At 44.1% G+C, this 144,179-nt stretch overlaps 1 protein-coding gene across 1 annotated transcript; it reads left to right on the top strand.

The window, feature by feature from the left end:
• Positions 1 to 19,990: 19,990 nt before the first annotated feature.
• On the top strand, positions 19,991 to 99,832 carry LOC146867365 (uncharacterized). The gene is made up of 4 exons (XM_085614954.1): positions 19,991 to 20,051; positions 35,060 to 35,161; positions 74,212 to 74,369; positions 97,613 to 99,832. Exons 2-4 carry the CDS (start codon positions 35,069 to 35,071, stop codon positions 97,692 to 97,694), a joined length of 333 nt encoding a protein of 110 aa, XP_085471080.1. The 5' UTR covers positions 19,991 to 20,051; positions 35,060 to 35,068; the 3' UTR covers positions 97,695 to 99,832.
• Positions 99,833 to 144,179: the final 44,347 nt, after the last annotated feature.

Raw genomic sequence — 144,179 nt, forward strand, 5'->3', positions numbered from 1 at the left:
ATTTTTCTGGAATATCTTAAAGCTGCACTTGGGACACCGGGAAATAATATCCCTCTCAGCACATATTTAGCCACTATAACCTTAAGGATGTATATACCCTAGGACGTCGTCAGAGACCCAATCCAGTCTGTAGGCATTGTTGATACTTTTATATTTCAATTTTTGGTATTGTTTTCCAGATTCAACTCCTCACCTCTTGCACCTTTGGAGAAGTGTCTAGTAATGTCAGTAAAGATAGATCTGGAAGTAATGATTCCAGGTTGGAACTAAAAACTTCAGTAAAGAGTTATGTACATAATGTAGTAGGAAATATAGAACATCATTGTTTTTTTTGCTTTGTATAACATATTAGACAACAATGAACTAACTAAAGTTCTGGAACGGAAGGAGGCTGTCTTGTTCTTTGAATTACCAATTTCCCTTTTCAGAGGGTGCTGGGGACTGTGCAGTAAGCTGGGATTTTGTGATGCTTTGCAGGAAAATGAGATTGGACTACATTTTAAGAATCACGATTTGTATAGGTATTACAGACTTCACAGGACTATGTCCCCCTTCAGCTTTAACTTACCTCCACACTCTACACCACATGGAATTGTTAAGTTTCTAAAATTGGTCCTTACGAAACTGTACAATATATGTTAAGATTGTTAAAATGAGGCTATGCACACAGTAGTAGGTCATAAATAAGTTTATTAACATCAGCCCCATATAAAGTAACAAGTGACAAGTAAGGCAACCTGGTAGGACCAGGCCTAGATCCAGGTTACACCCTACAAGGAGCATGGTGACTCTTCCCCAGACTATACTGGAGTCTGCTTTCCCTCAACAAACTAATGGGGAAAACACACCAAACATTTCACACACTTCACACATTCTCAACACAGACATTACTCATACAGACAAGAACTGAAAAGCAATCACTACAACACATATCTCAAAAGAGGAATGTAAGGCACTTAATTATCTGAAGTGCAATCCATTGCTACTATAAAACCAGAAGCCCAAGGGGAGGGATAGTCATTCAACATAAATCAGACTAGTATACATTGTACCATCTAATACCTGTATAAATGTATAAAATCCCATCTAGTTGCCTGTAATAAAGATATTAGATAGCTGCTCAACTGTAATAAGTTATTACAGTTGAGTTCTGATGCCACAGTGCCTGTTGCCAGAGCCTGCAGCAAGGCTGCATGACAGGTCACAGAGTATAATCGTAACATCAGTTTAACAAGGAGAAGAGAACTGGCTTTCCTATCTTCTGATATGTTTTTTCTGAAATGAAAAGCAGAAAGGAGATATTTATGTCAATATTTTTCCACACTTTAGGCAATTGCACAAACAATAGAATCTCTCCATGGTCCAAAACAGCATTTTAAAAATCTGACTTACATAAAACTGATTCAAAAATCTTTTGGCAAAAACTGCAAACCATGTTTTGGTGAGGACAGGTTCTGCTTTTATTTTTCATGCTTCAAAGAGCAAGACTCCAAGCACTGAAGCAGTTTGAAGGATCAGAGATGTTGTGACTAAGTATTATAAGGTATAAAATACCCTCTGCTGTACAATAAAAAGATATAGCAGGTCACCTCAGAGTCTTGTAACCTTACTAAGGAACTCGGCGTTCAGCCTCATTCATCTATATGATTATGGAACTCCTTGTTGCATGCAATATCCATACAATGTATGGCAGGGGGATTTTATCCCATATATAATGATGAGACATCTGACAACTGAGTAATGAGTAATGCTACAGACTGTAAGAAATAGCCCTGTGACTCATTTATGTGTGGGAGCTGAACCTCAATAATCATCTGAACCCTGATATTTGGACATCCAGTATTTTACCTATTCAGTTTCAGCTCCAAATATCCCATTGATCTTGTGGTAAGAGACTACACTACTCAACACAAAATCTCACAATTTAGCACAGTTAAATCTGAATAAATATGGAAGCATTAATAAATGAGTTCTAGATCAGAAATAAGGCACTAAAGGGGTTTCTTACAGAATTGTTAATAAATGTGGCACAGAGAAAAATATGTGATTCTCCATGAAGGCCCAAATACAGAAATACAAAATCATGAGGGTAGTAAAAACCTCTACTTAAGCAAATCAATTTAAAACTACACATTTCTCCTAAACTATTCATACATTTGGCAAATTCAGCATGGCATTATCATGGTTAAGGTTGCTTGGCAAATCAAAAACAACAATGTAATGCTTTACATCTTTAGCAGTAACCCATTTCTTAAGGTAAAAGAAATCTTTCACCTTCTCCCTTAGCAACTGCACTCAGGAGATGTACAACACAAAATGAAACATTTCTCCAAAAATGGGACCTAGAATTAGTATGCTTACAGCAGAACTTCCAACAGAAGTCATTGAAAATGATACTTTGGGTATGTGATGGAAACTTCATTACACACTTCCTAATACAGTGGCCCATTCTCACACCTTTGATGTCATTCACTTGGTGTTCCACAGAAACAATGGGAGAAGTGACTTTCTGCGGGATACTGATTGGGAGGAGTAATAAACAGGAGCATGATGAGCAAGAAAACACCAGTACTGCATTAACATTCAAAGAAATTATGTTTCGTACAAAGATGGGGCTAAATTCTTAACAGTATAAAATGCACTATCGAGTGATTTAGCAAATCTATTTCAAGTTGAAATATATAAGTTCATAGGTTTCGACTCTATGCATCATTAAAATCATTAATATTCAAAAATAATTTCCACACCTTAATTACACATTTGCACATGTTCTAAAAAGCTGTCACACATCTGACCCTTACCTTAGAACATTCTAGCACTCACTCAATGGATTAAAAAATATGGACACATCTGGCAGATTGAATTTGACATCTTAAATATAAAGAAACTGCATACTCCAACTATATATACTCTGCCTAAGGTTCACAAAGGTTTGTGTCCCTGTCACTCCCCTGAAGGCCTGCAGCCTTGGGTTGCACCTCAAATCTGGAACCTCTTTGCCAAGACTGTTACAGTTTCAATAAAGACTTTGTTACCAGGTAAATGACGTGTAAGTGATAGTGAGCACTTTATAGGCTATAGCAGCATTTCTCTATGGGTTTCCAGCTGATTTTTGGTGGGTTGCGAAAGAGCACCAAATAGAGATGCCTTTACATTTTCTATTTATCTTGTCACATTGTTCTGCTTAAAAGATAGAGGTCAAATATCAGGCTATGTCTTCTGACACATTGCTGCCTATTCTTCTATCTTGGAGATTTGTGTACACTTTTCTTTCTCTGATTGCAAAGTGAGAGGAGTTTTTAAAATTAACTATGTGACAGTCTTGCTGGGGTAAAGAGTGTGAAAGGAAAGGGTGTAAGATGTCATTTTATTGTCACACACACAAAATTAAATACCTGTAAATGAACTGTACACACATTTCAGAATATATGAGCATTCAGGAAAGCACAATTAAAACCCATTTTTTAAAAATTCTGAGGAGTGATGGAAATATAGATTTTAATAGGATCAAAAGAGATCAAGACACATTTACCTGGTGATTTGTAAATGATAAAATGTCACTGAAACTCGATTTCCCCACATTATTATTTGTGTGTTACATAGTTTTATCAGTAAGAATGCATGTCTGTGAAACGTTTGTGGCCATTTCAATAGAAAATGTGTTGTCTGTAAATGATAGTGTGCTACCTCACAATGCCTTAGTAATTTATTATTTACCATTGTGAGGTAGCACACTACCAAAGTACTCTACCAGCTACATACTACACCCTTCCCCGCCCCTACTGAATACACCTGTTACTCTTTAATTGAAGATCGGGTTTTTCACAATCCCTATGACTTCAGTGATGCAGTATTGATGTCAGCATCCCCTTGCTGATATTGTTCCAGCATCAGTGATGAAAAGGTGCTGAACTGTGTCCCTAAGTCCAGTTTGAAAACAAACCCTTGCAAGTATTCCCAAGCAAGACACCAGGTGAACCTTTCAGTATTTTGTTGCAGCAGTTTTTTTTACTTCACAAAGCCATTTCATATAGCGCATGTGCTCCCTATATTTTCTCATACATTATCATCCCACTTGTGTATAACTTTCACACATAAATTGAGAACTATGGATGTGGCCGAGCAACCAGAGCTGCCAACTTTGTATCTGTGAAACCAAGTTTGAGTCCCAGCATTGGTTCTGTGCAAATCACTCAGGGCCAGATGTACGACTTGCCAAATAGCGACTCGCAAATTGCGTCGCTTTTGCAACTCACAATTTGTGACTTGCTATTTGACATGTACAATCGTTTCTTGGATAATATTTGCGATTACCAATGGGGCCACAAAATGTGAGGCTCATGAATATTAATGAGCCACTCGCATTTTGTGACCCCATTGGAATGGCTGGCCCTCCCAGGGATGGTGGCCTGCTGGGCTCAGCAGACCACCATGCCTCGGACTGCTTGAAGTAGGTGGTAATTTGGGAGTGTTTTGTGACTGCAATTGCGGTCACAAAACATTAGTACATGGCTATGGAGTAGCTATTTGGAAGTGAATGCCTCTTCCAAATGCCGAGTCGCAAAACCGTGTTTTTTGAGTCACAATTTATTTGCGACTCGCAAAATACTGTTTGTACATGGGCCCATGGTTTTTAGCGTGCGCAAACAGGTCTAAGACCCTTTTGTGCATGCTAAAAAACGTCATACATCTGTCCCTTAATCTCCTTTGCTTAGAATAAAATGAATCTGAACTTCTGTAATGTGAACTGGTTCTCATGTAGAGCACTCCTTTGCTTTTAGGGCAGTGTTCATGCTATATAAAATTGCCACACACACACCACACACCACACACACACTCTCTTTAAACAAATACATATACCGATTGCTCTTTGCAGGTGGGACACCTGTTTAATCTCTGACTCTTTGTGTGCCTCTACTAAAATACACATATTTATGACCTGATTTGCATCGCTCTTGCAACACGCACGGTGGTGCAAGAGCGAAACAAACTTAAATCAGGATTTTGAAGCCATGCAAAGCCACTGAGTGACTCTAAAAATCTGGAGTCACACAACGCAAATTGCTGCATTGTGTTACTCTGCCCTGGGTAGGTGTTTAGTGGGTGTTGCGTGTGTGTTCCCAAGCAACTCCCGTTGTTTCTGTTGCATGCCCAGATTTACAAGACCTTGTAAACCTGTAAAGGCGCCAAAAAGAAGTACCCCGCCAGGTGAGGCGTAACAAGGAGAAATATCTTTATTTCTCCTCATTACCTCCTCTTTCTATACATTCTGCAACACACATAGAAAGAGGAAAATGCATCCCAGGATTGTTTTTGTGAAGGAAGGTGCCCCTTCCTTGACAAAAACAATCCTGAATGCAATGCAGGAAATCTTACTCGATGGTGCAAGCCTGTCTGTGTTGCAGGAACACACTGAAATGCTCAACGGGGTAGTTTTCTCGTGAGCACTACTTACCAAGTGGGACCTCAAAATACTTACTTGATTGGAAAGACCACGTTAGGGATTTAGTTAGGTGAATATGCAATATAATGTTACAGAGGAAAAACAGATAAGGACCTCACGATCAAAGACTTTGCTGGCACATTCCTAGGCTATAAAGCCAGCATGCTTGAGCATTTACTTGAAGAAGAATCCTCTGAAATGAACAAATGTGGAGTGGCCATGATATTGAGGACTGGTTCTTTGCTGCGGTACTTCAGAGTTGGAGAATATGAGTTGTGGGATGGATTAAGCTTATTAGTAAGGCAATGAGATGTGATGGCCCACTGGTGTGAAAAATCCCAAGGTCCTCCCTGCCTGACGTCCACTAATTCAGGATATTTGGATGTACTTTAAATCTGAAACACAAGCATTCGATTTCTTAAACTGCACAATGGTACTTGCCATAACGTCATCAACTTGTCTTGCCCTAACAGAACTCATGTAACATTGATCTGTAGAGAGACGCAAGGGGTCTTACCAGGAGGCACACATTTCAAAACTTTCAAAACAGGAGACACAATGGAGTATGGAGATGTAGATTTGTGCAGTACATGTACCACCAATTCTGGCATAAATCACTATGAGTAAGATAATCATTATGAATAAGGTAATCAAGAAAGGTCTTAGGGCACCAGTCGACAAAAATTATGCCCTCAATGCCAGAGTATTGTGTACCATGTAGACACTGCATTAAAACCAGAATAACAGATATCCTAGACACAATCACGGCTAGCAGTGGGATACTAACCAAGGTCCAGAAAAGAGTTACACTTAAAGTGCTGCAGCATATGCTTGCTGGAGCTTTCCCAGAAATCAGAACCTGTCCCATTAATCATATATTGAATATAGGACATGTTGTTACTGGTTGAGGGGGGTAAAATCCTACTCAGACAGTAACCACAATTATTGTTAGGGGGAAACTGTAGCAAACCCCAAAGTACTTTAAACAGTAATAAAGTGAAATCATACACAAGTTAGAAAATTGAGTAAAGTAAAATACTTTATTTGATACCAAAGCGACAAAAATCCAATTTAGAGAAATCTAGACATGCAATTTAAAAAATTTAGGTGAAAGTAGTGCTTATAAGAACAAAGTGGCAACTGTGGTTGTCTGGTCATGCCGGACCGGGACAAAGTCATAAATTCAGGCTGATCACAATAGAATGTGGGCTGGATACAGGGACCAAGTTAGGCATGCTGAACAAAATACCTCTAATGCCTTATTGCGGAGTGTTGTGAGATCCCACATCAAGGATACATCATGCTGTGGTGGCTCTGAAGAAGCTGCAGCTGAGATGCGTGGTCCTGCATTGGAGATGCATTGCGCAGCTGCAGTTCCGATGAAGCTTACATCGGGGCTTGTGATACAAGGTCCTGCGTGGTTGTTGAGAATTTTGCCATCTTGCGATGCAAAGTACCGCAGTCAGGGATACGTTGCACAGTGTCAAATTCAAAAAAGATATTAGACTCTTCTCCCAGGAACAAGCTTACCCATATCTGACCCCTAATTTTTATGCAAATTCTGAGGAACCTTATTCCAGCTATTCCAACAACTATAACACCACTAGATGGGGCAATAAACGGGTTGTTACATTCTCGGACACTACTGACTCAGATAGTGAAGATCTTACCAACTACAACTCTAACTACAACCCAACATACCAACCTAGACCAGAGAGTTTTGACAGAACTATTCCATCGAATCGTTTTTTAGGGAATCGCAGAGGGAACTTTCGCCCCAGGAATCGGAACCCCAGACAGAGGGGCTTCCGTCAGGATCCAACACAACCCCAAATGTACATACAAACGAGACAGCAACAATACTGGAAAACATAAAAAACATCCCTGTGTTCAATCTGTCCACCAGTATTATGGATATTGAAACCTCCAAACTGCTATCCAGGGGACTGTCGTTTGTCCCCTCTACGAATTTCAACAAATTTGAATTTGTTAAGGACCTTTACTCCTTCTTCCGTAAAATCAGATTGAAGAAGTTTTTTCTAACTAAAGACCCTATTGAAAATCTCAACAACCGATCGGGACTAAAATCTCCCTCTGAATTTACTCCATCCCTGGAAACCATTGGTCCTGAAGTCTCGATTTTCGAGAAAGCTGTGTTGTCCAGAATTCAAAAAACCTTAAACTATGTACCCAAACCGGCCCCTAATCTTTTGAAAGAAGAGAATGAGGCCCTCCTCAGTCTTAAGGACAATAAATTACTCACCATCAAACCTTGTGATAAGGGAGGCGGGATCGTCATCTTTGACACCCCCATCTATATTGACAAAATGAACAAACTATTGTCTGTGGCTATGCATTATAAACGCATCACTACCAACCCTTAGCCAACATTGAAACAATGAATTCTGGCCATGGTACACGCCGCTGTGGATGAAGGATATCTGTGCCCCAAGGAAGCTGAGTTCCTCACACCCTGTCACACCAGAATACCGATCATCTATGGGGTGCCTAAGACCCACAAAAATGTACTAGATCCCCCCCTTACCCCAATTGTATCTACGATTGGCTCAGCAACGGAACCTCTATCTAAGTACGGTGACCAGTTTTTAAAACCTTTGGTAGCCAAGCTTGAATCGTATGTTAAGGACACCGGCCATTTCATCTCCAAGATTGAGAACTTAGAGTATCGCAGCGACAGAGAACTTCTTGTCACCATGGACGTAGAGTCTTTATATACTAACATTCCCCAGGAGGGAGCTTTGTTGACTATTGAAAAAATCTTACGCCGAGAACCCGACATCACCAATGCCCCTTTTATTCTCCAATGTCTTAAGATCATACTAGCTGAGAATTACTTTGAATTTAACAATGAATATTACCAACAAACCCAAGGGGTTAGCATGGGAGCTGCCTGTGCCCCAAGTGTAGCCTGCCTTTATATGGGCATGTTTGAAAAAATCAACATTCACAATGATATTGCCCCCTTCTTCGAGAATGTTTTTTCCTGGTCGCGATTCATAGATGACATTTCCTTCATCTGGAGAGGGGATCAGACCTCCCTTGAAGAATTCATTCAATGGATCAACCTTGCGGACGCTAATTTGAGATTTACCGTCCACTCCAGCAATACCAGGATCGAATTCCTTGATGGGTGGGTGGAGCACAAAGACAACCAACTATTTGTCTCACTATACACCAAACCCACCGCGAGGAATACCTTGCTCCAATTTGACAGTTACCATCCTCGCTGCCAACGGGAAGGCATTCCCTTCAGCCAGTTTCTTCGCCTTCGGAGAAACTGTACGGAGATGAAAGATTTTCTATCTCAGGCTGATGTCCTTAAAACCAAACTTCTCAATGGGGGCTATCCTTCCAAACTAGTGAAGAATTCCTTTAAAAGGGCCAGGTATCTAAACCGTGACGCAATGTTCCAACAGAAGGAAGAAAAACCCACAGATCGTTTAGTATGCGTAACTAAACATTCCAACATCAATCACAAAATACGACAGATTATCAATTCCCACTGGTATCTTCTGAACATAGACGACAACATCCCATTAGAAAAACCTCTCTTTGCTTTCAGGAGAAACAAAAACCTTAGGAATCTCCTAGTTCAAGGCAAAATACCGGATCCCCCTTCAGTGTCGCGCCAAACCTCCGTCACTGGCCTGCATCCTATCTCAGGAAACCATCGATGCGGCTCCTGTCAAGCCTGTCCAAATGCGTTGGTTAGGCAAACAATCAATATCAATAATCGCACTATTAGTCTGACTGACCTCACCAATTGCCGCACCTCTAACATCATTTATGCGATCTTTTGTCCATGCGACTTAACATATATCGGTGAAACTGGTAGAGAATGCAGACTAAGGATGTGCGAACATAAGTCCAACATTCGCATCAAAAAATCTGGCGCACCTTTGGTTTCCCATTGGATCGAGCATGGCCACTCAGAACAAGATCTGAAATGGATCATTGTAGAAAAGATACGCACCCCTACTGGCAAGGACCCTACTACCATTAGAAGGAAAAGAGAGGTCTTCTGGATATACTTCCTTAATGTAGTAGCCCAGGGTTTAAATGAGTCATGCCCCTGGGAAAATGCGATTATATGAGCTTTTCTGCTTTATTCTTTAAGGCATGTAGCATCCACCCTCCCGTTTGGCATTTGATCCTTGTCTACAATGTGTGAATTATTTATATCCGATTGGCCAATCTTTTGATTTTATCTCCACATCCTTTTCTCTACCTGTTTAGGTATGCACTCCTGTTTATTCTTTTCCGGTTCCAAGATGGCCGCTTCATTCGATATGTTCCCCTGTATACTTAGTCTCTACTCCTTTTTTCATTTCTATTATTTTGAAACTAACGCGAGAGCCCCAATCTCCCATTTCAATTCATGTACGTCTCTATTTAATCTCTGATTGTAGCAGTAACCAGTGCCGTGCCATCTAGTTGTATCCCGAATGTTTCATGTTTTGAATTATTGCCGCTTGAACAACGCCTCTATCCGCGGTAAGAATCCGACCCGATGCCCTGAAACTTGCCTGCATTTCTGTTTGCCGAGTTGGCGTTTGCGACTGTTTGGTGCTTAAGACTTTACCGGCCTGAATATCTTTGGCCCTTGTACTTAATATCTATAGCCTTGCCAATCCTGTCTAATGTTCTTACCTAGTAACTCTAACCCCTAGTGGTCCATTCCTTTGCCTTTCTAAGTAACCCGGGCGTTACCCAATCTTGTTCATATAGCTGCTACACTACGGCCGTCTTATTAAAAAACTCTTTTATGCCTTCTGGGCAGTCTCTTGTTTATCTTTAGATATCGCTTTACACTCCTGGTGTAGAATCGCTAGCTCTACTGAAGTACAGCGCGACTGACTACCGCTATGTACTGGTGAGGAGGTCTCCATCTGTATCCTTTACCTTTTGATGCCGCCAGATTTACGGTAAGCATGTCCCCTGATCCTTTTAGGGAAATCCTTGGTCTGGACTGCTTTTGCTTCTATCATTACCCCGGCTCGTTAGAATCCTAATTTTGGGCTAACATAGTTGCCTCCACCCCCGCTATCTATATAGACCACGTTATTACGAACTAGGTCTGTTCTAGCCTTCCTCTCTTTGTTCCGTTATACGGAATACTTATGTGGTTGAATCTCCTGTTATAGTCCGGACACGAAGCACTCGCCAGATGACTGTCCTGTGTCTTGTTAATCCTATGGCTAATTAACTCCTTTCGCTCCCTTTTTAGGAATGCGTTTATCCTTCTGCCTTATGTATTTGGATTGATATTTCTAACTTTATTATAAGAACAGCCCCTGACGCTATCTGTCTCTCACTTGAACTCCATCGTTCCTGATCTTTTACCTGAAGGTGTCCCTTCCCCGGGTAAGCCACTGTGCTTAGCTGAGCCACTGTTAACGCTTTCGGGGGTGTCTGCTATCGTATGTTCCTATGGTATTTTTATGCCACATTTTGTTTTTATGTATATCTATACAGTTCCTTGTTTAGCTTCCTGATACCTCTTTGAGTTGCTGAACCCCGCTAAAAGGAGCTCTTTCTTAAACGTATATCGGACTAAAAGGTATTGCCTGTTGCTCATTATTTTTCTTTAAAAGAATCCTTTCCCCCTTCTATCTTTTTTAGCTTGGGTGCACTAACCCTCATGGGTCTAAATTCCCCCCTTCTGTTTTGAGTCTTTTTATGTACTATTGATTTTTCTATATATCACTGCACCATTGGAACTTTTTATTGGTTTTTTTCTTCTTCCCTGACACTGGTGTTGGTTGTTTAAGTTTGAGCATCGGTCTCTTTTCTCTCTGGGAACTTTCATTTCTTTTGCACTCATTCTGTAGGAGATGATTTGCTGAGGGATACACGTTGTTGTCACGCAAATTTCATTATTGTATTGTTTATCTAAATTATTGTTTGTACTGACCCCATAGTAGAATTTCTGTCATTCAGATGTAATGATTGAGTCCCGTCTTAATTTTCAAAGATGTTAGTTATGGTGAAAATAAATTATTGTTCGCCCTGTATTATTTGTTTAAATATTCCCCATGTTGGAATTGCGTTCATTTATTTGATGATCATCTCATAGGTTGTGCTGTGTCCCACACGTTTAACATCACCGTCGCCCTGATGAAGGTATAGCCCTGTGTTGGGCTTAACACCGAAACGTGCGTTGGCGTTTACCTACTAGTGCCTACCTGAAGATTTCGCCCATCTACAATAATCTGGGAGCGCACTAACTCTCTCTAATTCCTTTTGTGTCCAATTGTATATTTTTTTGATGAAAATGGTTTTTAAGTTTAATATATACATATAAAAAAATATATATATGTTTGTATAAATATGCCTTGCACTGAACCCACAAGTGTGCTGTATGAATGATTGTATGTACGTCTGTTGTTGTGTGGGACCTTCCTATATTTGCATTGTGTAATTCATCTATTTTGGTCAAATTTTGTGTACGATTATCATTATCCTGATCTTCGTTTATTTAAATAAATTCAGTATTGATTACTCTTCTTTCTTTGTTCTTTTGCCTAACTGAGTCAGCTTTTATCCTGTTTTGTTCGTCTAACTTAGACACTTCTTGGGCTTATACATATCTACTTTGAGTAGGCAGTCGGTGTCCTTTTTTCTTGTTAGCTCTGAGGAGCTGTCAGCTGCGATGTGAAGTCCTGCATAGGCGATGAGTTGTGCTGCAGCCGTTCCGATGCAGTGCTGCAAGGAGATGCCCCGCTCTGCCTCGGTTCTGCCCAGGAGACCACACCTGGGCTGGCAGAGCACCTTCAGGCCCACCTCTAAGGGTCCAGTACTGGGGTAGCACCACATGGAGGGCAAGACTTACAGCAGACAGAGTCAAAGTGCTGGGTTCAAAGTGGTTGGAGCCTTTTCTGCCCCTAAGGCTCTGATAAGGAGGCCAGCCAACTAGCCTTCGGAGTCACCCTGGTGGCCCTGGGTGCAAGATGCTGGTACAGTCTTTTTCATTCAGTAAGATGGGCAGCAGAGTAGCAGTCCTTCTTGCAGCAGAACAGCACAGCAGTTCTTCTGAGTCTTCCACAGGTTCAGCTGTGTACTGCAGAGTTGGGTCTGGGGATACATTATTTATACATTGTGTAAGCTTTGAATTAGGAGAAGGTTCTGGAGGGTTCTACCACTTGAGGTGTTTGGAATTTCCTGCCTCGCTGCCCTGGCCCCAGATTGTCTGGGGCACCAAAGACTAGTTTTAACCCCTTTTTGATTGTGCTGAGGCAGATTCTTTGTGATGTGCAAATGTTGTAGATGACAGCTCCCCCGCTGTATTAAGTAATCTATTCCCCATTTGTCTCACTGTCTGGGAGCAATACACAAAGACCAACTGCAAGTTACACCTAGTCATGTGACCCAGGATACAGGCTGCTGGCACCAAATGGTTGGGACAAGAAAACTCAAGCATTCTAAAAATGCCATTTTCCGAATTGTGATTTAAAATCCGACATTACCATTAAAGAGGGTATCAAATTACAATTCTTTAGATATCAAACTCAACATTACTATCTGCTTCCAAGTGAAAGGTATCACTTATTAAAGGTAATACGTTAGCCAAATGTTATCCAAGAGAGAGGTTGGCATTAAAGTAGTGAAAAACTAATTTAAGAGTTTTTCACCACCAGCAGCAGCACAACCTGCAAGCCAGAAAAAAACATAATATTTTTCAGATTGCTAAGGAAGAACTTCAAAAGACTCAAAAAGCTGACCCTCAAGGAGCATGAACAAGCAATTAAGCCAATTAATAATGATCATGTGGGGTTGCCTGGAAGATTTGTACACTAATACATAACAAATAATACTTTATTTGGACAATCATCATTTTATTGTCTGTATTTGGGTGATGAGAGTGGGGTGTGTTTTAAATTTGTTACAATTATACGTTAGTTTTAGATATTGTAGTTTTAGATTGCTTAGTGTTAGAATCTGTTGAAAGTACATTTTGTAGATGTTGAGATTAAAGGAAGTGGGGAATATATTTCACTATGGTTGTAGATGTATGTTTTAGTAAATGTGTAGAATAGATATCTATGTGTAGGTAGATTTTAATGTACTTTATATTTTAGAATATTTAATAAGGGGGCAGTTGGTGTTTTAAATATATTTGTAAAGGTTTAGATTGGGATAGATTTTATGGTGTTAAATTATTTATGAGAATTTCAGATAAGAATTAGATATTAGAGTAAATTAGGTATTGTCTGTTGCTCTTTTTTTTATTGTTAATACATTCTTATAGTTTAATTTACAGTCATCTTTATGACCAATGCATAGTAGATAGTGGAATGTTTGATTATTGTCATCTACTGATTTCAAGTTTTTTTAAATTACTTTTTAACATATATTATCTAACTTTAAAAGCATTATTATGTACAAAACAATGGTATTGAAGATTACAAAACATAGATATAAATCTATTGTTTTGTGCAGTATGTCTTTCACATTGCACAATGCATAGACATAAAAATAGATTTACTAGTATAAACCTATTACACAACGTTTAGTGAAAATTACTTTAATTTTATGTGCATAATGTCAAGTACTAAATGTAACAGTGAGTAGCTATATATGTATATATGATGTAAGTCACAAAAATGTAAAATACTTAAGTACGAGGAAAAAAATAAAAACAAAGTAATTTCTCCCTATGCTTCTCCCCAGAGAATCAATTAGATTTTGTGATTCTAAAAGATCGATGTATATTCAGTTCAATGTGATAAATATTCTTCCCATCTTATATAGAGTGACACATATAACTATCATTTAACATACCATCTATGGAGTGTAAAGCATTCTCCATCCAGACAGATCTAAGCATTTAATTCTTGACTTGAAGATGTCAAAAGTTCTTTCGGCTTTATTCCTTATTTTCTTCAATGTACATTCAATTTCTTTACACTTTCATTTTGTGGGCTTTGAAAGGTGATCATTATCCAAGGCTGAAGAGCATAACCTTAATCACCCAAAATAAAAAAAATATGTTGGACCTGGCCTTTTTACAGGGTTATCCCCAAACCTTTTGTCTTCCTTCTGTATTTTTCTGACTCTTATTTTGTTGGCCTTAGGACTCTGGACAATTTACCACTGCTATTCAGTGCTAATGTGCATGTGTTCTCTCCTTTAAACATGGACTGATTGATTTACATCTTTTTGGCAGATTTAAACATGCTCCCGCTGGGTGCGAGCAGACTTCTGTTTCCCTGACCGCACTCCTGCAGACAGTGAAACAGAGATTGCTCCTACCCAGAATGAGCAAGCAAAAACAGCTGCTCCCTCTGGGCAGGAACAATGCCGGCTACCTTACCATGAGGTGAGCCGGCTGGGGCCATACCTTGCAACCGACACCCCCGCCAAGCATGTCCAAAGGCAGTGCGTGGCAGGGGCTGGATTACGTACGGTAATAAAATATTCGTTTATGTGAAAAGAAACCTAGAAATTCACTGAAAAAAACAAAGGTGAAAGTGGCGTTATAGTTAGGTGTGATAAAAAGATCTGATTTTGTTTGGAAAAAACCTTAGAAATTCACTAAAAAAAGGTGAAAGTTAATTTATGGTTAGGTGAATATATCAGTGCCAACTTAACATTTTGATCTAAAAAAACACAGATATTCTCCAGTAATAGCTATCAAAGCTAACTATAGCCTGTGCCCCTGCCATGCACTACTTTTGGCCTCACGTATTACATCACTCGTGATGTTCTGTCAGTGATGCCATTTATGACATCACTGATGACATCTCAATTGACATCATTAAAGACATCACTGACGACTTCATCCGATGAGTGTGTTAGTTTGTTTTATACTTTGCATAGTGGCAGGTAATTATAATCCTAGTTCATTACCTAACAATGTACAAAATCCTTGCTGCTTGGGTGTAAGTGTTCACAAAATGTGTATACTCCTAATTGGTCAAAGGTGTGTAGAGGTGTTAAGCATGTTATGAATGCTATGTACAGTACTAACACTGTCTCCTGGTGACAGTTGATTACTGGCAGAAAGGTTTTTTTGAAGAAGTGTGTGACACTTCTATACATCTTACTGATGAAAGTAAAACATTTTTTGTGCCTGCTAGGGACATGAATAGGTTTCTGGCAGAATTTTACCTATGTGTTACTTTTTATGACATATGAAAATACCATTGCATTGGAATTTCAATCGTTTTTGTGGCAACACACACATTACATACTTTAACAAACAATTCACACAAGGCGATGCTACGTAGATCTTTCACCACAAAGACCTGAAAAATAATACACAACGAACACTGCACCACTTTAAAAATATGACTTAAAGATTTGCGCTGACTTGCGTGGCGTACGAATGAAGCATGAACTTTTAAAATCTTGGCCTAAGTAAACAATATGAAAACAATAATTGTAATAATAATGTGTACATTATTTTTGCATTGTCCCTCAAGTCGCATTTATTATATTGTGTGTTTTAAAAAAATTCTAGATGACTGCAAATAGTTGGTGGTTACAAATACTGCAGTAGAATTAATAATTTCGGTTTTAGTATTGTGCCCCTTATTATTTATTATTCATGACAACATTACAAGCCACACAGTGATTACATTCACCTAGGGTGTTTGAACTGTTCAGAATGTTCATAGCAAATTTGGGTACTGGATGCTGATATTTTGTATATATCGTTGACATTTTGTTTTTTGTATTGTATTTTTTATTTAAAATATTTAGTTCTATTTTTGAATGTGTTTGTGTTTTTAGGTGTTATTAAAGTGTTGTTCTTTTTAACTAAATAAAAACCCCGGCTGGCCATTCAAACTTTCCTACGATTCTGATAATTTTGTCACATTGTATCTAGTATCAATTTTCACACCACTTGGTTTGATCTAGGCTTTTATTGCCCATCTAAACTACCTTGGAGGGTCAATTACGCCTCCGTAGACATCTTTCCAGCAAAAGGGAATTGATGCACATGTTGAATACGGTGCTTCCAGACCTTCTGTTCCAATAAAAAAGAAGACTTAGTTAAACAACCAACTGTAGCCTTCTTGGTCTCATCTACTACTAATTCTTCTGCTGGCCAGTAACATGGAGATTGTTCCTCTCTTGCTGATTTTCCAAACACTTCTGCTTAGTAGCAATATCCTGGAACTGAGATAGCAGTTTTTAGACTAAAATCTTACACTTAATAGTAAATTCCTCAGAAATCCTACTTAAATTGTGCATCACAATTTTTTATTTAATGTGCCACAAACTTGACTTGGTCCTTTTCTTGATCTTCCAAAACTAAGGAGTACATTTCCTCAGGAGTGGATGAACATAGTTAGAAGGAGGATTAAGTTCACCCGTGTAACGATTGGCTCACCATGCCAAAGACCCCTCCAAAACCATCTGAAAAAGCATAAATTCATCAGCAGAGAGATTTGGCCCCACCTAATCTTCTTATCAGAAACTCTTTCTTAATCCAGCGTCCTGTGATACCAGGTTTTCACAAAAGAAATTGGCTAGCACAAGGGAGCTGCTATGTTCACGTGCTTTAGTTAGTTTAGTACTTGTCGTCTTCAAAATGTAGTCTTGATAGACAGTACAGTATTTTACTGAACCGTCTAAAATATTTAATTAAGTTGTGTAAAGGCTAAAAGTTGCAGATTTTCTGCCAGGAGTATTTATATATAATCCATGAAATAATTTAGTACCTGTTTAATAAATTGTTAACCAAAGCTGCCAGAATTATGCTGCAATAGAGGACTGTCGGAAATTGGGGTCTCTGGTTGGCAATTGTTTGCACCTTTGACGAAGTAGGGACCCTTGCTTCTAGTCAGGGTAAGGGAGTTACGCTCTTAGGCAATCCCTGCTCACCCCCTTTGTAACTCGGAATGAGCAGATGGGCTTATCTCAGAGACAGTGTGTAGAGCATTTGTTCAAACATACAGTAACACAGTGACAACACTACAAATGGACACCACACCAGTTTAGAAAAAAGGTAATTGTTATCTAAACCAAACAAGACCAAAACGAGAAAAATACACCATACGTATATGAAGATATCACCAAAAATAGGATATTCATAAAAATAAAGCTTGTAGCAACAAATAGCTCCACCTGGGGCTATTACGGCGTTGTGACAGCTGAAAATCCCAAAGTATGGCGGCGACTGCGAGGTGCGCAGCATCGGGCCCGGGTTCACATGGATCCCAAAAAACAGTACCTTGGTAAACGATGAAAACAAAGACGGTCTCAGTGAGGTGATGCTTCGTTGGTGCTGGGTGGCGTCGGTTCCCTTTGACCACATATGGAGGTGAGGCATCGGTTCCTTACTGTGATGCAGGGGAGGTGAGGCATCAGCTCCTTACTGTTGCTGGGAAGGTGACGTCGCAGCAGTGTCGAGGCGTCGCTTCTTTAAGATGATGCGGGGTGGATGGATTTGGGTGGTCACCCACGTCATGTATCGGCTTCGCGATGAGGAAGCCCCAGCTTCGGTGAGGTCGGGGCTGTGGTGCGACTTGGGGCAGTGCATCGTGAGTGTCACAAGCGGTGCCCTCAGCTCCGGTGCAGGTAGCAGCCTCAGTGACGGCGTCAGAGTCGATACGGGGCGACATTGTAATGCGTCAGGGCTGTGGTGTAAGTCAGGTGGTGTTGCTTTTTCCCTCTGTGGCAGCTGAAACAGCAGTGCCAGGTGCAGGAAGACAGAGGGGATGAAGTCTTTGTGTCCCTGAGACTTCAGAACAGGAGGCAAGCTCTACACCAAGCCCTTGGAGATCTTCTTCAAGCAGGATGCACAGCACCCAGCAAAATCTTGGTCCTCTCCTTGCCAGAAACAGCCACTGAAGGCCAACCCCACACAGCAAAGGGGCAGTACTTCTACTTCAGTTTTCCCAGCTCTTCCCCTTGGCAGAGGTTCCTCTTGAGCCCAGAATAAGTTTTGTGGTCTGGGCCCCAATATTTAAACTGAATTTCTCTTTGTTCTCTTGTTGCAGAGAGCCAGTCTAAACCAGTTCTGTCCTCTCTGGCCCAGCTTCGTGGCAGGAGGTGGAGACAGCATTGTCTAAGTCAGACCAGGCCTATTTAAGTGCAGGGGAATCTCCTCCCACTACTCTAAATGCAGCCCAGGTCTATTAAGCCCAGTCCTGACTCATCCAGGAAAAGGCAAGACACACCTCAACGAATGTATGACGTTACAATGCATACATTTACAACGCATGCCTTTACAACGCAGTTTTTACATCGCAACATCCATTTAAACGCATGATTTTACATCGCATACCATCACAATGCATTTTTAGAAGCTACATTTACAACGCATTCCATTACATTGCATTATACCATTACAAAGCATACCATTACAATGCATACCATTACATTGCATATAAGGTAAGTGTTGGATAGTGTAGGGGTAAAAATTGCTATTCACACTCCAGTGAGTGCAACAGTAGGGTAAGTTTTGGATAGTGTAGAGGTAAAAATTATCATTCCCACTCCAGTGAGTGCAACAGTAGGGTAAGTGTTAGATAGTGTAGGGGTAAAAACTATGCCCTTTAATGGTATGCTTTGTAATGGTATGCGTTGTAGTGACATGCGATGTAATGACATGCGTTGTAGTGATATGTAATGTAATGGCTGTGTTGTTATGGCATGCGATGTAAAGGATGTTGAATTGTAATGACTGCGTTGTAAAGGTAGTGCGATGTAATGACTGCTTTGTAAAGGATGTTTCCCGTCTGAAGAGAATGCACACACCCAGCCCCTGTCACTCCAAAGCCAGACAATCAATCCACAAACCAACAGAGGCACACAGAATGGCTAAGCAAGAAAATACCAACTTTCTAAAAGTGGCATTTTCAAACACACATCATCTTAACTAAAAGATTCACTTGTATAGCCTTTCCATAGTAGGTAAAAGGTTCACCTCACTAGGTTCATTTTGGAATAAGTAGTAGTTGCTTAAAGTAACGTTTAATCTTTTTTGTGGCAAGTGGGGTCAATCCATAACTACGCAGAAAACGTTGTAACCTAAGAATACTATTATTCCAGTGGCTCTCTGCATAGCACTCTTCGCCCACTGCACTAGCTATCATGATCCACTCGACAGTTTTATGTCAGTCATTGCACTTCCATTACAAACATTCCCTTGGGCTATGTCCTTTACTGTCGAGTAGGCATATGTTTTACAAGCCAGGTTATAGGTGGGTGCTTAATGTCTTTTTGTAGCCTGCAGTTTATCACACACCTCCAAGCCCTTGAGAGCGCCTGATGTACCTGATGCCTCGACAGTTGTCCATAAGTCAATATACCTGCTAAAGTGACTTCTCTCTGGCATGCAGTTTATGATTGGAATTCTCATAAACAGGTCAATATCAGTGCATGCCCCTGCAAGCTGACTCATAACAGTGTTGCTGTGTAAGTGAGGAAAGGTGATTAAAAGGAATTGACTATTAAAAGATTTAATTAGCGACAGCAACTGATGCAAGACGTGGGTCATTAACCACGAATCTGTCGAGACCCAGGCTGTATTGTATAAGTACCAGGCGCATAAAGCGAAGCACCCGGGACAAACTTCAGACAAGTTGTTGTTGGAGCAAGCGGGACATTCTCTAGCGTGTCACTGCCCTAGAAGGTAAGCAATCATCATGTTGTTATCTGCTTTATCAAAGCCAGGGACGCATCCCCTGAGCAGGGGACAAGAGAAATGAAAAGTGAGGTTCTGTCACTGTGTTCCAGGTCTTGTCTTTTGGGGATCAATAGGTCCTCTCAGTGGTTTTAGCTTTACTCGTTTGTACTCACTCAGGTTGACGCAACGCACATCCGTCTTCCATCTTTGACGGCTCATACGCAGTCTGGTGGGAAGATTGTGTCTGGCACAGGAGGAGAGCCACGTGCTTGGCCTCAGAACTGATGATGGAAGATCCCCAGAGGCATTTCTTGCTCATCTTACACTTTTGATGGATCTGACCTTTTTTTCTAGGACACATGTTACAAAACTTGTTATAAGGAAAAAAAAAGACTGTTCTTAGCTTCAATCAGTGATAAGATCAACTTTGACACTGTGGGGTAAGGACTGCAGAAAAATAACAGAAAGAGAACCCAGAACACCTGCAACAGATAGAATAAACAGTAAGAAGCCATCTCAGGGCAATATTTCTTAACTTATTGCATTTTTGGAGTATTATATCTGTACTTCTGGGAGGTCATTTTGCCTGAATCGGTTTCCCCTGCATTTATTGAATGCATATTCACAAAGATTATTACATAGATTAACTGTCAATATATTCTATTGCCTCTGGGGGGCAAGTTACATTAAATGGGAAATTTGCAGCTCGACCCATGAAGGTTTATCATCTCTTCATACTTTGGGTGGGCAACACTGGAAAGAGTTGACAGAATCCGGCTAGGACAAATTCGAACTCTATAGTACTTGGCGAAAGGTAAACGCTTTCAACGATAAAAAACTGTCAAAATGCCCTGCTTTGGAGTTCCTCCTAAGGAGATATTTTGGTAACCTGTAGGCTACCGTCTCAATCCTGCATGGGGCTAACCCAGCTTGTCATCCTTCTGGGGTCGGTAAGGCTGGTGTCATTTGGTTTAACATATACTACATAAGAACGAGCAGACAACTCTTTTTGTGGTGTTCCCTATGGATGGGGTCAGTGTTACACCTTTTTCATATTCTAGTAGTAAAATACACAAATCATAAATAGCCTTTTTTTGATACTTCTTAGAAGAAGGAAGGGGTCTAACAGCGGCACCAGAGTAAGATTATCAAGTGGGAATTAGAGTAAAATTGGGGCATATAGTTAGGGTGCTCAATAAAGGCAGCCCAACGTGTTCCAATGTATTGCACATCCGTGTCTGAAGACAGAGGGGCGCTATAAAATGTCGAAAAATATTCCATTTTGTGTGTCTGAAAGTAGACGTCACAGGACAGCATCACCTCTTGGGCAGAGATGTCTGATCCTGGGATCCAGGGCTGGCTTTAGCACTGGTGGCGCCAGGTGAGACTATCTTTTTTGGTGCACCCCCTCCCCCAGAAATCTACCTCGGCAGGGCCGGCTTTAGGGCGGTGCGACCGGTGCTACCGCACCGCACCGGGTGCTGACTTCCCATGGGGGCGCCTGTGTGCTTAAAAGCACCTGCTGCTGCATTCCTGGCCTCAAGCTATTTTCAGTCAACAATTAAAATGTCAAGAAATCTCCAGTGATTAATGTTCTTCCAGGCAAGATCGGAGTTTTGACTGGTGGACGTTTTGAAGGTAGTGCAGAGGGTTAATATGCCTGCTGCAAATAACATGTACCATGTAGATAACAAAGTGAATGTAATGTAAACAGGTCAGTGGGTTACTGCTTTTGTCAGAGACTTCCTTTTGTTAGTTGCAGTTTACAGTGAGTTATTAACTGTCATCAAAGAACTGCGTACAGACTTCAAGGTATAAATTAGAGCTATGGATTGTTTCCCCAGATTTTCATTATTGTAATGTTGCAAAAAGGGTTCATTTTGGGTACAAATCCGTTCTTGCTCTTAAAGAGAGCCCCAATCCATTGTGTTACATTTTAAATTCAGAGTTTGTGCTTCTCCAGATCAAGTACTCTTCACAACATTTACTATACACTGATTTACAGACCTACGATTGATTGTGTAATGCGTGTGTTATCCAAAATGCTTTGACACCCTTCACTTTCATGGGTGACGCTATAAAATTAATTAAATGCATCTGAGAGAGAGGTTATGGAGACTGTTAAAGGGTGGTAGTGAGGGTATCCGTGACTGAGGTGGTCGTTGGGGGCGCCAAAAAACATTGTCGAACTGGGCGTCACCAGTGCTAAAGCCGGCCCTGTACCTCGGATTCCCTCATGACCACCAGGCAAAAGTGCCCCTCTTCTCTCCATAGCCCCTCTCTCACATGCATTTCATTTGTTTTAAAGCGCTGGTAAAGCTGACTTTACTAATAAGAATTGATATCTACCCAAACACTTTTCAGCAGCATTAGGAATAGATAATGAAAGACTGGGGATAAACATAACTTCCTAACTCGTTTATGCAATTTGCATGCAGCTTTTTGATGACAGTTTGTAATAATCACTGTTTTATATTAGAGTTGTATCTTATGAATTGCGGTAATACATCTGTTACAAAAGCAGCAATACACTCAGCTGTCCACATAAAATACAGATCTGTGATCTCCTCAGTGCGCGTTCTTTGCAGCAGGCATATTAACCCTCTGTGCTACTTTATGGTAAGTGCAAACTGCGACTAGACAGCTCTGAACTCTCTCTCTATCAAGAACATTAACCACAAGCGTTATATTGACATTTTTATTGCTGGGAGAAAACTGGATGCACAAGGAACCCTACAGCAGGTGTTTTTAAATCATAAGTTATTGCTAAACACAGTGCCCCTCCCCTGAGGTCAGTGCCCCCTCCCCAGGTTAGCACCCAGTGAGGCCGCACCGCCCTAGAGCAGACCCTGCTAGGATCAAACCGCGGTATGAACGCAAATGCATCACGTGCCATTTAAACATGGCAGCAGTTTACAAACTCGTTTGAAGCAGGCTGGCATATGTTCATCCAAGGCAGGCAGTTCTTATTTCCTGCTGCTTTATTGCCTTTCCTGTATCCCTGGTGTGATAGTCTTTAAAATATTTACTCGTAGTCCGACTGCTCTTGATTCAGTGGCTTTCCTCCCTAGTCTTGTTTTGTCCCTCTCAGGAACCTTTCGGTCTCACAATACTCTGACTGGATGAGTTGTGTCGTACCAATGGTGCCTTGAGTAGACATTTTGGGCTTTATTTATGAGGCCTTGCGACACTTTTGCACCGCTGGAGCATCACTTTTTGTGACGCACCGGCGGCATAAAAAAAAGCACCATGTTGTACCATATTTAATAAGTGATGCATCGAGGCAGATGCATCACTTTGTAAACCCCTGCACCACATTATACCTGCGCCAACTATAATGCACCGGCAGCATAAGAAAAAGCACCGCGTTGCACCATATTTAAAAAGTGATGCATCTAGGCAGATGCATCACTTTTTGTAAACCTCTGCACCACATTATACGTGCACCAACTATAATGTTTTCAGGGTGAGCGTTACCCCGCAAAAAGCCTCGTAGAAGTGGCACATTGAAATCTATAAGATTTCAGTGCACCACTTCTAGGACGCTACTGCGTCAATATCTTACGCCTGCCTCACGGCAGGGGAAAGACTGACGCAGGCCCTTTCACATGGGGCTTCGCCCATGTGAAAGGACACATTGCTGGAGTTGCATCTGTTTTCAGACACACCCCAGCAATGCGGTACATTAAATACGGCACAAAGCATCCATCAAATCGCAAGGAGGGAGAAGTGAAAACTATTGCATCGCTATTTTCACGCAGAGATGCAACAGTTTCCAGAAATGAGGCCCTTTGTTTTCTTTTGCAGTCAGTGCTCCATTTGACTACAAATGTTCATTCTCTTCCTAACTTGATCTTCCGCCCTCGACAGCCTTCTCAGGTGTACTCTCTTTCCACATGCCCCCGATGCTCCCATCCCACTACATTCCATTTTAATTATATATATATATATATATATATATATATATATATATATATATATATATATATATATATATATATCCAAAAAACGCTTCTCCCCTTCCGGACAGCTTGGGACCCGCGTAGAGTGGTGCGCGCACCGGCAGGGAAATCCGGTTCGTAATATCAACCAAGCAACGTTCCAAATATGTGCACTCTCGGAAACACAGACTCCGTCCACCAAGGTGAAATTGCCGTTTAAACGGCAATTTCACCTTGGTGGACGGAGTCTGTGTTTCCGAGAGTGCACATATTTGGAACGTTGCTTGGTTGATATATATATATATATATATATATATATATATATATATATATATATATATATATATATATGATCAAGGCAGGGGAACCTGCTGAAATGTGTCATAGAGCTAAGTATGCAATAATAAAAAATTTAAAAGAACCTTACCTTGGGTTGCTGTGTCATGTTCTGGTGCGAGGAGGTGACGCGCTGGTTCTGCTTTTAGCAAGGGCCTGGCAGCAGCACAGTACCACCGGGCTGCTTGCTTCCTTTTGTTGTGCTGGTGCACACTTATTTTTTACTTAAAAAAAAAAAAATACCTCTTGAAAATGACCACCAATCATCACGACACATGTATTTGCATCATGATGCATGCATGTTCACGTGTCATGACACACACATGCGTCTCACGACACTTGCGAGTGTATCTGCAGACTAGGTTTTTGTTAATGGAACACCCAGTGCAAGATTGCCAGAGATGAGCCTGACTGTGTTGCATACGTCATGATTCATGCAATTGTTAGAGAAAGCCCACTTAAAAGCATTGTCAAAGCCAATAGTTTTGTCTTTATATCTGAGACCTAGTGGCTTTACCCATGCTTTTTATATGACACAGATTACAATGCACTCATTTACAATTTAAGGTACTGGGAGATAAAGTCAACTGTCCGTAACCTCTATAGTTTAACCAAAGCATGGACCAGAAACCAGTTTTCTGATTTTTGAAGTCAACAGTTTGTCTGCAACCTGTTCAGTCAAGGAGCAACAGAGGTAATACATAGCTATCCCATAATGATTGAAGGGAAGAGGTTCAATCATTGTCTCAAGAAAATATTATCTTGACATGAAGATTGACCTCAAAGGAAGTATCAAGTGCATTGTGTGGTTTGAGTATCGACATCATGTGGGTGGGGTATTGTACATCACGAGGAAGGGTATTGTATCTACAAATAGAGTCTCATGTACATTATGCATGATGGGTTATCGACCATCTGTAATTAACTCTCAGGTACATCCTATGAGTTGAGCTTTATTGCCCTGTATGGAGACTAAAGTACCTGGTAGAGGCTGGGTGTAACATCCTTAGGTATTCTATGACAAACATCATGCAACTGTTGTGTTATACCTAAAGACAGAGATTCATGTTTCCAAATAGGTTGCGTGTTCTACATCATATGGGTTGCCTGCCCTGCGTGAATGGGAGAGAGCTGAGCAGCACAATATCTACATAGATGTGACACTCTTCAGCTCTGTATCTGCGCTGGCGCACTTGAGGCTGCCAAGTGCTAATGCAGGCACCCTTGCAACATGGTGCAAGGACACTTGTGTCACGGGCAGGATTGTATTTGTACTTTCTGCACAAAAACTATTTTAAGAAGCAACTTCCTCTCTCTATGCGTGATGCAGAATGCATCAGGCATAGAAAAGGGAAGTTATGAGAAGAAATAAACATACTTCTCCACAGTACTCCATGGTCAGAGTCTCGTACTATTTTGGTTCATTGGCTTTAGTAAATCCGGGATAGCATCAAAATCCATGGGTGGATGCATGGGAATGCTCATGCCCCACCCAATGAACGCCTCCCCCTACAAAATGTAATGCAATGCAGAGCATGCTTCTGCCTTGCGTCACATTTCTTTTCAAAGTCACATAAGGCGTCGCAAATCATTGCGTGGCTTTGTAAATCTTACTTAATCCTTTGAGTTGCCTTGCGTCACCTTGCGCAACACAAGGACAATACAAAGGCTTTGGAAATCTGGGCCATAGTCTTATGTACATTCTGTGTGAGATATTATGAACCTCAGACAGTGGGATGTTTTGTTGTATGTTTTACATCAGAAAAGCCTCATGTTGTAGCCTTGTATGCACTCTCATGGCTTGATGTTCTAGACTCAGGTAGAGTCTTATGCAAACAGTGAGGGCGGGCTGATAAAGCTAAAGATGGAGCTGCTTGTTCGCTATAATTTTGAGGTGTAATACCTATATATGTCTTATGAGTAGGGTGCAATACATATCACATGGTGTGAGTAGGTCAGCCCCCTGTACATCAACATTGCTTGAAGTTTCAGCCTTATCTGTGCTGGAGTCCATTGTGTGCTAAAGCATAAGGTTGATTTAGACCCAAAAATACTGTCATCTAGTGGCCTACAAGTGAAAATCAGTGTTTGACATGCGGCTCTCGCCTATGGTAAGAGTGTTTCATGAGGCGCACAGGATCCGTGGAGCGTGTGAAGAACGTTGACGTTTGATAATAGAAGTAATTTTCAGAGCCTTTTAACCACATTTTATAGTTTCGATCTATTCCTGTAAAAAGTTTGGGTTTACTGTATCTCATTCCATGATTTTTCGAGTTTATTGCCTGAATCCTTTTACAATTACAGATGCTGGCAAGCAGTCATATCTTGGACACACAATTACTTGCTTTCTTCTGTGCGTGTTGCATTTCGCACAAAAGATTGGCCATCAATCAGCATATTGATTTTACAGTATAAAACTCTCGTAACCAAAAATGTATCTTTTATAGCGTGATAAAAACAATTCTATAATTCCTGCTAAAGAATGCTGTTCAAGCATATATTCCATGAATCACTTTGAAATGTCACTGAATGTTGAAACAATGGCAGATGTTTATTTTGAGTGACAGGAGATTACATATTGTTTGTTTTATTGTCAAAAGAAATATTATATACCCTACACATCCTGAACAATTTGAAAAGAAATGGGATCAATTAGTTACATGCAAGTGTGTATGCTCTTGACTCTAAATAAATATGTATTACATGTTCACACACACACACACATACATATGCACATGTTAGCATCCTTGTGGGGATTATGTGTAAATGCCTGCCTTGCGGAGACTAACCTTTCCCAATATTTTAAAAATATCTTAATAACCGAAAAAAGTTAAGAAAAATTCATGAGACAGGATACTGCTTCAAATTTGCAAATATATTGTTGCTTAATCACACGCACAGAACTATCTCTGTGAGGACCTACCACATAATGACCATTTGTGATGAATACAGTCAAAAGCACATGGTTAAATGTTTATATTATAAACAATCTACACAGAAAAACATCATACTCAAGTCATATATAAACTGCTGCACATATCGAAGTGGCACACGAAAGATGGATTATGCTGTGAATGTGTCAGAAAATCGTACGATAATTACAGAAATGCACTCAAAACTATATTTAACCCATTCCTTAGTGCTCACGATCTTAAGAGATAAGGGAACAAAAACACAAACAAGTTAACAGTTGGAATAAAGCAATACGTTCAAGAGGAACTCTGAGTTTTATTAGCTGCTTACTTTTTTGTCAAATGAGCTGTTAGACCACATCTCCCTAGGAATGCATGTAATATTAATGTCTGCATAGGGATGGTGTGCACTGATACCCACAGAGGTGGTATATGACCTCAGTGGCACCATAGATTCTACAGAGATGGTCTATAGCCATGATGAAAGTACCCACAAGGGTAAAGTGTGATGGTAATTATATTCAAGTCCCCACAGAGATAGTGTGTGGGGGGTTTGTTGAGGTCCGCCTGAAGTAATGTGAAAAGTCAATGTAGGAGTCCCCACACAGAGTTTGAAGATAATGATGTTCAAGTAAAAACAGATATTGTGTGTAGTTTTAGGAATGTACAAGTCCCCACAGGGATGGTGTTAAGGTAATCATTCTCAAGTCCCCACACAGATAGTGAGTAAATATAGCAATGTTCATTTCCCCACAGAGATAGTGTGTGTTTTTTTGGATGTTCAAGTCCCCAGAGAGATGCTGTGTGAAGATAATGTTTTTCAAGTCCCCAATTAAATAGTTTGAAAAGATAATGTTCAAGTCTCCTCACAGTGTGTAAAGATAAGGATGATCAAATCCCCACAAAGATAGTATGTTATTAGAGTTAAGTACAAATCCCCAAAGAGATAGTGTGTGGAGATAATCATGGTCAAAACCCACTGATATAGTGTGTAAACATAACATTCAATTCCTCACATATAGTGTGTGAAGATAACAATGTTAAAATCCAAACAAATATAATATATGGTTATAGATATATTCAAGCCTCCACATAGATGGCCTTTGATTAGAGGAATCCTATAGTCTCCTAGAGATTGTGTGTGAAGGTAATCAATTTCAAGTACCTCAAAGGGTTGTTATAGTGCAAAAAGCAGAAAGAGGCAAAATAAAGGTCAGAAGGGAGCAGAAAGAGGCAGACAAAGGTCAGAATCGAGCAAAAAGAGGCACAATAAAGTCAGAAACGAGCAGAAAGAGGCAGAATAAATGTTAGAAAGGAGCAGAAAGAGGAAGAATAAAGGTCGGAAACAAGCATACAAAGACAAAGTAGAGGTCAGAAACCAGCAGCAAGAGGCAGCATAAAGGTCGGAAAGAGGCAAAATAATGTGCAGAATGAGCAGAAAGAGGCAAAATAGAGGTGGAAAACAAGCAGCAAAAGTGAAAATAGAGGACAGAATCGAACAGCAGGTGGCAGAATACAGGTCAGGAGCGAGGAGAAAGAGAGAAAATAGAGGGCAGCAGTGAGTAGAGAAGAAGCAGAAAATAAGCAGAAGAGGCACAAAACCGAAGGCAGCAGAGGGGAGCAGACTGCAGTCAAGTTGGACAGGAGGACCGTCACAGGGGGAGCTGGCACGAGGATACGTACCCACTGACAGACCCACTTATATATTCATGCACACACTCACTCACACACTCACTCACCCACAGGCCCACTCAGAGACTCAGGCACCCACTGACAGGCACACTCAGACACTCATGCACCCACTCACAGATCCACTCAAACACTCATTCACCCACTCACAGACCCACTAACACACACCCACTGACCCACTCAGAGACTTACACACCCACTCACGCACTCATACACCCAATCAAAGACTCACCCATCAACTCACAGATTCACTCAGACACTGACACACCCACTCACAGACCTACTCTGACACTCATCTGTGCACTCACAGACCCACTTAGACACTCATGTTCCAATTCACAGACCTACTCAGAGACTCATGCACCCATTCACAGATTCACACACCCACTAACTAACCTACTTAGTCACTCACAGACCCCCTCAGAGAACTCCCACAACCACTCACAGACCCACTGAGGCACTTATGCACCTACTGGACACTCACACACCCACTCAGATACTCACGCACCCACTCACTCAGCGACCAGTCATTGACAGACCTTCAAAGACACTCATGCACCCACTCACAGACCCAGTCAGAGACTTACACACTGACCCACTCAAACACACATGCACCCACTCACAAGTCACTCAGACACTCATGCACCCACTGACAGATCTACACAGGCACACACCCATACAGTCTTTAACACACCCACTCACAGACCCATACTGTTACTCGCACACCCACAGACCCACTCACACACCCACTGAGTGACCCATACAGCCATTCACACACCCACTAACCTACCTATAGAGCCACTCACACACCAACTCTCAAAGGTTAAAGGCTCATAGTCTAGAGCTTATGTTTTTTGTTTTACCTGTACTCTGTGTGGAGACTGGCTAATGGACTTCCTCAGTCAAGGCCAGTCCAGTGCCTTGCCAATAAAATTTCAACAAGGTGATAGATGGAATGCTTGAATTAATCTCAACCACTGATAATTATTCGGGGTGGCAATCTGGTCCATCTTTGCTTTGAGATATGGCATCGCGTTGATTTAAACAAAACAGCAATTGCATGCTAAGTGTGAGAGATATGCACAGATATGTGTCCCATGCCCACTGTGCCACTGGAACTAAGCAGCATCTGACTGAAAGCCCCAATTACGGCGAAAGAGTGTTGGGTTGCTTGTGTTCTGGTTCCAAGAGGGCTTGGCAGCTTAGACTGGACCGTTCCTACTGGAGAAGGATTAAGGCTTATTTGCATATAGATGAATCTAATCTGAGGTGGGATATCACCAGTGGATGACATTAATTCCAGCATTTCACTCATTGCTGAGCTGTTTAATTCAATGTGATGCCCTGGGGGGAAACAAACCCTAAATTCCATGGGGGTACTGAGTAGTGGGTCCCCCTGGAGATACTGAACCCTAGGTCCCCCAGGCATACCGAACCCTAGGTCCCCCAGGGGGACCGACAAGAGGGTTTCTGGGGTACTGAACCCTAGGTCCCCCAGGGTTTCTGACTAGAGGGTCCCCAAGGGGTACCGATCCCTAGGTGCCCAAGGGGCACCGAGTACAGGGTCCCTGGTGCTACTGAACCCTAGGTTCCCTAGAGGTAACAAACCCTCAGTCCCCTAAGGGAACTGAGTGGAGGGTCACCCAGGGGTACCAAATCCTAGGTCCCCGAGGGGCACCAACTAGAGGGTCTCCTGAGAGTACCGAACCCTATGTCCCCCAGGGGTACTGAAACCTGGGTCCTTCAGGAGTTCTGAACCCTAGGTTTCGCCAGGGGTTCAGAACCCTAGGTCCCCAGGGGTTCCGAACCCTAGGTCTCCCCAGGGGAACTGAACCTTAGGTCCCCCACTTTAAAAGGTTCGAGGTTCATAGTCTAGGCCTTCTTTTTTTAACCTGTACTCTGTGGGGAGACTGGCTAACAAACTTTTCAGTCGAGGCCAGTCCAGTGCCTTGCCTCCAAAATTTCAACAGGATAGATGGAATATGTGAATTCATCTCAACCACTGGTAATCGCTTGAGGCCGTGTTCCGGTCCATAGTTTTTTGAGTGAGCATGCAATCGCTGTTTTGTTTACATCAGTGTGATACTCTATGTGCGACAGGTATGCGTAGATGAGGGTCCCATGCGCACTGTGCCACTGGAACAAAGCATCACCTGACTGATGAGTCCCAATTAGGATGAAAGAGTGTTGGGTTGCTTGTGTTCAGGTTCCCGAAAGGGCTTGGAGGTTTGGACTGGAGTAGGATCAAGGCTGATTTGCATATAGTTTACGCTAATCTGAGGTGGGAGTAAGTACCAGTGGATGAGATTAATTCCAGCACTTCACTCATCACTGGGCCGGTTACTTCAAGGCGATGCCCTGAGGATAACAAACCCTGGATCCCACAAGGGTATTCTGTAGTGGGTCTCCCGGGGGTACCAAACCCTAGGTACCCAGCCGTACCGAACATTAGGTCCCCCAGAGGTACTGAACCCAAGGTCCCCCAGGGGTACCAACTAGAGGGTCCCCAGGGATACCGAACCCTCAGTCCCCCAGGGGTACTATACCCTAGGTCCCCCAGGGGTACTATACCCTAGGTCCCCCAAGGGTACCTAGTAGAGGGTCCCCCCAGGGGTACTAACCAGAGGGTCCCCCAGGGTTACCGAACCCTAGGTCCTTCAGGAGTACCTGGTAGAGAGTCCCCATGGGATACTGACTATAGGGTGCCCAGGGGTACCGTACCCTTGGTCCCCCAGTGGTAATGTACCCTCGGTCTGCCAGGGGTACTGAACCCTAGGTCCCCCATGGGTACCAACTAGATGGTCCCCCAGGGATACCAAACTGTAGTTCTCCCAGAGGTACCAGACCCTAGGTCCCCCAGGGGTACTGAGTAGCGAGTCCCCCAAGGGCACCAAACTCTAGGTCCCCCAAGGACACTGACCAGATTGTCCCCCAGGAGTACTGAGTAGAAGGTACCCCAGGGGTACTGGACCCTAGGTCCCCCAGCCATTCATAGTCCAGAGTCCAGGCCTTTTTACTTGTACCTGTGGGGAGACTGGCTGTTGGGCTTCCTCAGCAAAGGCCAGTCCAGTGCCTTGCCTATAAAATTTCAACAACAAGGTGATAGAATGCTTGAATTAAACTCAACCAATGGTAATCGGTTGGGGCCGCATTCCGGTCCATCATTTTTTGAGTTAGCATGCAACTGCTGTGCGACGGGTAGGTGCAGATGTGGGTCCGAGTTGCAGGCCCACTGTGTCACTGAAACAAAGCAGCACCTGACTCAAGAGCCCCAAATAGGATGAAAGAGTGTTGGGTTGATTGTGTTCTATTTCCGTGAAGGCGTGGCAGTTTAATGTAAATAAAGCCTCAGGGAGGTGGCGGTCCCCATGGCTGGGGGGGGGGGGTCTGTGCCCCCCCACTAATGAAAGTAAAAGCCTGGGGAGGTGGCGGCCCCTAGGGTTTCCGGTGTCCCGCCAACCCTGCTTTTTTTATTGCAATGCCCTGGTGAGGTGGTAGTCCCCAGGGCACGGGGGTATCGTGCAGGCACTCCCACATAATACATAACGAAAACCGCGTGGAGGTGGTGGTCCCTAGGGTTCAATTAAACCCACGTGCCCCCTCCTTTATTTTAACAAGGACTCAAAATTTGGCCCACCTGTGGGCTTCTTTTAAAAGGGGCATGGAAGCTGCACCTTTTTTGCAGCGAATTCACCTGCAAATTTGCTGCAAAGTGAAAAAAACGTGCTACCATATCTGGCCATTTCCTGCCCCCTTTTCTTTATTTTGTACTTTTCTTATGTGGGACTTGGCTTCAAGCCAAGTCCCAAAATGGCTACCAACACTTCCTGGTTGAATTGTTGCTAGCCAATTAAATGTTAGTACCCCCGCCGGGGGTAAAACAATTAAAAAAACGTCTTGCCGCGATTCGTGGATGGATCCGCGTATCCATGGCAAACATTTTTTAAAAATCAAGCACGGGCTACCGTGCTTGCTTTTAAATAACCCGGGGTCATATGATAAATATAGGAGGGGGCTCGCGAGGCCCCCAGCCCAGGGCTTATCAAAGCCCTGGAAACCGCCACCTCCCCAGGGCTAATTCCAATAATGTGGGGGCCTAGCAGACTGTACTTAGCGCCGGGGAGGTGGTGGTCCCCGGGGCTAATTACAAGAATATCAGGGGGCTCTTAGCCCCTCCTACTCCGGGGACTACCACCTAACCCGGGGTTTCTTACATTTGGGTTGGGGAGTCTCACAGAGCCCCGGGGACCACTATCCCCCTGGAGCCAAACCTCTAAAATAGGAGAGTGGCCGTGGGCAGTTCTTGCCCCCCGGAGACCACCACCTCCCGGGGTAGGCCCTAAAAGAAGAAAGTAGGGGGGCCGCGCAACATCCTCCTGGAGCCATACATGGCCATGGGGACCACCACCTCCCAGGGCCGGCTCCAGCAGTGTGCCTACCCCCCGGGACATTGCAGTTTGCTATGGCTTGGCGGGAGCCCCGCTCCCTCCAAGCCATAGCAAACACCCTGCTTTCAGCAAAGGAGAGCACAAACTGCTCTTTTAAAAAAAACGAAAAGCGCGGACTACTGCGCTTCATTAAATATAGTCCCAGGGTGGGCCAGGTCCCGGGGCATTGTGCAAATATAGGAGAGGGGATGCATGGGCCCCCTCTCCTGGAGCTTACTACTCCCCCGTGGACTACTAACTCCCGAGGCTTTATTACAATTAAATACGGGTCCTGCCTGGCCCTCCACTGCCCAAGGGACCGCTACCTCCCTGGGGCACATCAGTTTGTTTTCAATACGGCGCGGCCCCGGGGACCGTCACCTCCCCAGGGCGCAAACAGAGAGCACAGCCCCTTTCGCCATCACTCTGCAAACGTGCCTCCCGGCCACCCTTCATAAAATTTAGGAAGAAAAATAAACAAAAACCCAAGTAACTCACCGGGGGTCCTGTCCCCTTTCTCCACCACTCTGCAAATTTGCCTCCTGGTGCGCTGCTGGTTGGGGGATGAATTCCCCTTGACTCCTAAGGGTCCGTAGGGGCCAACATTCCCCAACTAGTCTGCCAGGAGGTGCTTTTTCTGAGTGATGGAGAAAAGGGGCATGGCCACCGAAAACCTCTCAGTAATTCCCCTGTGCGGGACTTACTGGAGGTAACAGCAGGGAATGGAATCAAATCCATACTGCATGACCCTGTGTGGCTTGGTAAATCTGGTGTAACGCAAAGCAAGGCAGCGTAAGTCGCTGCCTTGGGTTACACTGCATGGTGGAGCCATTACATGGGTGGAGCCAGGGTGTTCCACGCATCCACCCATGCATTCTGACGCATTCCTAGATTTTCCAACACTGGTAGACCTAGAAATGTGTCATAATTGTACCCCTTCCCACAAGAGGCGCAATGAGGAGAAGATATATCTTTATTTGTCCTTGTTGTTTCCTGTTTGTAAGTGTGCTGCATTAGGTAGTACACTTAGAAAGAGGAAACTGCCTAAAAGGATTGTTGTTATGCAGTAAGGTCTCCCTTCCTGCACAAAAATAATCCTGCCTACAACACATGCACCCTTGCACCATGACGCAAGGGTGCCTGCGTTGACGCGAGGCTGCACTGAGTGCTCCAGCATAAGGAGAGGACAGGAATCCGCCATATCATGGTAAATATCCCTGCCCTCTCCCATTTACACAGCGCAGTGCAGCAAATTGCATTACTGCGCTGCTTTGTGTGAAAAATGAGAAATATGAGCCCTGGTTTCTCTCTCCTCTAATTACTGCAGTCCACAAAGTGATACCGTGAAAAGTCGCACACTGACAGGTGTTACAAGCAACAATGTGTTGATCTCGTTTTCAGGAAAGTGGTAGGTATTGCTTGGCATGTACACTGTAAACTCTGCAGGTAGAATAACTCAGTGCGTTCAGTCCACGCTGCCAAGATTTGTGTGTTACTCATAGATCGCATTTTTGGATCTTGGCAAGGGCGTCTTACACTTTAATACTTCGGTCCATGATGAAATATGCGGCAGTAAAAAAAAAAAAAGCTCTTCTAGGCAATTCATTTTGTGGTTGATGCTATGTTGGACAATAGTATCCCATAAAAGATTCACATTGCTAAAGTGTTTTCTATTGTCTGTTTTTTAATGCCTGTTTGTCTCTTAATAGGTTTCAGAAATGGCGTGGTCGTTTTTTCTCCTGGCTCTTCTGGCAGCACTATCTGTGGCAAGGTGCACTGGGAAATCCATCCCCGTGGAGCAGTTACAAGAGGTAGTAAATAAGAGAAAGAAATGGGGCTATAAGGAATAAAATATACATTTGGGAAATGTATGCCCAGTGGTTGAAGTGGGAAAAAAACCTAGGAGAACTCTGTGTGGAGAATCAGATGGCGGGAATAACCTGAGGGTCAGTGGGCAGAGTTAGAGATGCGGCCAGAAAGAGCAAAACATCCCAATTTTTAGTGTTTGTTTGGCATTTCACTGACCAGTTACAGCTTAATACGTTATTTAATTCAGCCAATGGATACGCATGTTTATTTGAGGTTTAATGAGTTATTGACATTAAAATACATTCACAAACTGGGATATGTTTCCAATCACAGAATTTCCCAAATACGCTTAAAAGGGCTGCCAAGGGAAATGCCTCTTGTGATTGTGTTTATCAGGAAGGTGCCCCTTCCTACACAAAGCAATCATGCTAACAATACAGACACGTATGCATCATGATGCAAGGGTGCCTGCGTTGGCGCTCGGCTGCAAATCGTGTGCCGGCGCTGGCTGAAAGGACAGGAATGCACCGTATCTTGTAAAGACGGTGTATTCCTGTCCTTTCGTATTGGCGTAGGCCAGTGCAGCAAAATAAATTGCGGCGCTGCCCTACACCAATTCTTTGTAACTGAGATACCTATTCTTTCCATTGCATTATTTAAAAACATATATCTATATGCAATACATGCTTAGGGGCAGATATACCAATATATTGCGCAACTCAGCACAGCAAGGCTACTTGCTGCGCTGTGTTGCATGAAAGGGAGGCGTGTAACAAGAGGGAGAGAGAGGACTAGTTAGCTAGTCCGAGTCCCCGAGGGTTTATATGTGATTAAACAAAGAGGACTAGCTTAAGTTGACCAAAATGTTACAGTACTCAAATTAGTTCTGTCACGGGCACCTTGTTGGTGTATTCATGAAGCCCTCACCCACCAACCTAGTTGGTGGCATGCTTCATCATCGGGCCCACCCAGTGACACCTAGTATGTCCTGGGTGTGCTACGACGCCTGATTACAGCGGAGCTGGTATATTGCTGAGAGTGCAGTGAGGTTGGGTGAGTTGTGATTTAAAACGGCTTGGTGGTGGTCCCAGTACCCGAGGGTAAATTAAATTTTAATAACTGGGCCGTCACCAGCGGTTAAAAGTAAGGCTACAGGACGCGTGAGGGTGGCGAGTTACTGCCCCCTGCGTCCTTCAGATGGTCGACATGTTTCAGCCAGTGCCTTAGAGTATTCTGGCTTTCCTCAGGACCGTTTTTTAAAAAAAAGGTATGGTGAAATAAAACAGACTTAGTGTTGTGGTACAGACTATGTGATACACTCACTAAGGCGTTTTTCTATATGTGAGAGGGGGATTCCCTTCTCATGCATACCTGTACAAACAAACATTAGGAACAAGGACAAAACATTTACAGAGAGAGTCAGTAGTCAATTTAGAAATATGGTCAACAATGGTTAGGTGGCCGGATCTATAGTGCAAGGTGAGAGGACTATAGTCGGCTAGGTGTGATGGTACTGGTGGTGCCATCAGAGTGAAAATACGCGACTAATTAGGAGCGTGGTGTGACTAAAACACGGAAATCACACTGAAAGGAGTTGACTTAATGTGGCAGGGCGCAAGAAAATTGTTCTTACGCTTTGGGTTATTAGCCAAGGCTTCCTGGAGGGAAGCGGTAAGGGGATGACCCTATGGGAGAAAAAGAGATAGGCTGTAGGGGTTAGGGACCTGTGAGGAAAGAAGCGCTTACCCAGTTTGTTGTTTGGAGGCTTGTCAGGTTTGTCATACTCACAGTCTTTCTGGTCAGTGCCTGCCTTGTACCTGTTGTCCCGCCGTCGTCCTCCGGTAGAATGAGCCTGTCGGCATGTGGGCTTTTTATACTATGGTTAACAAGGTAATGATGAGCACCTGTGAGAATAGTAAGGGTGGAAAGACTACCCCTTTGTGTTGTTGCTGCTCATGCTTGTGGTTTGCACACTAGTCTCTCGTGCATGCTCAGTATATCAGCGCGATTGCTATGTTGTTGCTCATGCTCATGATATGCACACTAGTTTCTCGCACATGCTCAGTTTGAAAGCGTGATTATAATGCAGGTGATTTGTACTCTAGTCTTTTGCATATGCTCAGTATGATAGCGCGATTGCATTAAGGTGCATGTAGCAACTAAAATGCCGCCGTTGGTACGGGGAAAGGGGCAACACCCGTGTTAGGTGTGGCGTGGTCTTATCTGTGCAGGCGCGAAGGGATCAGCGTTGGCTATGTATGCGCTAATATTTGGGAAACATGCCTGAGGGACGCGCCGCCTCCCAGAGTGGTTCGACCCCTTAATCAATACTTAATGCACATGCGCTGCTAGGCGCTGCGCGCTAAAGTTGACATGGCAGTATTAGGGGGGTTGAAGCATGTGCCCATGATAATGGCAGCCTAGTGGTACACAGAAGGGGGAGCATGATCTATGTCTATGTACAGAGGGACTATGGCACGGGGGACTGCACAGATAAGACCACGCCACACCTAACACGGGTGTTGCCCCTTTCCCCGTACCAACGGCGGCATTTTAGTTGCTACATGCACCTTAATGCAATCGCGCTATCATACTGAGCATATGCAAAAGACTAGAGTACAAATCACCTGCATTATAATCACGCTTTCAAACTGAGCATGTGCGAGAAACTAGTGTGCATATCATGAGCATGAGCAACAACATAGCAATCGCGCTGATATACTGAGCATGCACGAGAGACTAGTGTGCAAACCACAAGCATGAGCAGCAACAACACAAAGGGGTAGTCTTTCCACCCTTACTATTCTCACAGGTGCTCATCATTACCTTGTTAACCATAGTATAAAAAGCCCACACGCCGACAGGCTCATTCTACCGGAGGACGACGGCGGGACAACAGGTACAAGGCAGGCACTGACCAGAAAGACTGTGAGTATGACAAACCTGACAAGCCTCCAAACAACAAACTGGGTAAGCGCTTCTTTCCTCACAGGTCCCTAACCCCTACAGCCTATCTCTTTTTCTCCCATAGGGTCATCCCCTTACCGCTTCCCTCCAGGAAGCCTTGGCTAATAACCCAAAGCGTAAGAACAATTTTCTTGCGCCCTGCCACACTAAGTCAACTCCTTTCAGTGTGATTTCCGTGTTTTAGTCACACCACGCTCCTAATTAGTCACGTATTTTCACTCTGATGGCACCACCAGTACCATCACACCTAGCCGACTATAGTCCTCTCACCTTGCACTATAGATCCGGCCACCTAACCATTGTTGACCATATTTCTAAATTGACTACTGACTCTCTCTGTAAATGTTTTGTCCTTGTTCTTAATGTTTGTTTGTACAGGTATGCATGAGAAGGGAATCCCCCTCTCACATATAGAAAAACGCCTTAGTGAGTGTATCACATAGTCTGTACCACAACACTAAGTCTGTTTTATTTCACCACACCTTTTTTTTAAAAAACGGTCCTGAGGAAAGCCAGAATACTCTAAGGCACTGGCTGAAATATGTCGACCATCTGAAGGACGCAGGGGGCAGTAACTCGCCACCCTCACGTGTCCTGTAGCCTTACTTTTAACCGCTGGTGACGGCCCAGTTATTAAAATTTAATTTACCCTCGGGTACTGGGACCACCACCAAACCGTTTTAAATCACAACTCACCCAACCTCACTGCACTCTCAGCAATATACCAGCTCCGCTGTAATCAGGCGTCGTAGCACACCCGGGACATACTAGGTGTCACTGGGTGGGCCCGATGATGAAGCATGCCACCAACTAGGTGGGTGGGTGAGGGCTTCATGAATACACCAACAAGGTGCCCGTGACAGAACTAATTTGAGTACTGTAACACTTTGGTCAACTTAAGCTAGTTCTCTTTGTTTAATCACTTGCATGAAAGGGAGACATCAAAAGTGCTCTACATTTACAAAGATAACGTGCATTTGTGCTGCCTCCTCACGCTGGTGTACTGTGTGCTGTTTATCATCAATGCAGGCCCACTTTCCACCAATGGAATGCCTCCCTGCCACAAAGTAATGCAAGGCAGTTAAATGCTCTGCCTATCGTTAACTTAGATTTACTAAACCAGGCAGAGCCACACAAGGTGGATTTGAGTGGCTTAATAAATCTCAGTGAAGCACTTCTGTTGCCTTGTGTGACGCAAAGGGAACAAAAGCCCTTTGTTAATCTGGGCCTATGTTCCTCATTCCATTTGACGTTTTCTTCATCAAGATATTCCACCTGTGTTATTCCCCATGCAGTGCTGCATCGAGTAAATACCAATAATACAGTGTAAGATATTTACTGTTTTTGGTATTACTCCATCATTCTGGTTTTCTCAACTTGGAATGGGACCAAATAATACTGCAGGGCAGATTTACTAATATGTTGCATTGGTATTGTGTCACAAAAGTGACGTAAACCAGCACAAAATGTTTTTTTTTGTTTGCTTTTCGGCACACAACTTTATTGTGCTGGAAAGTGGCTCTAAACTAGCTATACTTTGCTTTTCTGGAAGGTGCCTACCATGAGTGGTGAATGAAGGTTCCATTGCAACCGCACAAAGTTTTTGAAGCAAAGCACTATCTACTAAAATTGTAGACATAGCTTTGCGCCCAAAAATAACACCTTGTTGATACTCATGTTAAAACAGTAAAATGCTTTATTTCTCCTTACATTTCTGCCTTTGCATGTGTGTTATGGTGATTTGTTTAGCACATTAATAACTTGAGAGGGTATCTATGCTCTCAGGCAGGTGTGTTGTCCCCAATGTGCGTATACGAAGAGCCAGATCTTTCGCTTTTTGCGGAACTCAAGAAGTGAGGTGGAAGCTCTAATAGCTTTCTATGTCTTGGGTGCGATGTAGGAGAATTTGTGACCTCCATTTTTGCTTTGGCGGATGCTCCCCTCATTTTGCATGCGTGTGAGTGAGGCAGAGCATAGGTGTCTGCTTGGTTAATACAAGTGTATGCAGCTGTTAAGGTAATCTGGTCCTGTCTTGTGTTGGGTTTTGCATGTGTGCATGAGAAGTTTGAATTGGCTGTGCGTATGAATGGGAAGCCAATGCAGCTTCCTGAGGTGGAGTAGGATGTGAGCATGGCATGGGAGGTCGAATATGAGTCTGGTGGCAGTGTTCTGGATGGTTTGGAGTTTGTGTAGGAGTTGTTTGCGGATTCCAGCATACAGAGTATTGCCAAAGTGGAGCTGGCATGGTGATGAGTGTTTGCGTGACGGTCCATCTGGTACTCTGAGGCAACCATTTGAAGATCTTTTGCAGCGTGCGGAGGATGTGGAAGCAGGAGGTGCACAATGCATTGACTTGAGTAGTCATGTTGAGCTTGTCTTCTATGATAAGCCCTAGATTTCCTGTGTGGTCTGTGGGTGTGAATGGTGGTCCTAGGTCCAATGGGGAGTCCCTAGGGAGGTCTTGTTGTCAAAGACCAGTACTCAAGTCTTGTCCAAGTTAAGCTTCAGGCAGTTGGTTCACATTCAGTCTGCTACAATAGTCATGCAGCTGGTGAAGGTGGTTCTGGTGGTAGTTGTCTTGTCCGTCAGGGAGAGGATGACTCCAGTTATGATCCATCTCCTTGCAGTTAGCCTCGAGGCCTCAATGCCAAGTATTACTTGGCCTTCATCTTTTTCATTTGCCTTGATGGTGCCAGGTAAGTGTTTGTCTGGTAGTGTTTGATGCAGGCTTGCAGTGGATGTGACTTATCCAGCCTCAGAGTCTTTTCATGATTTGTTCATGCCTTGTCATTGTTGCTGATGGTGTTTGGCTAGCAGATTTAGAGGCTTTTCCTCAGACAGGTGTTAATGAAGGTCTGGACTTTGTAAGTGGTGGTGATATCTGTTGTTCTCTAAGTACCAATTTTACTTTGGTGTTAAACAGCCTGATCTTTGTGTGCAGTGTTAGGTCCTTGGAGCTCCAGATCTTTAGTTGACTGAAGGTAGCCCTTGCTTTGACGATTCTTGCCTTGACATCGTCCTCTGTGTCACACTTTTTGTCTATGACACTGCCCAGGTATGTGAAGGCTTCAACCTCTTTCAGTGAGTCGCCTGCAAGAGTGACTGTAGTTGTGCTGGCTGTGTTAGCCTTCAGGATCTTGGTTTTCTCCTGTGTATGTTGAGACTAAGTTGTGCGGATGTGGCTGCCACTTTGTCAGTCTTCTCTTGCCTCTACAGATGGGTATGGGAGAGTAGGCCACGGTCGTCTGCAAAGTCAAGGTCATCGAGGTGCATCCATGGTGTCGACTGGATTCCATTTCTTCTTCTTGCTGTGGATGTCTTCATGATCCAGTCTATGGCCTGCTGGAAGAAAAACGGTTAGAGCAAACAACCCTGGCGGACTCCGGTCCTCACTTCGAAGGCTTCCGAGAGTTTTCCTCCATGGACTATCTTGCAGGTCATTTCCTCGTAAGAGCTTCTGAAGATTCTTATGAGTTTATCTGACACACCATAGTAATGTAGGAGTTTCCAAAGAGTCTCTCTTTCCTCGCTCTCGAATGTCTTCTCATAGTAGATGAAGTTGATATAGAGGGGTATTGCTATTCCATAAACTGCTCAATGGCTTATCATAGGGTAATGCTAAGCATTTGTTGTACTCACAGAGGAAATAAATGAGACACACCCGCAAAAAATAAATCTGAGACTAATTTAGAAAAATAACGAGTATTTTTATATACATTTTGATACCAAGAACTTCGTAAGAAAGTATGTACGTTTTAAAATATTGAATGTCACAAGTAAGTAAATATTCACTAGTCTTCATTGCTTCTTTGCTCTCAATGCTTTCCTATGGGAGAAAAAGACATCTTCGATATACAGGTACTTGGATTAGGTTGCTGGGGGCCCCCTTCAGGACTTAATGTGGTAGGGGGCCAAGGTCAAAAGTACCACAGCAGTTAGAGTATACTTACCCTGGGTCTTTCGGGTGCAGAGGTGCTGGTCAGGTTGGTAGCCTTACGCACTACACCAAAGGAGAGAGGGGGGCACCTACAAAACAGAATGCAGAATGGGACTTGGGGACAAGTTTGGGAGCTTCCACTGGGGGACTCGGTTCACAAGGATCCTGGGAGCAAGGCAGCACAGTCTGTTCTCGAGAACCCGGGCCGGGGCACTCAGGTGCAGAGGGGTTAGGTTGGCGGGTCCTTGAGGGCATTGGTCACGCTGGTTGAGGGTGCAAAAATCAGGACAGCTGGACCACTCTGGAGGTGGGACTCTGTGGTGCTAACGTCCCTCAATGGCTGCTTGGTCATGCTGTTGTTGGAGTCTGGATTGGACTCAAACAGGCTCTGATTGCTTCAAGAGGTCCGGTACGCTGGGAATTGGTGCTGTGTGGCTCCGGTTGGACCAGGAGTCTTCTTACTTGGTGGGGAGATGGATCTGACCTTCTGGAGCGCAGTGATCTTTTTCTGATTGACTGCTGAGTTGGTATGACTGGGGAGTGGCAGCACGGTAAACCAGACTCTGCTTTTTTGGTGCTAGAGGACTACAGGGGAGTAGCTCCTCTACTCCAAGGGAGATTGCTGGCTATTTGTGAAGGGCTGGCAGTCTATTGGGTTCTCGGTAGAGGCTGAGCTGCAGGATGAGTCAGTTTCTTCAGATTGTTGAGAGTGGTGCAGGCAGGCACCAAAAGGTCTACAGCAAGTCTTCCATTCTCGTTTTCTTGGCTCTTCTCTGTCCTCTTCTTCTGGGTCCATTGAATCTGAGTTCCTGGCACCTACTAAACACTTAAATTAGGGGGCGTGAAGGGGAGTGACAGGTAGTAGCAATTGGATCCTTACCTTTAGGGTGACTACACTCCCTATATGACCACTTTCTGTGTTAAGTGGGCATAACCCTTACCCAGTGAGCCTAGTTCCACCAAAAACCCAGATGGTGGAATTTTTGGTTTCATGTTCACATCAGGTAGGCCAACTTAGGGGTGGAACTGGCCTGAGAGTGAACACGCCTCTTGGCTAGCTAATTATCCCACCTGTCCTGGTGCTCAATGGGCCTCAGGGCAGTGGGTGGCATCTCCCAGGCCTGGGGGTAGGCCAGGTCACATATCAAAGACGGCAGTTGCTTTTGAAGCCTTCTGCCTTGATATGATGATTACTAGCCATCATGGTTGGGGGAGATGACAACACCTCTGGTTAGAGCATGCATTGTTTCTTCCCTCAGAAAGCATATGCTCTTACCTGCTGGAGGTCAGAAACCTGTCTGTGGTGACAGACTGGTCTACACCAGTCATCCATCACACTGGAGGTTGATAGGATTTCAGGGGGTATCCGTATGGTACCCTCTGAGTGCATGTATTAATACATCCATCACGGGAATCAGTGGGGGTTTGTTAATATGAGATGTTTGATACCAAACATGTTTAGTTTAAGTGAAGCCATCATGTTGCTGAGGAACTTGTAATCACCAGTGCCCAGTACATATACTCAAGATGGCTTCCCTGTTCACTGGCAATTTCCAAGAATCGCCCTGATCATCACAGGGGCATACCTCCTCATGCAGATATGTACTCGCATGTAATATAATGTACCCTGAATGTTGTAGACTTGTAAATGTTGTAGACTTGTAAAGCGCACAGCTACCCCAGCAACGGGGCGTCCCGGTGCTATAGACCGCTGGGGAACCCGTCCTGGCTATCCCTGTGAGATGTTCCCCTTCTGGGTATCTCCAAGGTGAAACCAGGCATCCCCGGCGTCTGTGGGGGGCCGTTGTAGAGATGAGGCAAGCTAAATGCCCAGAGTTGCCGAGTGTGTCCCTGGTTAGAGTAGGAACCGAGGCGAGAATTATCAAGTCCGTTTTTGACCCTGGTCCACGACCCTGCCGCGTCGGGAATTGAACCCTGGTCCCTGGCCGATTCTCTGCTTACGGGTCTGCCGCCTCTAACCAGTGAGCCACACTTCTCCACACCCTGCCTTAGGGCTGTAAGGTCTGCTGTAGTGGTGACTTACATATATTACATGCAGTGTCTGCAGGGATGACACATGGGAGGTGTGTCATGTTTTGTCTTCACTTTTATCTGTACCATGTCACACAGCCTACAATGGCAGTTTGCATGAATCTGGTGAGGGCAGCACAATACATGCTGCAGTCCTTAGGGACCCTCTTTAGCATCCATGCTATAGATACCAGAGGTACAATATACTAGGGATTTACAGGGGTGGTAAAGGTATTGCCAATTGGGGGAACAATTGTACTGTTTAAGGGAAAGAGAATCAGGCACTGGAGACATAGATAGCAGGAACCCAGTGCACCTCTGGCAAAACTGCATTATTTTCCAGGCAAAACGTGGGGGTGACCATGTTAAAAAGGGGTATTTACCCACAACTTGGATTTTGCAGAGTCTCAGTGGAAATGTATTCTTTATACTAGTGTTTTTGGGACCCAAACCTCTTGGCAGGTTGATGTTACTGTTTCTTTGATCTTCCCCAACTGGTTTTCTACTGGGTCTCTGTCGTCCTCTACTTCGTGTAGGACTTGAAACTTGTTACTGACAGTGACTCAGTATTCACTTTGTTTCTGTGCATCTGTTGAGGAGGATGGTGTTATATTTCTGGCATAGGTTTGTCAGTTCCATCTATGCTTTCTTCAGCATTAACTTTAGCCTGGCTATGACAAGGTGATTGTCAGGCACCACGCCACTTCTCTCATCACTCTCACATCCTGCTGGAACCACCAGAACGTCTTGGCAATTCAGACACAGTTATCTGATTCTCTGTTGAATGGTCTGGTGACACCCACATTGCTTGTGTTTTCTTTTTTGTGTGAATATACTACTGCCTATCACAAGAATGTTCACGGCACGGAGATCTGCAATTCATATCATCATGGCCATAGTTGCCCGCGACTTCTTCGTACCGAGTGTTGTCGCTTCCTATTTTGGCATTAAAGTTCCCCCATCAGTATGGTGATGCCTCTCTCAAGGCATTTCTCCATGATGGACTGGAGTTTGTTCTAAAACTGTTCTTTTTCCTCTTTGCTGTCATTTGTTAGTGCATAGCACTGAATAACATTCACGTTGATCCTCTTTTTCTCTGTGTGGGAGGCTGCTGTGATGATTCTGGAACCGTGGGTTTCCCATCCAAATCAGAGCTCTGTTGGCTGCTGGAGTTAGCATCAGTGCTAATGCCTTAGTATGTGGAGAGTTCTCTTCTTCATGTCCAGAATACAGCAGCATTTCTACTGGCGCTAGTCTTCTGTGCGGACTGTGTCCATCAGGTCTCGCTGATGCCAAGCACAAAAAGGTAGAATTTTTCCATCTCCGCTGCCATTTGGGCTGTCTTGCCTGTATTATACATGTTCTTCATGTTCCATGTTCCGATGATGATGATCTTGATTGAAAGCAGGTGGTTCAGCTTTGTGGCTTCCAGGGAACTCTGGCTTTCACCAAAAGGCGTCATAGCTTTCCATGAAGTACATTCCTCACTCACAGAAGGACTGCTGTGTTGCTGAAAGGACTGCCACTCTGCTGGACTGATGATCTGAAGTAACGGCTTCCCTGCTGTGCTGACCTGATGCCTTCTTGCCTGGGGAAGAAGAATTGGACCTGAAACTTCATCTTGAACCCAGGACCCAAGAGTGACTCCAAGGGCTAGTCTACTGGTCTCCTGATCTGAGACTCAGGGACATAAAAGCCTCTCCAAACAGCTCCTGGACCGAGCTGAAGTGAGTTTCTGACCCTGAAGAGGTGCCTTTCAGGTCCTGGACTGTTGTTTTGGGATCTTCACGACCACAAATGGGCCCTTTTGCTCTTAGACGGTGCGAATCGCACTGAAAATTATCATGAGCCACCGCCAGCCCGTCTCTTCACAATGCAGCGTCGACCAGTCATGAGGGATTGCCAACACGAAGCACTAGCCCGTCCGTCCATGACACCCGGCCTCCTCTTTGCTATGCCAACAGCCTCGTGTGATGCTTTTGTTGCTCCTCAGGGCCCTCTCCAATAGGAACGGGACTCTTGACACAATACTTGAGTAGGGAAAACTTTAGCTGGACTAATCTGGAACTCTATCCGATACGTGCTCCATTGCGGTCGGCCTGAACTCTTGGCTTTTACCTGGTCCAGCGCGACCAGATAGTTGTGGTTGGCACCTAATGTATTCAATCAGCTTTATTCGATTATAAAAATAATCATAAAAGCATAATACAATTTTGGAGACAATATATACAAACATTAGATAAAAAATCTATAAAATGGCACTGCAAGTCATATCCAATAGGGTTAAAAACACAATTTACATCATGATTGAATTTCTGCATTTTATCACCAGCTTTAAAAATATTAAAATTGAAACGGTCAACTGTTCTTCTCCTAGTGCTTGTAAAAACAGAAAAGCAGGCCGACATTGTCTTAGGCCCAGATTTTTTAGAATTGGGAAAATCCACCTAACCTATTGTGAGAGTAAAATTTACAGAAAAACAAGACGTGAATAGTCGATTGAAAGGACACATCATCACAGGGGCATTTACACAACTCTTTTGACCAGTTGTTTTGGGCAGGAAAAGTAACGAGCCTATGAATAATGCCCAATCTCAAACGGGTCAACAGAAATCTATCATGTTGTCTTGTAAACATGTTTAGATAAGGCTGTAGTCTATCATCTGCCACTATTAATGGATGGGCTTGAACCAACACTTTTTTGAATTCTGTTTGTCTTCTCTTATTATCCAGATAATGTAGGCAGCTAGTTTTAAGTTCTTTCCTATTTACATTTAGTAAACTAAGGGGCTCCAAAAAATATTCGGGATGGCCGAGATTACCAACAAAGTTTTTAATGTACTCAAGCCAACTAATCTTTCGCACCCCATCCAATTTACCACAGTCTATAAGTATCTGTCTATTAAGCTCCAGCGAGTCGGAAGTCCAGATTCTGTGCCACTGGAGTGCGGGTTGGATTTTACATATATCCGTTATATAAGACAAGCCCAATTCAGTGTGGCAAATGTAGGTAGAGGTGCTATCCGACACAGCCAATAAAAATCTTAAATACCTGTTTTCAATACCTTGAAGTGAATTGACATTCTCGTGGCCCCAAGTTCCTGCCCCATAGGTGGCTATTGGAATGCATTTCGCCTTATAGATCTGTATTAGGACGTCTGGTACCTGTTTCCCCAATTTCTTACTAAAATTAAAAAGTGTGGCTACCGCTTTAGAAAACAGTAGCTTCCTGGTTCTAATAGCCTGGGTCCATGTTCCCCTCCTATCAAAAAGTATTCCCAGGTAGGAAAAGGTTTTGTAACAGTCGATGTATTTCTTTTCGAGTGAAATGGGTCTAAAATTTGTATTCCCTGTCCCACAAATCATCACAAAGGTTTTAGAAATATTAACTTTTAGTCCTAGTTTGGCCATATAAACAGCAAAACAATCAACTAGCCTCTGCATCCCTATCGGGGTATGGGACATCAGGACCGCATCGTCGGCATACATTAATGTGGGTATGGGTCTCTTACCCACTTGTGGAAGGTCCTGACACTCTCTCCCCAGCGTACTTCCCAGGTCGTTGATATATAATATGAACAGAAAGGGTGCTAGCACGCATCATTGTCTCACGCCCCTTCTCACCCTAAAGTGCTTAGTACTTTCCCCTCCCACTCCATAACAAACCCTAGCGTTTGCTCCCATATATAATTGTCTCAGGAATAAAACTATCGAACTTTCCACCCCCGTATTAGATCAAGATCTCCATAGTTCCTCGTGAATTACAGAATCGAACGCTGCAGTTAAATCTACAAACGTTAAGTACAACTTCCCTCTTTTAGCTTTGGTATATTTACTAAGCCTGGGCAAAGCACAACGCTACGCTCGCGTAGTTTGCGAAGTTCGCGCTACTTCACACTATGCGAATTGCACGTAGCACAGTGCGAACACGCGTAGCGTAGTGTTGCGGTCATTTTTTGCTTGCTCGCGGTCCTCAACGTCAAGTTGGTGACCGCGAGCAAGCAAAATGACATCCCGGCAAGACATTTTCCTTGTTCGCGATCAGCAACATCAAGTTGGCGATCGCGAGCATGGAAAATAAACCTCCCGGCAAGATTCCCAACGTGAGGAGGCCAGGTTTCTCATTGCGAGTGGTCGCGTATGCTTGCGACCGCTCGCGATGAGAAACTACCAGTTCGCGTTGAGAAAGCTGCCGCTCGAGTAAAAATCTACTCGAGCAGCAGAAAACTACAGCTCGCACTGTGCAAGATGCCATTTTCAATGATTGCACAGTGCCGGTTGCTTGTCCGCACTGTGCAATCATTGAAAACAACATCTGGCACAGTGCGAACAAGGTACTACACAGTTCGCGAAGTGCTACGCGTAGCTCGCGTAGTGCGAAGTGCACTTTGCGTAGCTTCGCGAAGTGCTACTTCGCGAACTACGCCCAGGGTTAATATTTATCGATCATCATATTCAGATTTAACCTCTGGTCAATTGTGCCCATGCCTTTGCGGAATCCATACTGCAGGTCGCTAAGAATTGAATGGTCTTCCGCCCAGGCTTGTAGCCTTAGTAACAAAACTCTGCCGATGATCTTGATTGTTGAGTCAAGTAAAGATATCGGCCTATAACAGGCTGGGTCATACCTATTCCCTTTTTTAAGAATGGGGACCAGGGTTGATTCATAGCAAGAAGCTAAAGGGCCAGTTCAACTACAAGCATTTAAAACTTGGGTTAAAGGAGGACCCCAGAAAGGGATGTTATGTTTAAAAAGGTCAGCTCGGATGCCATCTGGTCCAGGTGCCTTACCTCCCAGGCTCGACTCAATGGCTAGATTAACTTCGCTCAACTCATATTTCAGGTTCATAGCCTCTATACCTTGTGTAATAATCGTAATGGCTAGAGGCTCCATCTCTGACAATGGTGTGTGACTAGAGATGCTGTATAATTTTTTTAAATGCTCAAGCCACTCAACCTCGCTAATGGCGTTCTCAATCGTAGCCCTGTCCTTCTCCATCAAAAAGGGTGCGTTGACCGCCTTCCAAAATGCCGAGGGGTCCTTTAACTTTGATGCTATCTGTAGATCCCGCCATGCTTCATTTTTAATAGTTGTTTTTCTTAGCTGTAAGGCAGCGTTATATTCTCTACGCACAAGCCTAACATCCTCCACATCTTTAGGCTTTGAATGTAGTGTTTTCTTTAGCTTGGCGTGGGCCTTGGAGCATGCTGCATCAAACCAGCCGTGCTTAGTTTTATTCGATTTACTAAGTTTCACAAACAGTTCCTGCTTAATGTATCTCGAAATTGTCTGAAACCCACTAATAATCTCATTATTCATGGTGCTTGCATCTAAACACGCCTTGACCTCCTCTTTGCAGTTTATAATAACCTTCCTTGTGAAAGTGTCAGGGTTCAACTTATCCCATTTTAGGGCATATCCATTTTGCCTAGAGAGATACCGACGTTTGATCAATTATATTTCTCTTAGACCTAATAGATATGCTCAAAGGGAAATGGTCACTCACCGATATATCATGTATGACAAAATCCTTTGCTCTGGTAGCATACCTACACAACATCAAAATAAAATCTATTGTTGAAGATTTTCCCTGCCCATTATAAGTGGGATTAAAAGGCACTGGGTTAGAGCATAACATGTTGGCGAAACCCAAGTCTGAGTCAAACATAACTTCATTAAAGATATCCCCAATGTTATTGTGTGCAAAGTGCTGAAAGGGATGGTCCTTATCCCAAGATAGACCACAACACCTACTATCTACATGATCACAAATATTACAATTAAAATCAACTCCCCATATGATACACACGTCTCTATGTGATACGGCTTGAATGTTCTGTCAAATCTACTGGATGAAAATGTGTTATAGAAGTTAACCACCAATAAACAGAGTGTCCTGTCTATATATAATGACAGGACCTGAAAATTAGCTTCATTGCCAATTAGAACAGATTTTTCCAAGTTCAGGAGGTTTGACACGTAAAGACACAAACCTCCCTTGGCTCTCCCATATGCTGATGGAATAGCAGGGCTCTGAAAGGTTCTAAAACCATTTAAGTGTATGGGATCCAAGATCCAGGTCTCTTGGACAGCTAATACGTCAAACTCCTTGACAAAATCAATCCAGGTATGGTCTATCACCTCTGTTTTTAACCCGGCCACGTTCCAAACACATAGCTGGTGGCAATTCCTCCTATCCTCTCTCTTTGGGATTTTAGGTTATCCAATTTTAATTAAAGAAGGAGGTGGCTGAAGGTACTGTTCTTCCAGTGGTTTAGTGGTTAGTTCCATGTTGGTAGGGCAAAGAACTCCCACTCCCTCCTCCACGTCCTCCTTATAATGATGTATCTGTCCAGTACAAGCCCCATTTGAGTCTTCTACATTATTATCGGGCTGAGATTCAGAAGGCTTTTCAAGGCTAAGGCTACAAAAAATGGGCAAAAACATATGATTCCTGGAGTTGCATGTAATTAGTCAATCTACCTGATCTAAACTGTGGAAAGCCTCGAATCTATTATGGACCTGGACATTATACTGCTGTTTATAGTTTACTGGATGAGGAGCTATATATATCGTTGGATGGTAATCACTTATTGGTTGGTAAAAATAACCCAAGGGGAGAATGTTTATATTGGCTTGTGAAATGCCTTGTTTGCTACCCCTAGAAAAAATCATTTGCACAAACCGAGGGTTGGAAAATGTTAAAACAACGCAATCACCACTTACCCTTTTTTGTCCTCGCCCTACCCAACTAATCCTTCTCACCATCTTAAATTCTTTAAATAATTTCTCGGAGTAGCCTAACTTTATGCCTAACCAATCTAGACTTTTTATTTCTCAGTGAGACCCATGATTCTTCAGTCCCCTGTGGCCGTGTCGGGACGTTAGCTAGAATCACAGTATATGGTGTGGCTGCCGGTGGAAGATCTAAGGTGCCAATTGCCTGATTATCCCGCTTAAAATGAGCTCCCACTTTACTCTTATCGGCAACTACCTGGGGTTATTGGCCAAGATCTAATCTTTTAATCAATGGGTACCTTTGACAGTGATTTAACTCTCCAGAACTCTGGCCGTTTGTCACGGGTAATGGTACATACGTGTGGGGTTTATACAACAGGTCAAATTTTGCTGAACTATCACTTTCCATGCCATTATCTATAGGAGCCCTTTTAGACAAAGTCCCTCCTGATACGTCAGAGCTCTTTAACGGGCCCGCTTCTACGGGAGACTCTGTTCGCTTAGTTATTGAGGACACCAAAACGTCTAACTTAGTGGTGACGGTGGACATAAATTCTCTAATGAGCTTATCTAAAGACTCCAACATGAGTTTCACAGATTCTAATTTAATAGTCAAGGAGTTTCCACTTTCCGCTACCGGAACACCCCTAGTGCTTTGTTTAGGTTTCGATTGAGTCATTTCTTTCTTTGCTAGTTTTTTAGAAGCTATCTCCCCCTCTGTACTTGATTTCTCCGTATTAATAACTTCCTCCACTGAACTAATTTGTTTTTCTATGGCCCCCATTGCCCCAGTAAGGTAGTTTAACAAAGTCTGCCTTGGGCTTCCATCCTACTCGTTTTAGAAATACCCTGGGCATTCCTTTTCCCCATTTTCAGGCCGATTAGATGAGGCAATGTTCGAGGAAATTTCAAATTTCAATAAACGGAAATCAATAAACTTGTTTAAACACGTCACTCCCCCCAAACAGACAGTTCTGAGCTTACAGTAATTACAGAACTTTACTAACCCAGGTATTTACCGGGTCTATGTCCACTGAAACATTCTCAGTCCCCCCGTATGCATAGACAACGTGCAAACAAAACTTTTTTAACAGTCTCTTACTGAATCCGGGGGCCAAGAGATGTGGCCCAGCCCGGCCTCTTCCGGTCTATGACGGGCGTAGACGGGCCCGTCTTGGCCCGTGCTGAGCCTGCGTGCGTCCCGCGTTGCGTGACCGGCTCTCTGTACTTGTAGCATCCTCCAGGGAGCGTGTGCAAGGTGCTGCAGTGCCTCTCAGGGTTCAGGGTCCAGGAGAAAGTGCAATGTGCCAGAGCGTTACAGAGCAGTCACCCATGTTCCTCGACCGGCTCTCTGTACTTGTAGCGTCCTCCAGGGAGTGTGTGCAAGGTGCTGCAGTGCCTCTCAGAGTTCAGGGTCCAGGAGAAAGTGCAATGTGCCAGAGCGTTACAGAGCGGTCACCCACGGTCCTCGACCGGCTCTCTGTACTTGTAGCGTCCTACAGGGAGCGTGTGCAAGGTGCTGCAGCGCCTCTCAGGGTTCAGGGTCCAGGAGAAATTGCAATATGCCAGAGCGTTACAAAGCGGTCACCTAATGCTTTCAGGCGCTATTTTTCACTTTATTCTTTAAAAATTCATAACTCCACATCTACTGATTGGATTCTTGTTATATTTATTAAATAGTGCTCTATATTTCTAACCTGTGGTGGGCTCTTTTTGTGTAGTGTTGTCACTGTTTTACTGTTTGAAATGTTGCACAAATACTTTACTCATTGCCTCTAAGTTAAGCCTGACTGCGATGTGAGAAGCTAACAGGGGGTTGAACACAGGTTATTTTGGGTTTTGCTTGTGCCTTACCCTGATAAGGATTGTGGTTGATGCTTGACTAGGGCACAAGCCCCAGTTAACCAATAGCCCAATGTCTTACACCCACTCAAATAATAAACACACTCCTTGTCAGGGGTAACCAGGAAAGTTCCGAAATACACCTGTTCTTAACCCTCTGGTAGCTTGGCACAAAAGCATTCAGGTTTAACTTAGAGGCAATGTGTAAAGTATTCATGCTGCACTAAATCAGTAATAAAGTGAAAAAATAAAATACAAAAATCCCAAACCAATTCAGAAAATAGAGTAAAATCTAAAAAATCCAACCAGTAGAACCGAAGTTATGAATTTTCAAAGTTTCAGATGAAAATAGTGCCAAAAAGTACAAAGCAACTCTTGCAGTTTTCTGGTCGTGCTGGACCGGGTCAAAGTCACTAGTACAGGCTGACCGCGATAGGGTCCAGGGTCCAGGTTCCAGGTTTGTCCTGGTGAAGAGTTTACCTTCTCACGATGCAAGTCCATGCAATGAGACTCAACTGGAACTTCATGATGGCAGGAGCAGTGAGGTGATCATTGTCGACATGAAGAGCAGATCATCTCTGAAACTTCGGGTTACCAGGGACGTGGGCGGTTGCTGTTGGCACAAACAGCAGGTTGCGTCGGGCCTTCACATTGGCGGGAGATGCGGGTGGTCGTTGATGCTATGAGTTCGCTTACACTTGCGAAGAACCCAAAACTTCTGGAATTTCACCTGTAGTTCAGTTTTGAAATAAAAGTAGTACACTCTGATGCCAGTCAAGGGTCCTAGAACTCGTGAGGCACCTCTTGGGGATCAGAACTCACTCCAGCAGCAGGGCTCAGGTAGGTCCAGTTAACGCTGGCCAGATGGGCAGATGCAGGGCAGGCTACTGTGAGCTTGTTTTGTCCCCATAGCAGGTCAGCCAACTGACCCTTGGAGTCACATCTGGGGATCCTCGGTACATGTCAAGCATGTCCAGTCTTCCTTTATGAGACAGCATGGAAGGTTCTTCATCTGAATAATCCACAGTCCAGGATTGTTCTGATGATAGGTTCTAAGGGTGCCATTTTTATACCAGTGCTTTGGTAGGGGTCTCTGTGTAGGAGTCTTTATCTTTGTCTACCTCTAAACTGGTTCTGGCCAGTTCTGCCCCTTACCCTGTGTTTGGCTCCAACCTGTCTAGTGTAACAAAGGGCAGGCAGGCCCATGTATCAGCGTCATTTGCCAGTGTCATGACAGGGGCAGGCAGCTTTAGAAGTCAGGGACGGTGTGGGCACAACCCTTTTGAAGCTCAGGCTCAGGTAGAGCTGAGTACAACGCACCAGGCCATCATCCTTAGTAGAGAAGCACCTGCCTGCACACCCAAGGCTCTTTTGTTCCCTGTTTGGAAGGAATAAAGATCACACCACCCAAGAGCTATTTTCAGTCATGTGACCCAGGACACTGGCAGAAAGGCACATTTGGTTTAGGCAGAAAAATGATGTAGCATTCCTCTGATAATTCCACCAGCAGTTGTGCTGCAAGTGGCTGGTTTACTGCATCCATCCAATATCTGTAAATTTTACATTACCAAATAACTCTAAATGTGGCTTTTACTAGTAATTTTCTTTGTTTACTGAATTAAGAATAACACAAAAATGGTTTGTGAGCACTCCTGAAATCTCACTTTGTTAGCTTTTGTTTTATTTTGAGCTTCTCATGTTACCCTTCCTCTACGCTGAAATACTTCAGTCATCCCCTTTCCTCCCCAAAAACAAACCGAGGGGAATATGTACAAGGAAGTGGCTTAACGCCTCTCTCCTCCACTTCTGAAACACAAGACTGCACAATATTTACAAGAATGTGGTGCATCCTTGCTTTTCCCCCTGCAATGGCATTACATTTATCAACTTAGCGCCAACGCAATCACCCTTCCACTCAAGGGTGTCTGCGTGCAGAGAAGAATTGTTTATGTGTAGGAAGGTGTCCCTTTCTGCACATAAACAATCCTAGAAATGCCATTCTGTCACTGTCATGTGTGCTGCTTCAGGCCACCACACATGAAAGTGACAAAATGGCATTTTTTAAAAATGTTGTTTATGTACAGGAAGGGACACCTTCCGGTACATAAACAAACCATGGCATTTTGCTTTTTCCATGTGTGCTGCACAAGGCAGCACATATGGAAAAAGCAAAAACGAGGAGAAATAATGCATTTCTCCTAGTTTTGCCATCTTAAGGCCAGTTTTTACCTGGTCTTAACTTGGGCGCTGCCTCCTATGTACGCCACCCTTGTACATGGGGAGCAGTGTCAAAAGGAATGGGTGTTGCGGTGGAAAGCCCACCGTAAAACCCACTGCCCACCCCTTTTACGCTAACCATAGCGTTAATAGGAGCCTTATGTACAAGGCAGCGTTAAGCCACGTTAAGTGGCTTAAGGCGGTGAAATAAGACAGACACCGTTACGAGGTAACACAGGTATATTCTGTCTCAGTCGAAATCCATCGCCCAGAGTTACCGTTGGCAGAGGCGCTTGCCATAGAACGTTCACAACATTCCACGGGCAGCAATAAGAGGGAGAGGGAACAGGGGGAACGGGATAAACCAATGAGAATGAAATGTAATTACAACACATCTCCCTTCTATACAAAGGAATAACAGATACCACCAATACATCTAGGTCATGTTATAGTCTCTGTTCCATATCGGTTTTTTACATTGGTTCCTTAAATATCTTCCATCATGTTTGGAATTAAGTGGTCCAATGACCTTCGGTGTTTGTGTTACAACAGGATTAAAAATGTCAATACTGTTATCTCTGGCTATTCTGTCCTGACTCCACATTTGACCATCATCAAGACATACCACATTTTGAAAACTTTACAAATTATTTTCCTTTCTGAAAACTTGGAAGAACTTGAGTGTGTGTATCTAGGTAACTTTACTCTTACCCAATCTCCTTCTTTCCAGATCGTTTTCCTCTCTGATACCTTGGCGTTGTACCTATCAACATAACACCCTTGGTGACTTTCTATTCTTTCCATCATCTCACCTCTATTGACTTCTTCCACATCATTGCCAACCAACCATAAAGGACTCAATTTGGTGCCAGGTTCTCTTCCTTTGAGGGCCTTGAATGGTGTCACCTTGGTAACTGAGTGAGGTGTTATTAAGTAAGACCAAATCATATTGTCTAATTCTTTCTTTATGTCTGTACCTTTCATAGTATTTAATTGGATGCAATCTTTAATCATTCTGTTCACCCGTTCTACCAGACCATTTGCCCTGGGACAATATAATGCGGAATATGGATGTTTCACAGAAAATGCATGGAAAAAACTCTTTCATTAGAGAAGAGGTAAATTGAACCCCATTATCTGTTATCAAAATTTGGGGTACTCCCTCACTTCTGAATACCTCCTGAAGAAACGTGATAACTGTGCTGGTAACTACACTGTCTACAATCCTAATTACAACCCATTTAGAGTGATAATCAACTAATGTGAGAATGAACTTGCCATTTAACCCCTTAACATCAATCGGGCCAATGATATCCAGTGCCAATTTGTTCCAAGGGGCATTAGGTACTTCCACAGCTGAAATCTTCCCTTTTTGTAAGTGTTTACTCTTGTCACTGTGTGCACAGCTTATACATTGTCTAATGTTTCTTTCTACCATGGAATTCATATCTGGCCACCAATAGTGTAATCTGATCTTGTTTTTTGTTAAACTGCAACCTAAATGTTTTTCATGTGCTAACATCACTATTTTCTCCCGTAAGTTTTCTGGAGGAACAAGTTTTTTCCCTCTATATACATTTTCATCTTGTAAGAAAAGTTCATTTCTCACTTCTCAATACCCTCTAATGTTACAATCTAATTCAGAGCACTCATTAGGCCACCCCTTAGTTATTAGTTCCTTCACGTTCTTAAGTGCAGAATCACTACCTACACTCACTTTCCACTCATCTTCTTGTATACCTTCAATAATAGTGGCCACCACAAATTCATCTGTCCCACCAATGTCTTCCCCATTTGCTTGTAAAGGTAATCTTGATAAGAAATCCGCTGCGTGGTTACTAGGTCCTGGAATGTAAACAATCCTAAAGTTATACCCTTCCAACCCTAGAAACCATTTAGAAATTCTTGGTGTAGTCCTTTCAATATTCTTAACTGAAAAAACATTCACAAGGGGTTTGTGATCTGTTTTTATAACAAAAGGAATACCCCATAGGAACACCCTAAAATGCTTTACAGCCCAAAAACACGCCAACGCTTCTCTTTCTACTACAGAGTATCGTGCTTCCGCATCTGACAAAGACCGGGACGCAAAAGCTACAATCCTCTCTACTCCATTTACCACTTGGCTTAAAGTGGCCCCTAAGCCTTTAGTACTTGCGTCTGTCGTGAGTATTGTGGATTTACATGTGTCAAAGTGTCCTAAGAAAGGTGCATTATTAATACACTCTTTCAAGTCATTGTTACATTCCTCATCCCATACAAATCTTACATTCTGTTTTAACAATGTTCGTAAAGGGTGTGTAATGTCTGCAAAATTTTTAACAAATTTGGAATAATATTCTGACAACCCAAGGAAGGAATTTATTTCATCTTTAGTGGTAGGTACCGGTGCTGATTTGATCGCATTGATCAAATTGATTTTAGGTTTGATACCCTCCCTGGAAATTACATGTCCTAAGTATGTTACTGATTTTCACACCAATCTGGCATTTTAATGTCAGTCCTGCCACTTTCAATCTGTTTAGCACTTCCTTAAAATTTTCATTGTGTTCCCTTTCATCTTTTCCGAAAATCAGTAGCTCATCCTGGAAACACAATACACATTCTATTCCATTAAGTATTCTTTGCATCGCCCTCTGGAATACTGCAGCTGCAGAAGCATCCTGCAGAATCTGAACGCCCCAAACGGTGTAATAAACGATGTTGAAGGTTTACTAGTGGGGTGCAACTCTATCTGGTGGTATGCTGATGACAAATCAATAACCGAAAAAAATTCAGCATCTCCTATTTGACTCAACATTTCATTAATATTAGGTAAGGGATGCCTGTCAATCCATATATTGTTATTTAACTCCCTCAAATCAATGCATAATCTGATAGTTTTATTATCAGGTTTAGAAGTGATAACAATGGGAGCCACCCACTTTCAATTGGTTCGATGACATTTTGACTAACAAGTTTCTCTAGTTCCTGTTTTAGGGGTTCCTTTAACAATATTGGCACATTTCTACACTTATGTGCAACAGGTTTAGCATTTTCTTTTAAAATTATCTTGTGTTGGAAATCCTTCAAGCATCCTAATTTATCCGTGAACACTTCTGGAAATTCGTTAATTAATTCAGTTCCACACACCGATCTGTCAACCAAAAGAACAGGAATTTCTGCACTAGGATCAAGCTTAATTTCTAAATCTTTTTGATGGGCCCAACCCAAAAGGTTTGAACCACATTTGGCTACATACACCGTACCCACTGTGCTTCTTCCCTTGAACATAATCTTCATAACAGCCATCCCTACCAATGGAATAGGGTCTTTGTTGTATCCCACAGGCACTACATCTGGTTCAACGAGCGATACAACATTTCCCTCAAACTTAGATTGAAATGTTTCTCTATTAATAAAGGTAAAAGGGGAACATGAATCTGCGTAAACCTCTACTTTTTGTCCCTCTAGTTCTATTTCACACTTAGGTAGGTCAATCACATGTACAACTTCTTTTCCTTCCACATCAACTTGTAGAACAAACTTACTATTACTCTCTTCTTATAGGCCAAAGGCATTTACAAATTTCTCAGCAATATCCTTACACATAAGCGCAAAATGCCCCTTACGGTTACATTTTCTGCACATGGCCGTTCTGGCCCAACAAACGATGTTATTCGCTAAGTGTCCTGAACTACCGCATCTGAAACATCTCATTTTATTCTCCGGAGTAAATGTTTTTTTCTGTTCCTCACTGAAATTTTCATACTATTGATGGCACAAACATATTTTAATTCTTCACCTATTTCTTTTACATCCTTGTCACTAGAAACAGACATTTCTTTTATGCATACCGCCGTGTGCTCTATGCTCTTAGCAATTTCTATGGCTTTTTTCAAGTCAGGATTTCCGACTAACAACTTTTCCTGTATTTTCTTATTATTCGTGCACCGTACTAACTGATCCCTGATAAGTGAATCAGTCAACTTGTTGAATTCGCAAGTATTTGCCAAACCTCTCAATATTGCAATGTAGTTACTCACACTTTCGTTTTTTCCTTGGATTCTACCATAAAATTTATGTCTTTCCAAAACTACATTTATTTAATCTGCAAACTGTAATTCTAGCTTTCTAAGGGTAACAGTATAAACATCTCTTTCCTCAATTTCTTCATCGTCCTCCGCAATATCAGGGAGACTATCAAATACTTTCCTCCCTTCCGCTCCCAAGTTATGTAATAATATGTGCTGTCTGCGTAGCGCTGATAATCCATTTGCGCCAATGGCTATCAAATATGTTTCAAACCCCTTTATCCAGTTCTTTTATGTCATGCTGGGTTCCCCTGCTTCAGAGAGAAACGGAGGCGGTTGACTCATACTCGCTGCTGCCATGTTGAAATCTTTCAGTCTAGACTTTTAAGTATTTTGCTTAACTGCTTACAATCCACTTAATACCAATAACCATGCACCGAAAATATAAACCTATTATGTGTATTGGCTCAAGTCTTTTCCTAATTATCCTTTCCCAAAATCCTTTAAAACCTCTGGTTTATTCTTTTCCTAAATATGATGGAATTGTTTAGAGAAACCCCCCCCAAAAAAAAAAAAATTAAAAAAAAATTGAAGTCCTTCCTTCAATGCGCTACTACCTTCTACTCTTTCTGCGCAAAATCCTCCAGTTTTTTTTTTCCACTCACCAAAAGCACTGTTCCTTTCCCAAACCTTCACTTAATTTCCTTTACCGCCCCGAAAGCGAGGCGTTCTAGAGTTTTTCCCCCTGGGCCGTCCAAACGTCGAGCGTGATGTCCTCAACTGACTGAAGGCACTCCTCCCACTTCAACTTTGACAGCAGACCCGGATGGGTAATTAATCCAAGGCTCCACCCCTGGGCTGTACTAGCGTCGTGCGCGATCTCCTTCACAGGCTGCGAAGACACTCCTCACGCTGAGACACTGCCGTCCAACCCGGATGAAATACCCACTTCCTCTTTCTTCCTCGCGTTACTTCAATTCAATGGATCTTTTCCAAATTCCTTCCTGGTTCATCCATACAATGACTGCGGGCCACACACGAAGGGGATATCGACACGTTGCCCTTCCCGCAACAACTCGTCGCCAGTGAAATAAGACAGACACCGTTACGAGGTAACACAGGTTTATTCTGTCTCAGTCGAAATCCATCGCCCAGAGTGGCCGTTGGCAGAGGCGCTTGCCAAAGAACGTTCACAACATTCCACGGGCAGCAATAAGAGGGAGAGGGAACAGGGGGAACGGGATAAACCAAGGAGAATGGCGCAGCCCCTATTGCCACCACTACGTCACTATAGGTGACGTTGTGGTGAAGATAGGGTCTTGTACATATGCCCCGGAGTCTTGAGGAAACATCCATTAAGTAGGCAGACATGATGCAGATTTCCGCATGGGAAACTTCTTAAGTCCAGATTCTGTTAAAATGAGCATACTGTTTTTTTGGGTGTACCAATACACATATGCGAGCAAGCCATTGTGAAATAGGCCCTAAATCTCTTACAGATATAGATTCGTAGGACATGCTTTTCACTGGCATTGATTAGCATCGTATGGGTAAGTCTCGTACCTACTTACAAGGTTCTATCATTCCACTATCCACCATAAAACAGTAAAAATATCACAATACATTATACTATGTTTACCCGAGGTAACATGAAGCTTATTGCCTACTCTTAGTGCCAACATTGCTAAATATGACCTGAGAATCTTACCATTTCCATTAAATGTACCTAATTCATGAAATGACTTCAAGATCACTGTAGTATCTTCATGTTGTCTTATAATGTTCCCTGTTACCTGGTTCCTAGCTGCTCAGCCAGTGTGAGTGTTCTGTGTTGAATGTAGGTGTGAGGGCCATGAGTGGAATGCTTGGGTGACTTGTGTGAGTGATGACAATTGGTGGATGGGCTGAGCAGCCAGCAGGCTGCTCCTGGTGGGGCTGCTGTATTGGATCTACGCTACATTATGATCTACTTCATTTAACCTACTTAATCAACATCTTAACAGCGTGGACTACGTTTCTACAATTACACATCACACAACTTGTGCTTGTGAAGTGCTGTTCACATCAAGCGGTCTGAACATTCATCCTCACCACTATAGTCGGCTTGCCTAACCCCAGCAATCCCATCTGCCAACTCACCTGCTTCCTACCCACCAACACACCCTCCTGCCTCTGGATGTCTTGAGGTTTAAGACCTCCTGTTGAAGTAAAACTGAAGTTGCAGTGCAATGGTAGAGTGCATGGCAGCCCTGCCAGTGACGCCTACTTACCATTGAGAGTGCAGAAAGCAACATTTTATGTCCTAAATCAAGAGCCAAAATGTCTTAAAATGTACTATTCTTAATTCCACATCCATGTGCCATGAAGATGTATATATTGTCAAGGTACAGATATGTGGAGTTAACCTTTCTTTCCTTTTTCAAAAACCTTTATTGAAGGAGAAATAACATATCACATTACAATCTTTCATTGAATCATATATGTGATCACGATTACAAAACCCTTTACATTATATAACAGAAATAAAAAGGAGTGTATCCTCAAAGGCACAATGCTAGGCCAAGATACCCATGCAAAATTTTGAGTGGGCTGTTAGGGGAATGTGAAAGCGGGTGTGGCGATGAGGGTTTCTCTGCAGCGCTATCTGTGGCGACCAAAGCGGCCCTATTGGGGGAGTTTGATAATGGACTGGTTGGGGTAGCTTGGTGTTGTAGGTAGGAGAGGAGCCCAAATGTCAGGAGGTCTGCTGGCAGCCGGCATCAAGTCCCAAAATTCTCCCAACACTGTCTGGCAGTGGGCCGAGTCCTCCATCCAGTTCTTGACTTTGGGTGCCGGTTTCTGCCCCCAGTGGATGGACACCCTGCGCCTAGCAAGAACCAGAAGCATGGCGGTAAGTTTGCGGCTCTCATCAGATATATGTTTCACATAACCCAATATTCACACCAGGGGATCGGGAGCTACGCGTTTGGATGTGATGTCACTGATGGCTGCCCACACATCCAGCCAGAAGGCTGAGACCCTCGGACACAGCCAGGCAAGGTGGGAAAAGTCAGCTGAGGGAGTGGAGCACTGCGCACATCTATCATTTGCGATTAACCCCATTCTGTGTAGAGTCACAGGCCAGCGGTAGAGTCTGTGTAAATATTTAAAATGTATGAGCCGCAAGCGGTAGTTGGGAGATAAGTGTTAAATCTTGTTACAACAATATAGCCAGGCATCCTGGGGGAGGTCTCTGCCCAAATCGTCACTCCACGCAGAGTGGGCGCCATCAGTGTTAACAGGGAAAGCAGCAAGTACGAGAGCATATATCCTGGTGACCAGTTTGTGCGGGGAGCTAGAGGCATGGACCAGTTTGAGGGCAGCATGCACCGAAGGTGCCTGAGGGAATGTGGGGTTGGCCTCCCAACAGGTCACTCTAAATTGGTAATATAGCAGCTTATCCATTGGGCCAGGATCTCCAGAAAGGGTGAAAAAGGTATTATTGTGGTAAATAGCTGCCAGGGTGACGAGACCTAAAAGCGGAGCATGTCTGGCCATGCCAGCGGTCTGTAATGGAGGGAACGCTGGGTTGCTGGCCCGGGCCATGGAGGGGGGCGGAGAGCGAGCAGGCACCAGTATATGTCTGGAGCCTGTCCCGGGCCCAACACAGGCACTCGATTGTGTCTATCTCGCCACATGGGTGTTTCGTTGGAATGAAGAGTGTAGTCTGGAGTGGCCAAGGGCGGCCTCAACCGCGATTTGAGGTTGGAAGGGTGTTGGATGCAACCAAAAGTGGAGGAAGCTGGCCTGGGCGCACAGCGTGTATAACTTGAAATCTGGGGCACCCATGCCACCGCGGGATAGGGGGAGGGTAAGAATGTTGTATGCTATTCTAGGTTGCTGCCCTGCCCAAACCAGAGTAATGACAAGAGAGCGTAGTTGATGGAAAAAGTGTGATGTAAGTGGGACAGGGATGTTTGAGAAGAGATATAAGAATTTCTGGAGCACCACCATTTTTGCAATGGCGATACGCCCCGCCAGTGACAGAGGGAGTTTTTGCCACACTTGGATTTTAGTCTCAAGCCAGTCCATCGCACGTCCGAAGTTGGCCCTCCAGAGTTCTTCCACATCCCTGCTCAGCCAGATGCCAAGGTACTTGGTGGGGTCAGTTTCCCAGACAAGTGTGGAAGCTTCCCTGCTCGAGAGAGCCATTATTCATAGCTGCCAAGTGCGGGACCAGGAGGCATGCAAATTGTTTGTAGAAGGCTTGGGAGAGGCCGTCAGAACCAGCTTTCTCCCTGGGGAGCCCCACAATGACGGCGGAGATCTTTTCCTGAGTAAAGGGTTTATCTAGGTATTCCTGGTAACCGTTACTCAGCCAGAGGAGTTCGATAGTCTCAAAATGGTGATCGAGGACCTCTCGAGGGGGTACCTCATCAGCAGAATAGAGCTGCGAGTAAAAGGTGGAAAATCAGGTGATGATCTCATTAGGGGAGGTTGTCCTATCGGAAGCCCCGTCTTGCAAGGCAGTGACATCTGAGGAGGTTGGGTAGAGTTTTACCGGGGCGGTCGCCCTCGTCATAGCGACGGGCTCTCGCCTCCCTACCCAAGAATGAGAGCTCTCTGTCTGCCTCATTGTGGAAATCAGTGAGTTTGCCTCTAAACAGCACTAGACTATCAGGGTTTGGGTCTTGGGACTGTGGAGGTCTAAGGCCCTGATCTCTTTCTCCAGATGCTCCAAGGTGCCCCGGATAGATCGCAGCACCCCAGAGTGCTCAGGGATGCACTCCCCCCAGATCACAACCTTGAAGCCCTCCCATAGTGTTGAGGGTGAATCAATTGAACCAACATTGTGTTAGAAATAGTTTACGATGGCACTGCGGATCACCTCACGGAAATCCATATCACGGAGCGCAATAGGGGGCAGTCACCAAGCAAACATGCGCCGCGGTGTATGCAGGATTTGCAAATGCAATTGCATGGGAGCATGGTCGGAGAGTGTGCGAGCCATGTGGTTAACAGATGCGTCCCAAGCAGAGGCATCGCGAGTGGTGATCCAAAGGTCCAGCCGAGACCAGCATCCCCGCGAGCCTGTTACACATGTACCCTCGTGCCCATCCGGGCAAACATGACGCCATGCGTCTAACAAGAAATTGTCGGACATAATGGAATGTAAGAGTGACGTGGCACGTGGGTGCGGGGCATGCTGTCCCGAGCGGTCGAGCGATTGTGAGGGTGCGATGTGTAAATCACCTCCCCAGAGGAGAGAGCTAGGTCCCAAAGAGGAGATGAGCTGCCAGAGTTGTGCTAAAAAATCAGGGTTATCTGAGTTTGGGCCATAAATTGCCGCTAGGATCAGGGGCTGAGTAAGAAGGGTGCCAGAGAGGATTACATATCGACCCTCGAGGTCAGTGATGGTCTGGGTGGTGCCCAGGGAAGCCCCCTTCGTAGGAGAATGGGTACGCCACGTGAATAGTTAGAATAGAAGGATAAGTGAGTCTCACCCCAGTGCCTCGAGTGTAACCTGGAAGAGGTGGCAGGGAGAAGGTGAGTTTCCTGAAGGAAACAAATGTCTGCTTTTTGCCTTGTGAGATGAATGTATAAGGCGTGCCTTGCGGTGGTCTATTAGACCCTTAATGCTCCATGTCCAGAGCATAATATCTGTCATTTGGGGGTGCAGTGATGTTGCAAGACGAATGGTGACAGGTGTTCTGAGTGTGTGACCACTGTAGGTGTTGTGGTGTGCAACAAATAGTAAGGTGCTGTGCACAACATGTAACAGGAAACAAAATTAAACAATAAAACAAATAGGCCTCTATTAGGAGGCGAAAATCCCATAAGTAGAATCGCCCCAACCCCCCAATTAGGTTGAGCAACCAACCCCATCTCACCCAGGGAGCCCAACTTGGAAAGGGAGAAAAGTAAATTGAGGAGGGAATTATCCCAAGGAGGCATGGCTCCACCTGGCATACGTCCCCGCCATAAGGACAGGGTGGCCAAGCCAAAATAGTGTAAGGACATCATTTGAACATTCCAATGAGATATACAAAGGTGACCCCACGACCAGGAAGATGCCGCCGTAGACCTGTAGGCGGGCCAGGGGTCAAGTTCAGATGGCCCCAGCTTCGGTCATAAATACAACCAGCACGTGGAGGAGACCAAATTTTATGAGGGCAGTTCAATATGTTGCTGTGGTCTGGCCAAGAAGCGGGGTTTTTGCCGTCACTCAGAAAAGTAGAGAATGGTGAATCAGGAAGACATTGGTTAAAGTAGCATAAGGACATTACCATACAATAATAACCTGGGAGAGAGTCCAGAGTGAACAGGATGAAGAGGAAGTCCAGAGCAGTAGTAAACCAAGCTAATCATTGTCACTAACGCCATCTCCATCAGCCTGCTGTGAGTCGGAGGGATTTTGGCGCAGTTGCCTGTCTGGCTTTTTCACAAAGGTCATGGCAGCTTTAGGGTCAGTGAAGATTTGGGTTTGGGACCCATTCTTGACACACAGTTTGGCCGGGTATACCAGGGAATATGAGACGTTGTGCTTCTGGAGCAACCGCTTGGCAGGGAGAAACTCTCGCCGGGCGGCCTGTACCGCCAGCGTGAAGTCGGGGTAGAAGGCAAGCCTGTTTCCTTGGTGGCACACCTCACCTCACCCTTCTCGCGAGCAGCTCACAGGAGCGCTTCGCGGTCGCGATAGTTCAATAGTTTGGCAATGATCGGACAGGAACGATGAAGAATGGAGATAGGACCTCGCCAAAGAGAGCACGCAGAAGCTGTTCGACGAAATCCACAATTTTCGTGATGATGGAGTGATGCGGATGTTGCCCCTGCGGGAGCGAGCTTTCAAATCCTCGTTCTTGCTTTTAATTATTTCCGGAACTCTGCCTATTTGGAGCTACTTTTGGTGGTCCCCAGTTATGGTGTCTTCAGCATCCGAGACTCTCGTCTCCAGCTGCGCAATCTGTGCATCATGCGAGTGCACCCTAGCCCTCACTGTTTCCAGACTGGCGGACAGCTTGTCCAATTGGGTAGCAATGCCGCTGACTCTGGCTCTGACGTCTAACATGATTGCCGCACCAGATTCTGTCTGGGTGGCGAGCTCCAACGTCTCCGGCGTTTCCCCCTCCTGCCTGGTCTGTCTGCGCAGCTCCAACGCAAATTGGGCTGTTTTGGGTCTGTCTTTCCCATGGTTGGATCACAGCAAGCCTACCTCCTGCCGCCTGTATGTCCAGTAACAAAGAGGTAGCCGGTGTCTAAAACGCGGGCCCACAGGAAGCACCGGGGCAGCAGAGGTGATGGTGCCTGGGAGTCACCGGAGAGGCCTTGCGGGTGAGGAGAGGTAAGCCACTGGGACGGCAGTTGCAGTCAGCAGGTTAGGGGCTAGGGCCTCCCTGGTGGGAGACAATGTATATGTATTGCAAGGAACCAACAGAGCAGAGCAGACATCAAAAGCGCAGATGTACTGGCAGCACACTCCCAGAGAGCAGCGGAGACAACCCTTGGGTGCAGGCAATTCCCCAGCTAATCAGCAGGCCCGTGGGAGGCAGGTGGGAGCAGTGGCAGCAATAGAGGAGTGGTGGCCTGAGGGTGGCAGTGGGCCAAAGCAGCGAGGATGTCAAGTCCCGGCGGGCCCGGATGTAGAGGAGGTACAGGAGGCTCATGGGGATCTGGTTACCATGCGGCAAGCACTCCCACACCAGAAAGCGGGAAAAGAAGAGTCACGATGGGTGTAGGCCGGCTGGGGGCAGACGGCAGCGAGGAAACACGGGGGTGCAGAGCCCACTAAAGTGCAGCCATCTTGCAGCCGGCTAAGCCACGCCCCCCCACATGTGGAGTTAATTTTAGTAAACTTGTAGTAAATCTATAGTTATTTGTATGTAATTATCTTTACACTATTTTGCAACCCAAAATTTTTAACATGATATTTTTGATGGGCAATATTGTATCCACCATATACCCGTAGTATACCCCTGAACCACAGGAAGCTGTGCCCCAATGGACAAAAAACAGTGGGCAGTTACATCTCAACATTTCTCCTACTTGCTCCTGTTAAACATATCCCTCGTGTATGTAGGGTGCAGAGCGCCCTATGAACAAAGTCAGCTGGTGTTGCTGCAGCGGAATCCTATTCTTTTCACTTTACTATTGTTTTAAAAGAAATGTGTTTGTTTTAGCAATTACTCCTGATCTCTACATCACACTTTGTTCAATTTGTTTGTGTCATTTTACTCCTTATATCCTTCTCTTGTTATATAAATTGTTTGGAGGATTTTAGTTCTTTATTTCTTACCAATATTTTTTTCGGTGTTGGTGCACATGCACCTTATCCATTTCTCTAAAGAAAGCCTTGTGCTTGAAGAAGGCTGACTAAGGTCAGGCTAGGATTCTTCACAGAAACTAGCTTGATTGTTACTAGTCAGAAAGTTTGGGCTTCATGAGAGCTCTGCCGCAGATCACATCAAGTTTGTGACTTAGTTCTCTTGTAGATTACCAATCATATTTCCAGACAAGAATTGTCCTGTGGACGACGATTTTGGAAAGGGCAGTGCGGCCTGACCAGAGCTAAGCCAAGTTCCTCATGTGCAGGACTTAAGGCAGTGGCAGCCAGCATGACTCGTGGGTGGCGGGGCAGGGGTGGGCACGGAGGGCGCAAGGTAGCGCAATGAAAAACCAACAAAAAATGTAAAAACAATTACAACACTTCCCTAGCCGCCGGTCCCACCGCCGCGTCTCTGTTCCTTGCTCCTGATCTCGTTGTGGGACAGGAAGCCAGGCTCCCCTCACCAATCGCAACTCTGCCATGCAGAGTTGTGATTGGTTTTGAGCATCCTGGTGGAAACTTCAACCATGGAATGGAAGCCTGGGCTTGTTCTCCATGCAGGCTGTAATGTAGCCTGCATGGAGAACAGGGAAAGTGCGCATGACTGGTTTGGGCAGCCTGAGAGGGCCGACCAAACAGTCATTGCGCACTTAGGAGTGGGAACACCACTCGTTTGCTGCCCTGTTCAGAGTGAGCAGAGCAGCCCTGCCAGCCCGCAAAGGAACTAAACATAAAATTATAATAACTAAAAGTTATTATCATTTTATATTTTCTTTCCTTTACACTGCTCAAAGCAGTGGGGCGACGCTCCTCTGCCATAGAGTTACAGGAACACTGCCACGCCCAAGTTTCCCTGTCTCTGCAGGGACCTCTCTCTACTTCAGAGGGTTGTAATCCTTTACTTTAAACAGGAAAGGAGAGTTCACTGCCCAGTGCCTGAACATTGTTTATGTTGAGCTACCGTAAAAAGCACGAATGTGCGTCTCTTCCCCCTCCTGGCAAAACCCCGACTTTAGTACATATGCCTGGTGTCTGGTTGTGGCAACCTGTGATTACTCTGTTTACATATTAGATAATGCTATAGAGTCCTTGGACATGCAGCTGATGCACTTACATTTGTGTTGGGGCCTTGCATTTCCGATAGCAATTAATATATTTCATCCTCACATTTTTGTTTCCATTTATTTACCGAAACTTAACGAAAACTGTCTACTGCAAACTTATTTCAAAAAGCCTCAATGCCACATTCGTACCTGCCCTACGAAACAGGATGCCCAAGATGCGTGCAAATTTGTGGTTGAAAACCTCTAACGCTAAAATTTGGAACTTTTCATTTTTTGCAGGAAATTGATACGCAATCCTGCTGTTTTAGCCCTAAATTCTGTATTTCAGTGTTTTTCTCATTGACATTTGCATGGAGCATGAGAAACAAACGCTTCACTGCTCAGATGCTCGGTTTAGTAGAATGTATTTAACTGGGATGTTGAGGGCCAGGTACCTCAAGGTCACCTTTAGCACAGTTTAGCCCAACTAAGACAAATCAAAGAAGCAAGGCTGTATTAGCGCAACCTAATGACGATGGCTACCATCCATCAAGTGATGGATGCTACAACCAGCTTCCCCTGCATCTCTCACCTCCAATGGTTAGGATGCTGATTCACGCATGCCAGCCGTCCAGAAGATTTAAGACACATGTGTGACAGTTGTTAAAATTGGACATCGCTTGTAAGAACATTTGTCCTGGACACTGACAGACTTTGCAACCTAAATATACACGAACTGCAAACAAGATTGATATGGTCGGTGAGCTGCATTTAGGGACTGATGTCAGGTATAGGTAATGTGCGTCAGTGAAATCAATACTTCCCATCAAGCAGGGGGCGGAACACTCTGACAGAGGAATCGGCCATTGCAGTCTCTTGGGAGAAAGACAAAATCTGACCTGTTGGATGTAATTGTGAAGATGAGGACGTTTGTCAAATGTCCCTGTTTGTCTGAAGCCAGATTGAAAATGGTTGATTGAGTGTTGTCTGTTTCGATACTATTTTTAACCTTTTGCAATTTACGCAAAGTCTGAAGAAGATGGTGTATTTTGTTAGCAGTTTGAGTTTTTTGAGTGCGCGTATGGGATGCCCTGCATAGAAACTATGTATGGCACTGTGCTTCTTCTATACGCAGAACCACAAAATAAACATGATTTCCCATTCATGGCCACACTTGTCACATAGTTCATCTTCTTCATAATTTACAGATTTTACCCAAAAATAGTTCCTTGTTCAAAAGGTCATCACCTATTGAAGAGGATGCACATAAGGGGTCTTAACTTTACTATAGTTAGGTGGTCAGCTTTGAGTTGCTGAAAAGTGAAGTCACACATTTCAAAATTCGACACTTTTGCTTAGGTAGTATAGTCCTCACTTCGTGAATTGGGAGAATGGATTTTGCCTGCATCAGAAATAAAAACACAAACTCTTTAAATGTAATATAATCCGGATGCATCGTCATAGAATGATTTTTTTTATATCGCAACATTTTTGTTTTTTTTCCCCACCAAGACGCATTTCAATCAGTGTTTCTTGAGGGTAGTACTGCCGAATATCGAATCAAACGATATCGAGATACAAAAATATGGAGGACAGACTATCGAGGGCCAAGATATTGAAAGGTAAAAGGGAAGGATAGGTTTACTATTTCTAACTCCAAATCTATATACCTTGAAGATATATGTACTGTGTAAGTACAAATATGTGTAGTTGGGTTTTGAAAATATAGACTTACTCACCTGTCGATATTTTATTTTTAATATGTTGTGCTCGATATTCTGTTCCATAGATATTGTGGGTTCGATATTCAGGTTGCACGCCTTTATTTAACACCAAGTGTGAGAGATGAATATTCACTCTGCAAATACACGTTTTATGCCATGTATGGTAATAAGGGGTCACAGAGACTTTGAAAGAATCCCAAGAAATGTTACATCTATTTTTGAGATTCTAGTTTTTGTACCATGTAGTGCCTCCTAGTGTGAAACATACATAATGAATTTGAATGCACAATATTGTTCTGCATGACTATTTATTAATTGAAAGAGGGTTACAAAAAACTCTTGTAGTGAGAATACATTGTAAATCCAAAAACTGAAGGGTGAATGGGAAGCACTGAATAAAAGGTATTTTTATTACATGTAGCATGCACATATAGCCTTGATTTCCTCTGTGTGTACCATTATGTATGTTTTACTCAATCTATTTTACTGGCGGCAGAGGAAGGTAGTAGAAGGGCATTGTTAGACTGACAGTGTTCTGTGTTTCCATTGGAAACAAAATCGTTAGTTAGTGGCGAATAACATTTTTGTTTTGAAGAAATCCCTTCCTTTGAACACATGGGGAACTTTTACATAATGTTAGACATGGCTCTTTTTGCAGGTTTATTCCCATCTTTTTGCCTTTTGTCTCCTATTTTCTTACACTGTTTTTGTTGGCTATAGGACTCTGGGCACTTTACCACTGCTGATCAGTGCTAAAGTGCATATGCTCTCTGTGTAAATTGTGATTATGATTGGTTTTCCATTATTGGCATATATGATTTACTGGTAAGTCCCTACTAAAGTGCACTGTGTGTGCCAGGGGGCTGCAAATCAAATGCTACCAGTGGGCTTGCAGCACTGGTTGTGCCACCCACATGAGTAGCCCTGTAAATGTGTATCAGACCTGCCACTGCAGTGCCTGCACGTACAGTTTTTAACTGTCATATCGACCTGTCAAGTGCACCCACTAGCCAAGCCCTAACTTTACCTTTTCTAAAATGTAAGTCACTCATGAAGTAGACTCAAGCTACCCCATGAGCAGGGTGCAGTGTATGTGAAAGATAGGACATGTGCTGGTATGTGTTACATGTCTTAATTGTGAAATACCGTGCATTTCGTTTTTCACTGTTTAAAGGCTGTCTGTCCCATAGGTTAACATGGGAACTGCCTTGTAAAATCTTGCAAGTGTAACTTTCCATTGGGACAACATGGAGAAATGGAGTTTAGGCTCTGTGAACTCAGAATTTAATAACACAACTTATAGTGAAGGTGCTTTTTAAATTGTGTGTTTGAAAATGCCACTTTTAGAAAGTGGGGATTTTCTTGCTTTACCATTCTGTGTGCTTCTGCCCTTTTGTGTATTCATGTCTGGAGCTGGGTATGTGCATTCACTCTAGACAGTCACAAGGGGGTTGAAGTGTGTCTTGTATGGGTTATTCATAGCCAGGCTGAATCGACCTTTCTGCATTTAGAGTGGTGGAAGGAGTTTTCACAAGCACCTGAATAGGCTGTGTTTCCTCTGCACAATGCTGTCTCCATCGCCCTGTGGTCGAGCTGGACCAGGGAGGACAGAACTGGTTTGTACTGAGCTCAGGGACTCAGAAACAAACACTACAATGAGAAAGTGGGGTATAAGTATTGGACCTAAAATCCCAAAACTTAAGATCGCTACTGGAAACAAGAGGGCCCTGCCAAGAAGAAGAGCGGAAGAGCTGTGTGAGGAGTGCTGCCCTTTTATGCGTGAGGGGAGCAGTTGCTGCTTCTGTCTGTGGGCAGAGGAAAATAACTGACTCTTTTTGCCCTGCTGTGGTATCCTGCTTGAGAAGATCTTCAAGGGCTTGACGCAGAGCTTGTCTGCTGTTGGAAGTCTCAGGGAAATCAAAGACTTCAACAGATCCTTTCTGAATCAGAAAGGAACCTGCCTGGAAGAAGGGCCAGGAGAGCTGTGAGGAGTGCTGCCCCTTTACGTGTGAGGGGTAGGTTGACCTACAGTTGCTGCTTCTGTCTGGAGCAGGTGAAGGACTGGACTGTTCTTCATCTTAAAAAAGAAGGATTGCTGTGTCATAGCAAGAGCACAACGATCGGCTCTGCTCATCACCAGTTGCACTGTGGGACCCCACCCCTCACAGGGCCCCATCAGCCGGACAGCCTTGCTGGATGCCGCACTGTACGTCAGGAGTCCCTCAGCGCAGCCCTGGCCCTTGAGCGTGCCAGCTAAGTGACGCCGGGGGAGCCTACACTGGATGACCAGCCCCAACTTCACCTCTGAGCCAGCCAGGTACTTTCTGCAACGGGCAGTGCGGGGGCCCACGGGGAAGCTGCAGGGGAGAGCGGGCGTGTCTGAAGAGTTTCCCATGCCAGAAGCACAGCCGACCCACGCTGCAGTGAGGATGCAGGTGGCTCCATTTTTGGGGTATTATTACCAGCAGTCAAAGAGATCCCGGCGGGTCACAGACACACTGCAACATCAGGTCAGCTGCTTTTTGATCATTCTACATGCAAGGGACCTAGCGAGGTTTCCCTGCCGATGTGTGAGGCGTGCATGCCGCCCCATGCCTGCACTTACCTGGGGGCACTGTGTATGGCTCCAAGGATGGGGTGAGACCTCGATGGAGGCACCCAATCAGAGTATTGCTGCATTCTACGGAAAGCTACCTGAAGCCATAGTCAATCTAATAGGAGCACAGGTGCACTGTGCCCTATAGTGTCCTGACGATGCATGTGTTTTGTCCCTAAGTCACAAAACAAAAGTTCAGGAGTGCTGCACTCTCGGCATGTGATGTTATTTAGGGATCCATGTACTTATTATGATCTATGGTGATCTATGTGTTTTCTCCCTGACCTAACTGCTACATTTTATGCCCTGATATTCTGATTTATGTCATTTTATACCTGGTACAGATAGGATAACGAATATCATTTCAGGACCTGCATAGTATGTACAGTGATGGTGTTTTCATGAAGTGTGCAATATATAAGTATTCACTTTATTGCACTACCTGTGGTATTATCAAAATTGCCAAGTTGGTAAAGTGGTTTATGTGATTGTGGTCTATGTTTATATACAATATATGTGATATTTTCATATACTACTGTGTGGAGTCTCTTTTGTGGTGTATGTGTTGTGTCACTGGTGTGTGTGTGTGTTGTGCAAATGCTTTGCACATTGCCTCTGGGATAAGCCTGACTGCTCTGCCAAGCTACCAAGGAGGTGAGCATGGGTTATCTTGGGTGTTTAACTCCCTTACCCTGACTAGAGTGGTGATGTTCTGTCTGGCTTAGGTGCATACCCTAGCCAACCAGAAACCCCATTTCTAACACACCCTAAAAGCAAAATCATTTCACCATTTTCTCAAGTAGTTATGTGTGCATTAAAGGTTGGAAGTGAATTGCTAATGTTTGTGGATACCTAGAAAGTTCCAACTTCGTAGGTGTTTCCCACATTCACAATAGCCTTCCAACAGCCCTCTGTGTGAACTCCAGTTTTCCTACCCCATCCTAAATATATGACTTAGGAAAATCTGGCCTTTTTTCATACTTTCAGTAGGTGTAAATTTCAGCGGCAACTAGAAGTAGAAGCAGATAGTCTTCTATATTCTATAAACTGTTATCATATTCTAATAATCACTGCCATGCACAGTCAGAGACAATACTTTGGATCTGGTTGTGAGTGGGCCAGAGGGAAGGTGTGGGAAGGTAAGCTGAAAAAATCTGACTCCCCAGAGTTAATAATTTACAGGTGTGTTTGGTGAATCTAATTTGAGTTATTAGAAAAAGTGTGAATGTTGGTGTGTTGGTGCTTATTGCACCATGATCTGCATGTCACAGTAAATGCCATACTCTTTTCCCCTTTAATTTCTGTCAGGTTTGACATTCCGAAATTTAGTGAAGAGTGATAACTTTATTGCACCTAGTAATGACCACACAATTCAGAATTCCAGTTTGCACAGGAGTCAGAAATCGTTGACCCACTCAGAATCGGGGACAGATTTGTCAACCTAACCGAAACACTGTTGCTATGCAATCCGAAAAACCACGTCTTGGTGCCAAGATTCCTAAATCTAAACGTCATACTTGAAAATATATATATTTTTTTGGATCAAATACCTTATATAGGAAGCCTGCCCTGCTATATGCTGCAACACCCTATGATATGGACTGTAAATGATTTCCTTATTTATTACTTGTCCATTTCTAGTTGATAGATTTAATATCCTCGGATGAAATGCTGCACTATCTCCCGACAGAAGGGATCCCAACGGAGAGGGAGTGGGGCACAAATACAGAAAAGCGAAGTTTCCCAAGACTAGGAGTCACCTTTCAACAACAAGCCACTGACCAGCAGCCGAATTCACGGTAAGTGGAAAGTGTGCCGAATCTTAAAATGTTTTTGCTTGGCGCTGCTACATGTTTTTGATGGTAAAAAGCATGGTTTTGGCTACAAATACTTTTTAACACCGTATCGTAAAGATGAGTGTTGACCTGGTAATGTGTAGCAAAGTAGTTGTACACGTTTAAATAGATGGTCTGTATTTGAGATCCACCACCAACACAACAAAGCACAACACAATACCTCAGCAACATAACAAACCATCACAACAAAACAAATTGATGCCACAAAAACAGGGGCGGCTCCTCCGCATTGGCACTGCAAATCAAGTTTCTAGGTGTTCACTGTAAATAGCTGTTTGACCAGGAAACCTACTTTATGGTTAGGAAACCTTGTTTACGGGTAGGATTGAACAGTACCTTTAAAATTGGATATCTTACAGTCAAAGCCTGCTAGCGACACTGGGTCAATGCCCAACAACCAGGGAGGACAGATCTTGACACTGAAGGAGGCAGATAAGAGAGTGGACCCCAGAAATAAATTGGAGTGAGGACCCAAAGACAGAAAGTACCCCTTAGGACCTCTTTAAGGTTCTTGCAGTGGTTCCTCCACAGGCTGGTTGGGTGCACAAAAGAGCATGGGCAGCACACCCCAAGGTGTGGTTCTATGAAACATTTTCTGGCCTCAGGGAACTGATGGTAGTAATGAACTTTGGAATCCCGTGACATTCCCAATAGAGATTAGTTAGTAGCAGATGAAACTGCAATGGTGGTGGGTCTCACAAAGATGATCAAAGGTGAGCAAGCAATTGTCAGCACAAGCAGTGAATGTGTACACCAGACAGAGCCAGCACTTAGCTCAACTGTATTTGAAGATTGATGTTGGACTGCTCTCCTCTTTTCGGAGAAGATGGGTAGTGAGGGTGTGTGTGTGCTGTAGTTTCTGTCAGAGTCCCCAATCTCCATCAGCTCTCTAGGAGATGTTATTCAGGCAACAGCAGCTGTAGCACTAGTGCTGCTCAACACACCCTTCAGCATGATATGAGTCTAGGTCTTAGCCTTGAGGAAATATGCACCAAGCCGAACCATGTGCAGGAACTACAGCAGCATGGTTCGTGCAGGTTTGGAGCAATGGAGATAGTCTCTTTCTAAAAGGGAGGGTCCAGAATACATGCTCAGTCCTTGCTAGTTGGGCAGCAGCCCATTTCCAATTTGTTCAATCACATTCATATAGTTCAAAAAGCCAACCAGTCATGTTGGGCTGATGTTCCCTTCTTAGACAAGTTGCAGGATAGAGAAGGCCTTTTCCAGCTCCAGAAATGCTTTTTTAGGGCTAGGGCCTACAACACAACGGACACATACATTCTCCTTAGATCGATTTTGTTAGGAAACCTTAGTCATACACTTTGTACAGGCCAGGGACAAAGGAGTAGGCAGTCGGAAGAAGGTGTGCCTGAAGTTTTGCTGTGGGCACCAGTCATTCTCCATCTTATGTCCAGTGTTCATGTGAAGCAATATATGTGCAAATTCTACTTTGTTATTCACAAAATGTGTGTTGACACTCATTAATGTATTTACTTCTATGTGAAATAAGGCTAGTCTTGTCTAGCTTACTTGTGAGTGATATTCTTCTCAGGCTTTTCTGTGTCAGGTGACCTGCAAAAGAAGGTGACTACCCACACCAAACTTATGAGTTTGTGGTTATTCTCACACTTTTTGCTGGTATGTTTGACTCTAAAACTGGTCAGAGATGTATGCCTGTCAAATTCAGAAGTAAATCCATTTTAATGGTGAAAAGGGATTAGAACACATACAAATTTCCTCACAAATGTTCCCACAGGAGTAGGGCTCTCTGTAGAAAATGTTTTCTTCATGGTGAAAAAAAACATTTATGAATGGGTACGTAATTATTTCTGAATGTGAGTACTGCTGGAAAGCGAAGCTGATAAAGATTTCCAGGAGTACTACTGCATCTTTTTTTGAGTCCCTTAATATTCAGAAATGTGCTCCAAATATAGCAGTAACCCTGTAGGATCAAACTTTCGCCTTTCTTTGTAAATTGGTCTCAATAACTTATTCCTGAATTATCAGATTTTGAACCTTTGAAATCTTTTGAATTTTGATCCCTGTGGTCCTTGGCTAATTATAACTAACTAAATTAATCATGACATGAATTTGAGTATTTTCCCTTTTGCGGTACAGATGTCACACTCTTTTCTTCATAGACACTTCATCCAAAGCCTCACTTTGAATTCATGTGCTATGCTAGTATAGCCCTTATAAAAGTCTGCATCCTGCCTCTGGGATCTGCTCCTATCGCTGATCAGCTGGATTTTATCCTACAGGAAGTCCGTGATTCCAGAGACGCTATTGAATACTCTATTGACACTCTTTCTACAGATGTCAATAAACTGACGGAGAACTAGTGCAAATTGTCTGATGGTGTCAAAACTGCTCAGTTGACCAAGACCGTACTGTCTCCCTGAAACATGGGGCACACCCTTGCTATAGAATGACTCCAGGAACAACTCACGGTCTTGTATGACGTAGCAGAAAACGCGGAAGGGCGAGCATACCTAAACAATGTGTGCATTGTGGGCATGCCGGAGAACATAGAGAGACCCAACACCACATCATTAATGGAAAAGTGGCTGAAAACTACAGTAGTTCCGCAGGGTCTGTTAGAACTGTTCATGGTGGAACATGCCCCCCACCACCGGGTACACCACCAAGACTATTAGTAGCCATGATCCTCAATTTCAGGGACCAGGACATGGTGCTATGAAACGCCAGGGAAAAAGTGCACATCACCATGGACAATGCCACTGTGTCCCTCTTTCCAGACTATGCCCTAGTGGTTCAGCGTCGGCACTCTTCCTTTTAAGCTGTGAAGCAACAACTGCGCTCAGCAGGCCTCAGAAACGTATGTTTCCTGCTAATCTGTAGGTGTTCGATGACCGGTGGTCCCTCTTCTTTGACACCATGGGTTCTGTGTGGGACTGGTTTGGAACATCAATACCCACAATCCCAGTGGGTACCGACATCTGGCCCATCACCACATGGGACTGGGCAACCACCCCCCATCGCCGGCGCCGGCATGGAGCAGTCCGATGAACATCATCAGCAGCGATGCCATCTCAGCAGCAAGTTCTGGAGGGCAAACAGGCAGTGATTGCAATGGTGTCTTCTGTTAGATCACAGCCATCACCTTATTCAAGTTCCTCAACAGACACTGCCTCGGATTAGGATTCCAATGCCAGCGTTGCACTGTACCCTTCGGTGACTCCACAGACAGCGGACGACATACTATGAACACAGCGGTGTTCCCAGTGTCACACACTGAAATTACCCCCTTATGTTGTATGCAGATAGTGAGTGTCTCCCCCATTGCCCTGGAGAAGACTTATCCGCCTCTAAAATATCACTATTGAGTGACCAAAGATGGTTTGAATGACACAAGAATGGCGTGGGGATCCGTGCACTGGGGGGCCTGATCGAGTATCAGATATCCCCCTCCGGGGCTTCACACACCCCACCCACACCACACGATTCAACACTGCCTGGAGCCCCAGCCACACATCCCTTTTCTATCGCCCGCTCCCTGGCGCAGCCATATTGGGCCACTGGCACTGAAAGGGGTTCATATAATTTCCCCCCGAGTTTGATTGTTGGGAAGGATTACTACCATGAGATGACACATATATGTTTGGTCTAATTATTTCCTCCCATTAAACTACCACATATTGCAATGCATTAACCAGCCTGTGATGAGCCTCACACTGTAGTTTCTCGGAGCACTAACGTCGGAGCATTTACCTAAGATTGACTCCTAGGCCTTTATACCAAATACTACTTCTAATCAGCATACCCCTTCACTTGGATTACACAAAACATTCACCTGTTAAAGTGGTTTTATTGTTCTAGTTGAAAGATCATTTTTCACTAGACCTAGTATTGAGGGAAAGTTTCGTTTTTAGTCATTCTCTGAATCCAAATGTAGCATTTTGCTTGTGATGGGTACTACATATTTTATACCAAAGTAATATATATTGTTGGATCAAATGTTGGTTATTCAAAATAATTATAAAATAATAACTTGTAATGTCAGGGGAATGGGTTTCATACAGAAAAGGCATAGAATCCTCACACAACTGTGCAGCCGGGAAGCTAACATAGTCTGTTTACAAGAGACCTACCTCTCAGCTACTGAGACAGTGAAATGGCGTACAAAATGGAGGGGACAAATATTTGCCACAACATACTCTGCCTTCGCTCATGGAGCAGCCATTTGTCTGCTCTTGTAAGTCACCTTTGGGGCTAATGAGACCTAAATTGATGAGAATGGTTGATATGTTTTCCACTAAGGCACACTAAATGGCAGGGCACTGGTGCTGGGCAGTATTTACACCCTCAATACTGAACAAGACATGCTCTTGGCACACCTTTCCACTGTATTACCTGACTGGACACACTTTCCATGGATACTAGTAGGGGACTTTAATGCGATCATGGATATTAAGCTGGACCATTCCTAGCCTCCATTACCATGTACAACCTCAGTTAACAAGCCAGGGACCCCGGGGTGCGGGTGGCGGGATGGTTATTATCTGATACCTGGCACGCTGTGTTCGCAGGGATGCGGAAATACTCCTTCTACTGCCCTCCTCGTAGTCTACCCGCCCGCCTAGACAGGATACTTTGCCCTCCTTCATTACAGTCTCATGTGACCCACCTTGCCTACCTGGGTAAGACCTCGTCAGACCATAACCCATTAGAACTGCTAGTGGACTGGGGCCGAGTCTCAAACCCCATATCAACATGGCGTTTACAGCCACAGTTATTAGAGGACATTGTTTTTAAGGACACTTTAGAGAAATCCATTGACACATATTTCACTGAGAATGCCAGCACCACTTCATCCTCATTAGTAGAATGAAAGACCTTTAAGCTAGTAATACGAGGGGTGTTCATTAATACTTTGGTAGGCGCGTGCTGAGCAGTCGCCCAGGATCTCTGTCATACGGAGGCCCAGTTGGTGAATATGACACTTTTCTTCGCACGCATTTACAACGCGTGCTATTACCCCACATTTTTTACTCTGCAAAATCTTTTACAATTAAATCTATTACAATGCATTGTCCATTACAATGCATTTTACTATTCTAACTCCACCTAGGGGTTGTAATTGGTAATGCGTTGTAATGGTTTGCGGTGTGAAGCCCTGCGTTATAAAAGATTTAGCGTAGTAAAAAATGCAGGGTTATGGACTGCGTTGTAACGCAGTCATTGTAAGGGATGTTTACCCCAGTTGGGGCACCTAGAGCTTGAATCCTGATTGGATGATGCTCGAGCAGGTGGCCTGCAAGAGGCCAGAATAAATTATGCAGATATCCTATGCTACATATACACAGAAAATTCACACTGAGGGAAATAAGGGGGGGGGGGTTCTTTTGGTGTATATAATCCAGCCACCTCCACCGTCTATGTCAGTGTTATCTGTGGTCACACCCACATATATTCGCTGCACCACACAGGTGGGATTAACGCTGCCTTTCACGGGTACTACAGGGAGTTGTACACCGCATGCCCCCCCTGACACCTGACAGCCTCAATACCTTCCTTAATGATTCAAGACTACCTTGGGAATCTGCTACAAACAGGGAGAGCTTGGGGTGCCCTCTGACACCCGGGTCTAGATCCGTCATGTTATACACAAAGTGGCCCATAAAAAACACACTAGGGCTAGATGAGTCACCAGTGGAATTTTACGCCACATTTGCTGCAGGTCTGGTTCCTCAACTGAGCAGCTATATTATGCATTGTTAGATGCAGGCTCACTGTTGCCTACTACCCGACAGGCATTGGTCACATCTTTACTGTGAGGAAACAGGGCTTTTTACAGTGTGTCCCCCACTTTGAGCCCCATTTGGACTACTAGATGCTGGTTGCTGGCTATGATTGCACCCTGGGCTCTGCTAACAATGGCGAGTACTCTGTGTAAATGTCGCGGCTGTGTTAGCAGCTTACCTGACAAACCACTAACCTGACTAGAAGACAGCAGGGACGATGTTCGAAGAAAGGTCCTTCTTCCCGATAGCGCGGCTTCCCCCAGAGAGGAAACAACTACTCTGGGAACTGGCGCCCCACCGGGAGAGAAGGGAGTGAAGGAACCGGACTGGAAAACTGTGCGATGGAATCTTTCGACGAGCCTCTGAGGTGTCGGGGCCTCGGGGAATGTCGCACCAACTAGAAGGGAGCACAGGCAGACATCAGTATACGTCCCCCGGCCTGCAATGCCTACTACCCTCTTTTGAGGACCCCAATCAGTTCCCCAACACAGCTTACCTCAAGGAATGGGGAAAAGGATGTTGTAGTTCCTCGGACAACAATGTACTCAAGGAAGTAAAATAGGAAGTGATAGGAGGGACCGGTACGAGAGCGAGTCTAGTCGTGTCGTCCTCCACTGAAGTCTTTCCTAGCCGGTACGCTGTTCAATTCACAGCGTGCATCTAGGATTCCAAATATCCTCAATACGAGTCAACGCTGTTATTGGCACAGCGTGGAATATGCAGCTCTTACTGACGGAGGGTTTTTTGAAGCTGTACTACGCGTTTTCAAGCACGCGTATAAGGGCCTAAGTACCTAGTAACAAGGTGAACAGGTTCTGTTCTCCTAAGGGAAGATTGCCGGTGAGGAACCAAGGGTCTCGTGCTCCCGAGGAGCCCTACCTGTTCCTTTCGTGATGTCGTCAAGAACGAAGCAAGCGCCCGACCTCCGGCGGGGAAGCACCTTCCGCCCGGCGCTATCCTGGACTGACTGAATTCTCTGGAAGCAGCTTGATCTCAGGGTGAATCTGGAACGTAGTTATCACGCCCGACCTCCGGCGGGGAAGCACCGTCCGCCTGGCGTGCTGGAACGAAATAGGATTGTCAAGCCCCGCTTCCTGGACTGGGCGGGGCTTAAATAGCTGCCCAATCAGAAAACGCGCGTTTTCCCAAGCCGCGAGCTCGCGAAGCGGGGCGCTGTGGGAAATGTGGTTTTGTAACCTGTTGTCCGGTTGTCCGACAGCCGTGAGAAATACAGGCCATGACAGTAAAAGGTCTGTGGTAATTAGGTGTAATTACGATTGGTGTGACAATCTACCTGTAAGTCCCTAGTATATGGTAGGGCGCTTGAAGATTTAGAGGCCCAATAAGTCACCGCTAGGGTCTGCCCTAGGTGACTCAAGGGTAGGGTGCATTGTTAAAATAATCAATGCCATTATAAAATATGTTTTATATGCCCAAGTGAGGGAAAAACTGCCAATTTAGTTTTTCCCCATTGCAGTACTTTAGCTCCATAGGCTAACTTGTGAAGGCTTTATTAAACGTTAATAAAGCCTAACTTTTGACAGGATTGAACTAAAATAATCTTTACAAGTATAAAAATAATAGTTAGAATCAATCCAGCAACTTGCCATGGTTGGATTTATTATAACTATTGCAGGAAAGTAGTTTTAGAACTGCTTTCCTAAAACTACCTAAACTAGGCCCTGTAGTAGCTTCTTCTGATTGGCCTGCCTTTGGAAGGCTGAGCCAAGCTGCATTAATGAGGTGTGAGTGGCCTGGGCTGAGATCAAGGAGACATCTGATGGGAGGAGATCTGCAGCTGCTTAGGCCAGGACAGGAAGGTTACTGGGTAGCCACACTGGTTTTCAAATGGAGAAAGGCCGTTAGGACAGGAACCAGGCCCACCCCAAACTTCCTGCATCCCCAACCAGATAGGAGCCCTTATAAATTGAATTAGGAGAGGGACTGGAAGGGGGGGGGGGATGTTAGCAACACCCGTGGGTTGGGTTAGCTAGACCTGAACCTCCAGGAGAGATTTTCTTCATTTTGATTTTCGTGGATCAGTGCATTCTGGGGCAAAAATATGCCACACTTCTAAAGAAGTTGTTTTCACAGAGAGTGGCCCCCTGCACAACATTGGTAAAGGATACCCCCCTTCTTGCCAGCCCAGAAACCTGGATAAATATGAGAGAGCTGCCCAGCAACTCAGATCCCCACCTGGAAATATCAAGAGAAGAAGAACTGCCCTGCTGAACCCCTGGTCTGCACCACAAGAGGACTGCACTCATAAGGATTGCACCTGCTGAACACTTTGGGCTTCACAAATGAGGATTTTGACTGGCTTCCAAAGGATTAAGGAGTGGACTCCCCAGCTGACCTGCTTCACCTGGACTTTAAAGGATTTGACTAGGTTGCATTGTGGGAATTGTAGTCCCAAACCACAAAGAGGCAAATCAGAGTTTCTGGACCTTTGGCTGGTGTTGTGGACTCTCAAAGACCCAAAAGGAACATTTGAAGAAGAAGGATTGCCCTATGGACCCCTGGACTGCCCAAGATAGGACTGCACTCATAAGGAGTGCATCTGCTGCATTCACATGGCTTCACATCTAAAGAACTTTGCCTATCTTAAAGGATTGGGAGTGGACTCCATGATCAACAACAAGGAGAAAAATGCTGGAAGGGCTGCCTGCTACATCAACAAAAAGGATAACTTAAGCTAACCAGCTTCACCTGGATTTTACTTGGATTGACCAGGTGCATTGTGGGAGTTATAGTCCCAGACCCAAGACGCAAACCAAAGCTTCTGAACCCTTGGCTGGTGCTGTGGACCACTTTCCTGAATCAAAAACACTTCTGGAAGTAAGTGTAAAAATGTTACATCATCGGCAGCCTGAAATCTTGACTTTTCCATGGTCCAGCGCAACCTTTTTTAACCCTTTGAGTGCTATTTGCTTCTAAGCGCTAATTTTACTTTCAATCTTTAAAACTTCATATCTCCCGTTCCCTACATTGGATTTTTGTAATTGTGGTGTCATGTTTATCGTAAAAATATTTCCCATGTTTATAAATTGGTGTTGGATTGTTATTGGGTGTTATGTGCTACTTATTAACTGTATTGGTGTTTTGAAATGCTTTACACACCTGTCTCCTAAGCTAAGCCTGTCTGCTCATAGCCATGTTGAGCAAGGATTAATTAATTGGGAAGATGACTGGACCTTATTTGGGATTGTGGTGTTATTACTAAGTGTAGGTACCTACCTGCCCTTACTAATAAACCACCATCCAACATATTCTCAAACCAGGTCGCACCCAGAAGACCTATACTTTTATCGACCTCTCTTCTCAATACAAAATAGAAAATATTGAACAAAGTGTTGCTTTCGCAGCTGATCCAGGCCGATCAGTGTGGATTTGTTCCATTGCAAAGCACCTCCCTAAACATCTGACACCCCTACCAGGTGAGGGAGGTGGCCCAAGACCACTTCCTCGAGGCTGGCTGCATTTGTCTGGATTTACAAAAGGTGTTTGATACACTGGGGTGGGATTATACATCCTCTGTCCTTGCATAATTTAATATCCATCCAGCCTTCATACAACGGATTCAGCTCTTATAGACTGACCCCACAACTAGGGTATGGACGGGTCTACACATGTCATCACAATATTCAGTATTCCGCGGCACCAGACAGGGATGCCCATTGTCGCCACTAGTATTCGTCTTGGCCACGGAGCCTCTAGCTCAAAAACCTCACCAGATGGTCTTTCCCTATGGAATCCCGCAAGGACCAACGGTTCATACTGTTTCCATGTATGCAGATGATATGATTCTATACATAAGGTGACATAGAGTTAGCCTAATTAAAATGCAACTGTCACCATATGAGGGGGGTATGGGTGCCCCTGACTTTAAAGCCTATTTCTTGGCCGGACAGCTCCAATGGCTATTGCACTGGTTAGCAGGACATCACTTGGATGAAATAGCTTTCGCACACCCAAATTTGAGGGCAGGTGAGCTCCACCAATTATTACTGCCCTTGGTGATCACCTAGTAAAGGCCAGAAAAGATATCCCCAAAATCAATTTACGAGAAACTCCTGTCCTGCTCTATGCAGATGAAGCCTTGCTAATTGCTCTAACAGAAAATGGTCTACAATCTTTGTTGGATACATTTAATAATTTTATGGACAACCTAGGACTTAAAACTAACCAAACCAAGTCATTCATGATGAAATTGGGTCCCGAAAAATGTTGAAGACCAGAAAGTTTCTCCTCAGTGGCGAAGAAGTGGAAAAAAACTCCCACTTCACTTACCTGGGCGTCCCTATTGATACTGATTTTAGTTGGAAGTTTTTACTGAATGTCAGAGTTTTACAATTTCAAAGGGAAATTGATGCAGTTTTTAGATTTGCAAAAAGGCTGGGACACAAACCCACAAGTGAGTTGCTATGTATTTTTAAAAGCAAATGTTTATCAGTTGCAACATATGGGGCAGGTATCTGGGGACATGTAAATTGTAAAGCCCTCCAGACTGTACATAATAAGTTTATAAGAAGACTCCTGGCTATTCCAAACTTCATTCCAACATCATTTTGCCATGAGGAGGTAGCGCCAAACTACCTGGAGGATTATATAAAATTACAACACCTCGTACTGTGGCAGCGTATTTGGAAAAACCCAGAAGCCCTATTATGTAGATCATTGCAGTCAGATTGTATGACTCTGGACAATTGCTTAGACATCCCTAGGCTCAAATCTGTCAAAAAGGGCTTTGAAAGTCTGGGCAGCCCAGCTCTCTATCATAGCCCTGCTCTTTTATCAAACATCTCCTCAGCACACATAAAAAAACTTTTTTATCAATCTGCGCAAAAAGCATGGCAGGGCGATAGCCTGGAAGAGTGCGGAGTCAACTTTCGGACTCCGCTATTACACCCAGCACTTTATTTACAGTTTATTGTAGATGAAAGACAGAAGTTCCTACTGACAAGGTTTTGACAACAAACCATAGAGTTCTTACCTATCCCTTCAAAGGTACTTGGTTTTCATCCTTACCCCTTTGTCATTGTCAGATTCCTGCCGAACAAAGCACTTTGCACTTTTTACCTACATCAAAGAAGGTAGTTCCTGCGCCCCATATTGCGTGCTTTGGATTCAAGATCCCACATAGCATCCTTTTCTTACTTGCAGTGCCTGGGAAATAAAACTATTATTGCTGTTTTAAATTACATCTTAAGTTCCCTGAAACTACGATCTAAATTTTGAAACTGTTCGGTATCTTGCTGCTATCACACTATTTATTTGACCCTATCTGAAGTTTTTTATGGTGTATTTTTTGTACTGTGTACTTTATGATATGACTTTTATGGCTCGCTGGAGTCGAATAAAGAATTTGATTGATCGTTTCTACAGGGGACGCTGACACCAATCCACCTCACACTGCTACTTTGTATCGTGTTGAACTATTGGAAAAGCGCCACAAGCTATGCAAACTCACCTCCCAGCTACGCCCTTAACATACCTTTGAGCGGTTCACCCACCCCTCTGGGCACACTCACAGTGGCTAGGTTGTTCCCATGGGAGGAGGCATCGATCACGACAGTGGGAAATCTGTTTATGGAGGGCTCGCCATGTCACACCAAGAATTTACACAGCTGCATGGTATACCAGAATCCCTTTTCCTGATGCATGCCACTATTGTACAATACCTCTGTAGACACTGGCGCCCAACGGGAACTGAGCCTTCTACTCACACACTGATACAGGCGGTCTATGACATGGGGCATGGCACTTAGTCAAATGGCTTTATAGAGGTATATGCACATATACACACGCCCCTGGTCCTCCTGCAAGCAAACTGGGAGAACGATTTGCCACGTGCTCTGCATGATAAGGAATGGTGCTTTGTTCTGGAATATCCAACTCAAGATCTCCCGCAATTCACGATTCAAATGTATACAGCTTCTGATTATACACAGAGCATATCTGACACTGTTGAAACTACATAACATCTTTCCTGCTGCTCACCCCACATGGCCCAGATTGCATGCAGATGCTGGAGATCTCTTACATATTCTGTGGGTCTGTCCAGTGCTGACTGCAGACTGGGATGATGGACGTGACATACTGTCCACACTGACAGGAGCAGCCCACTGGGGTAATGTGGAGCATTGTACAGGAAATACCCAAGGGCGCTGCTAGTATTAGGCTGGAGAGAGGAGGTAATACACGGGGGCACAATGGAGAGCTACGCCCTATAGCAATGAGTTGGGTTGCTTTATTGGAAGTTTTTAAAGCCCAAACAGACCCTGAGCAACATTTGTCACTTCTGCTGCATAGTGCATGATCGAAAAAACACACATGGGTTACCCTCCCCAAGCTTTACTTCCATAACTGCATGATGTCACATTACTTCCAGCGGACTTTCCTATGCCGTAGCAACAATTTTATTACGCCGTGTTTAATCTGTAGAGGCTTAGATCAGAAATGAAGGTTTGGGGCTCGGTGTGGGGGATTTAGAGTCGTTGGGTTTCTTTTCGTTTGTTTATTCTTTAGTCGTCGTGGCAGCACTATCACTTGTGGAACTGTGTAAATTTGATGCTGTTGACCATTCACCTACTATAGGAATGTTTACTTATAATATAATACATATACTGTGGGATGGTTTAAGTAATTGACCCGTACTGCGTGGCCATGTGAAACTGATATGCACCATATGATGCTTAATAAAATGCAATAAAATACGTGTTAAATAAATCAATCCCTTATTTCTTCGTTTACTGATTTTCTGTCTATCTCTTCCTTCTTCCCTCCACTGTGTTTTTTCTTTCTCCTTTTTTGGGCAATTGTCTTATGTGTAAAAATAAGTTCTGGCCCTCAAAAATGAGTACTGGTAGGCCCCACCTGCAATCACTGGCTCGATTAGCACTGGAGCGAGTGCTCTGAGTGCTCCCTGTGCGTGTCGCCATTTTCTGTCCAGGGTGGCATACGGTCTGATATACTGGCCAAGGCAAGCAAAACGGCATTCCTTGTCATGGCCTGTTGGACCTGGCCCTTTTTACAGGATTATCCCCAAATGTTTTGCCTTCTTCCTCCTATTTTTATGACCCTCCTTTTGTTGTCTTTAGGACTCGGGGCACTTTACCACTGCTAACCAGTGCTAAAGTGCATGTCCTCTCTCCTTTAAACATGGTATGATTGGTTTACACCCGTTTGGCTTATTTAATTTAGCTATTAGTCCCGTATAAAGTAGTATACCATATATCCAGGGCCTGTAAATTAAATGCTACTAGTGGGCCTGCAGCTCTGCTTGCACCACCCATAGAAGTAGCCTTTCAAACCTGTATCAGGCCTGCCACTGCAAGGCCTGTGTGCACATTTTACTGCACATTGACTTGGCATTTAAAACTACTTGCCAGGCCTCAAACTCCCCTTTTACTACATATAGGTCACCCCAATGGTAGGCCCTAGGTAGCCCTATGGGAAGCGTGCTGTGTAAGTAAAAGGTCGGACATGTGCCTTTATTATGTGGCATGTCCAGGTAGTGTCAAAAACCCTATTTTGTCTCTCACTACTGTGAGGCCTACTCCTCTCATAGGCTAGCAATGGGAATTCCCTTATATATGTTTAACTGGTAATTCCTGATCGGAAAGGAGTAGCATTGCCATGTTTGATATCTTTAGAATGTTAGTAATCAATCATGCTTTCTGGTATATTTGGATTAATTATTCCTATTTTAGATATGCCTCTTAAAGAAAGTGAGAATTACTCTGTGCTTGTAACTGTATGTGCTTTGCTGCCTGAATCCAAACCATATCTGGGCCTGGTTGACAGCTACAGTTTGAGCATACTTTCCAGGCAGCCACAACACAGGCAGGGCTGGATGTGACAAGAAAGACATCTGCATCCATCTGCATACCGATAGTCTTCGTGGGAGAGAGAGAGGCGTGGGTGATTGCATTTGTAAAGGCTGCTTCCTGCCCTCACACAAATGGCTGATTTAACCCCTACTGTACTTCTGGATCCAGGGCTGGGTTGAAAGGAAGTGTTGTGCACTTCTAAGGTTTTCTTTGAACTTACCCCTTGAAACAAAGACATTTTGGAGTATGCGTACAGGGGCTCTGACCCCATGTTTTTAGTACATTACTGGATCAAGAAGAAACTCTGCTGGAGTAACAGCTGCTGCACCAGAAGGATTGCCACTTTGCTGAACTTGACTGTTCACAGGAACTGGTATCCTGCATTGCTGAGCTGCTCTGCTGATCTTTACTCTCGAAGGTAAGAACTAAGAATACCCTATAGTGACTCCAAGGGCTTGTTGGCTTGCCCCCTGTTTTCTTCAAGCTCCATAGGGACATCTCGGACCTCACAACTACCCCTATGCAAGCGCATCACATCGCAAGACAAACCATTCCCTATGCTTTGGGGACATTCTAAAGGACCCACTAGCACCTTAGCATGGTGATTGCTGTGCAGCCTCTTTGCTTGCCTCATAGCTGTGCTCCCTTCTTGTACCATGCTGGGAGTGCAGCCTAGTTCCCCCCTGTGAAGAGTGACTGGGGAGAAGTGCATTGATGACTACAGACATCCCCCGTTGGGACGGCAAGCGTAGACAGAGCCACACTAGCCATTTGAGGCGCTGTACCACGATAGGCCCCAACGGAGTGTGTCACACGGGCCCCAACTCTCTGGTCGGTCCTCACGCAAAGGCTCCAGTGGAACCCGAAGGATTTTGACCCTCTGTCTTGCAACCCTATCCGAGTGGTCTTGGAGGCCGCGCAGTGCCTCTGACATCCATGTGCTTTCTCACCCGACCTGAGCAGTCTTGAAGGACACGCAACACCTCTCAGTAAGTACTTTCCCATTTTGGCCCAAGGCCACAGCGGTGCACACTTAATTTGCTACTTTTGACCAGTGCGGTCCAGCTTCATTATAAGGCACACCTCGCTGCTGGGAAGAACTACAGTGACTTTGTGCATAATCACATCCTTGTTCTCCGCCTGTAGCGGTACGTTCCCTGGCAGTTTGGACCTGACCAGTTTTACAGATATCACTGTGTGCCCGCAGTGAGAGATAAAGCACACTTGTATTTTGCCTCAATACCCGGGCCGGACCAAGTGGCCCCAACTATTCTTCCACTGTGCTCCTCGCTGTAGGCTAAACATATACTTCAAAATTACCATAAAGAGCCGTATAAACTTGCAGGAGTTTCAGCTGCCCACGGCTTAAGTTAAGAAGTAATCATATTCGTATGAGCTCACAAGATTACTGTTAAATCCCGAAAATCAGTCAATACTTTTAGTCTACGATTGCTTGAGGGCTGGGTCAGAAGTGGATTTTTGTTCTAAAGCTTCACAACTGCATGGTTTGTAAAGTGCTTAATCACTTGTAATCACTCTTGTGCATTTAGGGGGATACTTTGAACTGGCCTACTGAAACACTGTGGATATGCGTATGGTAATACTCGGTAATCTGTGTGATGTGCCTCTAAAACAAAATTACAGTATATGAACTAGTATGATGATCCATGTGTTTATGGTGATTTATGTGTCTCCTAACCTAACTGCTGCATTTCATGCCCTGATATAACCACATCGATGCGAGTGACGGAGCGGTTCAGTCATGCGCGTCGGTTGCGCTGTGCGTATGACGGAACCGCTCCGTCATGGCCCCGCCCGCGCAATAGAACCTTCAGCACAGCGCGGTAATCCGTGCCGCGCTGAAGGGGATAATGTATGTCATTTTGATTCTTCCTATGACGGGATAATGAACACTATTTCAGTAATTGCATGATATGCACAGTACTAATAATTCATGTCATTATGGTCTTATGTTATGTATATTATACTATATAATTTTTTATAAATCTTGTGTGGAGTCTCTTTTGTGGTGTATATATTGTGTTACTGGTGTGAGTGTGTTGCACAATCGCTTTCCACATTGCCTCTGGGGAAAAGCCTGACTGCACTGTGGCAAGCTACCATGGAGGTGAGCACAGGTTTTCTTTGGTTTGTAACTTACTTTCCTTAACTAGAGTGGTGAGTTCGGCCTCACTTAGGTGCCGACCCAGTCCAATCAGAAACCCCATTTTTTAGGTCTCGCTGGCTATCGCGTAAGCGATCGCTCAGCGAGACTCTTGTAAAGGGGCTCTCAAAAGTGCTCCCAAAAGCGGATTGCATGGCGAGCACGCGCACAATCACGTGCATCGTGCCGCCATGCAATCCGTTTGGCATCCTACTTCAAAGGGTCCGCTCCCCCGCCTGGAATGCGCTCCCCCGCCCCCGCCAAGTGCAAGCGCCACGCTCCGCCGGGCTTGTCTTGTTTCTTATAGCTCTCCCCTTTATTGTCTTTTTTCACGCTCCGTACTGGCTAGGTTAACTTGGCAAAACATAATGTACAACAGATAGCCTTTGAACTCGAGGTCATACTGCAGGCGCACCTTTACCCTCTTCTGCCCTTTTGCTCAAACTGCGTAACCATTCCACTCCATCTGTTTCTAAAACCCCCTTCTGTTGTCCGTCCTCCAGTTCATAACCTACTAAGCACTTTAAATGTCAGCCACGCACATGTAACTTTTAAGTGGGACCCTGGGGGTTGGCCTTACGTGATCTTTGAGGAGGAGCATTTATAATACCCCTGGGGAACAGGGTCAAATAGCATGCTTAAAACAGTGTTACGTTTTTAATGAAAGAAATGAGAGTGGCATTGTGCCATGCTGTAAAGATCCATCGGTGATGAATGTTGTCACTCCTATCCTGGCTCAGAGTAGATGCCAAGGTGGGGCTAGGCATAACCCACAATGCCCCTGTTCCATATTTCTTATAAAGGAAAGGAGGTTGCGAATAAAATGTTTGCAATCGTGTATTTGATTGCATTTTTAAAAGAGAGAGCCGAAGGCAACTGCAATGTTTGATTTGTTAACTATTTTCAGGGATGCCATTTTTATTAGAACACGTTTGGCATTTTAGAGGGATGGAGTGCCCACACGATTTGTGTTTTTGGCACTCACAGGGGGGTGCACCTTAACAAAGTTTGAACATCACTAGCCTAGATGCTATGTGATGTTGAGCAGTCACTTCTGCCTCAGTCTACTAAAACTGAGGTGACTTGTAAGGTCAAGCTGTGAGTACTCGCCGTCCTCGTATCATCATTCAAATAAAAATGGACGTCTTCTGACAGGAGAACGTGTGAGCAGTAAAAAAGCCCTGTTCTTTTCAGAAGAGGAATTATGCAGCTTGGCAGTTTCTAGGAAAGCACCCCCCTTTCCCAAAATCACCCTCTCGCTTTGCTGTGACAAAAGCAGCGGCTTTTCTAAAGGCGTGGGAGCAGTGTCACAGAGAAGGCGGCTCACTGGAAACGAAGAGGGGAGAAACACCGAGGGGCCATGATTAAGGACAGCGGGCTAGAGGAGAGCCGGAACGAAGCCGCCACATATATCATCCTCCCCATCAGTCACAGCTCCTCCCATGGCCCTCTGCATGCAGGCCCCTATAAAAATGCCTTGTGCGCGCTTCAGACTGAAATTCCAGCTCTACCAACAAGCATTGGCATAGCCAATCGGTCTCGCCTTTGGGACCTTATAAGTATTTAGTTATGCAGCACAATATCCTTGGTGCAACAACATTAACTGTTGCATGGTTAAACACTTATAAGGTCCCAAAGGCGAGACCTATTGACTATGCCAATGCTTGTTTAACTTGGCCCTATGCTGTTGTTGCACTCTTGATAATGGTGGCTCTCTTTGCACTCGTACACATTGTTAAATTGTTAATCACGTTGACTTTGAGAGTGTGATATGTGATTCTGAGGTTACAACTATTTTTATTTTGGTGAGAAAATAAGGCAGGTCTATAAACCCGCTTTTATATTTCTCATTTCCAGAAAACAGGGTAGAAACAGATATGACTATTACCCACTCGCTAAGGTCCTCCGTGTAACATCTGTGGTCGTTGCTACTATTCTGGCCCAATATGCTGTAATATCAAGACATTCTCAAATGGTTAACCATAAAGGTTCCCACCAGAAAGTCTGCTTCAGGTGCATGAACTGTCCAAACCCTCAAACATCCTACCAATATATTTGGGGATAAATAAGCTTTCTGTATATAATTGAATTGAATGCATTTAAATCTAGAGTTCTTAGATAATTTTTCAGAGTACTCAATGCCTCCACCCAGTTTGTGTCTGTCAGAACTCGGCCCAGGTTCATGTCCCATTTTTCAATTTAGTTATGTTATATCGTAATGATCCAAAGAGAGATTTATATAGAATGGACACCACCCTTCTGCACTTTCCATGTGACAATAAAAATCAAAGTGCATCAAATGATTGTTGTTTGTCTAAATTACTGGGAAGTGAGCCATGAACTCAACCAGTGAAGTGCCATATGTTTTATTTTCAAAATAATAAAGTTCCCTGTTACCATATGTTGATCATGGGAGTGATCCAGGGTCCCTTGCCTCACAGTTTGAATATGTCACAGAACTGCATTAAGCATCTGTTGAAAAGATGACAAATCCATGAAGTAGTTAAAGGCTTTATTTGGCAGCACATCAAATCCACCTTTCTAGGAAGGCAGTCAGAGATGAACTGATCGCACTCTGCATTCCATGGAAGAAACGTTCCACAGAATGCAAACGAATTCATAACATTGGCATGTGCATGTTAAACAGTCAAAAGACAATGCAACAGCACCATATCGGAATTTATGGTCCATAAGTTGTTGGTGCAGGCCACAGAAACATCAAATATTTTTGGCATTACTTCCTACTTACGATAACTCACCTGTGATAATTGGGAATTACAGTGCTGTTGTGAAGTATGAGACTAAACACAAAAAGATGCAGTATTGGTGTAGATAGTGTCGCAAGTGGCTACCTACCTAGGCCCTAGAAGTTACTGAAATGCTCATCATATTTGATGAGGAAGTCTCACCCACTTTATCTGGCATGCTTCGTCATCAGCTTTCTCACCCCATCCTTGTAAGATAATACCACCAGGGCAGACTCAACCTCTGTGAGAGGGAGTGATAAATAAAGAAACTGGATGGAGGCAGGATCCAGACAAATATAAAAATACTTTGAGGTAAACCTTAAGGGTTTAATTTATTTGAAGGCACCTCAGACATAGTTCAAATAAATGCTGGATGATAATGGGTACAATGACAGTTCATCCAGAACAAGCCAACCTTTTTCTGCTTTAGTCTAGCCTAAGAACCATCTCATGGGCGTCTCGAGTGGGGCTGCAAGTTAATACTATTCATAGAGCTCCAAGCACCCTCCACGATTCACAGGCTGGTACAATTTGCTAAGGGCTACTGTTCTCCTCTCGGTCTCCCATATTAAATTCATAAATTTGGAATGTAGCTATGCAAATAATTTCTATGGAAGAACTACTGGTAAGGCAGTGAAGAAATACTAGAATTGAGGAAGCATTATTTTCTAGAGTGTTATACTGCCCATTGGTGAAAGGGGCAGCAAGGGTCGGCCTTGGAACCCAAACTAGCCCTAGCAATTTTGACGAACCAGCCCTCCATCTGCTTTTTCACTAGGGACCGATATAGCAGCACCACTGCAAAACTGGCCCCCTGTAACAAAAACAGCCCCCACCACTGCAAAACCAGCTTCCACCCTTCCAGCCTCCCGGAAAATGTCTGATGCCTGCTACGGCCAGTCCAGCCATGGGGCAGCTTACATCAGAACAAAATGGATCTACACAGGGCCATCATTGCTCTTCAAATGTTGCCGGAGATCAAATCGTTCTCAAGGTGACAGATCTGCACTGAAATAGTTAAAGGTGTTCCATTTCTACTGAAGTGCAAAATGGCAGTTGCATTTGCGTCGTGCCTCTAATGTCTGTGAACAGAATATACAGGATTTCTCTCAACTGACTCTTAAGCACGCTAAACTTAGTCAAGAAGTCTATGACATTTTTAAGTCCTGATTTCCACTGTGCAGCTAAAGCAAGACATCATCAGCATATAGCAATTTCATGTGGTGTCTCTTGGCTAATTGTATGTACCATCATAGACCCTTCATACTACAAGACCTCTCAGTGGCTCCATGGCCAGCACAAAAAGATAAGGGGGACAGAGGACATTCTTGTCTTTTGCCACTGTTTATAGTCCATTTTTTGATAATACAGATCTGGTTTGGGCCCTCACTGTGAGGTCTGAATGCATAAGCTTTTCACTGCCAGATGCTGCCTCTAAAGCCCATTTTAGAAACTACTGCAAACAAATATTACCAATCAAGTGTGTTAAAGGCCATTTCTATGTTAAAGAAAACTACTGGCAATGGGAGCCCATTAGAAATTGAGTTGTCTATAATATGGAACAGTCAGCTTGGGTTGTAGGAAATGTTGCAGACTTGGTCAACGGCTTTCTGATCATGATGGCATTATTTGGTTGGCCAGTTTTTCCCTAAAATGTTACAATCTAAGTTCAACATTGATAAAGGGCAATATTAATTTACATCAGTTGAGTGTCAGCCAAACTTTGGTAGTACCACTATGATGGCTTCTCTAACCTTTGGTTTTTGGGAATCCTCTCGTTTGTTGGCTTCATACAGTGAAAGAAAATGTGGGATCAGAAGTTCTTGATATGTAGCTTAAAACTCCACTGGAAACCAGTAAGAACCAGGAATTTTTTACCCTGGCAAGTTGGGTGATAGCGGCTTTAATTTTGACTGGGTATATTGGTTCATCTAAATGGGCATCGTGAATAGGTCAAAGAGGAGATTGCAACAGCACACAAGACGTCTGAGAGTTGGGTCAGGTTGTGAGGTAGAGGGTCAGAGTAAAGGTTTAAATTAAAGGTTTATATAATATTCAGCAAAGGCACTAATGACGTCTCCCGGTAGTTTTTTGTTATCCCTATGTTATCCCTATGTTAATGACATTTATTGGATGTCTTGGCTCTGAACCGGAAAAAGTTAAACCAGTTGTCTGCCTGCTTTGCCTCCCTCCCTGTGTTGTCTTGTTGTGTATTCTTTATACTCAGGTTACTTCATCTTGCCAAGAAGTGCCATGTCTCAGATCGGTCATGGTGCAGCCTTTGAACAACCTGCAGGTCTACTGGCAGTGTTTTCCAGTTGTCTTTGGGACATGTCTGATTTTGTGACATTGTGGCAAGTTAAGAGAAGGTGCAGTCCAGTGAATGATCTCTTCCACCTTAAGTTAGCTGCTGTCTTCAGATTGGTCAATGATTAGGAGATTCAGCACCTCTTAACCTCACCACAGATGTTGATTTGTGCTCCTGAGTGACAAAGGGTTGAGCCAAATTACTAGATTGTTGAGACCTTTTCTAGGAGGGCAAGTGTCTCATTCTGTCATATGATGTTGTCAGCAGACATGGAAGGGACTTCAAGTCTTGAACACTCTGCATTCTGCGAGTCAACCAAATGGAATTGCATCTTTGTTATCATAGTTAAACAAACAGACAATGTGGGCATGCTAATCGATTTGCACATCAATTATAGTCTGGTATAGTAATTCTTCACCAATTGCAGTTCCGTTACATATCATCTGGGTGCTCTCATGGTATCACAACACCCGCCCACTTGGGTGTAAAACTGCTAGAGCTGTAAATACAGTCTAGACCCAAAGTTCAACAAATACACCGAAGCACACCACTCTTAAGTTACTCTAATCCTTTTTGCGTAATCCGCAGTCCAGCCAATCAGAAAGGTTTCCTTTGAAGAAATTCGCCATGCATGATGAGTCAAGTCACTGTAGGTGTTTTAATTTATTCCATTACAAAAAAGAGCAGCCGACGTATATTTCGTCCTCCATGGACTTCCTCAAGGCTTGAGTTCAAATCACTTAATAGCAGCTCTATCAATATCTTGTAGTTTGTAAATAAAGAAATTCTTTCGTATTAAAAACTCCCAGTATATTTCGAGTCGAAATCTGTAAATCCAAAAGTATTAAGGAATGGTATATCCAGATAGCAACCGCTATATATTTCTGGAATAGTTGTCCGTGTCTCAAATAACGTGTTAGATCAATCGATGGCCAATTCAAATGCCTCACTGTCTCATTGACAACAGTAATATTAAGTCAATTTTTCTTGTTATGATATATGTTGCAATCATTGCTTTGGACACTTTGTATGATGCATCTGTGGTATTCAGAGGTATAGTCGGGGTAGAGAATGTTGTTTTTTTTTGTTTCCTCATAGTTGATTTAGGAGTACATGTCACTGGTGCCTGCACTTTAAAACACCAGATAAATTCCTGCAATGCTGGATGTCGAGTGGCTGCACAGTTTAAGGGTCCTATTGGTACTGGAACTGGTCTCTCGTTATTTCAAGAGTTTATGGCTGCTGCTCCAAAGGTGCGGGTGATGACCAAAAACCTCAGTGTATATCTTAGGTTTCTGCTCCTCTGTGAACGACAAGCGGTATTGACAGTTACACCTCAATGCAGAATGTTTCCAGAGCAATCACAATCCTTCATTCAGGACTTCCTACATAATCTTAGTTGGTTTAGGAATGACAAGTGGACCGTTTTGATCAAGGCACTAAAGGAGGGTTAGAATTTGTCATGCAGTCTTTTGCTCTTTAGTCAAATTTGGGCAAGAAAAGTACAGAAATCTAAGAAGATATACTAACTATCTTTACAACCTGAAATTGAGAGATTTCTCCACTTCGATGCCCAGTAATCTTAGCCCATCTTTCAAGGTCTGTAGCTCCACCTGGTGCAAACAACTTCACTATGTACTGCTGGTGTTGCTCAAGCCCAGACTCACTGGCCAGTGATTTTCTAGGCCAGTCTCAACAACATCGATCGCCTGTTGCTCCTCCAGCCATTTAGGTCTGCCACAAAAGTGGTATGAATGATCCACTGTGTGGTTGGATGAAGAGCGCAAAGGGCTCTAAGACTTAGGAAACCAACATCCACACCCTATTCCCTGTTGAAAAGGTCTTTGCTGCTCTGAATCCCATGATAGGGGTTGGTTCATAACCTGGTTGTCTAGTTCATTAAGCTTATCAAGTGATTTGGTCAAGTGGTGGAGGAGGCTTTCAATTAATGCATCTCACTGTATGTTTCACCTGCCATCCCCCTTCAAGGTTACATAATACGGCTGAGTCATACTTTGCTGGATAAACGCTTTTTTTTAAAGACGTTTGGTTGGAACTAAAAACAAAAATGACAGGAGGCTGTCATTTAAGTATGCATTGGATTATAGCAAATTACCACTAAGGGGAGGATAGTATTTGAATTGAATCACATGAGTGCTATTAAGCAAAAATAGTTTTTCAATGTAAAAAAAAATGTTTATCTGTTTGAAAAGAAACATGCTCATTTGGCCAATCCAAAAATTAATTGAAGCATATATCGTTTCCCAATTTTTTCTCCTTTTACTAACACCATTTACTTAGCTCCCTTATGTTGTGGACTTGCACTTGTTTGAAAGATGAATAATGGATGTCCTTTTCATTTTCTAACAGGATAATATCTGCGGTTCCAAAACAGCGACTGTATTCTCCAGCTGATCGTCTCTGGGCTCATCGAAATTTCCGTTTGGGGTAGACAGGCTGATATTCACATTGCTTCTTTGATTTCCATTAAGGCTTAGTTAGCTCCATGTTTAGATGAGACCAAGTTCATTCAATAAGTTGTATATGAACGTAAAGACAATGTAGAAAATGCCTGTGATTTTAAGTAAACTGAGGATATTCTACTCTTAGGATATTCTACTCTTATGTGTCACTCATAACTCACCATCAGTGAGCATTATTGAGACTTTGTACAAGGCATATTGTAGAGACAGCCCTGGGCCCTGGAAGGAAATGAAGAAAGGAGGCAAACATTTGTCTGTTCAAGAAGTAAAGATAGCTCCAGAATGTGGGATGTCTGGAACACTTTGTTTTGATTTTAATATTCAAAGTTGTGAAACTGGAGCCAAACAATGCAGAGCTGAGACACAACAAATCTATACAAATACAACAAATGTCCTATATCTATGGATGTTTTAAATGATTGTTTGAGTTTTTACAAACACATCTCTACTATACATGCACAAAGTTTGAATCTCACCTTGACAAATAGTTTTGAGCTATTCAGACATATACCCATAATTATAATTTATTTATTCGGTTATTATTAAAAACCATGAAAGCATGTTAAAAATATCCATCAACAATGCAAAACTAAAAAAGAGTTTACATGAAATCATCCATGATTAAGATGTAAGCGCAGAACCGAATATGCATATATCATTATAAAATACACACAATATAAAAACATTTCATATACAATAAATTACAAATACATAAAAGGATCCAGACACATAGACCTGCTTCACTCTCTACTTCCTTGTTTCCTTGTCCTAACTGCTGCCACTAGACATATACCCATTTCCAGTACTGTGACTTTCCAATACATGAATTGCATACATTTCACTATGAGTAGGGAAAATAAAATATACTACTTTTCCTACAACAATAATAATTTCATAGTTAACATACTCTATTTTGCACACACACCTTTGACCTTTATGCACATTTTTTCACTTTCACACACTTTCTACAGCCCCTATGCCAGGATGCTTTAGCTGTAAATTAGATCTCCATGTAATCGTGGAAAATCCACCGCAAAATCATGGCTGAAACCTTCAAAGATAGCTCTGTATGGATGATAATATACTTTGCATAGGAAAGTTGAATAATCTACCTGGTGATTCCTACTAGTCTAATCTGAGTTCAAAAGTTTTTGTCTGAATCCAAAATTAGGCGTGTGCAGTACACACACAACTCTTTCCTATGCAAGGAATGCACTCTCTTGAGAGTGCCTTAGGGGACACTGTTTGTAGGAAATTAAGTTAAATCATTTCCTGTTATCTATAAATCTTTTATTCTGAAGTGTACTGAATAGAGCCAGCTAGGATGTCAACTCTTCCCCAGTGATTCAAAATGAAACTTAATTTATAATATAATTTAGAAAGACCAATACTTAAACACAAAAACATCAGCTACCCAACATCACACTAGATTGATACAAATATTTTTCAGTTTCTTCAGGAATGTCACCTTACAAACCACTGACCATTCAATTATTCATTTTTACCACATAATACCAACATTTTCTTACTTTAAAAAAATTAGTAATTCCCAAGAAACTGTCGGTCTCCTAGCATAGATCCTATTGAAAACAAAGGCCTAATTAAGTCGTCTTCCACTGGCTTCAGTGTACTGGGGTTATTAGGATTTATCATCAAAATGCGTTATTTCATGATTCCATCAACAGCCTGTTTCATTCACAAAGCAAGGCTAACAATAAAATTGAACAGCAAAAACATGCCTGCTGTAAGAATTGTGTGACTCGTATATGAAGGCTGTAATTATACAAACAGCAGACATCGGCAACTAAACACATCACTGTAATCCTCCTTTTCAAAAAAGATTTTCAATTCTCTTTTTGACCCATGGGTACAATGTGAACCGAACTAATGTACAAGGGTTCCCCTAGTGGCAGGGTGATCTCTCCTAAAGGTACCTTAAATCATAGCTTATGCTGATGACACCAAGCTCCTCTTCACGTGGAAGAAAAACGATCTGTCCTCGGATGCTGCCGAAAACTGCCTTACGGAAGTTTTCAAGTGGTTAGCGCAGGCCCAGTTTAAATGCAATGAGGGTAAATCTGAGGTGATCCTCTATAGGTGCTTCCCTCCGCATTTTAGAGAAGACCTTTGGCCCGTGTGCTACCCCTTGCCTAAATATATGGGGAGTCCGGTTAAAAATCTGGGGGTCTGGTTTAGTGAGGACCTCAGATTTTTACCGCAGATTAACAAATTAGCCGGGGTGTGCTTCGGCACACTGAAACTTTTGAAGCGATTTCTGCCCACACTACCCAAAACGGCTAAAGAAATGGTGACCCGCGCTCTCATTCTTTCGCATTTAGACTATGCCAATGCGCTTTACATCGGACTTCCTATTTATCTGATAAAAAAGCTTCAGATCGTTCAGAACGCGACTGCCAGAGCACTACTGGGTATGCCTTTTAGGTCCAACTTCAAACAGTTGCTACGGGAGCTGCACTGGCTTCCTGTGGATCAGCGGGTGCTGTTCAAGGCCCATACACTTGCCCACGGTGCTCTTTATAAAGCGGGGCCTCTGTACTTGAGGAGACGCTTTGATTTCTATGTACCGCCTAGGCATCTTCGCTCTACGGGGCAATGCCTCGCTGTTATACCAAGGTACCGTCTTGCCAGAACGGGAGGCAGCTCCCTTTCAGTTAGAGCAGCTATGGCCTGGAATGTTCTGCCCTTCGAGCTTCGGAACATCGGCGATCTCAGGCTGTTCAAAAAGCAGCTAAAAACTTTGCTCTTTAAGTAACTTCCTAGCCCCGGCCTACTTCCCTCCATCTCTTTTTCCTTGGCTTCCACGCCGGGACACTTCCGTGTGTCCGTGTGCACTATAAATTGGTTTAACATAACATAACCTAACGCAACAGGACAGAGTATTGCAGAGTCAATGAAACAAATCAATTAAGTACTTATGATTTTGAAAGTCCATTCATCATGGGGCCAAGAATTTTCCAGACTTCTGAACAGCAGGCTCAGTGTCTCACCAGAATAGCTCAAAAAAGGTCATATTAGAAATTTCAAAGGCCCAGTTTCACGTTCCTGTGCTTCGTGATTGCTGATAATACAAACACTTTCTCACAGCAAGCTGAAGTTTAATTCTCTGTGTAGTTATCGGATGCTATAAGTGTAAGCAGATTTGTAAGACTTGGGGTAGGATTTATTTAAAAAATAATGCGGCGCAGTAAGTCACCTTGCTGCGCTGCATGAAAGCCATATCTACGCATTCCTGTCTTTTCCCTGCTCTTGCGCATAATGTGCTGCCTAGCGCCAACGCAGGCGCTAGACAGCATGCGTTGCAAGCAGGATTGTCTTTGAATGTACACCTTCCTGCACAAAAGCAATCATGAAAGGCATTTTCCTTTCTATGTGTGCTGCAGATAGTAAGATATTTCTCCTCGTTTCACTTCACCTGGGAAGGAGTAGCATTTTGACACATTCCCAGGTCTATCAGAAATGGTAAATCTGGGAATTCTTCAAAACCCATGGGTGGATGCGTGGGAACATCCCATCCTGCATCCATGGAACACCTCCCAGGGGCAGAGTAATGCAACACAGTGATTTGTGCTGCAATGTGTTTCTCTAGGTTTATAAAGCCACACAAGGTGGACTTGCATGGCTTGATTAATCAAACTTAAGAGTTGCGTCACTCTTGTATCACATTACATTATGCAAGGGAGACACAAGCCTTTGATGAATATACCCCGTGATATCTGGAGACACTTTTGTGAATTCAAAGCCAGCTTCACGAGAGAAATTGTACATATCATTATGAACAATTAGGAACTGGCATCCCAATACTGGGGACATTGAGGTTTACCCTATGCAATATTCGGCTAGTCATTAGAAAAGGGGCCAAAGTTTACCAGAATTTGCACAACGCCGTACTTTGCGACAACTTGCAGTGTTTTGCCCACAGCTAACTTTTAAAAAACGTACAGCATCATGTTTATTAAGAATCGACACACTTGCGTTAAAAGTCCTCTGTTTACACCATACTGAACATATTTGCTATTGCGCTATGGTGCATAAGCAAGCAAGAGCTATCTTGCAGTCTAGGCCTTCACTCAAGTACAAATGTGTGCAAGCAAAAAATCACCAAGTGTCTATTGTGTAAGATTTGTAATTTCATGGAAATTATATGTATTACGTGTGGGCAAATATTATGATTTTTCTTAAACACATTGTTTTGTCTCTGTTTTCATTTGATGCTAATACACCATGCAAAACCAGTTCATGCTACCTTGCATTATTTTAGTTGATTTGACTGTGCTTGTGATCCTAGGGCTTTATGTACAGGACTCACCCAGTTATGCCCACTTTGAATGAATTATAGGGCGTTCGGTGCTGTGCATCAGGAGACTTATGTGCTTATGTCAATGTTCGGTGCAAAAAATCCTTTTGCATATGAAACTTGAGCAATGATGCTATTTCCACTGCTTTTCCAGAAGACTACTGCAGCTTCCACCACCCATGGCCCCTGTTAGTACTGCCAATGACAGTACCAACACAACTACTACCCATCCATCCCTACAAGTGTGACAAATCAGACAATTTCAGACCCCCAGAGCTATAAGAATGGCTTGGGTGGCAGATAGTAGTTATTTTTAATGTGCATTAAATTAATAAACAGCTGTTGGTGTGCTCATGTCTAAACTAGACAAACAGCACCGCCGTTTGGCGTACTGTCCTAAGTGCCGGTGTTGACAATTAAGTGCCGGTGTTGACAATTAAGTGCCAGTGCTGAGCATCGGATGCCACCGGCTCAAATTAAGCACTGCTGGGATGACTTAATTATGCTGGAAGATGTTGCAAAACCTGCGGTGTATGAAGCACATTCTATCAATGTATTTATCTTGCTCTTTTGCCTTTTTGACACACGCTGATAGTAAAAAGCCCTCTGATGCTATTCAGAATACAAAGGTGTTTTAAGAAAAACAAGCATGCGCATACATTTTATCCTTATAAAAGTGTTATTCCTCAAGGATCATGATTTCGTCCTAAATGAAAGCAAAGGAGCTCTATTTTAATATTATCTTCCTATCTATCTCCAGGCACGTGTGTGTTTTAAGAAATGTACACCCAGGAACTGCATTTTGCAGCACTCAGCAAAAAAGAAGAGGGCATGCGGGCACCTCTAACAAATAAAATGTGGGCACCTTTCATTCCACTTAATCTACTTATGGTTCAGAATAGGGTGTCATTCTTTGCTTTTATGCCTAACGTAGAAATGATTTCAATAAAATCGATCCCTGCTGAGCTGTATTGTGCACTGTATAAATATCCACATATAATGTACATTTCTCACTAGGAGACAATGTGAGGTTCCAGACGCCAGATCCTAAAAAAGAAGAGTAACATTTTGGGGGATTTTCTCTACTTTAAGCATCCTTTTGAAATAATTGCTGCTCTGAGAACTCTCTCTCTGGTGTAACAAGAAATTGCACAAATAATGGAGAAAAAAAAACACAAAGAAGAATTCATTATTTCCACACTGGCTGCATTATATTTAAATATGCAAGAAATGTTTTTATGATGCAGACCAAAGCGCTTCCCTATTACCTCAACTGGTGACATTAGAGTTAATTGGAAACAGTTTAATCTTTTACTGCTTGTACAACACTGTGCCTCAGCAATCAGTGACTGAAAATTGTGGGCCAGCACAGCCCTAGGAAATCTGCATTATAGTGGTGCGCCTAGAAAGTGGGTGGATCAAGGAGAAGGTTAACCTCAAAATCTATTAGATAATGGGTCCCCAGAGATTAAACATTTAAAGTATATAATTAAGAACTGGCTCAAAAAGGAGATTGGGATTCGAATTTAGGAAAACCATGAATGGTTTATTACAAAAATGTTAAAGTACATTACAATCAAATATAAATTTAGATGCAGTAGTAATGTCATTAAATTTCATAAATGTATTTGTCATGTAGGCCATCAAATGCAGAATAATGTATTAATGGGCTAAAATCAGAGAATTACTAAGTTTCAAATGTGCATCAAAATCAGTAAGAATCATTCAGCATCCCTAGTAGAGGCAAAAAGGATCTGGCTCACCCCCAAATTCAAGTTTAGATACAGTTTTCCTGCATAGAAATTACTAGGAACTGTAAAGTCAGCATGGTATGATTGTTGCTCGTCCAAATCCCAGTTTCAAAATGTAAAATGTCACGTAACCCTATCACCTTAGCACTAACCCACTGCATAAATATCGATTCACCCCTTCTGACCTAATGTTGACTGTAGGTGTTAGAACAACCTAGTTACATAAACAGCAGTGAACTAGTATGAACAAATGCAATACTGCGTGCCGGGGAAAGATGTAGGAAAAGGGTTTTGTCTTGCAGCCTATTCTAGAACAGTGTAATTCCAAAATAAACAATCAACATCTTGCTGCACATAGTGCCAAGAGAGGAATATAAACACATAATTAACATCATGATATGCCATCTATTTTTAACTAGATGGCAATGAAGCCTAACTGAGGCCTAGTAAGCCTAAGCCAGAAAATAACACTTTAACACATTTCACTGATTTTGTTTCAATTGCATTAGCTCCATGTCAGTATACAGGTGTGAACTGAGGTGCAGAACAACTAATATCAATGCACATTTTAGTTTATGGATCATTTCTGTTTATTATGGCCACAGCAATTCATAAACATACACAGATGGTTGTCTACTACCCAGGGGACCAGCAGCGTTAAATGTGGCTGGTGTATCTGGGCTAACACAGCTTTTCACCTGCAACCCTGGGGCTGGCAGCGTTGCTAGGCATTTTCGAATTAAAACACAAACACCCCATCCAAACAAACCCGCTCACCCCAAGGTCCTTCCTAAAATGTAGCTAAATGGTCTATAGTGGTAGCATATCAAGACAGTCAAGGGATGAACGAGTGAGCGTAGTGATCAGCAACATCGGGCTGGGCCGGGCTATCTGTGGGCGCACCATCTGGGAGCAGGTAAAGTAGCTTCAGGTAAGTAGGGCATGTCAGTTCGTAAAATTCAGAGGGAAGAAGGTGAAATAAATGACGGCAACAATTCAGGGTAGGAGTTGTGCTTTTGATCAACAATTAGAGACAGTTTTTCCATTTCTAATATAAACCACCACTAGTGGAGCCAAGTGATGTAGTCAGGGATCCTGTTGTTACTGCACAGGGAGAGAATCACCTGGTGGGCTACTCCCAGAGTAAATGCCATTTGCCTACCTTTCATAGAACAAAGGAGATAAGTCAAGGGATTAGATAGCCCTAGTATGGTGTACCTGGGGCTTGTGGTGTAGAAGACTTCTCTATGTCAGCTAGTATGGGAGCCCAGAAGCAGTTTAGCTTCTGGAAAAGCCACAGAAGATGGAGTAAAGTGTCAGTACCCGTACACCCCCTTCAGCACTCCTTCGAGCGTTCTGGGTGCCATGCCTGAAGCCTCACTGCTGTTAAGTACGAGTATGACACTATCTTCCAAGTTCCGCCTCCCATCAAGTCTGCCCCGTGTATTTGGATGGTAATACCACTTTACCCAGTAGGGCATAGAGCCGTGTAATGAGGCACTTGTTGTCCTTTTTAAGGAGTATCCACTTTTCTAAAGGGGGGGTCAGTGGCTTAATGTCAGGTTGCATCACCCAGTGTCAAACCTGGAGGTATTGGATAGGGTTGACTTCTTCTAGAGCATAGACAGATTTCAATTGTTCAAATGGGATAATTCCTTGGGTATTGAACAGGCAGCATATGCATTTGCAACTGCCCTCCCGTCAGCGTCTGAACACATCATGTTGCACTCCGGGGTAACATCCGGATTGGAAACGATTGGTTTAGGGGAGTGGAAGGTGGTCAAGCCAGCCTTAATCGCCACAGCATCTCCTACTCTAAAAAACGGAGTTACTCACCGGTGGGGAATAGAGGCCCCAAGCCAGGTGCTTATGGGGAAGCCAATGTTCTTTCCATGTGTGGGAGCCTGCTGCAGCTTGGTCCATGGTCAGAATGCAGTCGGCTTCATTCCACTAGAAAGCAGAGCTGGGAGTCCTGGTAGTGATGCATTAGCATAGGCACTGTAAGTCTGCCTTCTTGTGTAGGTCTGTATAGTAGGTGTTTGTGGAGGTAGGATATCTTCCCATCTCAAATAAATTTGTTAATTTCTAGTTGTAGGAAATGCAGAGTGTGTTTCAGTGGGGTCAATGGGAGGGTCTGAAAGAAATAAAAAATGCATGGCAGCATTATCATTTTGATGGGCAATATGCTGCCCTGCCATAAAAGGAGGAGGCGGCTTCAGGTGGTTGGGTCCACATGTATTGTGAGGTAAGAGCTGCATAATTGATTGATATGGTTTTAGGAATAGATCGAGCCAGCTTAATACCGAGGTAGGGTATGGAGGCCTAAACACCTTAGGGTTTCAAACAAATAGGGCCAGTAGACTCTATCAAATGCTTTTTCAGCGACGATGGAGAGAAGAAGAGCCTCTATTTGCGATCTAAGTGTCTTATCCATTAAGTGTAAGATGTGTATGGTGTTGTCGCCGCACTGGCGGTTGAGAATGAAGCCTGCTTGGTCCGGTTCAGTCAGGCCAGGCATTAGGAAGTAGAGGGGGTGGCCCAGAAGCTAGTGAAGAGGTTTGCATCAATATTCAGAAGAGAGATGGGTCTATAGGACGCGCATAGAGCTGGGTCCTTGCCGGGCTTTGGGATTATGGAAACTGCGGCTTCGAGCATGGAGCCAGTGTTGCCAAAGGAGTTTCAAAGGCATGTGAGGAATGGAGACAATCCTTGCAAAATACTTTATCGAATCGTGGTGAGAAGCCACCGGGCCCAGGGGACTTCATAGATTTTAAGTGGGCCATGGCGAGATCACTTCCTTGATTAGGATTGGTTTCTCAAGTTCTTCAAGGTAATTCAAGGAGTCCTCTCCGAGGCTATCCATAGATGTGTATAGAGCGTCATAGAATGTTTGAAACCCTGACACTATTTGTGCATCAGTACACTCTTCAGTCGTCGGGCTGGGTCCGATCACCGAAACTGATCCAGAATGGATTTTGGTCTGAGGCAGTGTGTCAGCATTTGGCCTCAGCAATTGCTCCCTAGATAGACCTTATGTTTCAAGCATGCCATTGCATATTCCGCTCTGTCGAGGTCTAAGCATTTGAGGAGTAAAGGTGATTTTTCCAATTCTCTCCATACCCTGGGGGCCCTAGTTCGTCTGTGTGTAGCTTCAAGTTCTGAGACTGCCTGTTCCAAGCTCTGCCACTTCTCCTTCTGGCGGTGATTGTCTGCCACTGATATGGCTATGAGTTACCCCCGTACTACTAGCTTCAAAGCTTCCCAAAGAGAGGCTAGGGATGTCTTCCCCCATTTAAAAGCACTTGATAAAAGAATCGCCACCCAGCCCCATTTCATGGAGCCTGAAGTCCAGAGCTGGAGTAAGAACCATCGGCATTGCATTCTAGAGATATCTTTGGAGAGCAGATGGGTCTCTTCTAAGAGGCATATGTCACTGCCCGATCGTTCTGGAAGGCAAAGGACAGCCACTCGTTTAATGGGATTGTTGAGGCCTTGAACATTGAGGCTCATCACCTAAAGTTCCAGGAAAACTGATAAGAGGGGTGGTGCATAGCAGTTTATCCGAGTCAGGATAAGAAGGCGTGCAGCAGGGAGGGGGTATGTCCGTGAGCCGACAACTGCAGTATGCCCTGTGGCACCACAGGCAGACAGGGAAGAGAGAATGAATGAAAACCAACAAGAAACATCCCCTAGAAACAGTGGTAACAAAACTATAAACTGGGAAGGTCCATTGTCAATGGCAGTTAGCATTTTGGGCATGGGTTGGCGGACTTGAAGTATCTGTTCATTTTCATATGTTGGCTGTTGGCCATTCGCCACCTCAGGCCATAAGAGATATAACATGGCCCAGCCTGGTGCAAGTTGCCTACATAGAGACCACCTGTAGGGCAAGTTACATGAGGTGACCCAGCCGATGCGTGCCATTCCTGAGCCCTCTCCTCTGGCCCAGGGTGAGGTGCTTCCTGAATTTACCCGCCTTCTGCTGAGTGGACGCGCCTGTTGGGAATCCGGTAGGGAGAGCCAGGTGTAGAATGGAGAGATGGGTCCTCTGGGAGGTTGAGAATGCAGCGGGCATCCTTGAGTGATTTTAGGTGATGAAGTTGACCCTTCCATCGAAGACCAGTCTGAAAGGGTGCCCCCAACCAAAGGACATCTCCTTGGAGTGAAAATATTCTGTAATGGGTTTGAAGTCCCTGCGGCGCTGGAGAGTGAGAAGGGAGATGTCTTGATAAAGTCGATTGGTATGACCACAAATCGGGATAGGTTGTTTGGCTCTTGCTTTCCACAGGATGTCCTCTTTGATTTGAAAGTCATGTACACAGGCTAGGAAATCTGAAGGTTTGGCATTAGGTCCCCCGGGCCGGCCAGCCCTGTGCCCTCTGTCCAGCTATAATTCAGCATCGTCTTCTCAGTCTAGGATGGAGCGAAACAACGCCTGACTATATCCTTGGACATCCAAGCATTCTGAGCCAGTGGGGACCCTTCTGACGTAAATGTTGTTGCAGCCAGACAGGTTTTCGAGATCCTCTGCTTGGGCTTTGAGGTGGTGGTGGTGTTCATGAAGGCGGATGAACTCTTAGCGCAGCATCTCCCCTTCCGCGCCTCTCGTGGTTCATTATCTTCCTGGGTGGCAACCCGTTCACGCAGTGAGGACGGGTCATGTCGTATTTCTCATACGTCCAGGGAGAGGTTCTTCTTGAGGTCTTGGATCTCTGTTTTTAGAGAGTCAAAGAGGGAGGCCAAGGAAGCCTAGATCACTGAAGCCTGGCTTGAATCGGAGGTCCCCTCAGCGGTAGGCTGCGAAAGGGGCCGTAGGAAAGAGGCTGAGTCTTTTGGAGGGTTTGCAGTGGAGTGGGTAAACATTTCCCACACTGATTGGTCAAGTTTGTTTTCAGCTGCTGCTTAGTTTGGGGCCTCACTGTGCGCTGGGCCTCACTGTGTCCTGGGGCCTGTGGCGTTGCATCCACTGTCAGGGCTCTCCCCCCAAAAAGTCTTCCCTCCAGTTTTGATCTCGGGAGGGCCGGTGGGGCGATAGCCAGAGAACGCCCTTGTGGTAGCTAGGGGCACCGCGACATTAGGCAAGAGCAGGAGATCAGCGGAGGATATCTGGAGCATCCAGAGTGAAGCAATGCAGACCGCTCAAGAACCATGAATGGCAGTGTACCGTGTTGGCAGCCTTCACTCTCCCAATGGCCTTCTTGCAATGCACTGAAGGTAAGGGCCACTCAGGGTCTGGGGTCTCCACCTTCCAGGCTGCACCGTTGCATTAATTTCTTGCTCACAGGGGCCCCACTCATCTCCGAAACAGCTCTCCAACCTCAGCTGCCTGGGGGCCCAAACACAAACGCTAGAGGCTATCCCACAGAGGGACAGCGCTGGGGACCATCCGCAGCCTCCTCGTCTCTAGCGGAGGTCGAAGGTCCCAGCAGGGGTCACGGAGGTGAAGGAAGTGACCCAATTAGGGCCACCTGGGTCACTCGCATCCACCTCTCAGCCTTCCACACAAATAAAGAGTCGGTCAGACAATAGAGAATACAAACCAAGTATATTTATTCAGGTACATTCGAGAGGAGTCCAGTCTGACCAGCCTCCTGGGATTGCTGCAGAGAAACCGACTTCAGCAAACATAGTAATACATTATGTACAATTCAGAACCAATGACGACACGCCCTGACTGGAAATTTCCAGTTAGAGGCAGCTAGACAAAGAACGTACAGAAGGATGAGTTTCGATCCTGAGACCGGGCACACGCTATCTTACTGCTAAGGTCGTTCTGCCTGTGCCCGCCGCTCTAAAGTTGGGAGCAGGCCTCTATCTAGTGGGAAAGGTGTGCGCTAATAAAATCAGTGTATTCATTAGTACAGCAAGGCCCAACCTTGAAGAAACGATAATTAACACAGCTGCTTTCCGCGGAGGCAAAGAGGAAAATTAGTTACAATCATGGCTCAAAATGGCAGCTAAACATAAAATGGTGCTGTGAACGCTAACTTAAGACGTACAATACATAAACAGCACAGCTAAAACATTTTTTTTCCAACAGACCCTCCTTTTAGCGTTCGCTAACAACCTTTATGTTACTATCCAGAAACAAATAACATATTGCAAAGATGAGAACCATCACTATAAGCTGGTACACACACATAATCAGTATTCAAAGATACCCTCGTCGATTGGCATAATTTCATCAATATGTTTTTGCACCATGACCGCAACCTTAGTCATGAATGAATATTTTTCATTTAGGTGTCAGAGCACTTACACAATAGGTGCAACAAGCCGGGAGACAGTCTATGCAGAAGCAACATGTAAAGATGATTCTGGCAACTACAGCCAAAAAGATAAGGATCTTCCAACCCATGTAGTTAGCATATTTCAGAACCACCCTGATAGTGTGCAAGTACCTGTCTCTTTGTGTATGTCTGATGAAAGTCTATGCAATTTGTGTATAGCTGTATACACACGGGGGCATGGTCAGGTATGTAAACGCAACAGCTGCTGCCAATGATGCGACAGGCCCCTCCCCGATCAGCGAGTATGACGTCTAAAACCATCCTGTTCTGTAAGGTAACTAGTCTCGTGGCCTGGAGCTCAGCAGTGATGTTTGTCAGTATCCCAGCTGTTGTATTAATAACCCCTTCCACAACGCTTGTTAGCCAACGAAGCTGAAGACTATTAGCCATGGGGACACAGAAAAGTAAAAGACCCCTTACAGCATTGTCAAACTGTTTCCAGATGGTATCTGTCTGATCTATATCCTCAGTGTCAACAACCCTTCTGACTCGGGCCAAGTACGTACTCCTATATAGCAGCGGATGATCTTTATGGTAATTGGACATGTAACATAAACAGGGGGAAAAAGGAAAGAGAGGTAACATCTGCCAGACCACCCCTCGCAAGCCAGACGTGAGCTTGGGATCCACAGACAAAATAGACATTCCAGGGTAGGATTAAGGGTGGACTATTAATCGTGCTCAGTCTGTAGGTGAAATTGCATTTACCTCCCCTGTCCCCTGGACACAGAAACTAGCTGTTGTGTTGACCACAGACACCGGCATCGGTTTGTCCTTAGTAACATTACGAGGAAATATTCAGAGGTGCTGAACCTTTGGAAATCAGCTATTTCCATCCTAAGCCATGTTTCGTTCTTCATTTTATCATAGATTCTCATACAGGATTTTGGGGACAATGTACCAGAGGTCCCATTTCCCGCCTTTCCTACCTAAGTAAATCTGTGATGAAAATGTATATACTCTACCCCAGTGCAAGAGTCAGCAGGTGTCATAATCTGAGTAGAGAGTTGGAATTGGTACTGCACGATAACAAGCAATTCAAACCAACCTTCACAGCTACCAATATATGACAATGGCATGGACAACTAATTATCATGCTTGTGAGTAACTGAGGTAAGCAATCCACAAACCCAACAATTAGTTGTATTGGACACATTATGAGCTTGATGCAAAATTTGTATAAATACATTGTCTGTGTAAGTCTTTCTATGCTCCCCTTTGTGAGGGGCCAAGTAACATAAATATGCTCAGAGGAAGTGGTCGTTGAACCAATCAAGGAATGTGCAGAATACTTTTCCTTCAGAAACCAAGCTATTCCAAGTACAGTTACTAATGCAATCACAACTATCAATATGAAAACTATTTTACTCTTTGTGGGCCAACCCTGCGCTAGTCGCACTGATGCAAATGGCTGTTCTTCCTCCTCAATCGGTCGACCAAATGGATGCATTATGAGGCAATAAAACTGATAGCAAAGGCAATTGTTCCCAGTGTCTGTCTGAGCCTCACTGGTACAGGCTCCTATTGTTCATCAATGTTGGCGCTCTTGAACACCGCCGGTGGAGCTTGCTCAGTCCTAGCTCTCGAAAAAACCCACGTCGCTGAGGATAATGTACCCCCCTCCAAGGGAGCACATTCACTTGATCCTGCCCAATGTCAGAACAGTGCACCAATCTCGCCTCACCCTAAACTAACACTGTTGGTACTATAGCAAGGTACACCCTAACTTGCACAGTCCATCCCTGACTAGTCTGACTTCTCCTTTGGTGCACTATTCTTCAGCCGAGGGCGCAAATTGTACTTGGTGACTCCAGGCACTGAGGGGTCAAAAAATAATGTTTCCTCAATGGCTCAGATCTCCGGAGGGACCGCTGCATTTAGCACATCATCATTCTCTACATCCGTTTGGGTCCATATAAGCTTTGCGTCACCAAAAGGGATGAACTGGGGCACTTTCTCAACCTCAGCGTCCCCAATGCCATCCCTCACCCATCATAGGGTAAGGGTATCCTGCGGCAATGGCTGGAATAAATCCAATTCTTTCAGCCGGTAACTTTCACAGCGGTCCGAGTTGCAAGGATGACATCTCGGGGCCCTTCCACCGGGGCTCCAAGCTCTTCTTCCACTGAAATTTTGCAGAAGGATCCAGTCCCCTGGCTGGATGTTGTGACCGGGCCCCTCTGGTATGGGTAGGAGTGACTCACGAATCTGTTGGTGAATAGAACGCAAACTTTCAGTTAACTTGCACAGGTAGTCTGTCAATAAAGGGTACTCAATTTCAGAAACCTTGTTGACAAAAGAGCTAATGGTAAAGCATCTGGCCACTGTAACCCTGTAGTCTCCTGAATCTTTGCCAATTTCAGTTTGAGAGTACCATTGTATTTCACAACCAAACCTGCTGACTGGGGGTGATTTGCAGCATGAAACTTCTGCTTTATGTGCAAACCGTCGCAAATTAACTGGATAACCTTGGCATTAAAATGACTTCCGTTATCACTCCAGATCAAACAGGGCAAGCTGAAAGAAGGAAAGAACTCCTTTAGGAGTACCTTTGCAGTCACAATGGCTGTATTCTCTTTAGTAGGATAAGCCTTAACCCATTTACTGAATGCACAAACAACCAACAACACATACTTCAAATTATTGACCCTGTCCATTTCTATGTAGTCCATTTGAAGGACCTCAAAAGGGAAAGTGGGAGGTGCAAAATTGCCGGGTGGTGTAGGGGTACCCTTGCCAGGATTGTGCATCACGCAGTACATTACTAAATGTGCAGCTGTCTTTGAAATGTTTTCATTTTTCCATACAGGGTCTAACAACTTGCAAATACCCTTAACACTGATATGAGCTGGGCCATGGGCCATCGTGACTAAAGGAAGAACATATGCATCTGGCAACATCCATCTTTGCTTCCCTGACTTGTCAATCCAACATCCCTCATCATTCAATTGTGGTGTACTTTCATGCCACACTGCTAATTCTTCCACTGTAGCCTCACTCTGAATTTCCTTCACATTCTCTAGTGTATCCTCAAACATGGTGAACTCGGACACCCACCTAGCGGGACCTGCTACAAACATTCTTTTAATCTTAGTTCAGGCTGTTTCCTTAGCTGTCTGATCTGCAAAAGCATTCCCCTTACCCACATCGTCAATAACTTTCCTATGAGCACTGCACTTCACTTTGGCCAATTTCTTAGGGAGTGTCAGAACGGACAGAAGCCTATATATAAGAGGACCATGCTGAATTCTTGTCCCATGGGAAGTAAGGAACCCTCTCTCTGCCCGGAGCCACCCAAAGTTATGGGCGACTCCAAAGGCGTACTGACTGTCAGTATAGACATTGACAACTAGTCCCTCACTCAATTCACAGGCTTGAATAAGGGCAATGAGCTCTGCAGCTTGGGCCGACTGATAGGGAACTTGTGATGTCTCAACTACTGTACGCAGTGTAGAAATGGCATCCTCAGCAGTTGTAGTACCATCTGGTAACTTAAAGCAAGAGCCATCGACATATAGTTCCCCTTGAGGGTCAGATAAGGGAACATCAGTCAGGCCTACCCATCCTTTTGTCTCTTCTTCCGTCCGGAAGATTCAATCGTGTTTATCAGTCTCCTCATTCTCAGAAGGGAGGGGTAGTAATGTGGCTGGATTCAGAGTGGCACAGCGTTTGATCGTAATGTCCTTCGCAAAGAGTGTTAGCTTGTAACCTGTCAGACGTGCACTGGTGAGGTGCTGTGTCCTTGTTTTATTCAAAATTGTATCCACGGCATGGGGTACCATAACTGTGAGGTCAGTATCAAGTACGAATCCAGCCAATTGTCTTATTGAGACAGCCACAGCCGCGACCGCTCCTAGACAGCTCGGGAGGGCTCATGCGACAGGGTCAAGCACAGCAGAGAAATAAGCAAATGGTTGTTGCTTATCCTCAAATGTTTGTGTTAAAACAGAAAGCACACAACCACCCATCTCATGGACATACAATACGAAGCATTTAGCATAGTTAGGAGTACCAAGCACTGGAGCTGAGCAAAGCGCAGTTTTTAATTGCTCAAAAGACTGCTCACACTCAGGCATCCAAGGCACGGGTTCATGCACACCTTTTAGTGTTAACGCAAGCAGGGGCTTGATAAGCAGCGAATAGCCAGGTATCCACTGCCTGCAATAGGAAGTGATGCCTATGAAAGCGCGCACATCTTTCCGAGTTTGCGGAATAGGCATTTTAGCAATGGTACTGATGCACTCAGGGGTCAATCTCCTACCCTCATTCAACAGTAGATGACCTAAGTAGGTGACCTCCTGTAGACAATACTGAAATTTGTAAAGGGATACTTAATGGCCATGTTGAGTTAAATGTAGCAACAATTTAACCGTACTGTCTCTGCAACCTTGTTTTGTATCTGAGGCGATGGGCAGATCATTGACATATTGGAGCAATACATTACCTGTGGGGAGTGACAAGGAATCCAGTTGGCCTTTCAATGCCTGACTATAAATACTCAGACTCTCTGTATAGCCTTGAGGAGTGAGACAGAATCTAAAGCTCCTAAAAGCTAGGTTGAACCCGAACAGATATCTGCTATCCGAATGAATGGGAATGCTGAGGAATGCGTTTTTCAAGTCAGTGACAGAAAATAATTTAGCAGAAGAAGGAATCAATGTCAGGAGAGTCGTAATGTCGGGGACCACTGGAAATTGGGGGATCACTATCTTGTTGACTTCATGCAAGTCAATCACAAAGCGATAGACATCTGCATGATCATCAGAGGAATCCGAAGGTGTCCGTTTGAGAATGGAAAGAATAGGGCTATTACAAACATTAGCAGTCATCTCCTCAACCACACCTTTCTCAATTAAATCCTGCACAATTTGTATCAAAGCTCGCACACCTGCCTGTGGTATTTTATACTGAGAGATACGGGGTAAAATAGCACCCTCCTTGACAAGTATCGAAACAGGCGATATCTGCAAGAAACCCACATCTGTGTCGCCCTTTGCCCACATCTTTAAACTCCGCAGGAAGAGGCGCATATTTGGACAGGCACTGCGTAGCACGCACAACATTCGAACCCATTGTCATGTAGCCACCCTCTGGGGAGGAGTAAATCGTGGCATGCAGTTTCTTCAACAAGTCCACACGCATCAAATTTTCTCCACAATTTGACATCAACAAGAATGGAGAATCCACAGAAAAGGGACCAATAGTCAGCACAAGGGGTTTTGAAATGGGGCTTACAACCGGTACACCAGAAAAACCTACAGAAACATTATTATGGGCAGACAGAGTCGCCCCAGGGACCAAAGAATGAGAAATAGAACTGTTCATTGCACCTGTATCCACCAAGGACTCCTTAGTCGAACCATGCACAATCACACTGACGTACGGACCACGTTGATCTACAGGTATCAGAACTGGTCCCTCACTCTGCCCTGGATGTCCTACATATAAGACATCCCTGTCACCTCATCCATATCATTATCATCAGGATAATACTGTCCACCCCAAACATCATCAAAATAGTTCTGACAGAGCAACCCTGCGAGGCCACAGCATTTGGAGCCCTGTCTTGGCCACAAGTTCCACAAACTCGTCCACGAGAACTTTGTCCTCTCGGGACCGCCGCCTTCTGCAAAAGCACTGGACACTCGCTGGGCTAGTGTCACTCCTCTTTACGGTACGCACTCTGATTCGCCTCTAATGGCGTGGCATTTGCGGGCCAGCTAGCGCGTGGAAGCTGTCGGGCCAAACCACCATGTCCTCTACCAGTCCCCCTAGAAGCCTGTTGCAACAACACCTTCGTCTTCAAATCCTTGTGCTTCTTCTCTGACCTCTTCTTATCCTCATTTTCCCTGTGCTCATAGTACTGGGCCATATTCAAGATAACAGAAGGGGAGGGAGTGAACCAGGTGCTCTTGGAAGCCTGCAATCGGATTGCAATTTCAGGAAGCAAATTGGAAACAGATCTATTAACAAACAGTTGTATACCACCTTCGAACGACAAATCCTGTCCACTATAATCTAGAAATACACCTTCAAACCGAGTGAAAAAATCAGGCATACTCTCATCTTTCTTCTGACGACAAGCCGATAACTTGTCCCAATCAACTTTTCTCGGAGGACTAAGGGAATACATATATGTAATGATACGGTCGGGCAAAGCAAGTATCTCCACTCTAGGTGTATCACCTGGTTTCTGTTCCTGATCCCATGCTTTAATTTGATCCCAATTCCGCAACGTGATCCTAGGTGTGTACTTGTTTCCAAATATCGACCGAAACTAGTCAATCAAAAAACATTTCAATATCCGCAAGCATCATTACTGTTGAAGAGGCTGCTTCAGTTAATTCCTTATAATAAGCGCTAGGATTTTTCGTAGGGTCAGGTAGCTGAGTCTTAAGAGACAAAACTTCACTCCTTTTCCATGGAGTATAAACCCATTGTTCTTGGAAACGGTCCTCTACTGTTGGCCTAGTAACATGATCATGCTGATTCCTTAGCTCTGGTATCTCGGGATGGTAGATAGGATGGACCTCCTGCATCGGAAACTGATATACCGGGGAGGGGCTCTTCTCAAGCATCCTTCCCTGATAAGCAACCAATGTCGCAACATTACCAAAGACATGAGCAGGCTCCATATCAGTAATATACACATGATTCCTAATATCGTATATAATCTACAGTGCTGCACCATTGAAACACTGCTGCCAAAGACCGATCAAAGTAGCCAACATATGCTTAAGGGCATGCTGCTGTACAAAGGCTCATACTCTTTCATCACACTCCACACATCTTCCACACTATAAATGGGGTCACGGGCCCACTGCGCAGGCTGATTAGCCACCACCTTTTTCTCTTTATCTCACATATCAGATCGGACTAATGTCCGCCCCATAGGCTCTTTAAATTTCGTCCAGTCTATATCCTCAAATCCACATACTGCTGTCTCACTACTCTGCAATATCGGGGAATGGAATATCACAGTGGGAGTGATGACATAGGCAGTAGGTGCTAACGTCGCTGCTGGCTGTGTCGTGGGTGTAAGAGCAGGCAAAAGAAATGCCAAAGCAATAGGTGTTGCAGGAGTACTAACAGTCAAAGTTGCCACAGACGGCGAGGACAAAGAAAGGACAGGGAGTGCCATAGAAAAGGCAGTCTGATCAACAGTAACAGCAGCAGAAACAGCGGAGACAGAAGAACCGGGTAGCTAGACCTGTGAGGGAAGAGGGGGATATATACTCTGTGGGGCATACGGAGGTGGAGGTCCAGTATCTAACAATTGTTCCACAAATGTATAATTTTCTTCTTGGGCCACATAAGATTTATCAATTTGTAATCGGAATCTCCTATCTTCACGTTCAATCCCTATCTCTTGTTTCTCCCTATCATGTGCTACAGCTTTCTGAGTCAATGTTTGCATTCTCCCCTTCTGGGCCTCTTTCTCTGCTTTCATTCACCTCTGTTTAGACTCCTTTTGCCATGTTCAGAGGAAATCAAACATAGACTTTCTACTTCTTCTTGCAAACAACGTCTCCTGTAAAAACCCAATTTCTTTTGTTCATCAGAAGTGCCCGTCAACGGCCATTGCAACTCGGCATTGTCCCTCGCATATTTGTACCATAGCGTACTAAACATAATAGGGCCAAGGCCATGTTTCACATAGATATCAAATTTCGGAGTGCCTTCCGGAGGTGCTGGCTGACTCTCTTCTAGTCGAGCATCAGCAGAACAACAACGACAACAGGAAACCAAAAGCCAGCTGATCCCAGGCATTTTCAAAAGTAAGCCAAATTCGTTATGTAGCTTGGCAAAGTGTTCATAAACACTTTGTATCCAAATCGGTCCCCAGACCATACAAAATGCAAAAATAAATCAGTCCTCAGACCGTACCAAAGACAAACCAAAATGGTACCATATCCACAAAGATCCAAAACAAACTCCCAGGTGCACACAGGTCAAATGAATTAATTCTCCACTGCCGACTCTTTAGACCAAATGGTCAGATCCAAGGCTGTTCAGGACCCCAGCCGGGATGACTGCTGGGCGAGGCACCGACTGGTCAGACAGACAGGGCAGCTGCGAGTTCAGGAACTCTCTCGTGCAGGAATCCCTGGTCTACCCGTCCGACCTGACGATGGCCCCGACCTCCCCACCCATCCGCGGGCGAGGATGGGTCACTCGATGGAGTCTCTGTTCGGGCTCCAATTGAAGGAAGTGACCCGATTAGGTTCACCCGGGTCACTCGCGACCACCTCTCAACCTTCCACACAAATGAAGAGTCGGTCAGACAGTAGAGAATACAAACCAAGTATACTTATTCAGGTACACTCGAGAGGAGTCCAGACTGACCAGCCTCCTGGGATTGATGCAGAGGGACTGACTTCAGCAAACATGGTGATACATTATGTACAATTCAGAACCAATGAAGACACGCCCTGACTGGAAATTTCCAGTTAGAGGCAGCTAGACAAAGACGGTACAGAAGGATGAGTTTCGATCCTGAGACCGGGCACACGCTATCTTACTGTCAAGGTCGTTCTGCCTGTGCCCACTGCTGTAAAGGTGGGAGCAGGCCTCTATCTAGTGGGAAAGGTATGTGCTAATAAGAACAGTGTATTCATTAGTACAGCAAGGCCCAGCCTTGGAGAAACGATAACTACTGCAGCGGATTTCAGCAGAGACAGAGAGGAAAATTTGTTACGATCATGGCTCAAAATGGCGGCTAAACATAAAATGGTGCAGCGAACGCTAAATTAAGATGTACAATACATAAATAGAACAGCTAAAACATTTTTATTCCAACAAGAGGCTTTCCGAAATCATCGCCCTCATTGAGAGGCCCATGCCACCAAGTGCGGCAAATGGAGTCCGGGGCCTGGGTCCTCATGGCACTGTTGTTGGCCCCTGCAGTCTAGGCTGCACCTCTGTGGATGGCATACCCACATCCGACTGCCATCCGTCCGTATGCACTGGAGTAGGGTGGCAGTGGTGGGCCCACAGTACAGGGCCAGCGGTGTTTGGAGAGGTGGCTCGCACCCCGCATGTCTGGCCTCCCGAAGCCCTGCATTGAGTTGCTGTGCAATTCTACTGGGTGCCGTAAGTCGCAAGCAGCCTCCATCTTGGTGGACAAATAGTTACCCATGGATACATTTCTCTCCTGCATGGGCCCCTCCGCTACTCTCGGGATGTCTCCTGATTCTGGGCAGGAGGATATATCAGCAGCTGCAATCCCGGCTAACAGCTAAACGCTGCTATTAATGACCTGAATGACGGAGGAGCATAAAGTGCAACTTACTCCGCCTCCATCTTGGCCATGCCCCACATTTTAGTTTAAATGTACAAAGGCTCCCTCAAAGGTAATGGATCAATCATGGCAAAGTGTTTGTCACTGTGTTGCACTAATAATACTGTGGTATTTTGTGTGTAACGTTTGATGTGATAGACTGAAAATAACTTTCAGGTGGTTTTATGAAAGGCTATCTCATTAAGCATGCATGATTGATAGACTGTGGGGATATAGTGTGACCTGTGCAGGAATAATAGGAAAACGTATAGGAAGCATAGGAAGCCTCACACAAGGTTTGCAAAGATGACCTAACCATGTAGTGGCAAATGTATAGCTGTGTAGAAGCATTAAATGATACAGAATGGGACAAGTCAAACGGAGATACACTTGCAGATACAAATTGTCTCACCAACTTCTGAGTAAACAATGTGTTTGAACATCCCTCTTTGGCAGTGGTTACAAAGTTTGAGTTGAAGGATTATTGACCCAGTGCCATTGATGGGCTGGTGGGATATGAAGAGAGCCTTCAATCACCAAACCTTTGCCACATTGTGCCATTGTAATGCTTGAATGGCAACAGAGATATGGTTGTGCATGCATGTGTTGATATGTTTTGGATTCACTGGTATCTGTATAGAAGACAAAGAAGGGCCTCAAGGTACAGTCCATTGACATGATATATATATATAACACAACCAACATTATGGGTGTCTGCACCAGGCCCGGCTCCAGGAATTTTTAGTTGGGTGGGCCAAGGGTGCATTCGGGAGGGCCACTGCGGGCCCAATTTGTCTTTTAAATGTCTAGCCAGGCGGGGGCGTAGCCAGCTGCCGATCATGGCGGACGTGAACTAAGAGAGCTCCGGAGCCCGTGGACAATTATCCTGGGACATCACGGTAATTGGGCTCTGTTGCGCCGTGCCAGGCTGGCATGGTGCTGAGAGTGACGAGCGCAGTGTATCTGGGTGCCGAGATCGCACCAACCCCAGGCGCAGAGCGAGGCTGGGGCTGCGGCCTCCACGATGGCTGCTAGCTGTGGAGACAAATTCCGCCTGTGCAGTCGACCCCACCTCCCCCTTCCCCCCCTTGCCAACGGAGAGGCTGTTGGTGACCCTGTGAGTGCTACAGTTTATTATGTTTCAGTTCAATGTATGTTTTGTTTGGTCTGGCCTGGTTTAGTTTATAAGCGAGACCTGGTATTATGTTTACATTGGAGGTTCAAGGGCTCTGGCACATTGCAAGTGCAATATCTCACACAACCACACAGTTCTCTAACTAGAATAAGTACAACACGATTAACTGCAAATGCACACTCTAGATAGCTATAAATTCGTGACATGGAACGTCCGTGGGTTGGGCTCCGTACACAAACAACATAGGGTACATGCACACCTGCTACGCCATGGGGCACATGTGGTATTTCTTCAGGAATCGCATCTGATGGAGGTTGAAGCTTATAAAATGCAGAAGAAGCGGAGAGGGCAAATAATCTCCACAAACTACTCTGCCTTTGTCCGAGGGGTGACGATTTGGATAAGAGGGGGGTCCCATTTGTTATAATGTAAAAAAGGGTAGACGCACAGGGTAGATATATTTTCTTGTGTGGTACCTTGGATGGAGTACTGCTCAACCTGGGGAATTTCTATGCTACCAATTTTGACCAACACAAATACCTTGCAGGTCTGAACCTGATTTTGGCAGGGTGTGAGGCCTACCCATGGATAATTGGGGGCGACTGCAATGCGGTAATGGAAATTGCCCTGGATCGGTTGCACCCCCCCCTGAGGGGCACAGTGGCCAGTAAACAGGCGAAAGCACTGCCTGACTGGGTGGAGGGCTGGTCCCTGTGTGAAGCGTGGAGGCTTAAGAACCTGTTGCACAGGTAGTACTCTTTTTTCTCCCCGGTACACAAACTACATACCAGAATAGACAGAATCCTATGCTCCAGTTCCATAGCAAACCAAGTCACAAGTACCATGTACCTAGCGAAGACATTCTCTGATCATAATCCCCTGGAAGTTGTCCTTAGTTGGGGTACAGTGCCCACCCCAGTTCCCACGTGGCGGTTATGGCCCCAATCACTGGAAGACACAGTATTTCGTAGCACACTCTCCAAGGCACTCCAGAATTATTTTACTGAAAACAGAAACACAGCCTCCACAATACTGGTTGAGTGGGATGCAGTGAAGTCAGTTATACGGGGAGCAGCAATTAGTGCCAGACAAGAGACACACAAGAATCCGAAAGACATTGAGGACAGACTATCCAAGCAGGAGGCAGTGCATGAGCCCTTGAAACAGACGCCATTACTGGAAGCACGCGTTCAACACGCAGAGCTGCTGGAAACTCTTAAGCTAATCGACTATAGATCATATACTCAATTGCGTCACTCTGAAGCGGACAAATCGGGCACGCTATTAGCAAAATTAATAAGGAACGATCCTCCTACAACAGTCATTGACCACATTAGTCTTCCTGGGGGAGGTTCTGCGAACACGCAATATGACATAAATGAAGCATTTAGTTTATATTACGAAGGACTGTACAGTGAACCGCCGGTATTGGAGGGGTCCTACTTTGACAAATTCCTCACAAATCTACCATATCCACAAGTCCCAGAGGGTATGCAGGATGCCCTGATAGGTCCCATCACAAGGGCAGAAATCAAGGTAGCCATGGGTGAGCTTTCATGTAATAAAACACCAGGGCTAGTCGGACTACTGATAGAATTTGTTGATGCATACTCAGAAAATATTGATACCACAATTGGAAGAGGTATATAACAAGTCACTCGAATTAGGACATCTCCCTTGCACCACTGTTCAAGCATTGATAGTATCTTTGCCCAAACCGGGTAGGGATTTATCGGATATGTCGGGTTATCGCCCTCTATCACTTTTATCCACTGAATACAAAATCCGCAGCAAGATTCTGGCAAATAGAATCCAACCCTACCTCAATAAACTGATGCACATCGATCAATGCGGATTTATTCCAGCTAGGAGTACGCCACTAAACATACGCAGGTTACACAAGATCATGTTGACGGATCTTACACAATATCATCAAGCCGGCTGCATTTCGTTAGACATGAGACAGGCATTTGACACATTGTGGTGGGAATACATGTTCAAAGCCATCAAATGTTTTGGTTTACCCCCTAAATATATGTAAAATGGATAAGGCTATTATATGCTGCTCCAACCGCAAGAGTTAGATCAGAGAAATGTATCTCCAGGGAATATGGCATCCACGGGGCACACGGCAGGGTTGTCCCCTGTCTCTGATTCTATTTGTCTTGGCGCTGGAGCCATTGGCACTCCATCTGCGATTGGAAGCTACACAATGCGGTTTACCCATAGGCGCAGCGACGCACCTGGTATCGGCATATGCTGATGACCTAATCACATATGTGACGGATATGTTAGGGGGACTGGGCTCCATCCCTCGTATGTTTGCCGACATTGAATTGATATCAGGCTTGGCCATTAATGAATCCAAATCAAATGCCTTCTTTTTTCACAACGCACGTACCCAGATAGTATTCGTTTGGGGGGACTCACGTTACCAACGGCCCCATACACCTTTAAATATTTGGGCATTATCATCTATCGTTCGCAAGCGGATATGTTGGAGGGCAACCTCAGTAAGGCTATTCAGGGTATACGATCTCAGGTGGCTTTTTGGATCCCGCTTCCCTTGTCATTCATTCAATCAATCAATCAATCAATCAGGGAATTGTAAGCGCACTACTCACCCGTGAGGGTCTCAAGGCGCCATTTGGCGTGTGGCATTATTTAAAATGGTGGTACTTCCTCGTCTTTTATATTACTTTGTGAATTTGCCTTTGCTGGTACCATCAACCATTTTTGCCACACTGGATACTATACTGCTAGATCTAATCTGGGGCCCGGGTCGGCGTAGAATAAGTCTTAAGAAACTCCAGATAGATACACGGGGAGGCGGCCTGGGAGCACCTGACTTTAGGGCTTATTATTATGCATGCCAGCTGCAGTGGTTATCCAGTGGTTATCCTGGACGGCAGGACGTAATTTACAAGACATTGGCTACACTACTAGACATTTTGAGCAGGGAACGCTTCACACTTTGCTCTTACCGAACAGTAAACCTCCCCCGATATTACCACCCCTATTACACACTGCAGTGCAGTGCTGGGAAAAAGCCATGAAATACACCTCCGGCGGTGGACTCTACACTGTTAATATCCCACCAGTAGGAATACCACTGACGAGTGGTAGGCTGACGTGACCCTGGCTCGACGTGGGGGTGGAGACCGTTGGGGCATTATTTGAAGGTGGGATACTTATGGATCATGATGCCTTTACAAGACACACGGGAGTGCCTAAAATTCTTTACATGACACATGCAGCCTTTCTGCACTATATTAAGAAACAGTGGTCTCCACAATGGGAGAACCCCAAGTGAATGAGTTAGTAAAATATCTTTACTTTATGGGACACAGTAGTCATCTTATTAGGTGGTTATACAGTAGCGTCCGAACACATACCAGAATTCCTCCAGATGCCATTCGGCGCAGTGGGCGATAGAAATGAGACGAGAGCTTACAGACAGGGAATGGAAAGATGTATTAGAGTACCCGTGGAAAATACCCCGCAACGCCAAGTTCAAGTTTATTCGATGCATGATATTACATAGAGCTTATTTGACCCCACATAGGTTGCAGAGAATGTACCTGGCCCCTGCCAATCAATGCCCCCAGTGCAAATTACCAGCAGCAGATTTACTTGACATGCTATGGGCGTGCCCATGCCTTGCAGATTTTGGGGAGCGGTTACGAGATTAATAGAGGGGACTACTCCCCTCTCCATAGGGAGCGCAGCACTGGTGTGCTTATTAGGCGTCCATAGATGAGACAATACACATAAGGTTCAGCTACGCTTTTTGGACTTGCCGCTCATTGTTGCTAAGAGGGCCATCACTAAGCGCTGAAAGCCAGCCAAAGCTCCCTCGTTGCATATGTGGCACAGCGAGCTGTCCAGATGGGCAGGGGCTGAAAGCGCGGCACTGCGTAAGGGTAAAAGGCCCGTGGCCTAAGTAAGACCCCAATATCCCTAGACTGGGACACAATGGTAGAAGCACATAAGAGGCCCGATCCCGAAGACACCCTTGACGTTCCTCATACACAACAATAGATCATTGTGTTTTTTCAGTAGCCACTCAGCGATGATTTATGGACGAAGCAATACGACAAGCTAATGTAACAAAAGAAATGTGTTTGGAGTGAGACATTTCTGCAGGAATTTGTATTCTGTAGCCAGAGCCCCGGGTGGGGGTGGGATATAGACAGAGAGTAGGGGGGTGTTCATGGGTAACAGTCAAACATTATTGTAAGTGTCACTGATCTGTGCCATAGCGCATGTGGAGGCAGGTCATGCAAAACATTTCCTTTTTCCTTTTTTCTCTTATCGCTTACATTGATGGATATAATGCTCCTTGTATGAAGATCCTGCAGGAAGACCATGTATATTGTCGTACAATTTGTGCATACAGTATGTTTAATATATGGTGTAAGAATAAAAACCCAATACATTTTGTTTAAAAAAAGAGCTTTAGCATGCAGAACAGAAATTAGAACGAAAACCTGTATGCATATGTTATTCCACTTATAAACTTCTCAGCGGAGTGCTGAAGTTCACTTACCTGCAGGCTTGCAAATACTTTCTATTTTCTTGACGTCCTGGAAGCTTAGAGGTTAGGTCCTTGTTAATGCCAATGGACACAGCTGAAGGTGCAACACCAGGACCTAGTATGTAAACACATTTACAAGTTTGGAACGTTTGCAAGGTGAAGAAATCCTTTCACAGTGATGACAATAAAACATGCCCGCGTCTCAAAAAAAATAAATAGTCTAGCCAGGCCTGCTTCAGGGCCCTCTTCTATCTCTCCCTAGTCTTACAAAGCCCAGTGCAATCTTTTCCAAATCATTTTCTAAATGTTATCACTCCCAAAAAGTGTTTTTTCCATGTAATGTCCCTTTGAGGGGAAGAAAAGTTTCCTGAGGTGGAAGTATCAGGCAAGTGACACTTCTCGGGCTCCCTTTGTGCAAGCCTTCAGGGAGAATCCCTCTTCATACCTACCTTCACCTGACCCCGGATTCTGCAGCGCACTTCCAGGCCTGATTATATACTTTTCTACCATCCCTCTCCAGTGCACCTTATGTCACAGCCGACCTTGGACCCCAGCCCCATTTCAGCCACCGTCCAGCTCCTCTTCTATTATTCCCAGTAAAAAACATTAGTAAAATCACCTTCAAAGTTAAAACATTCAAGGTAGCAGTAAATATAATTAGCACACACTTTAAAATATGTTCCACAGTTGCCCTAATGACCGACTGCTAATTAAATAAAAAAAAAACAGAAAGGGTACGACAAGGCCGGCTTTAGCGCTGGTGCAAAAGTCTATTTTGGCACCCCACCAATGACCTCTTTCTCCGTAGATACCTTTACTATCACCCTCCAACAGTGCCCTTCATCTCTCCATAGCCTCTCCCCTCATTACCTCCTCCTCAGACTCCCTCACTGCCACCCTCCAACAGTGCCCCTCATCTGTTCGTAGCCACTCTCTCAGATGGATTTCATTTGTTGTATAGCGCTACTCATATCAGTGTAGGGAGTCACAGTACTTTACATCATGCACACATTATACAGAGACAATCAATCATGAAAGTATGTAAATCAGACCATAGGGAATGTCACATAAGCCAATGAGGTTTACAAGGTGAAGGAATCACATGTCATCCATACTGGTAGGCAGTATATTTTAAGAACATTTGGTCTGGGGAAGCACAAACTAAGGATTTAAAGAGTACTCCAGTGGTTGGGGGTTGGATTTACTGATAAAAATGTAGATCTGCCCAAACAAACTCTTTTTTAGAAACAATAGAATAATGAAAGACTGGGAAAGTTCTAACTATATCACAACACAAAAAGAAAAGTTGTAACTGTCCTATGTTAGATCTGTAACTTCTGAACTGCAAGTAACACAAGGATCTCTGTTACAAAGGCAGTAACCCACTGAGCTATTCACATAAAATAGTTGATCTGTATTTCAAAACTACCAACAGACAAATGATTGCTCTCGAGCGGGATCATAAATCCCCAGAGTTATCTGGACATGTTTTATTTTTGTCTTGCATCCATGACATAGTCAGCCATGACAATGATAAAAATTGTTTAAATGAAGGATACACGAAGTATGTGTCTTGCTGGTCCTTCGCTGATTTTAAAAATAAGAACACATAGCCAGAGACGTTTTAAGGCATGCGACTAAAAGAAGAACACTCTCCTGTTACTCTCTACTTGGTTATACTGCTGCTCAGTGTTGGCATTTACAAATTCATTGTTTTTTTAAGGATAGCTTCACACACGGTATGTTGCGTGCTCAGATCTAGGTACATATAAAAACATGCTTCCCTGGGTGCAACATTATTTAAAATAACAGCCATATGTAATTGTGGTGGTTGGTCGATGGATGGGTTGGATAAAAACTTGGGTGGATGAATACAAACTCAACAACGTTTTGATTTCGCTAAGTGGATTGATTAACTGACATACAACACTAAGTAGGTGGCTGTAGGAAGCTGGCTCTGTATATACTATACGAAAGTAAGGTATAGTGTGCACAGAGTCCAGTGGATCCCCAAAGGTAGGCAGAGGTAAAATTAGATAATACCTTACTCTCTATTTGTGGTTGTGTGGGTGAGCAGTAAGGCTTTATCAGAGGATAGTGTTAAGCATTATTGTACAAACTCAGGCAAGAAATATCACACACTCAAAGACTGAACTCAGAGCAATTTGTTTGTTTAAAAATATGATTTAGTTATTCTAGAACCAAGCCAGGCCTGGTGCAGGTAAATGAAATAATACTTTGCAATATTTATGCAAGTAGTTATAGTTGAATACAGGTTCAAATGCAGTTGGTTGATTTACAGGTAAGTCAATAATCAGAATTACTTTTCAGTTACTTTGTAGATTACAGTACTCATTACTTCTTGGATTACTTTTCGAGTTACTTTTGCTAATCAGTATGGTGTGCCTAGATATCACACTGAGACTTTTTCTAGACAAAAGGTAAGTAATTCACTTTTGGTACATTTGCAGTTTTTCTAGTTTTCATACAAACCAACTCCACACTTAGAAGAATTTTCAAAGAAAAGCAGTCAATGCAATCCTATGGGAGGAAATGAAATGAAGGTATAAGTCTACCTGTACCTGTTTGTGGGAGATGGTAATCTGGGGTTAGAACCAGGGTTCCGCCTTGGTCAAGGATGCACTCTCAGAACACCCTCAGCGGCACTAGGGCGGCCGGGTGCAGAGTGCTGAGGCCCAATGTTATCCAATAAAGAATAGGAGGCCTCCGGTTGGTGGTGCTCACGAGCATGCCACAAGTTTGTGGAAGCAAAGCTCCTGGACTTAAGCTCAGGGCAAAGGGGGATCCAGTTTAGCACACAAGGTGCACCCTCAGCGGCACAGGGGCGGCCGGATGCAGGGTGCTGTTTTGGCATCGGGTGCCCTGTTGTTTTCAATGGGAGTTGCTGGTTTTGGATTTGGGCTGCAACCTCAATCCAGGAAGACTTCCCAGAGGAACCAACAGCTGGACATGTAAGTTGGAAGGCTCAGAGATGTAGGTGCAGCTCGGGTTCTCTTCCCCAGGGTGCAGGGTGGCTGGATGCAGGGGTGTCTTTTGAGATCTGATTTCACTTTACCAGGCCGCTCGCAGTTTGGGGGGGTCTCTGTGCAGAGGCTGCAGGTGACGTCTGGAGTACTGGAGAAAACCCACAGTCAATTCGGACTCTAGAGTGCTGAAGGACCTCACTGGGGATGGTGAGCCACTCCGAACTCGGGCCATAGGTGTCGGGTGCAATGGTTGTTTCAGGTGTCGGATTTCTTTGTCCTCAGCAGGCTCAGAGTCTGTCTTGGGAGTTTCTTTTGAACAGAGCTGCTGTTCACAGGAGCTCCGGTCTTTGTTGAAGGTAGTCAGTCCTCCCAGGGGTTCAGGAGCTCGTTCGCTGCAGGACAAGGTGACTTTTGGCACAGGGTCTCCGAAATATGCAGCCGGACCGGGAAGGCTAGGGCCAAGTCAGTTCTTCTCTGCAGTCTCCTCTGCTGGACGTTGTCCTTTGTCCTTCTTCGTAGGTTGTGGGAATCTGCCTTCTTGGTTCGGGGCTGCTCCCTAAATACTATATTTAGGGAGCGTTTTAGGGTCCTCGAGGTTAGTAGCCAATAGGCTACTGACCTCAGTAGCCAATGGGCTACTGACCTTAGGGTGACTACACCTTTGGTGTGCTCACCCCATGTGGGGGAGTGAGAACAGTCCCTAATCCTGATTGGAGAGTGCCTGCCATCTGCAAGATGGCAGGCACTGAAGAGTGGGCTTCACCTCGCCTCCCCACCTAAGGGGTGGGGTTGGCAGAGGTGGACACACCTTCTCCGCTGTTCTAATTTTTCCCACCTGTCTTTCCGCCGAAAAGGGGGTGAGACACGAAGGGGGCCTGCTCCTGATAGCAGGAGAGGCTGGGGTTCATTTTACAAAGGCAGCAAGGCCCTTGAAGCTCCCCAGCCACAGAATGCTCTTCCTGACCTGGGGGAGGTGTGAACACCTCCGCCCAGGAAAGGCTTTGTTTCAAGGCTCAGGGAGCGAAGACTCCCACCCCAGGGGTCCAGGAACTTGTCTTGTGGTGGCAGGCTGGTGTTTACCAGCCAGGGAACCCACCAGAGGCTGGTCGTTTTTCAAAGGGGCATCTCTAAGACTCTGAGTGCATTGTATAATAAATCACACAGTGGCATCAGTGTGGGTTTATTATGCTGAGATGTTTGATACCAAACTTCCCAGAATTCAGTAAAGTCATTATGCTGCTGTGGAGTTTTTAATGACAAACTCCCAGACCATATACTTACTCTTTTATGGCTTTACTGCACTTACAATGTCTAAGAATAGACTTAGGCACTGTAGGGGTAGGGTGCTCATGCAGCTATACCCTCACCATTGGAATAGTGCACCCAGCTAGAAGGGTGTCTTACCTATACCATAGGCAGTGGGTTGCAGACATGGCACACAGATGTGTGTGCCATGTCGACTCTTCACTTTTCTCTGCACCAAAACATGTAGCCTGCAATGGCATTGTGTGTGTGTTAAGGTACAGGACCTCTAAGGATGGCACAATATGTGCTGCAGCCCTTAGAGGCCTTCCCTGGTCACAGTGCCCTTGCTACCCATGGTACCTTTTATAAGGGACTTACATGTGGCCAGAGAGGTGCCAATTGGGGGTACAAGGTACAGTTTTGAGAAAGAACACAGGCCCTGGGAACCTGATTGGCTGGGACCCTGGGCACATCAAGTCAAAGATCAGAAATCTGGCAAAAAAGTGGGGAGGTTACTGCAGCAGAAACCCAGCTTCCTACAGTGGCTGACTGACATGTTTTGCTAAAAGATTTGAACCACTGCTCAATTTAAATATGTTGCTGGGTACTGGTGCGTAAATGGAAGGAAGGTTGCATAGATCAATATTTACGTTGATTAGCCAATCGATAAATAGACCAATCAACACCGAAGGCCTTTTTTAATTGCTAGATTGAAGGTGCTGAACTGAGGGTCACCCTGTTGCTGTGACAGGTCGATGTTTGCAGTGCTGCCAGTGCACAGGGCTGGTGCCCAACAAGCTGTGCTAGCCAAACGCGGTTCTGCTTAAGCCTCTCCGCTTATTTAGGCTGCAATCTGTGTTATTGTTCATAATAAGAAGATACAGCCGGAGCGGGGAGGCGAGGGCAAGAGGCTGACGGGAGCAAAGAGACAGGGACAGTGACAGCGTTTGAGAGTGGCACAGAGATAGAGCAGAGAGAGAGAGCATCATGAGGGCAAGAGGCTGACTGTGGCGTGAGAGAGGGTGCCAGGGGAACACAGGAGAGGAGAAATGTTATTTTTACAGTGTAGTAAATGTTATTTTTACAGTGTAGAGATAGGGCACTAGGACCCAGACGAGGGCAGAGGGCAGGAGAGGTCACCGGACACCAGTTCCGGTCAGAGAGGGCGAGGGGCAGAACACAGGAAGCAGGGACCGAGACAAGACGTGCAGCATGCTGGCTGCAAACGATATATATAATAAAGCATTAGAAACTGACCTGGCTTTGTGGTGATCCTTGCGGCGAAGCGACGCGACATACGGCTACGTTCATCACGCTGAGCCATCCTGCTGGCCTGAGTCAACGAAGGGGAGACTTAGCTGAGGAGAACCCGGCCTGTTAGCTTAGAGGGATTTCTGCTGTTTCCAAGCACAAGCCAATTGACTCTTGGAGTATACTCAGGACAGGAGGACCCCCTGTCTGGCTGGGAGATCCTACGCTGCAGGACTCAAGCAGTGAGGGGGTTGAGATGAACAGTGTAGAAATAGGGAGCACAAAGAACCTCGTTCTACATAGTACCAAGCCAGTGTGCCCACGCTTTACATTGCTTCAATGTACTTTCAAATGCAAGAAAATGACCCAAATTATCATATCAGAAACATCAGTAAAAGGGTAAATTTTCACGCTGGCTGTTCTGTTTGTTCTTCTGTCTACAGCGGCTGGCGCGTCACTAGGTGGACGGCGTCTTTGGAGCAACGGAACCGACACTAGCATTTAGTGTGTACTCCCCCCGGCCCTGTATGCAGCACAACCCAGGAGGGTGTGCTTTTTAGCTACGGTACCACACTTTTTTAGGGTGCTGTATGCGTGCTCACTAATTAGTCTCTTATTGACATTGGGCACCACCAAAGAGGTGTAGGTAGCCGCAATAATTCCCTGGTCCTGATGAATTGCCATTTATTATATACAAAGGCAAGAAACATGTTGACCTATTGATCACGTCAGCACATACACTCACTTAACTACTGGTGTCACATGTGCGGACTATACATTTTTTAACCAGGATGGTGACCACACTGTATTAAAATTATTTAGTGGATCACCTACCCCTGTTTTAATCGTTTCACTTCAACCTCATTTGCACCTACACTCACTTATGTCTTAATATTGTTTTTCCCACCCCATACACACATCACTCACCGGCGTTGGAATAAAAGATCTCCGCTAGGAAGGCCCTATTAGGTGCCTGATCGGGCATTGCACCCGCCGGCCCGATAAGGAGCAAAGACCCGGTGATGAAGCAAGACACCCGCTTGTTGGGTGTGTGAGGGTCTTCGTTTTCCAAATAAGGAGTAACTTTTACTCCTGCTTTTCACCATAGTTCCCTGTCATCACTGTGTTACCCTCTTGTTATTCTGTCACACCTTGCATTTACGTTAGGAACTGCATACCTTCTGTTTTCACTTATGCATGGGCATGTATGCTGGACCTTGATAACAATAAAATTCATTGTTATTTCTTCAAGCCCTCTCTTCCCTCGATTTGTTTGATATGTTCTGTTTGCTGCACAAGTTGGACACTTAAAGCATTATGGCTCAGGAGTGCTAAAGTGGCCAAGATTGCCAGCTGAAAGAACTTGCAATACATCAAGGACCCTCTTTATTGATGTCATAACTACACTTTCAAAATTGGTTTATTAACCTTCTTGTTTACTCAAATTTGCTTGAAAATGAACTATTTGCCCACTCTTTTCCGAAATGTTCTCGGGTGAGAACCCCGGGCCCCACTCTGGCAGGCCGGCCGGCTCACTCGCTGCACTAGCTCGTCACTAGTCACTTATCCAGAACTTTTTATGCCGCACCACTTTCAAATGTCACCATCCGCCACTGGCTACGTGATACAAGTGTGCTGTACAGAACTGAGATACAAAGCTCACTGGAGGCATCGAAAGCCGCCAAAAACAAATACACACACACACTGCCTCTCTCTATTTCTCTCTCTCTCTGTCTGCAGCTCAGTTGCTCCTGCATTGCTTTCTTTTCCACTTCCTGAAACTTGTTCTTTTCCACATGCTTTACCTACACTATGTAGTGCTGCTCTCTTTGATCACCTTCTTGAGCTCTCTCTCCCAAATTTTAAGCAGCATCTATTATAGTACTTTACCCCCCACCCTCCCCAAGCAAACTTTCACTCCCAGGGATTACCCACTAGGCATACCTCCCTACTATTTTGAGTCCCAAAGGAGTGTGAGATCAAATGTCTTCAAAGGTTTATACAAGTGAAATTAGTTGAGACAAATACAGTTTTGGTGCGAGAGGGATCTGCATTGCTAATGTGCCCACAACAGTCTCAGGGATGTATTCTGCTCATTAGGAAAAAAACATAAGTCAAAGGAGGTTGAAATATTCCACTGCATCTCACCCTCCATCTGTACTGGTGGCAACTCTTTTGTTCTATGATTTATCTGTATCTTCACACCAGACTCAACCATAGGAAACCTTCAGTATGGTGTCTTGCGAGTCATAAATCCTACCATGAGTGACATGTTCTATTTATTTCTGCTATTCGGTCCTGATGATGCACTTCTTGGCAGCCCTGTAATAAGACTTCTGCACAGCGACCAGCTTGGAAGAAGATTAATTGGAGGAAAGTCAAAATGCAATGATGACTTACAAGTCTCACTGTTCTCAGATGGCCTCTGTGTGGAGGAAGAGTCATACCAAGACTTTTTTTTGTTGTAATTTTTTTTAGAGTGTTATATAGCACGAACTTGACCCGAAGGTATCAGAGCACTTTACATTAGCACCAGTTGTGTTACAGCCATACACATTCATTTTTGTTAGGCGTAGATAGATTACGTGATTTGCCCAGAATCACAGGATGTTGAGCGTCCCTGCCGAGACTCGAACCCGGTTCCCCAGCTTCGAAATCGACCTCTCTAGCTGTAAGGCTACATCCTCTCCCCAAGACTTAAATGCACAAAGTTTTGTAAGAGCCCAGCTCTGAGATGCTGTGTTTCATGAATATGATGGCCACCGAACACAGGCTGCCCATAAGACAGCTGCCAAGCACAACACTGGCTTTCTAAATACAGAAGTGATATGCAGGACCGTTATTATTTGGCCCAACATGCAAGAATAGTGAGATTTCACACAGCAATGCAGTTGTTATTGTGTTGTCATGGAACAATGATGCAGGTGTTTTTCTGTTATTGGAACTGAAATTCAAGAGAGCACGGGTTATACAATGGATCTCATTGATAAAAACTCAAATCCCCCCCCCCCCTGTAGTGTCTTGTACATTTTATGACGGAACCCTTTTGGCTCCTAACAGAGTCCATAAAGCTGTGACGTAGGTGTCCGAGTAGCCACACAAAGAGGAAAAGGAGGAACGGTGGGTGTTCAAACACACCACTTTAGGAAAATGCAAGGTTTTGTAACAATGCCCCCCCCCCCCCCCACACTAATAGTGGCCTGCTTTATCATAGGGCTGCTACAACATCTCCGTGCAGACCTACACCTGGGATGGAGCAAAGGGAGGGAATGCAATGAAAGCTTGTTTTAGAATGTTGAGTTCGCAGTTACATGCAGAAAAAAAAGGCGTGTAATATTAAGCTCCTTGTGTGGCATAGTTATTTGCGGGTACCCAGGCCTGGGGAAGACACAAAAACTGGCAATGAGATATGGGATAAGTAACTCGAAGAATGACGTGCTTTCCCAGAGAGTTTGCTGTGGTCCAAGCAAACTGCTCGTGCGTGACACGTGTGTCGCTGTCGAAGTAAGGATTCAATGCTTCATGTATGTAAAGTCAAAGCGCAGCTCCAGTTGTTATAAAGCATTTGAAGACAATGAAGGTACTGCAAAGAATCTACACGTCATTGGCCAAGAACATGCTGGTCAGGCAATACATAAAGGTACAGTGCTGCCAAGCAAGATAAAGTTGTACATTTTATGGAGTGTTAACGATGAAGGTAGATTTAACCAGGTTTACGAAGCTCAGCTGCTTATAATCATAACTTGCAAAATAACACTGCGAACAGAAGCACTGCAAGAAAGAAATCAACAAGGTGTCAGACAATGCAAATTGACATTTAGAAGAGAAGAAATAAACGACTTGCCAAATTCAAGAGTGTCATCATACCACAGCACTCGGTGAAGTAGCTCAGGGAGAAGTGCCCTGGTTGTTCTTACTGAGCCATCCATACCTGAAGTGGCCAGCCACCAAAACTGCAGAGTGGGGCTCAGAACAACTTCACAGGTCTTCGAAGAATAAAGAGCTGAGAGCCACTCTTGGAATAGTGAAATTTTTCAGATGGCTGCGAAGAAAGTCTTATTTCCAGCTCTCATTAAAGATAATTCAGAGGCCAGCACATCGCAAGGTCTCACAGATGAATTATCTAAACAAAGTCACAGTGATCCTCTAAGTCACAGTGATCCACCAGCGGTGTCAGTAAGTCCCACACTGTTCTACAACGATATTGCATTCCTGAAGAAATTATGCCAAAAAGCAAAATATTGGCGATAGATGGACCGTGTGGAAAGAGACATTTGAAGATTTCATTGATGCACTTGAAGAGATTGATAACAAAAAGATTATCAAATACCTCAAAAATCTTGCTGGTTAATTTGTAAATAGAAGTTATAAAGAAAATGCTGCGAACTGACAACGAAATCACATACCATCAGATTAAAGAAACGTTGAATCTCAAGTTCAATCCAGTGCCAAAAGTTGATTACATAAGATGCATTTTCAGTTGAGAACACCAAAGATTTGGTGAAACCATTGATGAATTTGTGGAGAGACTCAATACCCTCATCAAACACTGTAGGTTCAATGAATTTAATGCTGAAGAAGCTATGGGGCACATGCATCAATCGGTAAATAGCTTTATGGGATGCATCAACCCCAAAGGCATTCGCAAAATAGGTAATAGTAATTTTTACGATTACCTATTTTGCAAATGCAGTTAGGGAATTGCAATTTGCGAATCCCTAAATGCACTGCAAGAAGCATTCTCAGAATGAGACTTTGCATTAAGGAATCGCATATTACCATCAACCTCAAGTTGATGGTAATTTGCAATTCTTTAGAAAAATGCACAAAATTGCATTTTTCGAAGTGCCATGTGGCGCATACACATGCCCTTAGGGCATGTGTGTGTGCGCCACATGTGCACAAATACCATTTTGGGGGGTGCTTCAGGGTGGCCTTTTGCATCACTTGCACCCTTGAATTGCATTTGCTATTTGAGATTACCTATTTGGTAATCTCAAATTGAGAATGCTTTCCCATTCATTCCTATGGGCCCATGGGAATGAATGGGAAAGCATTCCCTAATAGCGAATTGCAATTCGCGATTCGGTAATAGGGAATGTGTAGGAATCGCTATTTTTTCTGTGAAACCTACATGCATAAGTAATTGCGATTCCTTAATAGCGATTGCTTAGTAATCACTATTACGGAATCGCAATTCCTTTGCTTGATGCATGTGCCCATATGTGTCTTAGAGTTATTGATGGATGCTAGTCGGATTCATTCAGACAATGAATGTTGAGAGAAACTAGTCTGGAGTAAGTGTTGATGGCAGCCAGAGCTGAGGAGGGTGCTGAAACACAAGCTGCTGACATGGATGTCTGAGTGAATCAGTCAGAGTATAAAAAGTAAGCCAAAGCAAAAGACTGAAGGACACAAAGTGATGTTTACACGTAAAAAAAGTTATGTTTTAGATGTGGATTTTCGTTTCCGGTGTGTAAAGCGAAGGAAAAAATAGGTGCATCATGGCATGAAGACAACATGATAGCCATAACATTCCAGATGCAACATTCAACACGCACTCACAAGGCCAAGCGGCGGCATCAATTGAAGCAAATTGACACTGAATGAAGTCGATCGTCATCTAAATCAATGTCAAAAAGTTTGTCCTCCTCAATATCAAGTAAAAGTGAGGAAGATGTTTGTGCCATGTCGAAGTTTACCTCATAGAAATGTGGGCATGTGGAACTGGCTACGTGTAAGGTAAAATGGCAGTCAAAGATAAGTCGACATGCCAAAGTACCCAAGTCATACAAACATTATGGGAAGATTACATTGAAAATAAATGGTTGTTTGATACGTTTCATCATCGACAGTGGTGCATTGATAAACATAATGCCTGAAGAGAAACACAATGAATTGTCTCCATTGCTACGACTTACGCTATTGAAAACCAAAGTGTACACATTGGCTGCATCAATGCTATTAAAAGTCATGGTTCATTTGTAGTGACAATGAAACACAAGAAAACGAAGGTGCAAGCACCCATCCTTGTGCTTCAAGGTATAGCGTCAAGTGCCTGTTTGCTCAGTTTCAGCACAGTTGCAAATATGTGACTGATATCAGTGAACTGCAACATGAATGCTCATAATGAATTAGTAAGTCAATTCTCTTAGTTGTTTCATGGTTTAGAAAAACTTAAGACTATGAAAGTAAGGTTGCATATCAATGAAGATGTCCATCCTGGTGGTCTGAGACAGACAAATTGCTTTTCATTTACAAGATATAAGGTAAACAGTGGTTCCGTTGGGTGAAAGAATTACTTTACGCATTGGGCATAGTCAAGCGTTATTCAGATAATATACGATATTCTACTGTAAGCAACACACAAGACAATTCATATGCAAATCAAATTCTTTATATATAAATTACGTCATTCATATATGTATGCATCGATATTTCATGAAGGGCCGTCAAGCAATAGTGTAATAATACAAGTGACACAGTGAATAATAAGTGCTCGGTGACAGTGTGCGTGATATGTACAGTAGTTTAAAAACGAGAATATTCGAAAGTGGCCAGAGGGTTCAATAGTAAAGCTGCGTGATGGAAGAGTTCCTTTTGGCGCAGATTCTATGTAAAGGTCCACATAATAGTCGACGTTTCAACCCTAGTACTGCACTCTTAATAGGTCAGTGCGGGTCTTCATCAGGACTTGGATAAAGGGTGACGGCCTGTGAGTGACAAAAGGACTTGGTCAGGTGTGTTGACATCAGTGAAAGGATCTAAGTACTAAGGGTGGCAGGTGACTCACCTTAGTAAGAGAGAAGTTCAAAATAGTCTGGGCCTCTGGAGTTGGTAAGAATCCAGCATGAATCTCAGGATGGGGTTCCAGTTAAGTATTCTGTGTTGGTGAAGGGCCTGTAAATAATTCGGGGTCAATTAAAATCATTATATCCCAAAAGGGGGGGGGTTTGATCAACGTGATGAGGGAGCCTGACTTGCTCACCTATGTTGCATGTGGGAGCAGTTGATTCACTGGTCCCGTAGCATTCGAGGCTCCACAGTTTTATATAAAAATGGTTGCATCTAGAAAATAATAAATAACGGGACGTTAGAGTTATCAGAGTAAACAACCGCTGAAACTCGGCCGATTAATGGGTCGAATAGTGCAGGGTTGGCGCTCACCTAATTTCATGCGAAGTGCTGTCTAAAATCCAGGCGCTTCTAATCCCTTAGTGTGGGTAATAGGCAAAGTTGGCTCTTCAACCGAAGTTAACTGCAAACAAGCAATAATCAGGTTAGAATTAAAAGCCTGAGAGCCAAATGGGAGCAAGGATTAAGAATATACGGGGCGCTTGGGGAATTCACAATTACCTCATTCGGAAGATCAGGCGGCAGGCCGGGGGTCCTGGCTCATCTGATTGAATCGGCAGCAACGTATGCAGTGAGTCTGCATAAAAGGCCGAGAGTAACGTGCGCGTGTACGCCGAACGCTGTGGGTTGCTAGGCAACGAGTGGCGCTGGCGCCAACGAACGTGACTAATCATCATGTGTTACCAAGGTAACAAAGTAAACAAAGACGTCACATAAGGTGAAATCAGCTACGTGGAAACTCATGCACCAATTCCTGAGCAACGAGTGACGCGTGGCGCTGGCGCCAACGAACGTGACTAATCATCATATGTTACTAAGGTAACAAAGTAAACAATTACGTCACATAAGGGAATTCATGCAACAATTGCAGAGTATCGAGGCACATTTACAGATCAAGGTGCAGAGTAAATGTTAGCATGTGGATAAAATTGTGATACCCGGTGCAGGCATCCTGAGAGCTCCATACCTTCAGAAATCTCTACACGAAGGCAAACTTACAGATGGTAGAGGCTCACACACCCTTTGTCCAGTCCATTGACCAATCAGGGACCACCTTGCAACCCATACCCCATCTACCTGAAACCAACATCATTGTTACAACGAATCAGAATAGCACTAATTCATCTGATCCAATCATCAACTTATCAAGTCACACTATGTCTCAGGCTGAAAGGGATGTGCTTTCCAAAGGACTTTCCTTTGTCCCCACAGTCATCCCTGACTCGTTCCAGATTAAAATTGAACTACAACGCTTCTTTCGCAAAATCAGATTGAAGTACTATTTCAGCAAGAATATCTACAACCCTGTGCCTGCTGCCACAGGATTTAGACCTATCTCAACTTTCACCCCAGGGGCACACATGGTGAGTGATAAAATACTTGCATATGAGAAAATTGTACTCCAAGAAACCATGCAAATTGTGGCAGAAAGGAAGTACATAAAATACAACATCAGCAAAGAAGAAAAATGTGCCTTACGTTCCTGGAGTGATAACAAAACCATCGTCATCAAGTCAGCTGACAAGGGTGGTGCAGTGGTACTACAAAACACAGACGATTATGTGGAGGAGCTTGAACGTCAACTAGGAATGGAGGATAGTTACCAACCAACCCCACGTGACCCCACACCTCTTCTGAAATCCACGATAGAAAAAGTGACCAAAGAAGGTCTCTCTAAAGGATTCCTAAGCCAGCATGAATATGATTTCCTCAACAGCAAAGACCCTCGAATACCTACCATCTATACTTTACCTAAAATACACAAACGAATGGAGAAGCCACCTGGAAGACCCATTGTCTCGGGATGTGGCTCGATCCTGGAACCACTCAATCAATTCATAGACTATTTTTTACAACCCTTCATATCAAAGACAAAATCATTCGTAAGGGATACGACGCACGTTATACAAATACTAGAAGGTCAGGCATTTGATCCCCATACTCAACTCTTGGTCACACTAGATGTGTCCTCCTTGTACACTTCAATTCCCCAAGACGCTGCGTTGGATGTTATCAGAAGCACATTGGACTCCAGATCAAGACTACATTGGATCCCTACCGAATTTTTGATCTCTCTACTGGATATTGCCATGAAAAAGAATTATTTCACCTTCAAAAAACAATTCTATTACCAGTGCAAAGGCGTAGCCATGGGTGCTACATATGCCCCAAGTCTAGATAATTTGTACATGGACCATTACGAAGAGGAACATTTGTATAGTCTGGACAACCCATACTTGAATGCCATCTCAGTATGGAAGCGTTATATAGACGACGTGATAATGATCTGGAATGGGGACAACATCGAACTCAATAATTTCTTCACCTGGTTGAATATGAGATCTACAGATATCCAGTTCACAATGACATGTAACAACAAAGCAATTGATTTTCTGGACTTAACATTCCGTTCACAAGATAATCTGCTATACTGTGATTTGTATCGTAAACCCATGGAAAGAAACTCATTACTTAAATATCAGTCCCATCACCCACGCAGCCTGCGAGACAATCTCCCGTATGGCCAATTCCTCAGACTGAGGAGGAACTGCACAAGAAGGACAGACTATTTCAGGGAATCTGAAATATTAGTGTCTAGACTCAGAGAGAGAGGTTACCCTACAGGTCTACTCAAGCGGGCAAAGAAACGGGCATGGTATTGCCCCCGAGAACAATTGTTAGAGATTTACCAAAAACAACTGGAGACAGACAAGATAGCCTGTGTAACAACATTCAACACCAAAAGCAATGAAATAAAGAAAGTTGTAAAGAAATATTGGAACCTAGTCGCGAGTGAACTACAGATATCGCAGGATCCCACATTTGCTTTCAAAAGAGGCAAAAACATTAAGGATTCGCTGGTGAATGCATACTTGGACACACCTAAACAACCTGACCTTAGGGATCTCCTGGGGCTGGCACCTGTATCTGGACACCACAAATGTGGGCAATGCAAGGCATGCGACTTATGCTATGAAGGAACTACATTCACATATACTGGTAGAACATACAAACATTCCCAGTTCACTAATTGCAACAGCATGAATGTTATATATGCCATCCAATGTCCCTGTGGACTCACATATGTTGGACAAACAACTCAGAAAGTGAAAGTCAGAATTTTGCAGCACATGAGTAGGATAAGATGTAAGGTACACGGGGCACCTATGGTTGAACATTATGCATCACACAATCACTCTCCCAACAACATCACATGGTGGGTACTGGAAAAAATCATCCCTAGTAGCAGAGGTGGGTCGATTGCGAGGATACTGAACTACAAGGAGTGTAGATGGATCCATTTGCTTAACTCGGTCCGGAATGGGTTGAACGAGATGGAGGAGATCTCGAAACAAATGGGCCTACTTTGATCAGCCCCCCTATGCTCAGTCAGACCCATTCCAGTATACTTGACTAAAACATAGAACTGTCTGAGTCCTTCACTTATGTACAAACTTGTACTTTCTGAATTTTCTAATTTCTATTTGCTCACATGAATGTACGATTTTATGTTATGTGAATTACTGTTGTGAACCGTACAATGTAGCACGAATTAGTGGTGGTATTGGTACCTTGTAATTTGTACCTCGGCAACTTACCCGAGCACATTGTAAACTTTGTATGGAGACTTGAATTTTATGCTGACTTTCAAAAATAGGTGTTCGTATGGCACCTTTCTTGCAAGGTATGGAGCTCTCTAAACATCAGGATGCCTGCACCGGGTATCACAATTTTATCCACATGCTAACATTTACTCTGCACCTTGATCTGTAAATGTGCCTCGATACTCTGCAATTGTTGCATGAATTCCCTTATGTGACGTAATTGTTTACTTTGTTACCTTAGTAACATATGATGATTAGTCACGTTCGTTGGCGCCAGCGCCACGCGTCACTCGTTGCTCAGGAATTGGTGCATGAGTTTCCACGTAGCTGATTTCACCTTATGTGACGTCTTTGTTTACTTTGTTACCTTGGTAACACATGATGATTAGTCACGTTCGTTGACGCCAGCGCCACTCGTTGCCTAGCAACCCACAGCGTTCGGCGTACACGCGCACGTTACTCTCGGCCTTTTATGCAGACTCACTGCATACGTTGCTGCCGATTCAATCAGATGAGCCAGGACCCCCGGCCTGCCGCCCGATCTTCCGAATGAGGTAATTGTGAATTCCCCAAGCGACCCGTATATTCTTAATCCTTGCTCCCATTTGGCTCTCAGGCTTTTAATTCTAACCTGATTATTGCTTGTTTGCAGTTAACTTCGGTTGAAGAGCCAACTTTGCCTATTACCCACACTAAGGGATTAGAAGCGCCTGGATTTTAGACAGCACTTCGCATGAAATTAGGTGAGCGCCAACCCTGCACTATTCGACCCATTAATCGGCCGAGTTTCAGCGGTTGTTTACTCTGATAACTCTAACGTCCCGTTATTTATTATTTTCTAGATGCAACCATTTTTATATACAACTGTGGAGCCCCGAATGCTACGGGACCAGTGAATCAACTGCTCCCACATGCAACATAGGTGAGCAAGTCAGGCTCCCTCATCACGTTGATCAAACCGCCCCCCTTTTGGGATATAATGATTTTAATTGACCCCGAATTATTTACAGGCCCTTCACCAACACAGAATACTTAACTGGAACCCCATCCTGAGATTCATGCTGGATTCTTACCAACTCCAGAGGCCCAGACTATTTTGAACTTCTCTCTTACTAAGGTGAGTCACCTGCCACCCTTAGTACTTAGATCCTTTCACTGATGTCAACACACCTGACCAAGTCCTTTTGTCACTCACAGGCCGTCACCCTTTATCCAAGTCCTGATGAAGACCCGCACTGACCTATCAAGAGTGCAGTACTAGGGTTGAAACGTCGACTATTATGTGGACCTTTACATAGAATCTGCGCCAAAAGGAACTCTTCCATCACGCAGCTTTACTATTGAACCCTCTGGCCACTTTCGAATATTCTCGTTTTTAAACTACTGTACATATCACGCACACTGTCACCGAGCACTTATTATTCACTGTGTCACTTGTATTATTACACTATTGCTTGACGGCCCTTCATGAAATATCGATGCATACATATATGAATGACGTAATTTATATATAAAGAATTTGATTTGCATATGAATTGTCTTGTGTGTTGCTTACAGTAGAATATCGTATATTATCTGAATAACGCTTGACTATGCCCAATGCGTAAAGTAATTCTTTCACCCAACGGAACCACTGTTTACCTTATAACTTACTGCCCAGGTTCTGAGGGATACTGGGTCACCCCATTATTTGTTTAACTTTCATTTACAAGAAGCAGTTGCAGTTGCGTAGCAAGGTGGGGGCGGTCCGCCCCGGGTGGCACGAGTTTTCGGGGTACGGCCTCCCCTCTTACCTACAGCCATCGCAAGGCGGAATTGCCAGCACCCCCGCTCTTACCTGTACCCATCGCGGATTCGCCAGCACCCCCTCCCTGCTCTCACATACGGCTGCCACAGGCGCCCAAAGTTCTATCTACACCACACAGCTGTGGAAAAAGATCTTGAATTTTTACTTAAGCATGACATTATTGAGCATTCAGCTGGTCTGATGCCATGGGTATGTGCCCAAAAAGGACAGTGAAGGAGTTCTACTCATATGCGTTCACATGTGTCAAGCAAACAAGGCAATTGAACGAGAACGGCATACAGGTCCACACATTACTGACTTGATGACGCAATTAAATGGTGCAAAGTTCTTCTCTTGCCCTGATTTAAATAAAGGTTATCATCAAATGGAACTCGAAGAAGGATACAGGTACATTACAACCTTTTCTACACATTTTGCTTTGTTTCAATACAAGAGACTCCGTTTTGCTGTGTCATGGGCTGCGGAACTTTTCCAAGACGTCCTTCGATGTGTCATGCAGCCTGTTGTGAATGCATTCAATTATAGGTATGACCTATTGAGTTTCAGAGCTTCCCAGAAGGAGCATGATAGAGCTCTCACACAAGCATGAAGTTTACTTCCTGATGCAGGTTTGACTTTGAATGCAGACAAGAGTAAGTTCCACAAGACAAAGTTAAAGTTCTTTGGCCATATCTTTTCAGATGGTGGTATGACACCTGGTCCTGCAAAAGTGCAAGCACTGTCAAATGCTGATCCCTCACAAGCTGTTTCTATGATACGTTCATTTCTTGGAATGTTCATTTATTGTCTTAGATACATACGAGATTTTGCTACTATAGGTGCTCCATTGCAAGAGTTAATGAAGAAAAAATATTGCATTTAAATGGTCACAAGAATATGAGAGAAGTTTCAAGAAAATCATACAACCTATTGAAAGTGCTGCTTAAATGACCTATTTCAGTCCAAAACTTCATACAGAGGTTGTTATTGATGCAAGCCCAGTCGGGTTAGGCGCCATTCTTACACAGCACAGCTGCCACCTAAATGCTCGAAGGCATATTGTGGCATATGCCGGTAAAAGCTTGTCCCAGACAGAACATGCTTACTCACAACCCGAGAAAGAAATTTTAGATGTGTTATGGGCTTGTGAACATTTCCATTTATTCCTGTGCAGAAAGCCTTTTACACTGGTAACTAATCATCAACCTTTAATGACTATCTTTGGCAATCCAAACGGTGGGACTACAATTACAAGAGTACCATTATATCATTGTGCATCATCCAGGGAAGGACCAAAACCATGCTGACTACTTTTTGAGAGTGCCTATACAAGGTCAGTATACTCCATCCAAGACGGCTGAAGCCTACATTAACTCACTGTGAAATTGAACACGCCAGCTGCTATATTGGTAGCTGA

Source organism: Triturus cristatus, chromosome 1_2 (assembly GCF_964204655.1).
Source record: "Triturus cristatus chromosome 1_2, aTriCri1.1, whole genome shotgun sequence".
Classification (NCBI taxonomy): Eukaryota; Metazoa; Chordata; class Amphibia; order Caudata; family Salamandridae; genus Triturus; species Triturus cristatus.

Coding starts and splice junctions, on each gene's coding strand:
- LOC146867365 (XM_085614954.1), top strand. CDS start 35,069: ATGGCGTGGTCGTTTTTTCTCCTGGCTCTTCTGGCAGCACTATCTGTG. Junction 35,162..74,211: donor CCGTGGAGCAGTTACAAGAG/GTAGTAAATAAG, acceptor GTCCATTTCTAG/TTGATAGATTTAATATCCTC. Junction 74,370..97,612: donor GACCAGCAGCCGAATTCACG/GTAAGTGGAAAG, acceptor ATTTTCTAACAG/GATAATATCTGCGGTTCCAA.